Below are 144,179 nucleotides of genomic sequence, written 5' to 3'. Positions count from 1 at the left end.
CTCAGAGTCATTTGAACCATTTTTTTAGAAGGGCCACTGGAGCCGTTGGGTTCGATTACAGATCACAGTTCTCCCATTCCCATGTGAACCGGAAACTTCGTCACTAGCGAAATATGTTACTCGCAAACGATTCCAGAGTTCTTCTGACGCAAGCTGATGGACAAGTGTGGAGACGTTAGAGAGCGGTACCTGTCAAATGTTGGCCCCGAAATCCACAGTTTCGGTCAAGGTCCTATGATGGTGTGACGCAGCATCAGTGTTGACAAATATACGGATCTAGTCGTCGTCCATGGGTGCCTTACCGCCAGGCAGTACATAGAGCAGATCCCGATGGAACATGTGGCGTTGCTGCATGGACCTGAATTCCTTCTAATACCAGCGATCATTTGGAGGATATCAGGTGAGATATCTTGAGAGATCTGGACGTTGAAATAATGAAATGGTCGGCGGTGAATCACGACCATAACCCCACCTCGCGGATGTTGGACGTGCTTGTTAGTCGGGTTCTTAATCGTCCTGATCTCCAAGAAGTCTCATGGAATCTCATTGAAGAATGGGAATGAGTACCATGGAGTGAACTCCGTAGACTTATACAGAGCACGTAACGTAGGTTACAGAACCTGATAAACGCTCTTGGGAGGGAGGGGGGCATTCACGTTATTGAAAATCTCAATGTCCAATGAAAAGCACTGTCCTGTAGTTTTGAAAGAAAAAGGTATAATGGGATGACACATACAATTCTGATGAATTATTGCTCAGTGGAGTGTGGCAGACGCCCAGAGTTATGCTCCCCTAAATTTTATTCAGTCGCTGCACATGTTGGACACATTGTATAGGTTCTCTGTCGTTTCTTTCAACAGTGGTCAGTGGAATATCACCAAACTTGTAGACCAGGTTGAGGACGTCCGCGGAGTGCTGTCGAAATAAACGCATTATGGGAGCAGCAGTGGCCGACGGAACATCAACCAGGGAATCATCTGTACACATATGCACCTGATGTATCACCACGTATCCTTGGGAACTGTTTGTTTGCCTCTGGCCAGGCTACTGCTGACACCAAGACACCGACAGGCACAGTTGTTCTTAGGTTATGAAAGGGTCGACTGCAGAGTGGAATGCCACCATGTTGTCCGTAGTTATAAGAGTAGGTACTGCCTGTGTACAAGAGGTGGGCGTAAACGTGTATTGTGTAAACGTGGTGAGTGGTCTACTGACGAGAGTATTCTCCCACGACATACAGGTTCCACACCTCGCTTCATGGTATGGGGGGAGGGGGCATCAATCACAACTCGCCGTCACATTTGTTGTTTCTCCAGGTTCTCCAGGGCCAATTATCAAGTACCCACTTCATTATATATGTTGTGCTCCCCGTCCTACTGCCACTTCTTAGCCAACAGGGTGATGTGTTCAGCAAAACAATGCACGTCACCATATGTCTGCTTCCACTCAACGTGCTCTTCGTTGCACAGTGACCTACCAGGCCAGCAAGATCACAAGATCGCTCCCCAATTGAAGACGTAAGGGACATGGTGAAACACAATCTTACTCGTTCTCCAGAGCCTGCAAGAAGCATTGCCGATTAACAACAAACGGTACAATGTGCTGGAGAGAGTCTATCACAGGATGCCATTCACCACTTTTACGAATGTTTTCATGAGAGAATACAGTAAAGTGTGTATTGGCCCAGCATTTTGAGAAACCATTACTGTGGCCAGTGTTTTTCATATATGCAAATTTCTCATCATCTACTCCTGCAATGCTTTACTACATATCACATCACTTTTTCAGTGGAATGGCGTTGTCATAGAGAGGGTTGTACTTTTTCCATCAGTATACAGGACGTCTCAAATCTTTTGGGTCAAACTGAAACATGGGACAGTCTCTCCTCAACCCATTATATTGAGATAGGGAGCCAATGGTCGAAAATGCATATTTAATCTATTTTGGACAAACATAGTGTACATGCATAACTACAACATAGCTGATAGTGATTTTTCAAAGCATCAGCCGATAGTTTCAGTGCATGTATTACAATGGCGCATGCAGTTCTGTCTTGTCAAAAAATGGTTCAAATGGCTCTGAGCACTACGGGACTTAACTTCTGAGGTCATCAGTCCCATAGAACTTAGTTTAGTTAGTTTTAACTAAGCTAAGGACATCACACAGATCCATGCCCGAGGCAGGATTCGAGCCTGCGACCGTAGCGGTCGCGCGGTTCCCGACTGTAGCGCCTAGAACCGCTCGGCCACCCTGGCCAGCTGTCGCAATGTCATAAAGATTCCGTGTGTCTTGTTGTACACTGGAACATGCAGCATGTGATGAACAGTGTACATCCGTTACCATCCAACAGGCATACAGCACACAACTTAGCTCATAGTATACTTGTCATGCGATGACTGCTGAATCCCAATGGCGCATTAACCTGTGTTGCATGTACACTAGTATCTCTGAGGCAATTGCAATTCTATGAGCAGCTTGTGATGTATCCATGATGCGATGTGTTACTGTAAACAATGAATGATGCGTACTCAAAGACTGAACGTTATTCGCCATACGAGTTGGCATACATGCATTTAATGTATGGTGGGGTAGAATGTACTTTGTGTTGCCAATAAAGCTGCACAATTGTGCAGAGAACACTTCCAAACAGGCCTCAGCCCAACTGGAAGACGTTTATCGCTGTGGACACCAACATGCGGGGTCGTTAGTGCAACAGAGAACCGAGCAAGGTCTCGCCAAAGATATGTATGAACGCCAGACTTTGACGAGATTGTGTCCTATTGTGTGGCAGACCACTCAGCAATAAGCACCCATATACTTCTATACTCATCTACGCACATTTTGAAGGATACTGTGTGGAGAGTACTGGTGGAACAGGTAATTCACCCCTATCAAAAAGTGTGCAACCACTTGGGTCAACGGAGTTTGAAGCACGCATTTGCTTCTGTTAATAGATTAACCCTGCAGTGCTGTAGTGACAAACTCAGTATAGTTTGTATTACTAAAGTATGAGGCCTCATACATCAGTAATGGTGTTTCCAACAGCTGTAAGAACAACATCGGTGGCCACCAGCAACGGTTCTCTTTCAGTGTATGGATGGGGGTCGTCCATGATTACCTACGAGGACCTTATTTACTGCCTCTCAGTTTTACTGGTCCATGTTACCTGGTGTCCCTATTATACGTGTTACCACATTTCTCGTAGACTATACCCATCGTTGTCCATCTAAGGATACAGTTTCAGCATGTCAGTGTACCATCCCGCTGCGATTTTAAAGTCCATGAGCACCAAAATAACATGTATCATCGTCGAGTCTGAAGGGTAGGTCCTGTTCCATGCTCAGCACAGTCGCAGAATCTCACACCTCTGGATTTTTTCCACTGGGGTGTATGAAACTCATGTAGAAACGGATGATGACCTGTTTGCTGGGTCTTAGTTGCCTGTCTCCTGGTACTCCAGACACCAGGGATCTTTGACAGAGTTGCCACGCATGCATCGAGACTGGTACTAAGGACAAAAGCAAGGAATAAGTATAGTGAACACCGACTCTAAAATACCTACCATAAAATGTGTGAGCACTTCTTCATCGTCACTTTGAACAGCTAGTATGAGCTTAGTTGTTGATATGCAGCGTACACTGTATATGTCCATAACGCCGTAAATATGCGTTTCCGACCATTGGTTCCTTATCTCAGTATAATCGGTGGTGGACACAGATAATTCGTTTCAATTTGGCCTAAAAGGTTGGAGGCACATACACAGTGTGATTAAAAATTCATGTCCCATAGGTCACGTAGAATGGCGACAATTCCACCGACAATTTTTCAGAGTTATTTGTATGGACCAAAACAAGGAATAAGTCTAGTAAACATCGACTCTAAAATACCTACCGTAAGAGGTATGGGCACTTCTTCATCTATGATAAGGTGAAAGACGTTGCATCAATTGCAAGGTCTTTTCTTAGTATATTTTGAGAGTTTATAGCGTCGATGGGCTCTAAAATACAAACCTTAAGAACAATGAGCGCTCGTTCATCTTCGCTATTGAGAAACACATCTCATCTGCTGCCCATAGTTTTTAGAGTAAGTATCTCTTAGCTCGAGTTTGCTAATTCTTTTCTTGTTTTATTCTATGCATCCAGCTCTGCCGGGAGTGTGGTCGAGCGGTTATAGGCGCTTCAGTCTGAAACCGTGTGACCGCTACGGTCGCAGGTTCGAATCATGCCTCGGGCATGGATGTGTGTGATGTCCTTAGATTAGTTAGTTTTAAGTAGTTCTAAGTTCTAGGGGAGTGATGACCTCAGATGTGAAGTTCCATATTGCTCAGAGCCATCCAGCTCTGAAAGCTTGTCGTGGAGTTCTGGTTTATCCTATTTGTCTTGTGGGACATGTCCTCACACGAATTTCTGCTCCGTGTGGATGTCACTGAATTATGTCCGCAAACTTCACACACGTCCTGATCTTGTAAATGTTAGGAGCACATGGAAACACTTCGTGTTCTTGACAGGTGACTGCTGAAGTGATGGTTTCGGATGCTCACCTTCATCTCGACTGGCTTCAGTCGAACAAGGGATGTGTTGAGTAGTTTTCCTTTAATATTTACTGTGAAGAGCTAGGGTAAATGTTGAATGACTTTGTAACTTCGTGAGGACTGTCGTATTGTGAGAGGCCATTCTTTACCTTATTGGTACTAACAGACACGTGTCTGATTTTTTTTAGATCCTTATGGGTGGGAATATTCATTCACCCTTTTGTTCTGTTCAGTGGCGGTCAACGTTCATCCGGATGTGAAGTTCCTGAAAGAAGACTCCCGAAAATTTCGGTGTAGTATCATACAACATGGATGGTATTGTGGACTACTGTCGTTCCTGAATTTGTAATGGAGTCCCAGTAATATTGAGGTTAATACTTTACTCCATTTAGCAGTAGCCGTGGCTCGTATGGCACTCTTCAGTGTACTGTGAAAGCCATCAGTGTTTTCATTACCCTGGGGTGGTATGCAGTAATTACAGTCTGTTTACAATCATTGATCTTTGCTAAGGGGCGGAATATGCTACACTGAAAATTTGTTCCTCGCTCTCCTACAATTTCTTATGCCATTCCATATCTGGCATCCCAGGGATTAGAAAATTGGGTTTCTGCTGTCTCTGACTCAGCGTTTGAAGGAGGCACAAGTTCTGTCCACGTGGTACATCTACTGATATAAGTTAAATGGTAAAAGAATCCATCATATGGTGTTGGTGGAGCTACCTGATCAATATGCATTATCTGAGAACGTTAATAGAAAACGGGGAGTATTCCAACTGACGATTTATTAAACCTTATAATTTTGCTCTTCTGACGTGCTGCACATGCTCTATGGCAGACAGATTTGGATGACATGAGATTTGCTAAAGATCTCAAACTTGGATGAGCCATGTTGTGGTAATGCTTAAAAACTGTGATCCTAGATTGTTTGCCAGTACACAGACGAATAGTTTCAGTCAATATGTCACATCATTGTTGTATTCCAGTAGGAGTAGACAACTGATTAAATTTCAGTGAAGAGCTGCCACTTAACACGAGATCTTGAAGGTCTAGATCTTTGTCTCGTGAGATAACTGTTTCATCGTATTCCATCATCTCTAATCCCTGCAGACTTGACAGACTTGCCCATAAACATAATGCAAACAAGTTATGAACTGATAAATATACCGGAGATGATAAGAGTTGCAATGGTGAAGCCATCTCGTTCTTCCGTTCGAATGCATAATTTATTGGGGTATAACCTGCGTGGACCGTCAATGTTCTGCCGTAGAGTAGATATGTGAAATACTTTGTTGCTATATATTTATTGGCAAGTTCTCTGTCAAACATAGGGTAATTATTTTGTCCAAGAGAAAATTTACCCTAAAAGAAAGCAAAAGGGCTTCTCCTCTAGGACTTCTCCTGGGGCAAAGTCTCATGCTTCCACAAACAATGCACGTTCATTCTCCACACTTGGGAAAGTCGGCAGTGCAATATGTGACTGATTTTCCTTGCATTTTTCTAACTGCTTATGGAGTCCAGTCAGTGTTCCTTTATTAAATTTTTCCAAGCTTTCCTTCGGATTATCATTTATAAGAGCTTGGTTTTGTGCAGTATATTCTGGGTGGTAGCGATAGTAGCTGAGAACGACAAGGAAAGCTCACAATCTTTTTTTTTTCTCAGGACTATGTGTGTCTACAATGGCTGCTACGTCATCTAGTTTGGTGCTTATGGTATAATTACGTGTCCCAAAAAGGTTAGTTTCTGAGTGGCGAACATATACTTTCCAAAATTAATCATGATGCCATACTTATCAAGATTTTGAGAAGTGTACTTAGATATTGCTAGTGTTCTTCTTCTTAACTAGGTGCAGGAAGAATGTCATATACAGGGGGATTCCGTGATGGTGTTACAAACTCTCATGGGTGATCGTGAAGAGCGAAATTATCAATCAGACTTTAGCGAACCTGGATGAGTCTAAAGATATCAGCGAAAATCGTTCTGATACATATGACAGAGGAGCACATGTACCAATACTGTTGTTGCTAAGATTGTAGAATGGGAAATCTTCAGAGATTGTAGAATGGAAATAAGGAAAACAAGAAGATAATAATAAATCACTAAACATGTGATATAAATTGAATAGTTCAAGAGCTATGAGCACGTGTTCATCTTTGGTAGCGTGAAACACATCTCTTCTTCTGCATAAGTTGCCTACCTGACAATCTTAGCAACAGTATTAGGGTACATGTACTGCACCGTCAAAGGTATCACAGTGATTTTCACTTTTGGCTTTCGACTCGGTCGTTTCCAGACCAGGGTCCCTTAAGTTCAGTTGATACATTTACCCTTCTCCATCATCCCTAAGAATCTGTTTAGTAATTACGGAATCACGCTGTATACGACATTCTGAAAGCATCTGGTTAAGAAGAACACATGCATCATAGAAATACACTTTTCTGACATTTAGATAAATATGGTCTAAGGATTAATTGTGGCAGCTGTATGTTCAACTCTTATAAACTAAGCTTCTTGGAGCACAAGACGACAAACCAAGCTTAGATAAAGTAACAGCCGGGAATGGGTCGAATTATCTATTCGTGGAACTGGATAGCGGTCTGGGAGGGTGCGGTCCTTTAGATGGCGATAATCTGCAAAAATACGCAAGTGACTATCAGGTTTTGAAACCATATGTCGTGGACTGGGGCACTGCGATTTAGAACGTCGAATAACTTTGTGGTTCAATATGTCGCAGAATTTTCTCACAGCTTCTGTCGGTCTAATTCACGAAACTTGCAGAAGACATGAGAGTGTCTAGGCTTTGGGACGTAACGCTCTTCGTGATGTTTTACTTCTTTTCGTATGACTCATAGTTTTCTTACCTCATAGAATATCTTTATTTTATTGATTGGCGACTCCATGTTGTCTTGTGCACTACGACCAGATAACAAGTATACTTGAAAAAAGAGACAGCATTGGTCGTATATTTTTTACTATCGCAAAATCGATTTTCTGTCACTGAGTGACCATCTTCAGTGCTATATTGTGTAACTTAAATTAGGATGCACTGTTGTCACTAAGCTTACGGCAATCACATAGACTGAGCTCAGTCTATGTGATTGCCGTAAGCTTAGTGACAACAGTGCATCCTAATTTAAGTTACACAATATAGCACTGAAGATGGTCACTCAGTGACAGAAAATCGATTTTGCGATAGTAAAAAATATACGACCAATGCTGTCTCTTTTTTCAAGTATATCTTTATTTTAGTTTCAATCTTTATTATAAATTAATCTCCTGTTTTTTTTTGCATCAAACAGAAAGTGAATGATAAATGGCTATTGAATATTACGTCTTTGTTCAAGGTCGGTATTCAGCGACGTTGAGTCATAGCTTCGAATGTGAGAACAGACACTGCAAACCAGTTATATACAGCTGCTTTATTTTGACATTTTTTGTTGTTGGGTATAGGGACGTCTGCTCTGCCGTCTACCTAAAACCATTGCCCTGATTTACAATATTGCCCAAAAAGGCGATACTGGCAATCCGAAATAACATCTGTGGTGGACCACCTGTCCGCTATTGTGCCTGCCTCTTCTAATTTCCCCGATTTTGAAATATACGGGCCTGAATCTATTTTTCTAACCTGCAAACTGCGCTAAAACTGAAATGGTAGTAGTAGAATATAATCGCCATATACTCCTATTAAGAGAAGATTGTCGTATTTTATTCCTGATTTCTTTCAGACGACTTTCTACTTCGTCGATTCGTCTGCACAATTCGTTTAACAGCACGGTAGAATGCACAACTCATGATAAATTTTTTGATAGAACTGACCGAACTTCATTAACTGGCTACATTTATACATTTCTATCGGTCATTAGTGCTATTTTATCTGCACCTTCTTCAGAAACAGTTGAAATTCTTTGATTATGGCCGGTAAGATTGTCTACATGCACAGTTTTTATGACATTTTTGTTCACATTTTCTTCTGTATAACCCTATATTTTAAAAACAGTTAGGTTATTTCTAGACCACCTGACTGAAGTTCGTGGTTGGTATACTTTATGACATTTTTGTTCACGTTTTCTTCTGTGCAATCCACTATTTTAAAAACAGTTTTGTTGTTTCCAGACCACCTGACTGCAGTTATGCGTAGTATATTCAATGGCACCCTCCACTGTTTTAAAACAATGTCAGAAGTTTCTATTTAGACATGGATTATTTTTTTAAGTGGGAACTTGTAACGAAATTACCATGTTTTCAACAAATTGTGACTCCAGTAACGCCAGTAAATAATGACACTTCGTTTCTTCCGTTGTTACACTTGCGATATGAATTTCTGTTTCAACTGGGTAATCAAACACCCGGTTCCCCAACCCAGGATAGCTGTAGTTTCACACTGACCCTGTTCGCTTTCTTCTTTTCCGTGAGGTGCAGCATTTTCGTTTGTTGTTCCCATTGTCGTCTATTTTTCAGTCGTACCTTCTTGGTTACGCAGTGGAAATCATATGTATGACCTTAAATCTTATGTTTAATAAGAATTCTAATTGAGTGCAAGCCTTTTTATTTCACAACTCCCTTTTCGCTTCTGTTTTACACCCTTTCCGCTTAAACTCACAGTCACAGACAGATAATTTCATACGCAAACCCTTCACAGAGAGACGTGTCACACGTGGAGAAGCGCTGTCCTCTTGAAAAATTGTAGCACGTTATGTAAAACATGATGACGCAGCATGTCCATGACGTACCGTTGAGCTTCCTCAATCGCAAAATATTGAAAGAACTGGACCTCTGCTCACGTCGCCGACGATAATCATCCTTGGTAGTGCAGAACCGCAGTTGATCGCTGAAGTCAGTGCGGTGCCATAAATCAGCATTGCATGCTTCTTAGTCACAAAACCACTCCTTTTGAAGCCGTTGTGATGTAGCGACAGTCCACCTGCAGAATGGGAATTCCCTAGTCGGGCTGCTACTAGTTTCAAAATAATGGTGTGGTTTGATGCAGAGTGATGCAGGAAGTCCGTAACTCGTTCTCGGGTGGTAGGCACTGTAGTGACTGGGTACGGTGAGCTTGGTGCATAGTACAGTGATCCACTCCTGAGGTGGTCAGTTTGACTGATCTCACGTTTCCATTGAGTCCAACATTAGGCCAATGTTGCATCCCAATTCCTTAAAAATCTGCATATTGCACCATTCGACCAGCCAGCCAAATGGAGACCCACAATGAAGCTCCTTTCTAACACTCCCAGGTGGTGATAACCTTCTCTCACACAAGAAAGTGCCACCTCTGCTTCCTTCACAGTGACCACTCAACATCTGGCTAGATTCACGCCCCTTGTATACCATATGATGCCTGGTGACATCGCTAAACACAGACTGAACTAACGCAATGTGGTGGTCGTTCTACCCGTGATAGAGAATTGCTGTTCTGCTTACTTACTTACCCGCCAGATGTGTGTACGTGTACGAAGTTACACAGACATCCGACAGAGGCTGCAGAACGACTTTCGAATACAAATTTTGACTATTTCGTATCCGGCACTCAGATCCTTTCCTGAAATTGATACAGTTGTCCTTCTCCAACAAAATTTGTAACATCATCACGAAATCACTCTTTATATTGATGTATTTAGAGGTGGCGGTGCCTATATTTTTGATGCTCTGCAGCGTCGTTGTATAACGTTTGCGGACATGGGTTCCTATATGAAACTTGATGTGCTAAGTCCCTCCTACAACTTCTAGAAGTGAGTAACATCAATTGCGAAACACCTTGTATATGCTTTGGACGGTGGCCCAATTGGGCCTTAAATCGTTGGTGAAGGAAAAATGCAAAAGAATTGACTATGACTAAAGATTTGCTAAACAAAATATTTACTATTTAGAAAAAATGCGATTACTGTGTACGTATGCTGTCGAATTACCATTGGACGGGACAGATAACCGTATAAGCAACACGGAAATATGACACTAAATACAGTTATGCTGCAAGAATATTTAGTGGCACACACCAGAAATCCAGTGTATTTCGGGATTGCACTTTCATATTGTTAAGTACTTGGAACGATGCGTGCATTTGAGAGAACCATATACGGGCTACTTGCTTTAACAACAGCAAAACTAGAAAGTGAAGCTCTAACAAGGAGGAGGGTGTACGTTTGTGACGATAACGTGGTCACATAGTAGGGGTCCAAATTTACTGTTTTCATATTAAAATACACAGCTGGGGTGAACATATCTTCTTGTTGGCCGGCCACTGTGACCGATCGGTTCTAGGCGCTTCAGTCTGGAACCGCGCTGCTGCTACGGTCGCAGGTTCGAAGCCTGCCTCGGGCGTGGATGATGTGCGTGATGTCCTTAGGTTAGTTAGGTATAATAGTTCTAAGTCTAAGGGACTGATGATCTCAGATGTTAAGTCCCATAGTGCTTAGGGCTATTTTTAACTGTTTATCTTCTTGTTGTCGTTTTTACACCACGCTTCAGGTAACACCTAAGTATTTCACGTTTATCCTTTGGTAGATAGAGAAGTTAAGATGGTAGCAGTCTTCAGCTCATTCTGCTGCTGCGTAGTAGTTTGTTCAACACCACATCCTTACCTGTTCTCCGTAAGGTAAGCACATGTCACACGTACTAACAGTTGAACTATGTATTTGACTGTGAACGTCGGAAATTGTTTTCTTGCTGTAATAGTGACTAAGACGTGATTAGGGACTACGATATTAGGTGCCTGTGTTATTCCGATTTACGATGCAAAGTGTCTTGAGCAAAGTATGCATTTCCGAGGGAACAGGCACTGCGGCAACTACAGCCGTTATGAAATACATTAATGGTACTAGCAATTGTGAATGTGAACAACCAGTAGCTGTGTAACGGAATGGCGACAGTGAAAATATGTGTCAGATCGAGACTAGAATCCGGATTTCTCGTTTATCGCGAGCGGTCGCCTCACCATTTGATTATTCGAGGACGACTGACGGCCAAACCCAAACTTCCACGTGTCGTCAACCACGTGTTTACAACCTTTACTTCCATGATTTATATTCCTGTAGAGTGGAGACACCTTGCTTGAAAGTTGCTTTCCCGGCGTCGGTGGATAAATGCGATATTCCAATGAATAAAATGTTCTCGGGTTTCCTACCACGTCAATTGCTTAAAACTACTCGAGCTTTCGGCCAATCACTCCTTGGCTATTGTCAAGTGGTATGATTGCCAGTGGGCTGCGCCCTTACATACGCTAGCTGGCAATGCCGCCATAATTATGGTGTTCGAGGACTATAATACGAAGATCTGTGCGCTGCTGAACGAAGACACTTATCGGAAGCTCCCATTTGAAGTTCATTCCTTTAGTCAAGTTGGGGCAAAAATTTCATGTATCCCCAATTACATTCTATTCCTCCTCATTAGTAACTCGATATATCCATCTAAGTTTCTACATTTTTCTGCAGCACCAAATTTCAAAATATTTTGTTCCATTGTTACATGTACACCGGCCGTGATAGCCGAGTGGTTCTAGGCGTTTCAGTCCGGAACCGTGCGACTGCTACGGTCGCTGGTTCGAATCCTACCTCGGGCGTGGATGTGTGAGATGTCCTTAGGTTAGTTAGGTTTAAGCAGTTCTGAGCACCCGAAGCCACAGTGCCAGAGGGATGACCAAACGATGGGATCTGACTCCGTGGCCAACAGAAGGACATCAGCGACCAAGGGAGCCTGTGCGACAGGTGGCGCCAGGGGCTAGTAAGAAAAACAGCAGAACTTCTTAAGCGATCATCAGTGGAAGACAGTGTGGTTAAGAATCTTCTCCCACAGGCGCTTCGACCACCAGCTGCTTATGGTTTACCGAAGATACACAAGGGAGGGACGCCATTTCGCTTCATTGTGTCGACAATAGGTTCTCCAACATACAAGCTGGTGAAGTACATGGCCAAGCTCCTCGCTCCACATGTTGGACAATGCAAACATCATATAAAAAACTCAGCAGAATTTATCAGCCGAATCAACCGTCTACACCTTAGTGAGGATGATATTATGGTCAGTTTTGATGTAGTGGCGCTGTTTACGAATGAGCCTATCAAAGACGCTTTAGACCTAATTTCACAGAACTTTGTAAGTGACGTGGTCGAGATATTTAGGCACACTCTTACGTCCTCCTATTTCGTGTACAACGGCCAGTATTACGATCAGACAGACGGCGTAGCAATTGGTAGCCCGTTGGCTGCAGCTGTTGCAAATATCATCATGGAGAATTTTGACGATACTGCTCCATTGAAGCCAAAATGTTTCTTTCGATACGTTGATGACACGTTCGTCATTTGGCCACACGGACGCGCGAAACTAGACGAGCTTTGTGAACACCTCACCGGCATCAACAGTAATATCCAGTTCACCATGGAGGTGGAAAAAGATAATCAATGCGTTGCACTTCCTCGACGTCCTCGTCCAACGTAAAGGAAATGGGTCCCTCGGCCACAGCGTCTACAGAAAACCCACCCACACAGTGTTGTAGCGGCCACCGGAACCGTCGCGTTGTTGGAGTGAAACGCGGCGGGACCCGCAGAGCGGCCTGCGAACAAAAACACAACGGGAGAGGACGGACACGACCAACGAAGGACCTTACGACAACAACGAGAACGGACAACAGAGTCAAGATAACCAAACGAGACAAACACGTCCACTCGTAAAGAAAACACGAAAGTAAATACGGTGTCTACTACGAGGCAATATGTCCTCAGACGTATGCAAGGTTAGACTGGCAGGCTGAGCAACAGGCAGGCGCTTAAGAACTCTATCGGGGACGCCGCTATTGGCCGCTGCAACCACGTGTTCCACTGTGGCACCCTCACACTAAATGCGAGCCAGGGGGCGCGCGCCACCACAGCTTACGCCGCGATAGTGCAGAGACCTCAATGGGTCTTCGACGTTCATGACGTCTGGCGGGGATTCAAATTCTTCGGTGCACGGTACCAGATCCCTGCCCCCTTAAACTTGCGCGTAGGGGCGGAAACGACCCGGACAGTGCCGAGGCAGGTGGCAGTGGAAAGAGGAGCCGGACTCATCAACTGCTATTGGCGGGTAGGAAGGGAGGCCCGAGGTATCCATGACAGCCGATCGAGAGTCCAGGGCGGGGGAGGGAGCAGCCGATCCACCCGGAGGCGGAGAGGGCAGGTGGCTGGCCCTTGGGGAGACGGTAACTGGAGGCAGGGATGGTGACTCGAGGACCACGGCCGCACCTGAAGGAGGTAGGGACAGAGGCGACAGCGCGAGTCCCGTGGCGGCACGCAGGCAGAGCTGATTTGATGGCGGCGCTCCAAGCCTTTCGATGTCAACACCGCCCATGGGCCGTGACGACCGTGGCGGGTGTCCAGCCTACGATGCGCCCGTACTCGCGGGCCCACACCGCCGTACCAGGGGTGTACCGCTGCGAGGGCCGGGAGTGGTGGCGGGAGGAGGATGTCATCAGCAAATGGAGCAAGGTCTGTGGCTGTCGCCCATGAAGGAGCTCTGAAGGACTGCGTCCGTCAATGTGCGTAGTGCGATAGGTGCTCAAAAACAGGGTGAGGTCCTATTTTGACAGATGAATTTGCCTGTCAAATATACTCCCCTGATTCCAACACCGGCCGTAAAAATCCAAGGAGGTTCTTGTTCGCCTCGACTCCGTTATAAAGGTTAAGTAGGAGAAACACAACTGAACGAAATTGTCGTTAACTGCCTGATAGCTCCACACAGACCACATCAACTCCATACTGGTAACTTGGAGCGGTGCCAGGACAGGAAAAACAATTGGAGTTCACGACGACTATGTATAATTTTATAAGAACATTGGTCACAGTTCCAGAAATGCAAAGTGGACTACGCTAGATAATATCGATTACAGAATAATCTGTCGTACTGACAAACACCACGAAATGTAATAATGGTACACGCGTTCGAATAAACAACACAGCCATCACTACTATCTCCCAAGCAGTTAAATCTTCCAGATGCTATTGCATCCTGAAAAGAAATACACACATTTTGCTTCACGCTGAACTGCGACAAGGACTGCACGAAATGATGTTATCCAGTACAATCGCAACCAAGTGTGACTACAAAATCAACCGAGGGCGGACTAAGAACATGGTTGACTACGCACAGACCCGTTGTTCAAATACGCTGTCTGTTTGATATTGAGGTACCCTGTCCCCGACAGAAAAGTGTGGGACAAGCTCGTACGTGAAGTGTGTCTCGGTGTGACTGTCCAGGGTATCAAGAAGCAGGTTTACTTAAGTAATGGCTTCGTTATCCCCCCCCCCCCTGCCACTCCAGCCCAATAGAATCAGTGCATGTGTCCTGACCAGAGGGGATGCAATATCATACTAATCAGTGGGCTCATTCTGCCAAGTTCTTTGTAAATTTTACTAGATTTTTGTAATCAGTGAAATAATAACACATCCCCTCTCAGGCCGTCACGTTACATTTCGTTTCCTGCACCCTTCTTGGTGCTTCATTTTGTGTGTGCCAGGCAATGAGCAGGAGATGAATTCCAATCTACCTGCAGATCTCTTGCCCAATTGCGTCCCTTTCTTACGAAGGCCTTACGTAAAACAATGTATGAGACGACAAAGACTGTTCGCCTGGGGTCATCAGTATAAGTAGTGTCATTAGTCGTCTGAAGTGGGAGGTAGCTTACATGCTCCTCACATTTTCTGAACGATTTGTAACTACGTTAATGGCACACAGTGGAAACAAAAACGAGTCCTGTCCATCTGCTTTGTTATTCCAGGCTTGATTGAGGCGAGGGAGGGGGGAGGAAAATAGGCGGGGGGTATTTAACTGGATTAAGAATAGTTTTCCTGGAGTCGAAGGTTTCGGTTCGTGAGTCGCTGTGCTCAAAGTGCTTGTGTCGCGGAAGGTACGAGCCAATTTTATAGCTTTGTAACTAAGTGGATACGTGCAGGAATGTATCGTTTGAGACGCCAGTTGAAATTCCTACAGTTAGCTGTTAGATCCTCAAACTGGATTAGCTGCTTGAATTGAAAGCAATTTTGAATTATAGAAGTTTAACAGCCGTAGCCACTCCTCATTACTTTAAAAACTACGATTTGTTGTAATAACCCCTTCAACTAATGTCAGAGACAGCAAATATTTCATGCAACCACCTGCATTTGAAAGACTGTTCAATTAGCCATCCGGTCATCTGTTAAACTAAAGCACGATATCATTTTCTCTATCTGGGTACTGATTTCCTGGTGAGAACTGTTCTGGACGGTAATGGAACTGTGAAGTGGGAAATAAGTTCGTTGTTCTTTGATGAAATAAAAAAAGGCACACACGAGAGGTACTAGGAAATAGGACATACAATATAGGCTTAAAATATCTGATCCCTCTGCCACGAGGGAGTGCTTTTTATTAATATGTCACAACTATTCACGGCTGCTCCGATCGCAAATTCGGATCCTGCCTCGGGCATGGATGTGTGTGATGTCCTTAGGTTAGTTAGGTCTAAGTAGTTCTAAGTGTAGGGGACTGATGACCTCAGTTGTTAAGTCCCATAGTGCTTAGAGCCATTTGAATCATCATAAATATTCAAAACACGAATAGTATTTCTGTGAAATATATCACAGCAGTTTTTGTCACAACCACAGAGAAAAGTTATAAAACTACAAACGAAATGAAGAACCTGCTTTGATTTTCAGAAGGCGCTGAGGAGTCAGCACATCCTAGCTGATGTGTTTTTCAGAACATTTTAACTAGTATTCTTACCAGGTAGCTACATTGGTACTGAGAAATACGTAACTGAGTTACACATCTGAAGATATACTTTCGAAATGAAACTTCGTGTTTTTGGGGTGATAAAGTCTTCTTTCATAACTAAAGCTATTTTCAAACAAAGGATGAGTCAGGAGGAATGGTAAAAGCATTGAGGGGTGTTGGTATTAATGATTCGGAACAAAGAAATTGAGATGGACTTACGCCCTATTCCGAAACAAACCTCATTTAACATCACTTTTGTTAGTTTCCTTCGAGATACTGAAAAACCGCACCCTCCAGCGAAACCGTGTCGCAAACGCAAAACCAATTCAAACTACATTAAATTTCCTACAACAAGTGTGATATATATATATATATATATATATATATATATATATATGTGTGTGTGTGTGTGTGTGTGTGTGTATTACCTAGGACTATCAGTTTGCGTCAAGAAAGCGCGAGAGTATTGAAATTCTCATGCGATGCGCGTGCGTTGTGGCTTAGGTAGCTTTTGTAGACCAATTTAAGGTAGTTTCCCCACTTGGTAGACCACAAGAGCCATTTATCAAATTGTCCGCCTCAACTTTCGTCTAAACTACTGTGGTAAGTTGAAAACAATGGCAGCATTTGAATAAAGCATAAAATAGGTAAAGAAGCACATAAATGTGTCATATCTAAGAAAACATTCGGAATAGGATCTATGCGCATATGAAGGTTTTTGTTCAGAATCACTAATACTGTCGCCCCTTAAAGCATGTATCATTCTTCCTAACTAACTCTCTGTTTATAAATACGCGAAACGAAACCAGCAGCAATATCTCCATCAGGTCCGATATGTTTTCTAGTGAAAGCCAGATCTTATATGTTTTCTCACTGTAGATAAAGGCGGCCGAAATATGTCTGCAAAGATAAAGAGAACCCAATGACACGAGTTAGGACCGTGGCCGTATGACGCAGCGAAGTGAGCCAAGGGTATCTCCATTAGCAAGAGCCGATAGCAGACTGACTTAGCACTTCATAACGTGGTGCTTCGAGTCGGGAAGAGACAGTCCCGTCACTACAGAAACCCCCAGTGATAACGTTCTTTATGTTGAAGCAGAGATAGGGAAAGGAAATAAAATACAAAGTAGCAGGGCGGTGTATCTCAGAAGTGGTATTACAAGGGAATATAACAAATGTTATTACGATGTCATACAAAAATGATAGTCAGACGTAAGGTGTTTAGTATGTAAATTTAGTCGTCTTTCGGTACATGATGAGGAGCGGTTACTTCTTACTGATGAGTATTATATTCTACTTTCTCTTGGTCTTCGAATCACTATCTTTTAACATCGTCCTGTTGGTTAGAAGAATGGATTAAGTGGTAGTGGCCAGCCCTGGGGAATATCAGACTGCGTTACCAACAGATGTAGGAAGACGAGAGCCGACACTGATCGTACGACTTATCTTAGAGAGTAGGTTAAAGAAAGACAAATCTACGTTTGCAGCATTTGTACCTTTATGGAAAACTCTAGACAATGTCAACAGGACAACACTTCTCGAAATTCTGAAGGGAACAATGACAAAATACACGGATTATTACGAGTGTTACAGGATACACACTGCTATTATAATAATCGAAGGACATGAAACGGAACCTGTGGTTGATAAGAGAGTGAGACAGGATTGCAGCCTGTCGCTGATGTTATTCAATCCGTAAATTGAGAAAGTTGTAAAGGTAACTGAGGTCCAAGACAAGAAAGAAATACTCCGCAGTTAGCCGATGGCATTCTAATTTTGTCAGAGACGGCTAAGGACTTGGAACAGCAGTTGAACGGAATGGATAATGCCTTAAAAAGAGTTTATAAGAAGAACGACAATAAAAGTAAAACAGTGTCAATGGAATATAGTCGAATTTAGTCAGGTAATTCTAAGGTTGTTAGAATAAAAATTCTGACATGGTGGCTGAAGTACGCTAGATTTAAAATAATTCCGGCAATAACAAGGAAAGCATTCCTGAATAAGACGAACGTGTTCATATAAATTTAGGTGTCAGGGTATCTTTTCTGAAGATATTTGTCTGGAGTTTAGCCTTGTGTGGAAGTAAAACGTGGACTATAGACAATTGAGACAAGAACAGAACACAAGGTTTTTAAAAGTGGTACTGTAAAAAAATGTTGAAGATTAGATGTGTAGATTAACTACTGATAGGGTATTGAATCGAATAGGGGAGAAATTTATGGCACAACATAACTAAACGAAATCATGTGTTTATAGTACATAACCTGAGGCAGCGAGGAATTGTGAGTTTGGCAATGGAAATAATTGCGGGAGACAAAAATTTATAGAGGGAAACCTAGGCATGAGTACAGTAAGGATGTTCAGACGTATGTAGGTTGCGGTACATGCCCATAGATGAAAAGACTTGCTCTAGATAAAATACTATAGAGAGCTTGATAAAACCAGTCCTCTGGCTTAGCCCACATAATCAGAGGACTGGATACTTACAACTACAGTAAACACACATCAAAAAAGATCTGTATCGTCCCTTCATTTCGTTATTCAATGCACAGTTAACAAAACCAGCTCTGAAGTAAGCGTATATATCCATTTGCGTTGTGTCCAGTTCAACAAACCAAAAAAACTAACATGTGTATAATGACAAATTCGTCTGTTTCCTTTGATGGTATTCACAGCACTCGTAAGTAACGTCAATACATGGCGGAACGTCCACTTGCTAGGATGCTTCAATTTGTCGTCGCATACCATCGAAGACTACAACAAGCGAGCCATGATCAAGAGTTTTCTACTCTCCGATGGCATTAGTCTCGCAGCTGTATGTGACATTTGCCTACGTCCAAGAACAGCTCGTTTCAATTGACCCCACAGATGTTCGGTTGGGCTTATGTTCGGAAACACGGAAGGCACTCTTCTATGGAGATTATACTCGTAGAATGCTGAAAGAACGTGTGTACGAGAATAGCGTGATGAGCACGCGAGTTGTTGCCCATCAAGATGAAATAGTTACCAAAGTGTTGGCGATACAGTCCTTATTAGTTTCAGCATCTCGATCCAGAACTGAAGAGCATTGAGAGATGTACCTCGAGAGATGTACGGCTACACAATATAATGCACATCATCAGCGTGTTTTACTTTCATTTTCAGAGAAACTGTTTCATTATTTACCAATTAGCTAATATCGCATCCTTGAGTACTAACAGAACAATGAATCCTACGCTTACAGCAGGTTACATGCCACATGGAAGAAACAACCTGTGTGGAAGTCTGTAATAAGCGTTTCGTTTAACAAATTTTTAGCAGCTGAGGAGTGAGGACCCACATATAAAAATAAGAAAAAAAGAAAAAGGAAATCTGTTGCCGTAAAAAGCTGTGATCAGGCCAAACAACTGCCTCATCCGCACACGTCACCGGAACGAATCCCACCACTGTCAGAAAAGAAGACAATCGAATCACACCACAGTCAGAGCGGTACTGTGTGGTCTTCAGAGTTTAATCCTACTTTCGTCAAAGTTGACATAACCATTGTGCGAAGATAGTTAAACAAAAACAAAAAATTTTAATTTGGACAAATGGATCCATGCAGATATTTGTAAAAACGACGATGATACATCAGTCCATACTAATGTAAAATTGCCACCTTCTGAAGAAGACAAATTTAAATTTGTTGAAACCTAGGTAAAGATTTCTTTATCCATTGCAACTGGTCGGCTGTTTATAATTTTATTACGTGGAACCGTTGCTGTTGTGCAGCTATGTTTAAAATACAAAAAATAAGGTTTATTTTAGACTGCCTATCCTCTCATGGAGACTGAGTCGCGATGTGTTATGCAGTCGCCATAGCAGTTGCAGTGTAGATTCAAGATAGTAGAGATCGTAATCAGCTTCCCTGCCTAGTACACATGCAGTAATATCTTACACGGCTGGTGCTTATCTCTGTCGAAACTGCCGGGTGACTGCTTGTCGTGCATCAGGGCCCATAAAACGGTTCATCAACATTTCTTCTCCAAGATATTCACTGGTGAAAAGTTGATGCTTCGCAGCTTTAAGTGTTAGGTCTCTGGAGTGGTGCTCCATACACCAGGACAATAATTAATTCAGTAGTTAAATTTATTAGAAATTCCCCAGGTTAATTACTGGCTCATTTACAGTATCAATTCTTATGAATGAAACACCTACAAATGAACAATTTGAAACAAATCGTGTCCTATACAACTTCATTCAGTCTAGAGTTTTCGTAGATTCAATAGACAAGTAGTGGTATCGTCCGTAGATCTCGGCGCCACACCAAAGTCGGCAACATGAAGCGATACTACAGCCATTAGCAAGGGCTCGCTACAGTCTGCATCAACCAATGGGAGCCTCTCCAGAAGACAGTACCTCCCTCTCATCAGCCCCACGCTGAGGTCAATATAGTGTCGAGCATACAAGATCTCAGCCCAGTTTGCGACCCAGGAGAAGGTGAGGAGCAAGAACTGAATGGTGGTGGGTTGAGTGGAAGAGTGGGAGAGGGTTAATGATGGAAAAGGTTCTCTCCTTTTTCATCCAGTTTCATCAGTTATTTTACATAGATTCTGTATTCCAATATTTATTTTGTCACTGAGCAACTGTTTATTTTGTATGAATGCTTTGTGTATGCGGAAATTTTCTTGGAAACGAAGGAGATGTCCGTCTTTACTGATTTTTAGGGTGTTCATATTTTCTGCAGTATTGCTTGGTCTACGGTGTTCTTGTTTTATTTGATCTGCAAATATTGAATCGCTTGTACCATACCATATTTAAATGCTCTGACGTGTTCTTTATATTTCATATCGAATATCCTGCTAGTCATTCTGATGTATATCTTTTCACAATTTCTGCAACCGAGCGGATTGATACCAGGTTGTTGGTATCTGCCTGGACGCATGGAAGGTGGTCGCACATACTTTGTCATTCGTTGTTTCATATAAAAAACGTTATTATATAATAACATTAACATTACAACTTAAAACTTATTAAAAATCAGCATTCTCACGAAAACTTGAACAGGCTCAAATCATTGAAAAAAAAGCTTTAGAAATTGTACCATTAAGAGCAGGACATGAAAATTGGAAGTACTGAGATCCCAAAAACAAGAAAAGTCACACCAACTGGGTGTGACTGCAAGCAGGTTCAACAAACAATTTTATCAAGCAAATAAATTACAATAACAACTGTTAAATGTAGTAATAACTGCAAGCTTACGTAACCGTTACATAACTGGGCTATACTCATCGAAAATGGGAGTGATCGCAAGACACGCCACTTCTCGTCTCTGTTGGAAAGCCGTCTGGCAATGCATAACCCTTAATGACAAAATTCCTTAAGCAACAAAATAAAGTCCCTCAAACAGACCAACTTTGAGTGCATAAAATTTAAACATAAATACCCATGCATACATCCAACAAACATTAACAACAAACCTTAATAAACAAACAGTTGCCCAAAATTCATTATTAGTTGGAAGTACATGCAACTGAAGTGTACGACCGGCTGGTACACACCAGCAGAAACATTGACACAACGTTTAATAAATATGCAGTTGCCCGAAATTCAAGATAAGTGGAATGTACATGCAGTTTAAATGTACTGTACTTCCAACAAGTATACACCTTAGAAACTTTCGCACATTGTTCAATAACTATACAATTGCACAAAAATCAAAGTAAACTGAGAGCTACAGCAGACGGCAATCACAGCCAACAACGAACGAGCAACCAAATTCCACAGCAGGTGTAGTAGCTAATGACTGTGGATCAAGGTAAGGTTCAGCAGTTTATGTTGATAAGTAACAGGTTTTAAGCCTAAGGCACTGAGTAGTAGTAAAAAGAGTGCCGGCTTTAAACGAATAGTTACCGAGGTATAATGGCGAAGAACCTCAGGCTTGGTAAACACGCCGTAACCTCCTCAGCCCTTTAAACTCACCAAGTAGATTCAACTACTGTTTCCCACTTAAGCGGCGACACCCGCTGTGGCACACGTGAAACGATCAACATTACTTAACTTGTGCCACCACGACATGATCGCCGCAGCGCCAACAAACACGCATTTCTTCTGGGCCCAGGCAATAGGAAAGCGTCTTTTGCAGGAGAATATACCCTGCCAACACACATTAAAAGGGAACAAAAATAATCTCTGCAAATAATGCTTCACACAATGGACAGGGAGTAAAAAGTATGAAGTAATGGCAAACGGGATACTAATACAGCTTAAATATAACACTCTATATAGTTACTAATATTGACAAGTGATCATATCAGAGACTGTTGATGCAAAAAAACACAAACATACACCTGTACCATCTTGCCTCCCATGCAGATTTCATGTTACAATTTATTCCCTTCACGGAACATATTTCAAAGAATGCTCTTACACTTGCACGACATGTGGCCTAGAACACAAATTGCAATTATTTAATACGTTCAAATGTGTGTGAATTCCTAAGGAAGCAAACTGATGAGGTCATCGGTCCCCTCAAAGTTGGGGTGTGCCGTACCTACCTGTCACATGATGCAACACCCTTATCCACGTTCTCATGCATGGAAAACACACAAAAAAGGAAGAAGACATAAAGTGTTACATTTTGTTGTATTTAATGTTTTTCTAATATTTTTTGTTATCTAACAGTCATTTTTATAAGTTTAAATGGTACCTTGAACAACTCTTGCATAGTGAATATATATGTACTGCTAGTTTGTTCAATAAAGATTATTGAATTAAAGAAAATGTGATCAGCGTGACAGATTACCATCCTAGGGGCCGGGGTTCGATTCCCGGCAGGTCGGGGATTTTCTCCGCTCAGGGACTGGATGTTGTGTTGTCTTTGTCGTCATTTCATTCCCATCCGGCGCGCAGGGCGCCCAATGTGGCGTCGAGTGTAATAAGACCTGCACCAAGGCGGCCGGACCTGCCCCGTAAGGGGCCTTGGCTATGCCTGCCACTCGTGTCCGTCGAACGAAAAACCGAGACAGAAGCCAACAGGCATTATGTCAATAAGTGGCCACGAAAGCCTTAACAATTCTGTACTAGAGGACACTTTGTCTTACCGATGATACCGAGTGGTGCTATAAACTAGTAACGTGTTGCTAGCAAGGCAATGAATATCTGAAAATGATCGCACTGATGAGCGAAACTTGTAAATTTATCAAATAAAACGCCTTTCTAGGTTAGCTGATCTGGAAAAGTAAGGACGGGTTTCAGATACATGACGAAAGCGTATAGACTCAGTCATTCTGGTAGTCGGACTTTGTAGACTGACTTGTAAGCTACGTGCAATAGTAACAATTTCAATAGTTCAGATGAGAGAATACATCCATTCTTCACTTCTGACAGCCGTTTACTCCATTTCATCGTTCAAGCGCTTGAACATCGATATAATAAATGGAACTTTACTGTTTGACAATGTTATAATTGTGCGATGTTGTGAAACCTCGGGTTAGCAGCCGAGTGGGGCCGTTACCTTGCCGTAAAGTTTCAATGGATTCCGTGTCCATCGCCTTCAGGCGAAGTGAGGATACGGAATCCATTGAAACATTACGACAGGACAACGGCGTCACCCTGCTGACAACCCGAGAAGATTTCGTAGCTGAAATACGCCAAGAAAGCCTGCAAATCACATATACCCTGGGATTTACCTTAGTTATTACATGGTCGTTTTACATTCTTATACAATAACGTGATGCATAAATGGGAAAATATACATAAAAATACATAATGTAAAGAAAAAACTTGTAAAAAATATAAGGTTGAATAGCCTAGGTCCCTCAACCGTCCACAAATTCTGGTGTCACCAGATGCAATTCATTGTCTGCAGCAGAAAATTTCCATGTAAATACTCTTCAAACAGGTGCTGCATAGATTGGGCAGCAACTCCACAGTCGCACGCCGGGTCATTATTCATAGTATCAGTCACCTCAACTTCATGCCCAGTACGGAATCGATTCACAGTTATTCGCAGTTTCCTGGGATGCTCAGATCCATTTACATGGAAAATGGAAATGAGCGTTTGGCGTCATTGGCCGGGAGGCACTACTTAAACTACCATAAACTAACTTATGCTAAGAGCAACACACACACCCATGCCTGAGGAGGCCTCGAACCTCCGGTAACAGTGGCCGCGCAATCCGTGATATCATGCCTTCAACCCCACGACCTCTCTGCGCAGATTGCACTGACCGATGGTAATGCACTAAAACACTCATAGGCGCTAATACAACAGGTCCAACTGCATATAACACAGTCATTGCCTTACAATATCAAGTGCTCAGAATAAGAAAACAACACTTAACTATATTCTGGTGTGAAGGAGCCGACTTCCAGGATTCCAGCCTGGACGTTATTGCCTCCAACCGATACGGGCGGTCGTCGAGGTGCCGTAAAGCTTAAATTTGCAGAGTGTAATATCTCTGGCTTATTCAGCCATCATATTAGGCTCCAGGAAGCTGTCCCCAGGGCAGTGGAGATGCAAGAAGCATAGAGATGACGCAATGGGGGATGACGTACCGGTGACAGATGTTAGATTCGGTACCATTCCCGTGAGAATGACCGCCTGCATGATGCTGCTGCTCTGTGATTGGCTGCTGTGTTCGGCGGTAGGGCGCCAAAACGTTAAACTTTAGTTGCTATTATTATATAAACCTCTCATCCAAATTACTTCATTTTTTTAAATAAACATCTCTCAACAGCCAGCTATCAATCAGTCATTTCAAAATTATTAAAATCAAAGTATTACTAAAACAAAAGACTGACGGTATGACTGCCGATGCACTTCGGTGGCGTTCGGGTCAGGCCTTGCTTGCACGGCGCGCGAAGTGTCTCGGGCAGTCCGGCTCTCCAGTTCTGACCGTTCCAGTAGACAGACATGTTGTCTGTTATAGCAGTATTTGTTTCATGCAATTTTATTTACTACAGTTCCGATCGTCGCTAGATACAGACATGTTGTCTGTAATAGTAGTATTTGATTCATGTAATTTTATTCTCCAGTTCTGACGGTTCCACTAGACAGACATGCCTGTGGCAGGATGTATTTCATGTTATTTTAGCCAGATATGATGACTGTGGAAAGATATGTTCAATACGTTGTGATCAAGAATAGTTTCTCGTGTCTATATCAATAAAAACGCGAGTGGCATCCCAAATGAGTTATAGTTTACTCGTAGCAACAGTTCCTTGCGAAGTTAATTTCAGCCTCAAGAAAAAGGATCCACGACCTTCGTGCTGTTTTCTGCGCAGGGGACATCATCATCATGAAGACAGCAGGTTAGCGAAGTGTACAAGAACTTATGTATGCCCCACAGGGCAGTGGTAACAACTAGGCACCTCACGTGTACTGCATGCACAGTACTTTTGAAAAGATAATTAACTATCACTCGTTGCCTGCTTCTCATCAGTTTACATCTGTCGCAATCAATGCCATACACTGAACTTGATGCACCGCAGTGGTTATTTTCGAATGAAGCTAATCATGGTATGCGATAGACAAGATGACACGTGAATAACTCAGAACCAGAGTTGTCTCGAGAATGGTGGGTCTCTATTACTTACATTATATTTCTTAAAAGCCAGTTACAGTACAATGAAGGTGAAGCCTCGCAAGTCTTGTTCTTACTTGTAGGGTAACTGGTTGTTAAAAACTTAATGTAAGTTACTGTATCAGACATTCTGAATTATGTGAGACATATGTTAGCATTTAATTTTTGAGCACTATCCTAGTTGTTTACATCAGTGATGTTGCCATACACAATCCTCCTTACACGTTGTTACAATAAATTATAGGTTATCATAATGAAGGTTCCGTTTCTTCATTTATTAAAACTGCTACACTTGAAAATTTGATGTATCGACAAAATTTTGTACTTCTAAACTTTATGCCAAAGTTATATTTAAGACCTGAGTATTATTTACATAATTTCGAATACACAATGAAGTTTACAAATTATTTATAATTAAGAATTTATACGTCACAGAGATTTGTAATAGGGTGTATGGCGTTGCCTCTGATGCCCCCAAGTGGCCCCATGTGTAAGTAATCGACTTTCCTAAGACAGGAACATCATCAACCTCCTGCAAATGGTGTCAGGAGGTTTTAATTAAAGTGTAGCTACTCACAGAGCTCCAGTGTGGGCTGCAGTTCTCGTGTGGCGAAACTTGTTAAACTTTCTAATGTGTTAATGCAGAGTCGATTTACGCTGCAAAAAATTAGTTACAGTCTTAGTCACTATACGCCGATCTGGCGCGCTGAATACAAGAAACACGTATGGAAATCAATAAAATGATCATATGGCATTGTTGGACGGGAGGCCCCATGCGGGGGTGTTCGACCGCCGTATTGGAAGTTCTTTTTAGCTGACGCCACTTCGGCGACTTGCGAGTCAATGCTGATGAAGGACAAACATCACACAGTCATCTCGAGGCAGAGAAAATCCCTGACCCATCTGGGAATCGAACCTGGGACCCCGTGCACGGGAAGCGAGAATGTTACAGCAAGACCACGAGCTCCGGACGACGTATAGAAATGTATCCATATATAATTTATTAGGAACGAGGCGTGAGTAGGAAAGGTCAGCCAAGTCAGAAATGCATAATGTCAATGTTATTAACTGTAGCTTACACAATTTTTTCAATATGAACACTGGAGAAGCTGAAGAAGTGCGGTACAGTGCCAGACTTGCATGTGGTGTCCAAAATAGAAACTAACTTCTTTCCAGCATGAATCGGTTTCGCATTAATCCCTGTTGTGAAATTCGAAGTTTGTATTAGTTGCCCATAGCTTCTGTTTCAAAATGTATTAAACTTGTTATTGAAAATACTTCATCTTAATTTGATTTCACTTACGGATTGCAGGTGAGTAGTGGAGTAATAATGTGAAACATATACGATTACATAAAACACTGACAAGAACCTTGGACAATGCAACCCTGTTATATTTCAGTGGGATATTAGCACCTACATTCACGACCATGTTGTATATTGCAATAATTTTTAAGTTTGGAAACACATTATCCTTCCATAATAATTTTTGTAGCGTTGGGAAAAGACTGTGGCACACGTAAAGTGAACGCTATCAATTCGAAATGGTGTAATAAAATATATTTAACTTCTATAGAAGGGTTGTCTAGTGGTTAAGGTACGAAGCGTTCCAAGGTAGAACACACTCCCCTACTAATATAACTAAATGTTTGTTAAAGTTAATTCCATCTTCAAGTTGTAATTCCTCCCCTAAATTACGGGAACATTGTAACTATCTCAGCTGAACAAGATAAGCTCAGTCATGCAAGAACACCTACGCTGTACAATATTTTAAAAATGAAGCATGATTTTTCTCTTAGTTCACTAAGTAGTCCCATAGATAACTCTATGCCAAATGTATTTGCGATTTCATCTATCTTTGCAAAGGCGAACTGCAAAATTTGGGAATCTTTTTTTATGTTTCACCATTTATTCATGTATAGTCAGATTTTGTGTTAAATGTTAGTGGCTTTTGATGTGATGTTGCAGTGAAATTGATATCCATTATAGCCTAACGTTTACGTACAATAATGTTTTCTATTTTTAATAACATTGCAGCCTAATTATTTCGTACAATAAGGTTTTATGATTTATAATAACATCAGACAATCATGATATTTGTATCATTATCTGGCAAAACTGTATCTGGAAAAATGAGCTTTGTCTGAAACAAATAAAAAAGTCTTCAGCATTGTTGTGCATCAAAAGATTTGAGAAGTTTTATTCTTTTCAGATCTGAGCTTTTTATCATCTACAGTCAACATCTGTACAAGGTTACACCCAAGAAAAATACGATCCGAAAGACTCCATAATACTTATTTATAATCGATATTAACATGTATGTCGTTTCCTGAGGTTTTCCCGTTACTTCTTGCGTCTTATATCCTCCCCACTTCGGTCATCGTCAGTCATTTGGTTGTCCAGTCAACAAATCTCATCAGTTACTCGTAGCACTCCATATAGCAGTTACTTCATTATCACGTAATTTCATTTGACTACATTTCGTTAGTCTTGTTTTCCTGTTCTCGATATCTATCTTATAACTTCATTTCAATACACTATGCATTCCATTTAATTGACGTCCCGGTTCTATGCTGTCTCTGACAGAGTTGCAACGATATCAGCCAATTGCCAAATTTCAATATCTTCTCTCTGAACTTTTCCAAATTTCTCTTTGGTTCACATTATTCCTAACGTAGTGGACCGATTGGATAACATCAGTCGTATGCTGTAATTCTCAACTGCTGCTTCCCATTTCGAATCTTCCAGCTAACTACGGTCTCGTTAAAACTACAGTCACGTTTCCACTTCATTTACCAAATTTATATTGTGGCAGATTTCTACTAGAATGAATTTTTCACTCTGCAGCGGAGTGTGAGTTGATATGAAGCTACCGGCCCAATTACAACTATGGTGCCAGACCGAGACTCGAAATAGGGACCTTTGCCTTTCGCGGACAAGTACTCTACCGAGTGCGCTACCCAACCACGACTCTCGAAGTTTCCTTACAGCTTTACTTTCGTCAGTACTTCGTCTCCTATCTTACAGACTTCACAGAAGTTCTCCTGCAAAACTTGCAAAACTAGCACCTCTGGAAAAAGGATATTGCGGAGACTTGGATTAGCCACGAGTCCCGACTTTGAGTCTAGTTCAAACACACAGTATTAATCTACCATAAAGTTTCAGATTTCTGCTGGTTGCATACATTCTTCGCCGTACCCATTAAATCTATGTTTTATACTTTTCCACCACGTCTACACTTTTGAGTTTCCAGTGTACAAAAGTACTGTTATAGCAGTGAGTACTATATCTCACCATTTCCGAGCAATCAAAACTATTTTAGTTTGACTTTTAAAGTTTTCAATGAGCTGTCTTAGTCGTTGTGCTATTGATTTCTTGTCAACAGCAACACGATTAAGATTTCCGTCCAGTGCTCTTGTATTATGCCTAACTTTCTTGTGATATGCCTAAATCACATCTATCAAGAAGGAAGCCTTCCATCTTCGTCGTCTGTCGGACCAAATACTCCTCAGACCCTCATATCCTTGATTTTGTCGAGTTACTTACGTTTATCTTCCTTCAATCCTTCCTCGCCAGGGACTGAAGCGGTGTCAGTACACTGGGATATCAGCTTCCAGCTGTGACCGTGGTGCGTTACATATCTGCTGAGTCAGCGCTGTGGTCGGGCTAATGACGTCGCCCTTGAATCACTCGTTACGTCACAAGCAGGCGGCGCAGACGCGCGTACTGCGAGCGAGCCATTCGTTTGGCAGCCAAAGGCCAGCGGTATTCTGGGACTCGTCCGCTTGCAGCGCCGGCTGACTGGTAAGTCACGCAAACTTTCCCATACGATGTTGCTGCCGTCTTTATTATCTCTTACATTTTGTAAACGTGCAATTTACTACGTTAGTCATACCAGTCATTAAGACACAGTAAGTCACTGAGCACGCATTCTGAAATACACTACAGGCAGAGCCCGCTATTCGCGGATTTGTTATCCACGTTTTCGCTTATGTGTGATTTTAGTTTGCAGTTCAGTGCTGCCATCTGTTAACGGTACAAGGAAGCAGTAATACATTAGTGCATCTCAATGTACGTCTTCTATCGTCTTTGTCGATTCTGATTTTAAAAAGTCGTTTAGGAGGAAATAAAATTGGGCCTCTCGACGAAACGAAGCATGTTAGAAGGTCGTATCCACTAGAGAGAAAGAGAAGACTTCGCATCGCTATGAGGAACGTGAGAGTATTGTTGACATTCAGCGAGCTGTGGGACTTAGTGAATGCACTGTGAGAACAGTGCGTGAAAATGCGTAATAATTTCAAAAAATGCTCACTGTTCAACTGGCTTAAGCGTGACTATGGTGACAAAATATCACAGGGAGGCGGTGGAAAGAATGGACTAAAATGCAAAGCCAATGGACTGAGCACCACAGCCAACAGTACATGCTTCTCTCTGGAGCTGCTATTCAAGCTTAAGCCAAGAGCTAGCATGCAGATTTAACGAACGAAGAGGTCGATCAAGCTCATTTCTCGACCTATTCATGGTAGTTTGATAGATTCAAGCATCATATTGGGTTTCACAATATGAAAATGATAGAAGAAGCAGCTATGAGACACTATGTTGGAGCCGAGATATTTAAAGATAATATTCAAAAATTCGGATGGAAAAAGACTGTACCGCAAAGCAGGTTTCCACTTTGCCGGCTTGTTTTGGAAACAAATGCCTCGTCGCACGTTCATTTCTGTTGAAGAAAAAACAGCTCTGGATTTAAGGCTGCTAAGGACCCAGGCACCCTTCTTCTCGCAGGAAATTCTGCAGCAGATTTCAGAACGCAGTGCGGTTGCATTGTCCGCGAAATCCTGGGGCATTAAAGGGTTGTGACAAGAGCAAGCCGGGAGTTCATTAGATATGGAATAATGATTGTACTGATTATTTAGTTTCAGTGTTTAATTTTTAAGTGCATAAATTTTGCATGAAAATACATTTCATCAAAATTATAATACTTATTTTTGGTAAAAATACTAAGAAACACTGCTCGTTTGAACTTAGAAAGTCAGTAAAGGACAACTTAACCACCCATTTTGTATATAAAACTACTCTAGATTCACGCGAATTCGGTGTGCGAGGTGATTCCGCGGAACGTAACTATTGGATATAACGATTCTTACCTGTACGAGTGATCAGCTTCAGCCGACACACATCAGAGGATATCGATAAATGATAGATCGCAGTGGGCCGTATTTTTCTTTTGGATGATAATTTCATTTGCCCATTATTTTATTAGACAATTTATTTTGAATACCAAATGGTACATTTTGTCTAACAGGTATTTTGTATCCCTCCTGGAAGGCGGCTCGTGGGTCTGCTCCTGTAAACTGAAGGGTAGGCCGAATGTAAGAAGTGAGTAGGAGCAGGAAAAGGTGAAAATCTCTCGCTACTGCGTTTAAATCTAAATCACATTTACTATAGGAAGAATGAGGATTACATTAGGCTTTCGTAACTTTGGTCGAGATGAGCACGTAGGTGCGAAGCTGTACATCAACTTACAAAGGCTAAATCTGTAGTGGCTCGCCCACTATGAAATAGAAACAATGTTGCTTGGTCGTCTGCTCTGAATCAAATGGGCAGAATCTGGAGCGGCGCTCGTAGAGCTGCACAGCGCCGGCTAGAGGGCGCTGTCGTCGGTGTCGGTATCGTAGTGCCAACCTATGAACTTTTATCTACGCTGTGGCATCGTAGCTACCGATACCACAGGGTATACAGTAAATCGAGTGCAGAATTGGTCAGTGGAATACCTTCACAAATATTGTAAGCTACACCTGTTACGTGTGCTCCCTCAAATACGTTAACGAGTAGTTCTGTACCGTGACGGATTCATTGATGTGACGATTTTTTGTGCTGTATTTACTCTACACATGGTAGAGCCAGCCATGTATTACATCAGTGGCATATCTGATAACCTTTCAAGTGACAATAAATTACTTATCAGTATGTACTCTTTGCCAGTAGTAATCAGAGAAATAGCTTAGTTAGTTATGTAGTAGCATCGCCTAGGTATTTATTTTATCAGTGTCTTTCAGAAACGGAAACAAGAAATCAACTGTTTTTGTAGGAAACTATCGAAAGAAATCCCTTTGCATGTATTCGTTAAAACACATTTGAAATTATTACACAGTCATACACATAAATTTGCGTAATGTAAAAATACAAAGGTACAGTATCTAAATTAAGAAACAAACTTGATCCCAGAAAGTTTCTTTACACTGGGCGCAGTTACTTCGCATGTCTACGACGCGATTTTGTAAACGCCTATTCATAGCGCTATACTACCCGACCACGATATTACTGCACTCAGGCCCCACATGCGGTGACGTTATAGTAAACACTAATAGAGGTCATTGAGGAAACCGCATCGCACTGTGAACGATTTACAGACGAATGACGTCCTTCAGTGTGTTCTTGTGAACCATCTCGTTAAAAACTCAAGATAAACCGACCGAAGCGCCCTCGAGCCCAGCTGCAATAATATTATGGTCGATTAATAGATGGCTGTAGTTTTCGTCTAGAGCCGTTTGTGTTTAGCAGTTGAAGGCTGTCAAAAGCGCTGCCATGTGTAGGGGTTTTCCTTAGTTGATTTGACTGTAGGAGCGCCTTATTATTACGAGATAAATTTATCGAAACTACAAGTATGATGCGCCATTTTTCCATGCATCTCATTGCGTATGACGCCAGGTCTTCTGATCTAAGTGTCTAGTTACATTCAGATGCATATGTGGATACTGTCAGCGTAACATGTTTCGGATAGAGGTAGAAGAAAGGAAATAATAAATTTCAACGTCATTCTGAATCGCCAGTTTTCCTCATACCTCAGCGTTTATCTACATCTACATCTATATTTATACTCCGCAAGCCACCCAACGGTGTGTGGCGGAGGGCAATTTACCTGCCACTGTCATTACCTTCCTTTCCTGTTCCAGTCGCGTATCGTTCGCGGGAAGAACGACTGCCGGAAAGACTCCGTGCGCGCTGGAATCTCTCTAATTTTACATCGTGATCTCCTCGGGAGGTATAAGTAGGAGGAAGCAATATATTCGACACCTCATCCAGAAACGCACGCTCTCGAAACCTGGACAGCAAGCTACACCGCGATGCAGAGTGCCTCTACTGCAGAGTCTTCCACTTGAGTTTGCTAAACATCTGCGCAACGCTATCACGCTTACCAAATAACCCTGTGACGAAACGCGCCGCTCTTCTTTGGATCTTCTCTATCTCCTCCGTCAACCCGACCTGGTACGGATCCCACACTCATGAGCAATACTCAAGTATAGGTCGAACGAGTGTTTTGTAAACCACCTCCTTTGTTGATGGACTACATTTTCTAAGGACTCTCCCAATGAATCTCAACCTGGTACCCGCCTTACCAACATTAATTTTATATGATCATACCACTTCAAATCTTTCCGTACGCATACTGCATATTTTACAGAAGTAACTGCTAACAGCGTTTGTTCCGCTATCATATAATCATACAATAAAGGATCCTTCTTTCATTGTATTCGCAATACATTCTGTTTGCTAAAAACTCTTCAATCCAGCCAGACAGCTGGTCTGATATTCCGTAGGCTCCCACTTTGTCTATCAGGCGACAGTGCGGAACTGTATCGAACGCCTTCCGGAAGTCAAGGAAAATAGCATCTACCTGTGAGCCTGTATCTAAATTTTCTGGGTCTTATGAACAAATAAAGCGAGTTGGGTCTCACACGATCGCTGTTTCCGGAATGAAGTCCTATCCCGAAAAACTGCTATAGGTGCATAGTTCCTGCAGCGATTGTTCATCGACAGTGACGGCTATGTGGACTAAGCTTAGCTGAAATCTTTCCATTGTTTTAGGAGGTGCTGTGGAACATACGTAGACTCTCTCTCTCTCTCACACACACACACACACACATGAATTTTCATAATATGTATGAGTTTGTGGGCCACAATGAGTTATAGGGTGGTTAACATTTATACCAGAGAATCAAGAGCAGAAAACCTGTGCTGAAAACTTTGGAAAAAATCTCCACGAAATTAGTAATGTCAACTTTATCTAGCATACACATGCCCGCATGAGAACGACATTTCCCAACGACCTGGGTTCACAACAAACTTTAGACCATTCATGGAAATCAAAAGTAGGAGCCAATTTAGTGCCATAGTCAATTTCACAACTTTCATGATATGCTCCTTCCGACGCAGGCACACAGCCTACCCTACCTATCTCCTGCAGCTGTACTAGACGACTTACTGCTGGTACACTTGACACCATTACCCAGACAACTATCAGTGATTGTAGTAGTGTTAGAAACTGCAGAGATAATAGCTACATGATCATCTGCATAGGAGTCTCATCCAGATTCTGAATGTTCTGTATGCCCTTCTGCAACCTCTTCGCAGAAGTTCATCTACCGACCAACTGGAACTTTATCTGCCATGAATTATGGCACTTCCTTCAACCTACTCTTATACAGCAAAAATAAATATTCACGTACATTATAATAATCCCTGTAAGTATAAAGATCGACCAAAGGCAAGTGAATAAAAAAAACTTCTATTACTTTCAAGTGTTTGCTAAAATATGGCATCATGTGACATGTTTTTAGTAATCATCTCACATGTGCACTGTCAGCGAAAATAGCCTGTATTACCTCAGCGGAAAATATTTATGAGACAAAGTGTGAAACAATATTATTTGCAATGTTTCTTCTTCATTAGAAAGTGCCTTTAGCACCATATTATCGGTAAAATTCGATGTAACTAGGAACTGAATCCACTTTAAACTGTTTGCTTACGTACATTGTTACAAACGACTACTGTATTAATTTTATATTTTTATAATGTAGCAAATATTACTGTGAACTGAACTTATCCTCGTCTGTATCAGATGATATCAGAAGATAAATCCACACGTGACAAATGCTGCACTCATTCTCATAAATTAAGGATAATTGCAGAATGTGGTGCCACACAACGTGGCGCTGCATACAACTGGCGCTAGTAACATAGGCACATAGGGAACACACACGACACAGATCTGTAAGTCCACGGTATTGGTGATATGTTGAGAAAACCGCCCCGAAACACATGTACTACAAAACGCCATTGCCTCCTTCGAATGTACACCAACATCAATATGGGGTATGATCACCATGTACACGTACACAGGCCGCACAAGGGGTTGGCATACTCTGGATCAGGTGGTCGAGCAGCTGCTGGGTTATATCCACCCATTCTTGCACCAGTGCCGGTCGGAGCTCCTGAAATGTCCTATGGATTTGAAGACGTGCAGCGATACGTCGACCGTGAGCATCCCAGACATGCTCGATGGGGTTTAGCTCTGGAGAATAGACAGTCCCCTCCATTCGCCTGATATCTTCTGTTTCAAGGTACTTCTCCACGATGGCAGCTCGGTGGAGCCGTGAGTCATCATCCATCAGGAGGAAAGTGGGACCCACTGCATCCCTGAAAAGGCGGACATACAGGTTCAAAATGACGTCCCGATACACCTGACCTTTCACAGTTCCTCCATGAAAGACATGCAGGGGTGTACGTGCGCCAATCACAATCCCATCCCCCACCATCAAACCACAACCGCCATACAGGTCCCTATCAAGTACATTAACGGGTTGGTATCTGGTTCCTGGTTCACGCCAGATGAGAGCCCGGCGGGAATCACTGTTCAGACTGTAACTTGAGTCGTCCGTGAACATAACCTGGGACCACTGTTCCAATGACCGTGTACTGTGTTCTTGACACAAAGTTTTACTCGCTCTCCTCTGACCAGGAGTCAGTGGAATGCACCTTGCGGGGCTTCGGGCGAATAAACCGTCTGTAGACCGTGTGTCTGGAGACAACCGTTCCTGAGGCTGCGATAAGGTCGTGAGCAAGGCTTCCAGCAGAACTCCATGGCCGTCTGCGGGCACTGATGGTGAGATATCGGTCTTCTTGTGGTGTTGTACACTTCGGACGCCCCGTACTGTAGCGCCTGGACACGTTCCCTGTCCGCTGTAATCGTTGCTATAATCTTGAGATTACACTTTGTGGCACACTGAGGGCCCGTGCTATGACCTGCTGTGTTTCACCAGCCTCCAGTCGCCGTAGTACTCTACCCCTCATAACGTCATCAATATGTGTTCTTTGAGCCGTTTTCAATACTCACTCACCATTAGTACCTCTGAAAACCTCTGCACACTTACTCGCTGCACCGTACTCTGACATGCACCACACACCTCTGCGTATGTGGACTGCTGCCATCGCCACCGTGCTACGACCGCAGATCAAATGCACCGCATGGTCACACCCCGAGGTGATTTAAACCTTCAAACCACCCACCAGAGCGTTGCTTCACCATGTATCAGAATTATCCTTAATTTATGAGCATGAGTGTAGAACATAAAACCCGCAATGAAGACCAGTACATCAAACGCCATTGTTAATTATGCATGCCATTAAAAACTTATTCGCTGATGTTACAAGACAGGCATTGTGCATCATGGAGAACTTTACTCTTGAAATTTCTAAATAGGACTTCCCGGGGAGGGCCGGACAACATACCACTTCTTCCCAAGTACATCTCCGGCACTAAACACGACGAAAAAATTTGGGAAATTAAAGCTATGCCATTTGCTAGTGGTACAGTGTAGGGTGGATCAGTTAGTTTTAGCAGTAGTACCCTACGTGATGCACCATTATATGACTTGTGGAGCATGATGTAGATGCAGAAGTATCGCAAGCCTCCCGACTTAGGAACGTAAAAATGGTATTGAAAATTATCACAGAAATTATGAATACCAATACAATGTATTGTTTGTAGTAAGTAAACTAATAAACAGAATTTTAAGACCAGTGGCATATAAACTTACCAGTGTAAATTAAAGGGCTAACTATATGCAGAGAATATTGTAGCTAATAGAAGATCTTATTACCAAACCACAATGACAGCCAACGAGTACATCTCTATTTTTGAGAAAAACGGGATGAGAACAACACAAATAGCTGAAACTGTTTTGAAATCATAATGCAATCGTAACTTCTGTTCATACTATAATGTAATTCTGTTGAAGTCTCCATACTTTTCATCAATTCAAGATCAATTTCGATCACTAGATCTACTCGTATTTCGAAACTGAATGCTTCAAATGAAAACTGCTTTGTAAACTATAACTTAAGATTCAACGCAATAATGTTGGTTCTGATGTAACTTATCAGACACCTTCGGCTCCTATATAAAATATCTTGAAATCAACGGTCTGTTTTCATATAGATCTGTTTTCTTGTATTTACCTGATCAGTTATCTTCGCATGCTTCCATTGTCCGTTCTATTGGAAGTCAGAACCTTGATGAACTAACCCTGTAAGTACGTTATGAGAGCACACTCCAACTTACCTTCGAGACATTATTTATGAAAGCCTTTTGAGGCGATAGAGCTGTAGTAATCAAAGTATGCCACAATAACTCGATTGCGATAGTTAGTTTTGCGTAAAAGGCGGTTCTTTGATTACTGTTAATTAATTGAAAGATCGATAAAGACACTTCGAAAGCTCTCATAATACTATGCCCAGAGAAATCCCTGCTACAGTTTAGCAGTCCTCAGATCTAGCGGACTCGTTTGAAACACATTACAAATACATTTGATTTGATTTTAATTTTGTCATTTTTCTAGAAATTTATTCTACTCTCTATGACTTTCCATCCCTTTGCAACCTGGTTTATATTTTAACCATTATTTGCATGAAACACAACCGGCAGTTGGCGAGGGTCATAAAATACTATTTTGATTCACTAAATCATGTAAAAAATTGGTGTTAGCCGTAATTGGAATGTGTATATAAGAATTTGACTGATGACACACTAAGATGGGGCTTGCTTGACGCCATGAGAATGACGTCACAGCTTACTATAATAAAAGATACAGCCTCAGCTATAGGCAGCATTTGTGTCGTCGGTTCTGGAGCGTCTCGAGTTCAAATGGCTCTGAGCACTACGGGACTTAACATCTGAGGTCATCAGTCCGCTAGAACTTAGAACTACTTAAGCCTAGCTAACCTAAGGACATCACACACATCCATACTCGAGGCAGGATACCAACCTGCGACTGTAGCAGTCGCGCGGTTCCGGACTGAAGCGCCTAGAACCGCTCAGCCACTGCGGTCGGTGCGTGTCGAGTAAGATGGGCTAGATCCTTCTACTGTATGGAATAATGTGTGGGTAACTGTGACTATCAGGGAAACATCAACAACTTTACCTCGTATATGCAGCAGAAAAAAACACATGTGCAAGGTACAACCTCAGCAATTGATCACGCTTGAAAATATTCTGTTTGCGCGTAGTTCTTCCCCCTCCCCCCCCCCCCCCCCCCCCGCCGATTGCAGCCGCTTAATGCCCGTACACGAAGTATCATGCACTGGAATGTCTTAAGAGGTTCGTGTTCATTGTCTCAACGGAACAACAAGCGATAATGCTGTGTTCATTGCGTCGAAATGTGCAGTTTCCAACCTGTGGCAGGTGCATTTTGAACCGTTTTATGTAGCGATTCACAAATGCACTGAAATTTATCTCTGTGTAGCGTTGTTTCCTTTGCTTTAAAAATCTGTCACTGTTGAAGCACACCCGCTAGCCCGAACATTATGACTATCTACCTTACAGCCAGTACGTCGACTTTTGGCACGGATAACAGCGGCCACGCGTCGTGGCATGGAAGCAGTGATGCCGTGATAGGTCGCTGGAGGGAACTGACACATCTGCCCACACAAATCAGCTAATTCCCGTAAATTCCGGGCAGGGGGGCGATGAGCTCTGACACCACGTTCAATTACATCCTAGATGTGTTCGATCGGGTTCAGATTTGGTTATCTTGTTGAAAAATCCCATTGCCTGCGGTAAACATGATCGTCATGATCTTCAGCCACTGTAAGATACTCCTTGGCCGTCATGGCGTGTCGAACGAGTTCCATTGGACCTGTGGTCGCCCACGTGAATGTTTCCCAGAGCATAATGTAGCCGTCGCCAGCTTGTCTCCGACTCGTAGTACGGGTGTCTAGGAGCTGTTCCCCTGGAAGGTGACGGATTCACGCCCTTCCATCGATATGATGAAGCAGGTATCGGGAGTCATCAGACGGTGCAGTGCTCTGCCACTGCGCCAACGTCAAACGCGATAGTCACATGCCCATTTCAATTGTAGTTATCAAAAATTCAAATGTGTGTGATATCTTATGGGACTTTACCGCTAAGGTCATCAGTCCTTGAGCTTACACACTACTTAACCTAAATTAACCTAAGGACAAACCCACACACCCATGAACGAGGGAGGACTCGAATCTCCGCCGGGACCAGCCGCACAGTCCATGACTACAGCGCCCGAGACCGCTCGGCTAATCCCGCCCGGCAATCGTAGTTACCGATGTCATGGTGTTAACATTGGCACATTGCTTGGGTCTGCGGCTGTGGAGGCCTCGTTAGGACTTTTCGGCGCACTGCGTGTTCAGCTACACCTGTACTCTGCCCATCATTAAAGTGTGATCTAAGTTCTGCCACAGTTGGCCGCCTGTCCTGTTTTACCAGTCTGCCCAGCCTAAGACGTCCGACAATTATAATGAGGGGTCTCCGCCCAACGTCATGACTCCTGGACGTGGTTTCACCTTGTGTTGAAGACACTACTACAGCACTCCTCGACAACCCCAAAAGTCGAACGTTTTCCGAAATGATCGTCCCGAGTCTCCGGGTCGTTACCATCTGCCCTCGGTCAAACTCAGATAGATGGCGCGACTTCCCCAGTCAACACACTGACAGCACTCTCACTGATACTCCATGCACCGTGCGAGAGTATGAATCGCAGTCGTTGTTTGCACTCGTTGCTACTATCGCGTGGACTGCTTTATATCGATAGCGGATCGGTGGTCGTAATGTCCTGGCTCATCAAAGTATAATATTCCACCCGAACAGATCATATACGCTGACAAAATCACAGGAGATCTAGCCCAGTCTGGTAACACACAGGACAAAATATTGGTTAGGACCTCATACAGAGGCTCTATTGGCAAATGGGTGGTATGGAAAAGGAACACACGAAGGAAGAAAGTCTCCGATAAACATAGACAGCAGATAAACCAACGCGTGATAATTTTGTTTTATGTTCTTGACATGGTCAGTCTGCGGACGATCTGCAGCGTATGGTAACAGAAGAAAATTTCAAATGAAGAGTTTGCTTAAAATAATTGTATTGAAAGACAGAGCTGTGCTGTCATCATGGGATCTTATCTTAGCATAAGATTAGGGTTATGGCACAAACATTCTCCTGGGATTTCTGAAGCTGATATCTTGCTAGTGGCATACTTCGTCATTAAAATATGAGGCCAAGTTGGTCATGTATCCTTGTAAAGATAGCGCAAGTTGACTTTGTTGTTGCACTATACCATAAAAAACAAGATGCACTCAGCGATTATGTACTTTATTTTTGAAGTAAAAAACAGATTAAATCGAAAACTGAAACCGTGGATCTGAAACCCTGGACGTTCAACAACCACAAGGTAAGTGCATCTATAGAAACTGTTGTTTTGAAAATCTGCTGGTAGGAGCTTGCTTTTCGTAAACAATGGAACATACTTACATCTCAATATGTTTTACTCAATCTCTTCATTCCATGCATTACACAGGGTGTCCTAGGAGGAACGGTCAATATTCAGGGATATGACCGAAACGATCATTGGAAGCAACATGTCAAGTAAACAGGGACTCTAAGATTAATTAAGAGTCATGAGCACTCCTTCATCTTCGATACTCTGAAACAAACCTCTTCTAGTGCAGCTCTTTGTTTCCATGTTTTGAGAGGTAGTGATATACAAAACAAGAAGAAAATGTGTGGACTTGTTCATCGCTGCTACTGTGAAACACATCTATTTTATTAAGCAATTATTCATAGCTCTTAAGGCATTCATTTTAGAGTCCATGCTTTCTAGACTTTTTTTTCTTTTTTTGGTTCATACTTCCTCCTCCCAAAATATGGAAATCAAAGATCTTGCAGTAGAAGAGATTTACCACATAGTATCAAGGCTGAAAAAGTGCTCATAGCTCTTGATATATGCACATTTGAGCCCATGGTTACAAGACTTCGAATGATCTGCCTCGTCACATACCTGAATACTGAACATTCCTCCTAGGACACCCTGTGTACGGTCGGCTATACAACACGATAAGTATGTTGTTATCTTCCTTTGCTTCCAGTTGGCAGCAAATACAAAAACATCTTGAAACTGTCTAGAGTAAATTTCGAAAATTTCCACGTTGTTGTCCCCCGGGCACCTTTGTTTTATTTAATAAGAAGTACGTCATTGTCCATTGTAATGGGAGGGTGTTGAGGGACTATAGTGTAATTAATCAGCCAGGTATTACAATGATCCTGTTCAGTCCCAGCTGCCTGTCGTACTGGTGATCTTATATGGGTGCACTACTTTTGTGTAACTATAGACATGTATGTGAGTATGGCCGTTCTTCTAGAAGCGTATGGCTATAGAAGGTGCATCGTTAATCCGTACCTGACAGTTTATAAGGAGTGATATATTTTACTTCCAAAAGTTAGGGAATGGGTACGAGCATAAAATTCTTCTGTAATGATGATCATTGACGCGAAAGGTGTCGCAAAACTGCGACTGAGAGGTATTTCAAGAAGAAAAATAAAGCGATAACAACCCTCGGTCTCAAAAATGAAGCCTTTCGACCTAGGTTTCGGCAACTACTAAGAGTGCCTTCATCAGAAGTAAAACACTCCAAACCCCGCGGGGTAGCCCTTAGCGTAAGTTAGTTTAAGTTAGATTAAGTAGTGTGCCTCTGGACCGATGACCTCAGCAGTTTGGCCCCATAGGAACGTACTACAAATTTCCAAATTTTCTAAAACCTTCAAACTGGCATGTTACGTATAAAATGAACATCAAGCGATAAAGCTTCAGTCACAAAATTTTAAAATAGAAAACATAGAAGGCATGCCAGCATGGGTTGCTTACACATGTCTAGCTGCGATAGCATCAGACTGAGACGCCTGCGTTAGCAGTTGTGGGCAGGTGAACATTACACCAAAAGAGCCATCTAGTAGCCGCAAATACAAACAGGCACTAAAAAGAAATTTGTAATCTGACCTAATCTGCCGTGAGACACTTACATTAGTACAATATTAAAATCAGACTATAATAATCCTTAGACCAAAGACTAGCGGATGTACAAGATCGTGCCCCAAATACAAAGTGTGGCTGTGATCATTTCACAGCTAACGCCTGTTTGTATGATCTGACTTCTTCCCTAGGAAAGTATGCTGATTCAGGAGTGGTTGGAAGCAAAAAACTGTATTGAACCAGTTTCAACTGACAAAATCAGGAGGTTCTTCGCAAAATCGGCGAAGACACGAAATACGGAAATCATTAACAAGAAGATGAGAAGGGTCGATATAACACTTGTTAAGGCTTCAGGAAATTACTCCCACACTATTAGAGGTAGTTTTAGATGAGGTAAACTGCACAGGAAGACAGATCGGAATACGTCCAACAAATAATTGAAGACTTAGGTTGCAAGTACTACTCCCAGAAGTAGCACTGTGGGGTAATTCGAAGAGGACGCAATAAACCAGTCATACGGCTGATAACTAAAAAAAGGGTGATAATAAATCTGTAGCTCTGCGTGCTGCTGCTCCCTGCTCCACATAAGTCCATAAATTAAGTGGCACACCATGCTATCTAAATAGCTAACGGCCCGAAGCTCAACCGTAGTCATTTATCTATGAATATATGGAGCCAGTACAGCAGTGCCGTAGTCGCCACAACGTTAGAGTGGTAGAAATTAACCAAGCATTAATTCTTTCAAGATGACGGAATGTGAAAGATGACTTTTCTTCTTGTTGTCAGTATTTTCGACATGTTCGTGTCTTCGCCGATTCTGTAAAGAGCCTCCTTACTCCTTATTTTGTCAGTAAACCTAATTTTAATTTTCATCATCCTTTTCTTGCACCACATCTCAAATTTTTAGAATTTCTTCTTTTCCGTCTTTCCCACAGTCCATGATTCACTACAACACACAAGCAACAAGCTTAAAGATTCACTGATCCTCAATTCGTTCAAGAGGTCAGGAGGTAAGAGATGATAAAAGCATACAAGAAACTACTTTTAAAGCCAGTAATTAAAATATCAACAAAACGCATATCTCTATGTTCCTCGATGATCGATTGAAGCTGTGTGTAGTAACTGATGCTCTATGCCTATTGGAAAAAAGAGTGTGTTAAATTTTCACGAGCAAACAATATGATGAACTTGAAAAGTTCTTCGTAAACTTGCCGCATCAAATTCAAATATAATCCCAAGATACTGATGCAACAATGAAAGCTAAAGATTTTATCCGAATTTGATGTGGTAAATTAAGCGAGAACTTTGTATCCAAGGACTGCGTCGAGAAAGACTTCGTAGCAATATGAGAAAGAATGGGTGCCTTATCTGTTGGAATAATGAGACACATTTCGACCATTTCATGAATAACCGATTTTTGAGGGACATCATATTCGCTGTTGAATATACGTATTATTTACTTCACATTTCTCTTTCGGCCTTTTGGCCATCTTGAAGCGGTACTGCAAAAGATTTTGCTTCGGCAGATTTATCAGTACCACATGAAAATGCCGCAAAGATCGAAACTGCAGTCGTGAAATAAATAATTTATTCACTCATCCCTAATAGCCCAAAAAAAGTTCTACATGACTGAGAACCCCGACCATAAGAAGTTAACCAGATTCTTTCTCATTACTTCGCAACATGACGGATGTGAAGTCCCTCACTTCTTCACATCAGAAATGAGTTAACAATGACAGTAGTTGCGGGCAGTTAGTGACACAGCACAAAACTGTGCTGACGTGAGCCTGTCTCATCTGCCAGACCTGTTCTCGATACAATATTATGGATTACGCAAGGAATTCCGTTCTATAGCAGAGCTTAGAAAATGCAAGAACCTAAATTGAGCAATTATTATGGATGAAACAGAAGGGAAAACTGTGTGACAAGGCGCTAGTGTAACAGAAGAACGCTTACTTGAGGGAAATGGAATGGTCGATCCTCATCTGTTGACGTATCGGACATTGACTGTCACTCGAGGAAACACGGCCTAGTACATTGAAAACATCTCATAATTTTGTTTGATTGCTTACCGTCATCTGTTCATTCACGCGTTCTTGAGGCCTTGCCTTCGTAGGCCTCTATCTGTCATCTGTTTCATGGCCTTTATTCGGTACCTTCATGAAGTCGACATGATAATTTTCGGTTTTGGCCACGTAACAGAAGCAGGACGTGGGTTCCATCCCTGCATTCACCTAGTCGGACGTGGAAATTCGCCTTAAATCCACATTCATGTTGACCGACGCACCGTGTTCCGTTGTTAATCATCCAAGCAGATTCGACTCGTGGCGGACGTACCACCCCGAATCCCGGAAACGTCGTGCTTGGGACGTTCCTTAATTACATGGGGTTTCTCCTTTTTAATTTTGACCCCTCTACACTTGATTAGATTTTGCGAGATGTACAGGGAAACTCCTTCCTCCCGCTCAAGTGAGGTTCACCCTTCGATTTTCAAATAATCATTCTTATTTTATACGTTCATGATTTTATTTCATACCATTGAAAAGAGCTAAAACACATCTTCCAAGTGCTACACTGCTTTTCTGTGACTACGTTTAAGGTGCTCTATGACGAGTTTAATATAATTAAATATCTTGTTCACCGCCAAATTGCTGTCCACATATCGCGGTTTTTGCAAATAATTTTCACAAGTAAACAAATACAAAATAGACAGTGGCAACACCTTCCCTAATTTTTCATTCACCTCAAGGATATTCATGTACTTCCTCTATTGTAATGACTGAACACATGACATAGATGTGTCATCATTGTAGACAAGACAGTCATTACACGTATCTACTGTACAGTCGTGGACAAAACGAGCGAGACCCCTCGCCTTTTCGTTGTGCTGATGCCCACAGCTTTAAAGTCTCCTATACAGAATAACAGGCAAGGTGACGAAGTGCTACCAACAGACTATGCACAGGCGTGAACTTTGTCAGACTGTTTTGAAACATGTGTATGACTATATTATTGCTGATTAGTGTGTTCAACACAACACGTAAATATCAGATGTAAATGAAAGATGAAACGCTAATTAGTATGAACTGCACAAATAAAAATTAATTTCAGCTTATCGAGATAACATAACTGTTTTAGTAAGACAAAGTACCCCAGATATTTACGAATTGGCAAAATATTATTTGTATTCGCCTGTGAAACGGTCTGTGTCAAAGTTCCGCCCAGTCATACTGGATTACCGTTGCTGGCCTACCATGAAAGTGCGCAAATTTAGCAATGCCTGAAGATTCATAACGAAATTCAGTTAAAAGTCATTCAGTACCATAAGTAAGTCAATTCAATCAATAACAGAAGCGGGAAAAGTAATCAGTGAGAAGTATGCATTTCTACTAGATCTTCATATTTACATCCACAGGGCGCCGGTACAGAATAAAGGTAGCAATAAAACGTATTGGGGGCACGAGAATTTCTTAAAATTGCTTTACTGCTAGTCTATCTGCCTCCATCGAGATTAGAACCTAAAACAAACCAGACCTCCTTTGCAGTAGCAAATACCTTTCAATACTCTAGCAGACAACCCAGGCAAACAGTCCTCTATTATTAACCCAGACTTAAATATGCCGGCAATTTCGCAATTAAAATGGCAAAATGATATGCAGTTTGTGTTGCATAGCGCTTTCTGGACTCAGAAACAAAAATTTTCTACCTTTATCTCACCGCTTATGTGTCAATCATTCGGGATGATTATCGAAATAACAAAATACTGTTATTAGCTAGTAAATTTAGAAGGATAATTATGCACCATCCCAGGGAATAAACGGCTACATAGCTGCCATACGTATTCTACAGTGTTTCGAATTCTCCATTAGACTCTCCACAGCCAGAAAACGTTCAGTAGCCGAAGTGTTTCTTAAGCTACCTAGCAATGGGAATGCTCGCATTTCTAAACCGCGTTGGCATTAATACTGGGATTTTAATTACCACGTGTATATGCAAATGGATTTTATTTGCATTCCTGTAAACGTGATTTGGATCGAAAGCATAGCTACGAGTAATATGCTGATGTATCGACTGCAATAAAGAGTAGGGGGAATTATTTATGCTGCCCTTATCTTCAGTAACTGTCGTAGCTATTTTCTTTGTTAGGATTTCGTCACCTAAATCGGTAAAAATTGAACCCTACTAGTCTCACATTCCTGCGGGCTATCTGTCTTCCCAGCCCTTAAAACCCGTTTTGCTAATTCGTAACGATCTGGGGTACTTTGTCTTTCTAAAACAGTTATGTTATCTCGATAAACTGAAATTCATTTTATTAGTACAGTTCATATTAATTAGCGTTTCTTCTTTCATTTGTGTCTTATGTTTACGTGTTGTGTTTAACACACTAATCAGCATTAATGTAGTCATACACATGATTGAAAACAGTCTGACAAAGTTCACGCCTGTGCATAGTCTGTTGGTAGCACTTCGTCGCCTCGCCTCTTATGCTGTGTAGCAGACTTTAAAGCTGTGCGGATCAGCATATGGAAAAGGCGAGGGGTCTCGCTCGTTTTGTCCACGACTGTACATCCACCTCGTGCAGCCTCTCCAGTCTATTGGCCACGGCGCAGTCGAACCCTGACCACAAGTGCTCGCGGGGATTGCTACAGCGCCGATCTATGTTTCTGCAGCTTCACGCACGATACAAAGTATACGCCTCAAGTCTATATGCCTTAAGTCTTGCAGCGTGTCATGGACAGTTCGATCTTTCGTCAAAAGAGGTGGGTAATAATAATTGTACGGCACTTGGTAACAGCACATACGTTTGAGATATACCATGAGAGATTGCAGGAACAGTGAGAATCACATCTCATTCTGTTTTCTAGCCTCCGCCACAATCGTTCTTCGTTAACTAGGAGGATCTGATAAGGCATTTCACGCTCCCGAACCACAGTATGCAGCGCACAGTATGGCCTGCAGCAGTCGTGATTTTCTCACTTGATGACCTACAAATAATAATTAAAATATGAGTATGAATTCGAGTTTTGCAGATGCGAATTTGGTAGTCATTTTAGCGTAAAGTGCATGTATAACACCTTCAGCAGATACTGGCTCTCTCTGACATGATATGCATGACAGTTGTTCATCGGCTAAGAAGCGAACCGGGATCAATAGACGTGCTCTCCTTCAGCCTTGTGTATTCGGCAGCTACTCCGTACCCGTCCATTAATATCGAGCCCCATATTTCACCCAGAATCTCGCCTGCTTTCTGAAAGTTTCCCAGTTTTAAGCTGGGATTCGCTGTTCTGCCGTTGTTATTTACATGCAATTCTTATGGGTCGTGAGGAAGAATCATGCTTGGCAATAATCGGCTCACACAAGGCACTCGACTTTTTACTTTGTTAAACGAGCTTTCTGGGGCACCACTCGTCAAGAGTTTCGAGTGTAAGTCGTTCTCTTTAAAGCGATTTACAGCATGTGCTATTACATTAGGGGAGCGTGGATTTTCGTGAAATAATAAGAATAGGTTTTACTTTGCCCTCATTGTCCATCATAGATGCTGTAAAAGCCGCACACGACACAAGGCAATAAAGTTTTAAGTGTGAGATGTCTCTGGAGACGAGGAGTCGTTGGCAATGCGGATAGAGACACACGTATGCCGACTGTAACTAACAGACGACCAGTGTGACCGAGCGGTTCTAGGCGCTTCAATCCAGAACCGCGTTGCTGCTACTGTCGCAGGTTTGAATCCTGACTCGGGCATGGCCGTGTGTGATGTCCTTTGGTTAGTTAGGTTTAAGTAGTTGTAAGTTCTAGGGGACTGATGACCTCAGATGTTAAGTCCCATAGTGCTCAGAGCCATTTGAACCAATTGTAACTAACAGCTTCAGGGAGCCTCATTCAATTAGATTTATTTTCACACATAGCGTACACACTTGGAATTAATTTATTTTAAGAAGCAATCACAAAATCGTGTAACGGTCGAAGAACTTGGTATTCTACGTGCTTCAACAATGGTGCCAGTTTGTTTGCTGCTTTTAGTCTAACCGAAATACTCGCTTTATCGCCCTGCGATAAATAAATAACTGTATCAGGACCGAGAACTGAAGCTTCCGTCTCCAGACTGAAGGGACACAAAAATTCAGGTCTGGGGGTGCAACATGATGTTCTGTTTGTGGAAGGCTGACCTTTACAGTGACGGTCACGTGATTCTCCGCCTCTGAATCTTAAGTTACCTAGTGAACAATCATATGCATGTGACATTTCTTGATATTTTTAATCCGAGTTATAGGAGCTTCGTGTGTATATCAGATAAGGTGAGGCACGTGCGAGCAACATTACAAAGGTCACTGTTTCTTGGCAGGATCACCGATCATAGTTATGTGTATGATGGTGTTAACAAGATCTGAATATTGCTCCTCCAAGCGCTGACGTCCGGGGGCTGATCATAGTGCAGTGCTTTAGCTGCTTCCAGAATCTGAGAGCAAAATTATTGCAGTTTAATTCCAGGAGATTCCCGCTTCTTTATTGAATAAATGGATTTGTTTCTATTTAAGCTTTTTTTCAATCTGACCAATTTTCAGTCGTAGCTCTACTATATTTTGATGTTCGGTACCGTCAGCAGTTGAAGACATTTTGCGACGCTCTGTAATATCAAGTACATTGCGATCCTCAGCAATTTTCTCATTCAGTGCGTCTTGCACGAGAGTATGACGTTTGAGAGATATTGAAGAGATGCTGACTGCATTTTCGTCATCGCTAATTTGAATAATTCGCATTTTGCGTTTGTATAAACTTAATATTTTAAATTATGTTTATAAATGGAGTATAGGGACACTGATTTATTTACAATGACAGAAGAGTACGTAGGTACCCCATCCAGCCACCGGGTATTAAACGTTAATGTAGACATGTACAGTATAAAGAGACAAAGTTGACTTATATCTTCACTATTCTTATCTACTTACGTAACATCAACTGGCGCAGATGTTAAGGGATTTTCTTTAGCAGAACATGACGTAGAGATCGTAGCCTGATCTCAAACTTCGTGAGAAATATTTTTCCTGTAATCGAAAATCGTAAAACGACGGTGACTAAAATCATTAGTTTGATTGTGACTACTTTAACACGTTTTATATGCAAATATATATACGAGAGTTGCACAGTAGGCATATTTCTATGAAATAATATTACTTTATTGACGTTGTACAACACAAGTTCAGGATATTTTCTTTTGATGGTGGCTCGCACATTCCTCGCGGCTTTACAGTACCTGTCTGCATTCACTGGGATGTTGTGTGGGAGGTTGTGAACGGGAAAAACTGACTCACCGTCCTAAAAGCTTGTTATAAACTTCCATGCAAATGTGTGACCATTGCCAGTTTTGGGGCACTCTCGCCAGTTTTGTTCCACACATAAAACGTTGCTGTATATTTTAATCTTTGTTTAAACAAATTATTTAAATCACTCTACTAACCAACTAACATAGTTCATTTAGAAATAATTGTTACACAAAAAGTATTTTCCGTGGTACGTGGTGCGGCAGAAAACTGGGCCGACATGGATATAGGGAAACAGTCCGAGGATCGTACTGTAAACATTTTCAATCAGAACAACGAAACCCGTGCGTATTGCCATTCAGTGCACTGCTTAACTGTTGAAAATGATCTCTTGCTGGTAGCTACCGATGGTATGTTGACCCAGCAGTCTCCAATGTAAATTGCTGACGACACGTTCAAGCATCAGTGTGGGAGTATTCCTGATTTCGGCACTAATGCTCTCTTTCAGTCCTCCAATGGTGTCTAGATTTTAGGCACACTCCCTGTGTTTAACGAACAGCAAAATGAAGTAATCACAGACCGATAAGAGGGAGACCTGGTTGCCAGACGCACTTCGCACTGCGGCCATTAAAATTTGAGCGCAGTGGGATGTAGCACCATCAAACTGAAACCATCACACTTTTGCAGGAAACTGTTCAAGCACAGGCGCGAGAATGTTAAAGCCATTGCAGCGTATGACTGAGATATGATTGTAGATGCTCGCCCATCCTCATCTTAAAAAAAGCATAGGGTTGATTGTGCATTATGCTCACTGAGGAAACAGGTCACCGCAATGCAACATTATGATTGTTTAATAAATGATGACTGAGTTCGTGAGGATTTAGTGACGTAACCACTAGACGAAAATGTGCCTCGTCGTTCATTCATGGCATTTCTTTTGTCTGAGGTGTCATCACTGTCCCAAATTTTAGTCAACTGTTCAAGAGACATACTCATTCAGTTATCATACTTGCTCTCATTTAATTGTTGCGTAGCCTGCATTTTCTGCTATTGCAACTTTGAATCATCCCGTAAAATTCTGTGCACATTACGACTGGACATTAGGAGGACTGCCGCAATTTCTCTCACAGAACGATTTCGACTTTTGGTCACTACATTTTGCACCTTCTTCTTTCGTTTCTGTGAGCGAGTGTGCATCGCCTTTTGCTTCAAAGTATTTCACCCATAACCCGGTTGCATGTGTCGATGGTATGGGATCATTCCGTCGGAAGTGACTGGCTTCAGGAGAAGGTTGTGGATGTGGGATGAGGAGAGGAAGGGGTGGTGGAAGGTCCTTCGGGCTTGTCACGTGATGATGTTATTGATATAAAGGGTATGGCTTCGCCAGAAAATGTGAATAAACTGCGCCAGAATGAACAAAGTACACAAAATGTGTTAGAGCCCCCACAATCAGTATTACTCACTACATTGTTCGTTACGATCACTGTTTGCTTTATACTTCGGAAACAATAAATTATGTTAACGTGTCACACAGATTATACGCCACGGCAGTTATGTTCATTTCCTGAGATAAATTAAGGCTCGTCCCAGGTGGCCCAATAGGGATCTGGTGGGCTGTGCAACATATTAGTGCACTGAAACGTGTCACGGCCAACTCTTGAATAATACGTAAAGATTACTATTACCTCGCCAGAAGTTAAAAATTCAGTGTATATGTTAAGATAAAAACAAATAAAAAATAGATGTATGGCATACAAGGAACATGGATAGTGTACTCAAAATGCAACCCCAAGAAGGGCTGATCCAGTAAGTTTTGGACAGGATGCCAACTGAAGTTGCATTTTTTTTTTTAAAGCGAAGACCGTTTTCGGCCCCAGTGGCCATTATGTCATGGTGGGAGAACACGTAACTTCTCAATTAATACCCACCATCACAAAAAGTTACAAAATTTCGTTCATTTCGAAATTTGTGCTAAGGGGTTAAAGCAATATTGCCCGGAGGGAAGTAGGAAAGACTCCATTTGAAATTTAAAAATGACATGAAATTATACTTAATCACAGTGAAGATCCTAGATTTTAAATCTGTAGAACTTAAAAGTGGTTTTGATGGCACCACCTTTTGTAACATTTATTTTTACTCTAAGAGGAAAGAATAATTTTTGCAAATAAAGACTCGTTTGTACCCTACACATTAAAACAATTTCTATTCATATTTCAGCACTAATCCATATTTCAAACAATGATTCCTGCATTACGCCAGTTTTGTTAATGTTACATGAATTGCCGGTCTACGTCTGCGCGCTTCCAGAACCAATACTGCACGCTTCGACTTGTGTAAAATTTAGTTACTAATTTTCTTCCAGCGTAATGATTTTATAATAACCCGGTTAAATACTGCATATGGTGTTCTTCACGTGATTGTACTTTTCTGAGCAAATGCAAAGTACTAAGTTCAATGATGTGAACCATAGCTGTACTGGAATGGGTTGTTGTCCTATCTTTCACTTCGTGGGTATCTGTATTGTGATCTTCAGTAATCAGTTTGAGTAATTACATAATTGCTTCCTCCATAATAAATGTCGCCAATAAGATGTGAATTGCATGTGAGTAAACCCCTTACCAATTTAACCATAAAACCCAAAACGTTATGCTAAAGAAACTGTCCTGTGAATTCTGTGTTGTGCAGTGGAGTGAGTAGTATTGCAATACGTGACGTCACAGTTCGTGACTTGTAATTTCAACAAACAAATGCATTCGTGAAGATGATAATGTGACAGTTTCTTAGAGTCCAGCTGTGTCTTCTGCAGACGACGAAGGGCAATGTTTGATACAAGTTTCTACTGAGACTCTTATATTGTAGTATATCCTTATTATGCCTTAGTTGGGAATTACTATACTTCAAACAGTATCTGCATCAAAATTAACAGCGAGCGAGGTGGCGCACAGATGAAGCACACTGGGGTCACATGTGTGAAGGCGACAGGTCAGATCCTCATCCGGCCGTTAACGGATTAGGTGTTCCACGGAAACCTCCAGAGAAATGCCGTGTAGGTTACTGTGAAAGGGCATTGTCGAATTCTTTCTCCATATTGGAAAGATTTCGAGTTTGCACTCCAGTGATCTCAATGTCTACAGGACTTTAAACCCTAATATTCCTTCCTTTAGTAACTTCGGAAGAAATTTGTGTCCGATGGAAAGAGTTGGATGATAGGGTTAATAAGATGGATGAAGCATGACACGAAGTAATAGTATACGTAAATGATGGGGATGAAATTTCAGTGAAAATTGCTAATAGGACGTGCAGCGTGGTGTGGTGTAAAAAGCAAAAACAGTAGACAGGAAAACCGTACAATACGACAAACAAAGAGACAATCGACACAGATTATTGTCGAATTTGAGAAATTCAGACCTTGTTTTTGTAGTTTAAGAGCAAGTTAGTTTCCTTACAGATTTAGTTTCCTGACAAAACTGATATAAAATTCACGGTTTATAATGATGCGGTAGTTACATTAACATTTATCATGAACTCATTTCTCGATTGACCATCTGCTTACAGGAATATCTCCATCTTGATGTCTCCATTCAATTAGAGAATGACAATTGCGTTGGAAATTGGTTAGATGAGAACACTTAGTAATTTCAGTGTATTACGCTACGATGCGTCAGAGAAAGAGAGCATCTGTAAGTTGCCCTTTGATAAGACATGGACGTTAAGATTGTAGTGTCACACATGATGAATCATATTGTGAGCTCTACATATTGCATCATATCCATTGATAAGAGACGCAGATTAAGATTAGAGTGCTACAAATGATAGTGGTCTTTCGACAGTACTACGTATTGTATCATCAGCCTTGAGCCCAAGGCTGATGGTACAATGTGAAACATTCAGTTCCATATCGATGCGTGTCCACAGTTTGTGGAGAGTGAGTGAGTGTAACTTAAGCTAACGTGTACTAATACAATTGTATTTATTGTTTTAAGTACTTATCCTGATCGTGTACAATGAGATATAAAAGCGTTTATTCAGGTGGTTTCGAATGTTTTCATTCTGTAAGTACACGATGTGTGGCTGAGTGGTTCTAGGCGCTTCAGTCTGGAACCGCGCGACCACTACGGTCGCAGGTTCGAATCCTGCCTCGGCCATGGATGTGTGTGATGTTAGGTTAGTTAGGTTTAAGTAGTTCTAAGTTGTTGGGGAATGATGACCACAGATGTTAAGTCCTATAGTGCTTAGAGCCATTTGAACCATTTTGAACTATTTCATAATTTCAAACGTTTTTCATATGGCGCAACGAACGAAGTTAATTTTTCGCTTTAGTTTCTAGCAGAAAATTGGCAAAATAAGTACCAGGGCAATGCCGGTTTTTTCAGCGTATTAACATCAGCTTTTTCTAATATATATGAATTTTAACTCTTATGATATAAAGGATTTGAAGCTACAGCCACTCCAAATTTGAAAGTATTGTAAAATGTACAACAGTTTATTTCTTTAGTATGTTCTACGGTTTTGTGCAATTCCAAGCAGACCTGCTAGATTTTGATAGTAGTATTCCCTCTGTGATGTAAGTGGTCGGAAAGGGGGGAGGGGAAGTGCTACCGTTACTGCAGATAATGTCCAAGGACATTTCATTTCTTTTAAACGGTCATCTGGATTGAAATTCCGATCTGTTCCATTTTTAAAACAGCCTATAGGAAAGAAATTCCGACCAATCCTATTTTTTTATCGTTTTTGTGGGAAAGTAACTGATTCGTTCCGAATTTATAAACTGTCTGAGTGAACGAAGTTATGTGTTTTGAAGCAGTATATGTGAATGAGATTTCCAACCGCATCTATTTAAACATTGTGGATGATATTTCGAAGTCTTCCATTTTTTTAAATAGTCTGTGTGAATGGAATTACCAGCTGCTCCACTTTTCCAAATGTTCTTTGTAAATGAAATTCAAACGTCTACTAGTTCTGTTTCTTCATATGGTCTGTGTGGTAGAAATTTCGATCCATTCCGTTTCTTAAATTGTGTGTGAGTGTGTAATTCTAAACCACTTAGTTTTTTAAACTGTGTGAAAGGAATTCCGATCCATTCTGTATTTTCTTTTAAACGGTCTGTGTGAATGAAATTCCGAGCTCTACCGACTTTTAGGTGGGCTGTGGGATTGGAACTCGCACCTATTCTATTTGTCTGAACAATTTGTGTGATTGAAATTCCAGTCCACTTCATTTCTCTTAAACGGTCTGTCTGATTGAAATTTCCACTCGTTCTGTTTTTTATTTATTTATTTATTTTTTTAATCAGTCTGTGTGAATGATGACCCGATAATTTCCAATTTTTTAAACAGTGTGAAAGAAACTCTGACCTTTATCGTTTTTAGGCTTCCGTACCTCTGTTGGTAAAAACAGTTGCTGCATAAGATCACTTTTTCTCTGTCTCTTTGTCCGACTCTTAAGTAGTGTGTAGTATCAGTTTGAAATTTATGTCACATACTGCAGCTTCTTTACAGTGCAAAAATTACGTTATCTAAGTGCATTGGGGCTTAATTATTATGCAATAATTTTAGCAGCTGAATACCCCGTTACGAAGTCTAGTAACCGGTTGGCCCTGAGTAGTATTAGTACGCAATCTGATTGCATAAAATAACAATAAAGAATGAAAGGAAATTTCCGTTAACACAATTGATTAATTAAGTCCCCTGTAACTATAAAAGCTACGAAACAAAAAAGCACAAGAGTAACTGTTCTGTTGTGGTAGTGTCATTCAACGTACATGTATGTATCTGGCATGGTTCTTCCTCAATACGACAAGATATTTTAAACACCATTTACAATGAACTAATTGAAAAACCAGAAATACTATAACTGCACATGGAAACCAGAATTACAAGTCTAATACATGAACGTGAGCCAGATGCTTTGTTGACTGAAGCTGTGACCAAGAGGCATTGTCATTAAGGAAATGTGAAATAATTATTTTTTTTGTTACCTCCATATATATTGACGAAAAATACACTGTGATCATTGCAACATCTTCCTTTTATACATTACACCAACCGAACAGCATCTACTGTCTCGCCCAACAGAACAACGACTGCACATGACGTCCTCTGAACTAGTACTGCTCTCGACATCCTCTCAACAAGCACTGCCCACGGCAACCTCTGAACTAGTACTGCTCCAGTGGAGGCGGCGGAATAATAATCTTTGGCGCAATCTATGGCGCTGTGACTAAGTGTAGCAACCTTTCATTACCTAAGCCAATTCAATAAAGAGATACGGCTATTTAATGACATTTTTAGATAATCGCAAACCCACTCTGCATGGCTTATAGGGCACATGCCGTTGAACTTGAATCATGTGATTTGACAAGTATCGGAAAAAAATCTGTAATCATATCACACAAAAGATAATTTTTTTGCCATTTGTTGTCCATCTGTCTCTACGTTTGTCTGGTAAGACCCATTTCCTTGGGAATGAGTAAAAGTATGAAGTTGAAATATATAAATAGTAAGGTATGCGGTGCCTTGACTGTGTAAAAATGTTAACATTCTACGTCAATGCTGTCAAAAGTACGGCGATGTATGTCACGTATTTTGACATTTACAGACTCACTCTGTAAATCCTATAGGTGAAGTAAGCACATACAAGTTAGACCTAGAGATCTACCCGTGAAGTGTGGGCCCGGAAACCAAGAGGGTACAGGATCGTATCTCAGTTGGACCATGTACCACCGATGTGAAGAATTGCTAGAAATAAGTTGTTGTTCTGATTCCTCGTTAAACTGTATGTCCGCTTTCACCGTTATGAAAACTGGATTAGATTGCAGGTCACCGATGTGGAGCACCAGCTCAACCAACCACAGGAAATTATTACTGTCTATATACCTACATAATTAAGTTTGTACGTAACCGTAGTTGCGAGAGCTATACTCAGCCATTAAGCCTTTTAAACAGTGTGTGTGAATGAAATTTGAGATGTCACGTTTCTTAAACGTTCTGTGTGAGTGAAATTCTGAAGCGTTCCATTTTTTTCTATATATATCATAAAGTGTGGAAGACCTTAGTGTTATCTCTGTTTGTACAACAAGTTTTGTGTGATGTTTAGTGTAGAAGATGACTCTGCGCAAATGGACCATTAGAAAACTGTAAATACAAATTCGTCTAAATCTCGCCATCAACTTCACCAAAAGAATTGATATCCAACTAAAAAATCACGTGTTTCTTATATATTGCAGTAAAAGTCAACGGAATGAAGTAGACTCCCACACATTGACAACATCAATAGAAATGGCATAATACACACAAGAAACGCGCTTGAAAATGGGAATCATTTCCCGAAACGCGTTCTTGCAAAAAGTAAATGAAGAAAATCGTGACCGGTAGCAGGAGATTTATTTATAAACAAATTTACTACTTTCACAGTCGCTGGCTTTCAAAAACCAATTATAACGGATAAAATCAGAGCTCTGTGAATGAATTTCGGGTTGTTCCTTTTTCCTGTAAAAGGCTAGCGTGAATGAAATTCGGAGCGTTTCAGTTTATTTAAATAATCTGTATGGTTAAAATTTCGACTGAAACGATATTCTGATCTGTCCAATATATTCTGACCTGTCCAATTTCTTAAATATGTGCACATGAAATACTTATTTGTACCTTTCTTTAACGGTCTGTGTGAATGACGACGTTATGACTTCGAGAGCTGTGTATGTACCAGGTGCCTGTAATTAAACTGACAGTGTTCCATGTGCTGCAGTATTGGTTATACACATCTGGCGACGCTGAAAAATCACAGTACGTTCATTAATCGATACGTTCGCGGATTATGCTGAAAAAGTTAACAGTTCCACTCTATGCCACTAGGTAAAAATATGGCATTATAAGCAGTCTGAATATGTTGTTGGTTAAGGAGATGGCGAGGAACGTGCAAACACATAATAAAGGTGGTTGGTTCTGGCTCTTTTATCAGGACATAGTCACAAATTGCAACATCAGGATCGTCTCCCAACTCAGCAACACATGCCGCCGTGTGCTTTATTTCCGATTAGGAAGAATCCGGATGCATCCCTGATGGACACGCTCTTTCAGATTTTCACTCAACCATTTTTTTTAAGGTGCAACCCCTCCACCCCCACACCGGCATGATGGCCAACACTAAAGGTCTACTGCCATTTCTGCATAAGGGGTAATTTTCTCTAAAGTGAGGTCTCGCAGAATATGGATACTGCGATGTCTGCGTGCGTCTGGTTAAGCGAAACCATTAATACGCGCTGATCCGGAGATAGATAGGGTCGACAATAGATTGGGTCTCTCCCCAAAAAACCAGAAGTCACATGGGTTTATGTCCAGGGACCTGGAAGTCCAAACATCTTGAAACTGCCTACACATAATGCGGTCGTTACCGAAGGTTTCTCGAAACAAATCTTTTATCTGGTTAGCGACGTGAGGTGTCGTCCAATCTTGCATGACAATAGTGGTGTGAACACAGTTGAGTTCGTCCAAGGATGGAACCACTTGTTGTACTAGGAGGTCCACTTAAAGCGGAGATGTCTGTATATCTGACAGGCCCGTGAGGTGTCACCTACTCCAGCAAAATGGACCGAGATTGGAGGAACTTATGAAATTACATCACTCAGACGCATAAACAGCGTGCACTGGATGTTTCTGCACAACACGTGGCGGAGTAGAAGCACATACGCGACAGTTCTGTGCATTCAGGGCACCAAGTAGAGTAAACTGTGCCTTATCCGTCCAAAGAATATACCCCGACCACATTTCATCCATTAGCACGTGTCCCAAACAACGAAGCGTAAAATCACGGCCTTGTAATCTATCTTATGGCTTCATTTGGTGCACATTCTGGAACTTGTAGGTAAAACTGTAAAATACTCTACAAAGTGTTTTGTAACGTTGACCAGGCGAGAGATAATTCCTGTGGACAGTTCGAGCACTGGCTTCAGAATGTGATGCGTTTGCTGCACGGTCGGCTGTAGCTATAACAACTTATCCTCTACTTCGGTGGGAATAGGCCGCCTCACTCTCCGTCCTTCACCAGCTAATTCTCCCGCTCTCTGTAATTTCTTGATCATATTCTCTGGATTATTTATTACCATTGGGCTTCTTCGCAGCTCTTTATGTCAGCCACATTCCTGCAATTCAGCTAAGTATTGCTGAAAAATCAACTTTACCAGCACCGCAGTTTCTTTCTTCTAAGTAGCTTTCACGTTTCGTACTTAAAATCTCAAACTTCTTAATCCTTAAAACAGCACTCCGACGTCAAAACAGGAAACATTTCACATCCTGTGCACCTCAGTTCCATTGGACGAATGAATTGTCTATAATGTCATGTGTTGAAGTCTCAATGAATTACAGGAAAGCGGCGTTGCTGCAAAAAAAAAAAAAAAAAAAAAAAAAAAGGATGGCACGCTAAACCTGACTCTGTATTAGAAAATTTATTAAATCCCTTTTCTCAAAACCTACAGATATTCATTCAAGAAAGACAGCTCTTCAAAAATAGGATATACCCAGACAAAGAAGTTGTTGAAAGGAACGAATATATATTTATCAAAGTTGACCGTGTAGAACAAGAAGAAAATTAGAAGAAGATGAGGAGGAAAATGGCGATGATGATCAGCAGAAGTCGCGAAAAAATATTAGAGCAGAGATGGGTGGGGCTACACTGTCAGCATTACTTTTTCGTAAACCAAGGTACTTATTGCGTTACACCCTATGAGGTTTTAACCGTCAGCAAGAGTGTAGATGATCTTTATTCGTTGGATACTACGTTTATAATTCACAATGTAACATAGCGGGAAACAAGAGGATTATATATTGCTTACAATTAAATCTCATAGAAAGAGTTACACAACTCAACATCTTCAAAATATTCATATTTTACATAATATTCATATAGTAATATTCAAAATATTCTCAAGGCTATTAACGCTCATCAGACAATATACCTTTCCTACAGACGAATGAATTCCAGCACATGGATCCTTACGCCTGATGTAGATAAAACAGGCAGGTCAACATTGAGAGGTTGTAAAGGACTTCTTATGGGGTAGTAGACGATATTAAACTTGAATAAGATATCTTAATGTGACAGTGATGGCTAACTACCAGCTATTACTGAATCAAAAGCGATATTGTAAATAACTTGTATTTGTTGTAAATTATCTCACGATAGAAATTAGATACTGAACAAATCTTGAAAAAAAAACAAATTAAACAAATTGTACACTGTTCTTAGATATACTACACTGGTAAGATTGTCTCTCAACTCTTAATGTTAAGTTGATGCGAAGTTAGATTTAATAATGGCCCTGGATAAGCAAATGGTAAATGCGATCTGACTGCGTTTCTATAATCTCTTTTGTGTCTGAAATAATACGCACTTTGGACACCACCACCACGAAACAAACCAAACAACATGCAAAAAGACAAATAACCAATAACGAATCGTAAGCAAAACTGCACGGATGCTCAGTGGATGGCAAGAACACGATCCAATAACTATTTCTGAACTTTACTGCCACTGCTGCAAGTTTTACAATACCGTCTACCAGCGTGCGTCTCCCTCGATATTGCTGGGGCGACGACTGAAGCTGCGAAGTCGCTGAATTAGGATAAGTCTCTCAAATATCTTGAGCAGAATAAACTACTCAGAAACTGCTAATACCACAAGCCTTATATTTCCTCTAAATGGTATACAACGCTTTCAAGACTGGCTCAACAACCTTTAAGGTGCAGCCCTGTGTGTCTGGTACTAACGTGCAATACCAGTATGATAGCTCTGTGCACTGGTTGACTACGTTCAATGGTGACTGCCAGCCTATAAAGCGGAATGAACTGCAATTATACTAGTAGTCAATGCAGTGCCTATTGTGGACGCTGATGTCCTACTGTAGCTGCAGACTCAAGATCACACACAGCACAGTATTCAGAATCTAAGTCCATCAGCCAATCCCGACGCTGCAAAGGCCTCCCTCATCTCTTTCGCGGAGTGATACAATTTCTCCACCTATCCAAAAATTTCTCTGTCCCAAGCAGTGGGCGTTGACCCTCAGCGTTTCCCGCACTTTCTTATGAACTGCCCAACCAGAGCTCAGCCCATTTGCCGCTAAAACAGCGCGCGACCGGGCGGCGCCAGCGCGTACGTTGGACGCTCTCTGTCTGCTCGACATTTCCCCTCTCTCTCTGACCTGGCACCCGGCGGCGTTACTTTTGATGCTTGCAAGTCAGTGGCCGCATCCCCTGGGACCCCCGGCCCCTGCACAATGCTCTTCCGGCGCTGACCGGCCTTCGCCTCCCCGCCTCCACTGGCAAATCCACTTTGCTTACACCTACAGCATGCAACTAAATTTTATCATTACCAAAGCCCGTATTATTTCAGACATGTGTCTAATCATCACATATCTCTCTTTCTAATCCACCTAATAAGACTAATTAACCTTTATATGGGTTTATTTACTCCAAATATGCAGAATAATCTGCGAAATGAATGTCACAAATGAAAGCCACCTTTCAAAGTGATGACATACATATTGTCATGGGAGAGAACGCGATTTCATGCTTTAATCTGCTGTGCCTAAGATCGGATACAATAAATCTGCCCAGGTTTTATCAGAGGACAAGATACAATTCAAGGAATATCCATTTAGACATTCCATGAGACCCGTGTTTGCTCAGGTTGATACAAAAAACGGCTATTCTAAAAGGAAAATAAGAAGGACAAGAAGTAAAGAAAAAGAAGACAGGAGTAAGATGAATATGAAGAAGGAAAAGACAGTAAATCAAATGGAAACACCATATTTATTAAAGCAGATGGTGGAGGTATTGGGGAAGAAGAAGAGGACGTGTAGGCTGATAATGATGAAGTAGAAGAGGAGTAAACATTATTACGCTAAAGAAACCGATGTTCACAGCTGGAAGCCAATATCCAACGACTCAGAACATATACTGACTATTTTCAAACAAATTACGGGAACTCTGAAAGGTTATATTTGCAGCGAACGCCGATGTTTCGGCGGGAGTAAACCCCTCCTGTTTCAAGGTAAAAACTGCAAAACTGGAGTGCTTTTGGGTTCTGCTCTGCATGAGTTTGGTTTGTGTAAGGCGGGTGTATATCGCATTCTTTTAGCTGTGGCATGTCATACATTGGTCACTCTATCAGGACCGTGGAGGACCGATGTACTGAGCATAAACAGCACACACGATTACAGCAGCCAAGTAGATCTGCCATTGCCGAACTTTGTTTGGATACTGGTCATCCTGTGTTATTGAACAATACCGAGATATTGGCATGCACGTCCAGCTATCGGGACAAGGGTATTAAAGAAGCTGTTGAGATTAAATTAGCGAGCAACCTTGTAAATAGGGATGTAGGTTTTAATTTGCTTGTAGATCACCTGTCCGTTACAGTTTGTGTTTTGACAACGGTGGAGTGTACTCCAGCCGAAATATAGGCGCTCGCTGTAAATACTGGCAGAATTCCTGTAAGTTGTTTGAAAACTGTATACGCCAGGATAAACTCAGGTCTCACTATATTGACTATTCCCACTGGTATAAGCCGGATGAATTGGTAGAGCAGGTTAATCGCAACATTTGAAATCGGTAGGGCGTAATTCACGAGATCATTACATATCTTCTGAAAAAGAATTTCGATAAGCAGTGATTGTTGCTTGACGATTACAGTACCACTCTGAAATAATAAACTGAAACAGTTTGTTGCAGAATGGGAAACTGCATATGACAACGTTCGGTCAGTTGAAAGGCATTCACAAAAGGTGCATTCCTCAGACTCAAAAATTCGGAAACAGAACTTGTAATTATTAGGTGTGATTTTGTTTAGCGAACAGCACGCTTTGGAAACAGACAGTGAGAGATTGCATTCCATTTGAAAGAAGAGTTGACTGTAAAAGCAGAATTATAGTGCCAATATTTCAGACTGGTCATCACAGGAGGTGAGAGCTTAGCAGATGCACAGGTGTTAATGTAACGATCTGTATCTGCTATAGACGGCATTCTAACATGTGTTGAAGATGAATTTTTTTTTATTCAACCGTCTTACAACATAAGGTATCTAATGATTTGTGCTAGAATATAAAGATTACTAATTTTAGTGTATGCATGGAGAGTAAAAAGAAAAACTTTAAATCTATTTTATTATGTGAATAAAAATTTTATAACAACATTTTCATGTGGAGTGTTTTTCTCCCTTCATTCCCTCTGTGATGTATTATAAAGTTAATGCCTCACTCAAGCAAGCATTGGTTTTTAACAGAGTATAAAAGAGAAATTTATGCGCGAAGCAGAATCATAGCTAGTTACACATGTTTGGTAAATAATTCAGATATGCGTGAGAGCAGGTATAGTATTTGACATAAACATTTCTGTTGATGTATAAAACAGAGAGAGAGAGAGAGAGGGAGAGATATGTATAAAATATAGTGATGATGCGAAATTTTAGATGTTTATGTATTTTAGACATTAGAAATACTGCTAGAGAGAACACTATGAACACAGTTCAAAAGGCGAGAAAGCGTATGTGAGCCCCATCCCCCCTTTCCCTCTCGGTCTCTCTCTCTCTCTCTCTCTCTCTCTCTCTCTCTGTGTGTGTGTGTGTGCGTGTGTGTGTGTGTGTGTGTGTGTGTGTGTGTGTGTGTGTGTGTGAGAGCTTAAGTCACGTGATTGGCTGTTTCATTTTGAATAGTGGCCAAAAAACTTTAAAAAGTATCACACTAGTGCCAATTTTAAAAAAAGTATCCCAGCTCCGGAACGCCCTATACTTGCAATGTTAAAATAACGCTTATAAATTACATCTTTCCTCACAAAGTATTTGAGGTAGGAAGTTGAACTTTTTACAGATTATTTATTGGAATATGGGCTACAACTTAACACAGGGATTTTACAAAATTTTAGTTCAGTTATTAAAGATGATTTTTTTTTCAATTGTAATGAAAATTCACAACATTATTTTGCAATTTTTTATTTATATATTCAAAAATATACAGTTTTTTGGAAAAAGGCTGTGTTAAATTATGCAGAAGGTACTGTGTAACATTTACTGAAAGTTTCAAACAAATATGTTTGGGAGATCCTTAGAAAACATGTGATTAGTATGAGAAAATAAAAGTTTTGGGAATCGAGCGACAAAGATTGGATTAACTTTTTAGTGCATTCCAGGTCCATAGGATGGATTATCTTCATCCTCTGCAAACTCCTCCTCCAGCTTCCTCTTGTTCCTCCTCCTGTTTACTCTTGCTTGTATTTCTAGACTCTTTACAGCCCTGTCTGCATCCCGAAGGCGTTCCTTGTCTAAAACAAGCATCGCTCGTACCATGTTAGAATGTTATTATTTACAGTAATAACACATACCTTTGGCTGTCCAACATTTCTCCTTTTCTTAAAAGCCTTCAGAGGATTTCTAATAACTTTACTTTTACTCATTATTAAACTTCAACAAAACAGAGACTCAAGAAACAGAATTAATTACGAATATTTTCGAGATAACGACAGAGTAAATAAACATGAAACAATCGACAATCACACCAGCGATATATATTGAACCATCACAAGTTAGCCACAACACATACTTTATCTCACATCACTAAAATGTACCTGATGAACACGGACGTTAATAATAACACCATTTGACAGCAGTTTAACAGCGCCACAGTGGGTCACGCCCATGTAGAACACATTTCAAAAAAAATTTAAAAATAGTTGTAGTCTTCGGAATTGAATAAATTATATATCTATTAAAAGGTAATAGTCTGCAGATTCAGAAAACGCAAAAAAGTAAAAATTGAACTATTCATGATTTTGAGCCTTTCCGGAGCCCCTTAAGTTTTCCACAAATGCCATCATGCAGTTGTTATAAATTGTCTCGACAACGCCTTCTAGCGGTTTTAAATGTCCCTCACACCATCAGTTTGCATTTTATAAATTTCTCACCCTCCACCTTCTTGATCACATCATTTGTTTAAGGTAAATGCTTACAGCAAACGTGTGTCTGATAAACACCTGATTATATTTTTTCTAAAACTGACGTAGTGAGACTGTGGCTGTGTACGGTTAACGTAGGTTGATTCTTACAAAGAAGATAATAGCAACCAACAACTATAAATACTGCTATTTATTTAAATAATTACACTCCTGGAAATTGAAATAAGAACACCGTGAATTCATTGTCCCAGGAAGGGGAAAATTTATTGACACATTCCTGGGGTCAGATACATCACATGATCACACTGACAGAACCACAGGCACATAGACACAGGCAACAGAGCATGCACAATGTCGGCACTAGTACAGTGTATATCCACCTTTCGCAGCAATGCAGGCTGCTATTCTCCCATGGAGACGATCGTAGAGATGCTGGATGTAGTCCTGTGGAACGGCTTGCCATGCCATTTCCACCTGGCGTCTCAGTTGGACCAGCGTTCGTGCTGGACGTGCAGACCGCGTGAGACGACGCTTCATCCAGTCCCAAACATGCTCAATGGGGGACAGATCCGGAGATCTTGCTGGCCAGGGTAGTTGACTTACACCTTCTAGAGCACGTTGGGTGGCACGGGATACATGCGGACGTGCATGGTCCTGTTGGAACAGCAAGTTCCCTTGCCGGTCTAGGAATGGTAGAACGATGGGTTCGATGACGGTTTGGATGTACCGTGCACTATTCAGTGTCCCCTCGACGATCACCAGTGGTGTACGGCCAGTGTAGGAGATCGCTCCCCACACCATGATGCCGGGTGTTGGCACTGTGTGCCTCGGTCGTATGCAGTCCTGATTGTGGCGCTCACCTGCACGGCGCCAAACACGCATACGACCATCACTGGCACCAAGCAGAAGCGACTCTCATCGCTGAAGACGACACGTCTCCATTCGTCCCTCCATTCACGCCTGTAGCGATACCACTGGAGGCGGGCTGCACGATGTTGGGGCGTGAGCGGAAGACGGCGTAACGGTGTGCGGGACCGTAGCCCAGCTTCATGGAGACGGTTGCGAATGGTCCTCGCCGATACCCCAGGAGCAACAGTGTCCCTAATTTGCTGGGAAGTGGCGGTGCGGTCCCCTACGGCACTGCGTAGGATCCTACGGTCTTGGCGTGCATCCGTGCGTCGCTGCGGTCCGGTCCCAGGTCGACGGGCACGTGCACCTTCCGCCGACCACTGGCGACAACATCGATGTACTGTGGAGACCTCACGCCCCACGTGTTGAGCAATTCGGCGGTACGTCCACCCGGCCTCCCGCATACCCACTATACGCCCTCGCTCAAAGTCCGTCAACTGCACATACGGTTCACGTCCACGCTGTCGCGGCATGCTACCAGTGTTAAAGATTGCGATGAAGCTCCGTATGCCACGGCAAACTGGCTGACACTGACGGCGGCGGTGCACAAATGCTGCGCAGCTAGCGCCATTCGACGGCCAACACCGCGGTTCCTGGTGTGTTCGCTGTGCCGTGCGTGTGATCATTGCTTGTACAGCCCTCTCGCAGTGTCCGGAGCAAGTATGATGGGTCTGACACACCGGTGTGAATGTGTTCTTTTTTCCATTTCCAGGAGTGTAATTAATTAAATAATTAATACTGCTATTTATTTAAGTAAATAGCAGTATTAATAGTGGCTGGTTGCTGTTATCTTTTTTGTAAGAATCAACCTACATTAACACCTGGTGATCTTCAGCAGTCACTTGAACATCAGAGTGGGTCAAAGGCGCTATAGATGCATTACTTACTCTCACATAGGTACCAGTGTTATCACCTCAGGAATAGGCCTAGTGTCTTGCCATGTTCTCTGTGTTTTACATTAAATGTGTTCAGCACTGTAAAAGTTTCTCGCAACTGACGCTGTGCTATTTGTGTCATCTGCAGTGCTCCACCATGAAGCTCAGGCTATTGCTGCTACCACTGCTGGTCCAGGTGTGCTCATGTGCGAGAATTCTGGGCATCAACCCGACGCCGTCCATCAGCCACCAGCTGCCTTTCCTCATCATCATGCGAGCTCTTGCTGAAAAAGGACACCAGGTCACCATCATCACCACTAATCCTATGAAGGTAACTAAATCTTCCTTCCACTGATTAGTAGTCGAAAAACATAGGCTGCCAGAGATTTAAGACAGCCTACCCGATCTAGCAGTTAAGTCGTCTGTCATTAACATTTATTTATTTTATTTGTGTTTGGGACTGAAAATTCGTGTAGTCAAAAATTGCACATCTTGACCCATGGGTTTCAAATCCCTATCATACGAGGATTTTCCAGAAGGAAATGTACCACATTTTTTTTTCTCAGCCGAAAACAATGCTACGAATGCCAAACGTTACGTATGTGTTATTTGAAGTCTCCTGAGTAAGCGCGCCAAGTCTCCATCACTTCCGACAGATGGCGTAGCTGCAGGACAGTTTTAGAATGACGCCTGTAGGTGCTGAACGTTACAAGCAACGTGCCGTCATAGAATTTCACACTGCAGAGGAAGAAACTGTGGGGAATATTCACAAACACCTGTGTAAAGTCTATGGAGCATCTGCTATCGACAGAAGTACAGTTAGCCGCTGGGCACGGAGGGTGAGGTCATCAGAAGGCGGTTAGGCGGAGCTCCACAATTTGCGGCGGTTGGGGAGACCATTCGCGGCTGTCACACTTGATATGTTGCGGTGAACTGATTTGGTCATTCGCGATGACAGACGCATTCGTGGAAGACATTTTGAGGACGACGAGGAGATGATTTACACAGTGAAGCACAAGACAAGGACTGGTACCCTTGGAGGAATACCATAGAATGGGATGGAGATTTCGTGCAAAAGTATGGTGCGTAGATAAAACAACATTATTTCGGATGTGTAATTCTCGTTATGTTTGATTAAGAATTCTTGTAGAAAAAAATGCGGTGCATTGCTTTCTGGACAACCCTCGTAATTAAAATTTATAGCAGATCGCATATCTTCTTGTTCAGAATGTCAACAACGTGTTTACATGTATGTCAAATGAAGACTTTCCTGATATGGTTTTTCATGTCGGCAGTCCGGAAGTTTTGGTTGATATTCACTGGTTTCTGCTGTTTTCATCAAAGAATCCTTTAAGAAAAAAAATCCGTCTTCAAACCCAGAAGACATTGGAAGCATACTCTGGGAAACTGAACCTCTCCCCTCCCTCCTATACACTGTAGAAAAAAAAGATGACTCAGGTGTGTGGCCAAAGAATGAGCGAAAGGGGCTTGTTTCATTAGATACGCAGCTGGCTACTGAAATGAAACACATGCCTGAATTAAAGGATGCATTGCATCCTACATATATCAGTGAAGATATTTAACGATTGTTACGAAGTCTTAAGTCACTCAGTCTAAATACAATTTTATTTCATATTCAGAAAATTTATGGGCACCGATCAGTCTCTCTCAATCCAATATCCCAGTCCCTGCCTAGGGATTAGTCTGTTTCTTTCATCTTGCTCTTTTTAAGGATATTGTAGTTACTTAGTTACGTGACACTCAAATGTTTGAGGCTCCTTCGGACATCCATCTTTTATACTCAACTGCCTACAACAAAGTGACTTTGCCATGTATTGCTAATTGTTGCCGTAAACGTATCACTCCACAATCTTCCAAATGTTCACAACTGATTAATGTTCACAGTTAACTTCACAAAACTGTTTCCCATGGATATTCAATCACTGTCATGACTCCAAAAGCCTTTCCCTATCAGTCTGTGTTTAATATTCAAAGTTAATCTTTTGTATGCAATTTTGGGCAGTATTCCGAATTTCATCCTTGGCCACTGGCCACTGACTGACTCACTCCAACGCGAAACTGTAGCGTCCAGGATCTTTCAACATTTCAGCGCTGCAGCAGACAATGGCAGTTAGCCTCTGAACTCGATCTTCAGTAAGGGTATCGATAATGGTAGATATATCTGACTTCCTTAAAACTGAAATAAAAACAGTCTTGACCACAATAAAATAAATCTTTGCAATGGTGACAGGTTTCAGTGAGAATGTGACGATCTTGGAACCGTTTATATTGAAATATACACACCAAATGGCTCTAGATGGAAGTCTGATAGTAGTATCAACGTGTAAGATGTATCTCATATAAACACACCCGCCTCGTTAGCTTAGAGCGCTAAAGCGCGCCTGCTTGACTCGGGTAGGCGCGCCGGCTTCGGATAAAATCCGCCCGGCGGATTAACGATGTGGTTCGGTGTGCTGGCCATCCTATATGTAGTTTTTAGGCAGTTTTCCACATCCCACTAGGTGAATACCGGGCTGGTCCTCACTTCCCGCCTCTGTTAAATGACTCAGAGGCGTTTGAAACCCGTTCGCACTTTTTCATGGTTTACACTAGACGCAGACACCTGGGGTACACTGATTCCATCCTGGAGGGTACGGGGTGGCGGCAAGAAGGGCATCTGACCACCCCTTTAAATTAAGCACGCCAACTTCGATTGTAACAATGCCGACCCTGCGAAAACTGCGGGACAAGGCACAAGCAAAAGAAGCAACAGTATGTGTATATATATATATATACAGGGTGAGTCAGGAGAAATGGTACATTCTTTGATACGCGATCGTATTAGTGATTCTGAATTTTATGGACATATGCCCTATTGAAAATTGTTTCCGAGATAGAATACGTTTAATATCACACTCCAACGAGAACGTGTCACAGATCACAATTAAACTAAATTAAATTTGCTACAAAAAAGGTCATATTTATTTATTGTCTAGGACTAACAGTTCGCGCGGAGAGATGGCGATAATATTGAAAATCTCGCGCGACGTGCGTGCGCTGTAGCTTAGGTACTTTTTGTAGGCTAGTCTGAGGTAGTTTTTCCACTTGAAAGACCACAAGTGTCCTGTATCAAAATGTTCGTCTCAACCTCCTCTATATTACTGTGGTATGTTGTAAATAATGACAATGAATAATACAGAAAATAGGTAGAAATGTACATAAAAAAATGTTGTATCTCGGACACCATTCGGAATAGGGTATATGTCCACATCAATTTTTTTTTGTTCTGAGTCAGTAATGCTGTAACGCGTCAAAACATGTACCTTCCGTCCTAATTCACCCCATATATCAGTGGTGGTGAAAGGTGACGGTGCATGGAGCATGAGTTGTGGCTCCATGAACGTCAGCTGCTTTGGAGAATAACGGGGATCCTGCTTAAATGCACGATACTCCGCCCACCGCATACAGCATTACCTTGTTGTTGTTGTTGTGGTCTTCAGTTCTGAGACTGGTTTGATGCAGCTCTCCATGCTACTCTATCCTGCGCAAGCTGCTTCATCTCCCAGTAACTACTGCAAGCTAAATACTTCTGAATCTGCTTAGTGTATTCATCTCCTGGTCTCCCTTTACGAGTTTTACCCTCCACTCTGTCCTCCAATACTAAATTGGTGATCCCTTGATGCCTCAGAACATGTCCTACCAACCGATCCCTTCTAGTAGTCAAGTTGTGCCACAAATTTCTCTTCTCCCCAATCCTATTCAATACCTCCTCATTAGTTATGTGATCTACCCATCTAATCTTCAGCATTCTTCTGTAGCACCACATTCCGAAAGCTTCTATTCTCTTCTTGTCAAAACTATTTATCGTCCATGTTTCACTTCCATGCATGGATACACTCCATACAAATACTTTCAGAAACGACCTCCTGACATTTAAATCTATACTCGATGTTAACAAATTTCTCTTCTTCAGAAACGGTTTCCTTGCCAAAGACAGTCTACATTTTATATCCACTATACCTACACAATCATCAGTTATTTTGCTCCCCAAACAGCAAAACTCCTTTACTACTTTAAGTGTCTATTTCCTAATCTAATTCCGTCAGCATCACCCGACTTAATTCGACTACATTCCAGTATCGTCGTTTTACTTTTGTTGATGTTCATCTTATATCCTCCCTTCAAGACACTGTCCATTCCGTTCAACTGCTCTCCCAAGTCCTTTGCTGTCTCTGGCAGAATTATGTCATCGGCGAACCTTAAAGTTTTTACTTCTTCTCCATGGATTTTAAAACCTACTCCGAAGTTTTCTTTTGTTTCCTTTACTGCTTGCTCAATATACAGATTGAATAACTGTCTTTGCTGTCTTTGCTGTCTCTGACAGAATTACAATGTCATCGGCAAGCCTCAAAGTTTTTATTTGTTCTCCATGGATTTTAATACCTACTCCGAATTTTTCTTTTTTTCCTTCACTGCTTGCTCAATATACAGATTGAATGACATCGGGGAGAGGCTACAACCCTGTCTCACTCCCTTCCCAATCACTGCTTCCCTTTTATGTCCCTTGACTCTTATAACTGCCATCTGGTTTCTGTACAAGTTGTAAATAGCCTTTCGCTCCCTGTATTTTACCCCTGCCACCTTCAGAATTTGAAAGAGAGTATTCGAGTCAACATTTTCAAAAGCTTTCTCTAAGTCTACAAATGGTGGAAACGTAGGTTTGCCTTTCCTTAATCTAGCTTCTAAGATAAGTCGTAGGGTCAATATTGCCTCACGTGTTCCTATATTTCTACGGAATTCAAACTGATCTTCTCTGAGGTCGGCTTTCACTAGTTTTTCCATTCGTCTGTAAAGAATTCGTGTTAGCATTTTTCAGCCGTGACTTATTAAACTGATTGTTCGGTAATTTTCACATCTGTCAACACCTGATTCCTTTGGGATTGGAATTATTATATTCTTCTTGAAGTCTGAGGGTATTTCGCCTGTCTCATATATCTTGCTCACCATATGGTAGAGTTATGTCAGGACTGGCTCTCCCAAGGCTTTCAGTAGTTCTAATGGTATGTTGTCTACTCCCGGGGCCTTGTTTCGACTAAGGTCTCTCAGTGCTCTGTCAAAGTCATCACGCAGTATCATATCTACCATTTCATCTTCATCTACATCCTCTTCCATTTCCATAATATTGTCCTCAAGAACATCGCCCTTGTATAGTCCCTCTATTTACTCCTTCCACCTTTCTGCTTTCCCTTATTTGCTTAGAACTGGGTTTCCATCTGAACTCTTGATATTCATACAAGTGGTTCTCTTTTCTCCACAGGTCTCTTTAATTTTCCTGTAGGCTGTATCTATCTTACCCCTGGTGAGACAAGCCTCTACATCCTTACATTTGTCCTCTAGCCATCTCTGCTTAGCCATTTTGCACCTCCTGTCGACCTCATTTTTGAGACGTTTGTATTCCATTTTGCCTGCGTCATTTACCGTATTTTTATATTTTCTCCTCTGATCAATTAAGTACAATATTTCTTGGGTTACCCAAGGATTTCTACTAGCCCTCGTCTTTTTACTTACTTTATCCCTTGCTGCCTTCACTACTTCGTCCCTCAAAGCTACCCATTCTTCTTCTACTGTATTTCTTTCCCCCGTTCCTGTCAATTGTTCCCTTACGCCCTCCTTGAAATTCTGTACAACCTCTGGTTCTTTCAGTTTATCCAGGTCTCATCTCCTTAAATTCCCACCTTTTTGCAGTTTCTTCAGTTTTAATCTACAGTTCATAGCCAATAGATTGTGGTCAGAGTCCACATTTGCCCCTGGAAACGTCTTGCAATTTAAAACCTGGTTCCTAAATCTCTGTCTTACCATTATATAATCTATCTGAAACCTGTCGGTATCTCCAGGCTTCTTCCATGTATACAACCTTAACAATAGCCAATCAAGCATACAGAACGTGAAACTGTTATTACGATAAGGTACGTACAGAATAGTTGCCCAATGATAATAACAATCTAAGAAATAGGTACACTGCATGTAATAACTGCTACAGACAAATGGTTCAAATGGCTCTGAGCACTATGGAACTTAACATCTGAGGTCATCAGTCCCCTAGAACTTAGAACTACTTAAACCTAACTAACCTAAGGACATCACAGACATCCATGCACGAGGCACGATTCGAACCTGCGACCGTAGCGGTCGCGCGATTGCAAACTGTAGCTCCTAGAACCACTCGGCCACTACGGACGGCCTGCTACAGACAGAATTTCGTCAAAACTTGATTAAAAATATATACAGAGCGGTCTGTGGGGATTTGACGAAAACTCGTAGATTGTATGCCGGTAAAGTTAGAGTTTATCCCATTTATCCCTTTCTGTGGACATGACGGATATTATCGCTCATACCCAGCTCAGTCTCAGTGGTTTCGTCGGATATAACCGTCTGCTGCCTTCTGTGGCTTGTACCTTACGATAATGATGAGTTTGAGGCCGGCAAATGCTATCATACTGTTAGATAATGCTTCATCCATTAAACTGTACCCCTCATCAGCAAATATCACGTATTTTATTAATTGTAGGAAAGCTGTTGTGGATATAATATACGGGACCTTATCGTTAATGCTGATAGGACACGTACTATGGCGGTCTGTCCCGAAAAGACAGTAAGTCTCGAATGATTTTGGAGTTTTCTCGTGATCTTGATGGAAGAGGATGCTGTGTTTAAATCGACAGATTGTAGGAACACCGAATTTCCTGGCACAACGCGGAACACCACAAAGTATTTCCGTGACTTTACGAAAAATAAGAAACTGAGGAAAGGGTAATACGTAAAGGCGTACAGAAAAAAGCAGATCTGGATGAAGTGAAAGGAAAAGTATAATGTCATGATGGACAGCAGATCAGTGACGATACGTTTCAAGAAGTAAATGCAAAGACTGGTATCGTGCAAAAGCCAAGTGTAGTCACGGATTACAACAAAAACATTGTAGGTGTGGACGGGAGCAATTCTTAGTTGCAAAGCTATCACATGACCTGGATCCTATTGGAAAAATATTAACCGAAGGTTTTTTGCCATTTATTCCCCGGTTCATGCCGGTATAAAGATGTACAAAAACATGGTGGTGATAAAGGTAGACTTACATTCATAGTTAGTCTCGGAGAGCAGTTGGTCACTTCGTGTCCACTACAGAGATTATCAGTTCGAAGACTAGCTAAGCCACCAAACGCTACTCACCTTATTCCAAGGCGTTTTCCAAAATCTTTTCCAAGAACATCGGAAAAATGTTCAACAACTAGCAGTAGAATATGCACGATAAGGCCCGCCAGGTGAGCCGAGCAGTGTGACGCAAGGCTTTCCGGCGGGAAGGAGCGCCTGGTCCCCGGCGCGAATCCGTCCGGCGGACATGTGTAGAGGTCCGCTGAGTTGGCCAGTCTGTGGACGGTTTATATGCGGTTTTCCATCTGACTCGACGAATGCAGGCTGATTCCCCTTATTCCTCCTCAGCTACACTATGTCGGCGATTGCTGCGCAAACAAGTTCTCCACGTACGCTTACACCACCATTACTCTACCACGCAACCATAGGGATTACACTCGTCTGGTGTGAGATGTTCCCTGGGTGGGTCCACCGGGACCCGAATCGCACAGTAACCCTGAAAGAGTGGTTCGGTGTGGGGCAGCGGAGGGGTGAAGTGGACTGCGGTAGTGGTCGTGGGGTTGGGGACCACTGCGGCTGCGGCATGGACGGAGCCTCTCCCTCGTTTCTAGGTCCCTGATTAACATACGATACAATACAATGTACGATAAGACGCGAAATTCTTCCTGTGGAGCAACATGTTTAAAACATTTCATCATAGAAAGCGACAAGGTTTTGTGTGAAAATAAAATTTCATTCTCTCCATTAATAGATCCTATTCGATCTAAATTCAGATCACAGAAAGAAAATGGCTCTGAGCACTATGGGACCGTAGCGGTCGCGCGGCTCCAGACTGTAGCGCCTAGAACCGCTCGGCCCCTCCGGCGGGCTCACAGATAGAAATGCTTAAAACAGCAGGCAATGCACGTGACACGTTTGCGCGAGCCTTAATGGGTTAAACGACGTAAATATTCCTAAGGAGACGGCGTGGACGTATCGACATGCGCCATCCAGCGGAAGAGAATTTCAGAGCTCTTACGGCGACTGGATGTTAAAAAAGTACTGGCATGAGGGTAGGCATGTAGAAATGCATGACAAATATTTTTTAAGCTGCCTCTGAATCGCAGTGCAAATGAAAATACTGCCAAAGACAACTGTAGCAATGTATGTCAAGTCCCCCTTACGAATGTGACTAATTTACCAACAAGATAGTAAGTAAAATAGGCGAACGAAAATAATAGGTTACATCATTGTAACACTGCGACCCAGAACATAAGGGACGCATCATGGTACTCTTGAATACAAAATAAAAAGGCTAAGCAGTCCAAAATTAATAGATTCTATGAACATAGTTCTTTGCAGTCATGAATATTTCTGTTTTGCTGTTAAGACTATTTTTGAAACTTCCTGGCAGATTAAAACTGTGTGCCCGACCGAGACTCGAACTCGGGACCTTTGCCTTTCGCGGGCAAGTGCTCTACCATCTGAGCTACCGAAGCACGACTCACGCCCGGTACTCACAGCTTCACTTCTGCCAGTACCTCGTCTCCTACCTTCCAAACTTTACAGAAGCTCTCCTGCGAACCTTGCAGAACTAGCACTCCTGAAAGAAAGGATATTGCGGAGACATGGCTTAGCCACAGCCTGGGGGATGTTTCCAGAATGAGATTTTCACTCTGCACTTCATTCTGAAGACTATTTTTCATCCAATTTTAAAGTATTTTACCTAGACCGCTTATTTTGACCTGGAGAAATTACGTACCTGACTTCACCTGACACACTGCAGGCCCACTGAACTCCACCTGCTACTTTGATTGCTGTTTCGTTTTTGACGTCACATCCTTGACTCACCCTTCAGCCACAGCAACACATCGTCACCCAGAATCAGATGCAGTGAGGTGGCGCTATGGTTAACACACTGAACTCTTACTTGGGTTGGTTAAAGTTGCCACACCACTATCTGGTTTTGTGGCTATTTTTACTTCCTCAAAACGCCTAAGGTAAATGCTTTGAAGTTTGCTTTGAAAAGACACTGCTGATGTCCTTTCCATCTTCCACCAGTCCAAGCTTTCAGTCCTTCCCTAACGAGGACGACGTCATAGGACGTTAAACCCCAGTACTTCTACTTTCCAAAGATCTCGAATATAGCTGTATTATATTGTTAAATTTAAAAACTTTTTATTCGTATTTACAATTTTGAGATATATTTCATGAAGTTTGTCCTCAAAAGTACTCAATGTTCCTTTTCGGTGACATTTTCTTTCGGTGACCTACTTCTTAACAATTGAATACGAAAGAACACCCGCTTCGTAAGATTTTGAATGAATTTCAGCGGGCAACGGACCGTCTGTTATAAAGAAATGAGTCCCTCAACGGAATTCCAATTTACTGCGAAATATACGAGCCATTTTTTAAAAAGTAAGTACCGTTTTGAAATTAAAGAAAAAAGACTTGCTAAGATATCTCAATAATTCTATTTGTACATGAAAGCCTGTACCTTAATCTACGCACTGACGCCATTACAGTCTGATTCTTCCTTGTTTACGTTGTGTACTGAGTGTTTAAGGTGCCTCCGATAATCGAGAGTCCCGCCGACTGTGACGTCCGGGCTGTTATAAGATTTCTTAGTGCTAAAGGCCTAAAAGCGATCGATATTCATCGTGAGATCTGTGCAGTTTACGGAGAAAACATTACGAGTGATGGAATGGTAAGAAAGTGGGTGAGAGCATTTAAAGATGGCCGCACAAATGTGCGTGATGAACAACGGAGTGGGGGCTCTTTGGTCATTAATGAAAGTTTGCTGCAGGAAGTGGACAATAAGGTGAGAGAAAACAGACGCTTTACAATTTCCTCCTTGCGGGAAGACTTTCTTAATGTTTCTCGTAGTGTTTTGTATGACATTGTGACAGAGGACTCGAATTACCGAAAATTGTGAGTACGTTGGGTACCGAAAATGTTGACAGACGTGCACAAAACCAAACGTCTAGACAGTTGACTTTCCTTGATGGATACCACATCGACGGTGATGATTTCCTAAGTCAAATTGTTACGGGCGTTGGAACATGGGTGGCCTACGTCACACCAGAATCAAAGCAACAGTCCATGGAAATTGAGCAAGGGCATCGTTTAGCTGCAAGACAATGTCCGTCCGCATGTGGCGAATCAGACCAAAGATCTCATCACATCTTTTCGACGGGAAACTCTATACCATCCTCCGCACAGCCCCGATCTTGCGCCCAGTGACTAGCATCTGTTCCTGCACTTGAAGAAACACCTGGGCGGTCAGCGTCTTCAAGACGATGAGGAAGTCAAAACAGTGCTGATGCAGTGGTTAACAAGTCAGGCAGCAGACTTCTATGAGAAGGGTATTCAGAAACTGGTACAACGTTTTGACAAGTGCCTCAATATTGACGGAAATTATGTAGAAAAGTACATTAAAGTACAGGCTTTCATGTAAAAATAAAATTATTGAGATATCTTAGCACGTATTTTTTTAAATTTCAAAACGGTACTTAAAAAACACGCCTCGTAATATGAACTCTTCATAAATCCTTTGAAACAACATTACTATTCTGCATAACAAGTTGACACACAATTTATTCACCAACCTGTACTAACAAAATACTAATATATTTTCTGTGATTGCATGCCAACCTCTGTGTCAACGTAACAAAATTTGACTTAATGCTCGTTCATATTTGAATTCTTGTCGCTTGCTATAGTACTGAATAAGCTCTTTAAGTTACTAGTGAATTGCTAATGGATTGCCTCAGCTCAACAACAAATAATTTCAACAGCACATACAATTTTATCATAAGTGTCACTTACGCTTTTACTACCCATCTTTGTTTACTGTACCGTTAACACACCATACAAATATAACTGGAGAACGTCAGACATAATACAACATGACACAGACTGCATTCAATCGTGATGTTCAAATGTGTGTGAAATCTTATAGAACGTAACTGCTAAGGTCATCAGTCCTTAAGCTTACACACTATTTAACCTGAAATATCCTAAGGACAACACAGACACCCATGCCTGAGGGAGGACTCGAACCTCCGCCGATTCAATCGTGATCTGGGAACATTTTGCACGAAGTGTAATGGACCTCCTAGTACGTATGGATGTGCTTTAGGGTCAGTCACTTGTAGCCCGACGTTATGCAAAATTTCATGTACTGGTTCTATTTCCTACATTCATATGGGGCCTTTGCCTTTCGACATGCTCTTTTGGAACGTAATTCGTGCGGTGATGGAGTTCTTGTCGAGTCTGCAATATCTTGCTCTATGTGGTTCTTGATATTTCTTTCATTCGTGTTTTTTCTAAGCATATAAGAATCGGTCCGTTTTTCACGTTATTTCGTTTTCTTATCAGAGTCAGTATTTTTTCTGATGTCCAGTTTCCGTAGCTTCTGTTTTAATTGTACATTCTGCCGCTACAGTGACACACATCCATATTCCTTCGAGGGTACGGCTTCATGACTTACATTGTATATCTCATGTCCCAATATATCAGCTCAGTTTTAGTTATTCAGTTCAACCGACATGAATGTCCACAAGGAGACTGATTATTCATAATCAGCTCTGAAGTACTGCCCTGAGTTGGTGTAGGTTTGAAGGCTTATAGGAAGACATTGTTTGCCGTGCTGTAGTTCATGGTATTCACGACAATGTGCAACGGCTCTGAACCTAGCAGTACCGTGCCATTGCATTTTATTCACAGAAGCGGTATTGTCGAAAGGAGACCAGTGCTGAGCTTTATAAGAATCATGTGGTTCAAGAAATCTGTGTGTATTTTGTAAGATAATTGACGCAGAGGTTGTGAGTAACCCTTACTGCTGTTAGGGCACTACGAAACCCATTTGCATCTTTAAATCTTCTCTGTAAGTTTTTACCATAACTTAAACTAATTTTTATTGTGTATGCAAACCATTCACGATGGCGCGAAGAAAATAACGAAATACTTTCTGTGAACACCAAGAGATGAGACAGAAAAAGTGGTGTTACCTCATATAGCACCTGTAATCTAGATAAGCAGCACGTGGCTTTAAATAGCACCAGTATGAAGTACATTATTTTAGCAGATGTCTTCGAAATAACAATCTCGTCTAAATGTCTTTCTTTAAAGAAGGTTATGTACTGTTTTTGTGTTGCAGGATCCTCCACCAAACGTAACTCAGATAGATATGTCATATATGTACGACAAATGGAAGAAAGACGTAAACTTCTACCAGATGTCTCAACTGTCTAGACTTGAAATGATGGAAATGATGATAAAACTTGGTAAGACGGATTGTGACTCACAGCTCAAAACTCCAAGCATAAAAGAGCTTCAGTAAGTAATATTTTTTTTACAGTAATACTCTATTGCTGATACTATTAATGTGACATAATGCATTTAACATTTACTCATCGTTAAAACGCGATAATTAAATGCTTATGAATATCTAGAATTTGATGATTTTTTTTAAAGTCTTCGGTTTGGCTGTCACGACACAGAACACTTGCAATGGTAAAATATTGTGTCTTTCTCTAAGGTATTATTCACACTACCATTATGCTTTTGAAATTTATTTTCCAATGTGGTTCAAATATGTTGCTGATAGTTTCACAGTAGTGGCATAGCCTGAGAAAGCAACCTGGTTGACCTAGTTTCCTTTAATGGCTCATAGTTTTCCTAGTCACGTCGGGGTACTCTCTACAGTACTCAGTGGCTGGCTTTCTGCTGTTCTCCACTTCTTCTTGCTCTGTGACAGTATTCTGCTCTCGTTAACTTGTATCATCCCACATCAGCCGCAAACTGTGATCTTGAGGCAACAAAAATGAAAGAAAGTAACTCTAAGCCCATGCAGTTCGCCTTTAACACACGACCATTTTATCAATAAAAGAGCCTTCTTCGGTTTTCTTATTTACTACTCAATTCACTTCCATATGCAATCGTGCTGTATCCTTATTGGCACAACACTCTTTACCTAAATCTCAGTGAATCGCTCCGAACACCATCATCCTTGAATTAAGAACATTCCCTTCATATGTGCCAAACCATTCCCAACATATCTCCTTCTCCAGTTATCATCTCGTATGTACACTGTCACTTTCGTATTAGTCTTCAGTTTGACGTAGCTCTCCACCTTAATTCATCCTATAATAGGCTCTCCAAGTCCACACAACTGTAGAAAGACACTTCCAGTTGACGTTGCTTTTGTACTGAAGCCTCTGCCTCCCTCTAAACACTTGCTTCTATTATCAGACTTGAGGTCCCTTTAGTACCTCAGCATGCTTGGCGTCAACTGGCTTTCTTTAGTCAAGTTGTGCCATGAATTGCTTCTTTATCTCCTCATTCGATTTCGGGAACAACCACCAGATCATTAGCAGTCCTTCAAAGCACAGCATTTCAAAGGCTATCATTCTTTTTGAAGTGTTTATCGTCCACCTTTCTCATTCGTACAAGGCTACAATCCTGACAACTATTCTTACCATTAGGAACGAGTTACTGATACGTATGTTGCTGACTGATTGTAACAAATTTCGGTTTCTGCCATTGTGAATGTAATGAACTCTCTGTTCTATCAGAGATCAATTATTTTGCTGTCTAAACAACAAAACCCGTTCACTGTATTTAGTACATCACCCTTGACTGATTACACTAGTTTTATGTTTGTTAATGTTAATCGTATAAACCTATTCCCTTCAGCTGCTATTCCAAGGCGATTGCGGTTCTGACAGATTCACAGTATCACCTCTGCTGTTCCTGATCTATATAAATGACCTGGGTGACAATCTGAGCAGTTCTCTTAGGTTGTTCGCAGATGATGCTGTAATTTACCGTCTAGTAAGGTCATCCGAAGACCAGTATCAGTTGCAAAGCGATTTAGAAAAGATTGCTGTATGGTGTGGCAGGTGGCAGTTGAAGCTAAATAACGAAAAGTTTGAGGTGATCCACATTAGTTCCAAAAGAAATCCGTTAGAATTCGATTACTCGATAAAGAGTACAATTCTCAAGGCTGTCAATTCAACTAAGTACCTATGTGTTAAAATTACGAACAACTTCAGTTGGAAAGACCACATAGATAATATTGCGGGGAAGGCGAGCCAAAGGTTGCGTTTCATTGGCAGGACACTTAGAAGATGCAACATATCCACTAAAGAGACAGCTTACACTACCCTCGTTCGTCCTCTGTTAGAATATTGCTGCGTGGTGTGGGAACCTTACCAGGTGGGACTGACGGAGGACATCGAAAGGGTGCAAAAATGGGCAGCTCGTTTTGTATTATCACGTAATAGGGGAGAGAGTGTGGCAGATAAGATACGCGAGTTCGGATGGAAGTCGTTAAAGCAAAGACGTTTTTCGTCGCGGCGGGATCTATTTACGAAATTTCAGTCACCAACTTTCTATTCCGAATGCGAAAATATTTTGTTGCGCCCAACCTACATAGGTAGGACTGATCATCAAAATAAAATAAGAGAAATCAGAGTTCGAACAGAAAGGTTTAGGTGTTCGTTTTTCCCGCGCGCTTCTCGAGAGTGGAATGGTAGAGAGATAGTACGATTGTGGTTCGATGAATCCTCTGCCAAGTATTAAAATGTCAATTGCAGAGTAGTCATGTAGATGTAGATGTAGATCATTGGTAAGCCTCGAACCTCTAATATTCTCTCAGTGAAGATTATTTTCTTTTCTTTCAACGTGTTTTCTTTACATACAGTGAATATTGTTAACGTTAGGCCCCAACCTAGTCCCACTCCCTTCACAACTACTCTTTCCGTTTCATACCCTTCGGTTTATTGTAACTATAGCCTGGTTTTGTAAGAGTTGTAGATAACATTTCACGTCTGTGTTTCAACCCTGCTACCTTAGCAATCTGCCATGTCCTATTCCTATGTCATTTCCCTCTCCAGCAGTCTTAGAATATGTTAAAATGGTTTCAGTTACGTGTACTTTCCACCTGTCTGCTAGATGCTAACCGTTACAACTCCGCCATGCCATGTCACTATTTGTCACTTCCATTCACACACACACCGTTAATTGAAAAAAAATCTCTGCCTAGATCGCTTTTCCTCGATGACAAATAATAACTGCCGTCCTGCTTCCCACACGATGCACAGCCATGTAAGTGCAGACACCTTTCCCATTCAGGCATGTATCGCCATATTGTATCTACCCCTTATCCTTCCAAATACGTTCACCATATTCAGTAGGTGCTAGCACAGGATGCTTTGTAGTACCTATCACTCGAAACTTGGGGACTCATTCCTTAATGATAGAAGAAATCCTATACAACTAGACTTAAAATTTTATCAAGAATTTTTGGTCAAACAATTCCAAGTCATGCAAGAAAAGCACCTTTTCTACGAAAGAGGGCGCTACTAAGTGTGATTCGGACATGGAAACAAGAGAATGCTAGGCCAACACAACAGTCGGTGAAAGTGTGGGTGATGAAAATGCACAAACCGAAGCAGAGTCTGTACTACGATCATCTCCACATTGTACGAGGGCTGTTCAATAAAGAATAATCATATTTTTTTTGACAGCATATCTTTATTCATATTTTTGATGGTCCTTCTGAAAGTAGTCTCCCACGAATGCGATGCACTTGTCCCAATTTTTCTACCAGTCTTCAAATACATGCTGGAAACCATTTTTTGAAAGGTCCTTCAAAATCGCCTCCGCAGCCTACACCTCTGCTTCTGATGGTTGATAATGCCTCCCATGAAGCCGTTTCTTCATGTTGGGGAACAGAAAAAACTCACATCGGGCTAAATCCGGTAGGGAGGGTGAGGGAGGCACTTCAAGTTGATTCTTGCAAGATACCCAAATACAATGTTCACGGAAATGTGGTCTTTTGCGCCTGATATGGACTTGCAATGTTTTCAGGACATCCCTGTATTATTGCCCAGTTACTGATGTGTGTGCAGGTACAACATGCTGACAAATCATTCCATGAATATCAAAGAATGAGATGATCATAACTTTCCCCGCAGAAGCAACCACTTTTGCTCCTCTGGCGGTTGGTGATAAAGGAGATTTCCACACCAAGGTTTGCTACTTGGTCTCAGGATCAAAATGATGTAGCCAAGTTTTATCAGCAGTGATTAAATTTGAAAGAAACTCCGGATCTTCCTATCACATCAACTGCAACTGCATGCAGACTTGCACGCGAATGTCCTTTTGCTAGGAAATCAACAGTTGTGCAGCCCATCACACACAAACACGTGTCATGTATAAGGTTTGTGGCACCAAAGTGTGGGTGGCACCCAATGAAATGTTCAGTATTTCAGAAAGTAATCTTAAGGTAATTCGTTGATCCTCTCTCACAATGACAGCATCAGTGTTGATGGTTTCTTTCGTAAGAGCTGTAATTAGAGCACCGGGTCCACTTTCCTTTGGAATTGATTGTCCCCCCTCTTAGGCATTTCAGACCACCTTCGAGCTGTGCTGTAGGGAAGAACAGACCATCCATAGGCCTCCTGTAACACTGTATAGGCTCAGCTTAAGATTTGTTACCTTCTCCATTGCAGCGGTAGGCGATACTGAACATGTCTGAGCTTGCCTGCCTCTCATAGGCAGGAACCAGAAGTTCTAACAAGAATACTACTACGGCGTGTTTGTTGTACATTAAGCTAAGAAAATATCACAAGATTAAATTTTAGCCCGAGAAATTATGACCACAGAACAAATTATGATCATTCTTTAATGAAAAGCTCTCGTAGTACACTGGCTAATCTGCAGACACGAATTCCAGATGTGGAACTGGACAAGGAAAAAAGGTCGCAAAGATTACTAGGACAACAGTGACTGCAGTAACACGTAAAGATTTACTTCAGGCAGACTCTTCGGTGTCTCTTAAGAGGAGGGGACAGGAAGAGGAACTAGCCCACTCCTGGAATCTGGGTGTAGATTAATTCTCTATAATTTCTAGCAATCATTGTTTCCGAATCCACTAAACTGCGATGGAAAATACTACAACCTTAGCAGTCATTATGTGTCTTGCGTTTTCTTATTAGTCACTGTACTCACGGGCATTATTGCGATTCCTTGGAACGGCTGTGGATTAGCCATTTTTCTGCACTCAAGGTGGATGCGAACTTTTACAGAACAGAATGAAGTTTCTCTCGTTCAGCCTTCACTGTGCCGCAGAAAGGACTCGGTTCAGGAGCACCTTCGTGCACAAATTCCGTCGCCATTCCTCAAAACATCATGGACATGGCAGCTACCTATGTGCCAGCCATCCATTACAGACACTCACAAGAGCTGCTTGATGGCGTTGCAATCATGACAGTAGTTGTCATTTGTCTGTGGACTAGGAAACACATGCTGGCTTAGTGACTCGGAGTTACGTATTATAATGCGAACGGGAGAATACAGCCTCGCTGCAATGTATGCGTGCACGTCTATACTCCATCCCAAGCTCATCAGTCGTAAAAGCAAAATTCCGTTTTCGCGCTAGAAGAGGGGGAAAATATGCTCTCCAGGATAGGGACCTTCTCAAAGTCTGTGAGACATCACAGCACAATACGTGACAAACTGTACAGACGAGGAGTACCTTAGTGCTGTCCTAGGGTGGTGGAAGTTGATTTTATCAGCCAATTAATGAAAGTTACGCATGATTTGCCATATTCACTGTCGCATATTGTCCACGTACTACGCTTTGTTTCATACGCACAGATGACGATCCTACGAGCAGCAATGCTATATGGCCCTCCTAAGGTACGCAAGGATAGAATTCCTGTACGACTTGTAGTTAATAACATTGGCGCACCTATATGCAGACGTCAATATACCTGAAACCCATTCTCAGCGAGTATGTGGGGAAGTACGAACGTCACATTCACAACTCCGCCTCAGTTAACTGCGGCTCCTGGGTACGAAAGTACCCTCTTTAGGCCGGCCGCGGTGGTCTAGCGGTTCTGGCGCTGCAGTCCGGAACCGCGGGACTGCTACGGTCGCAGGTTCGAATCCTGCCTCGGGCATGGGTGTGTGTGATGTCCTTAGGTTAGTTAGGTTTAAGTAGTTCTAAGTTGTAGGGGACTTATGACCTAAGATGTTGAGTTCCATAGTGCTCAGAGCCATTTGAACCATTTGAACCCTCTTTAGGAGGGTACTTTCTCCTCTTTAGGTGAATTACACTTTGTGATTCCTCGAACACATCGCAGAAAGTTCGTCGATTGTTTCACAGAATTTTTCTGGTATTAACTTATATCCTGTTTGGCGGAAAATATTATGAACAAACCGATGGTTCGTTATCGCCTGTCGTGGTGAATCTATTCGTGGAACGTTTTGAAGCAGAGACACTAGAATGAGTGAAGCTGAGACCTACTTGTTTCCATCGGTATTGCACGACACCATTACGATGTGGAGACATCGAGCGGAAAAGTTGCAAGTCTTACTTTAACATTTGAATTCTTTGCATCGATTCACGGTGAAATCTGAAAGAGATGATCCTCGATGTGTTAGTCAAGAGCAGACAGGATGAATCCCAAGGTCACAGAGTATAATGAACAGTTACACACAGTAATCTTTATCTTCACCCCTCGATCCATCAACATCAGACACATAGAAATTCGGTGCTAAGGGCTCTGGTCCATAGAGGCCCAACACTTTCAGACAAGGAAATTCTTGCCCTATAATTATAGCACCTACGACTGGTTTTATGACGCAATGGGTACTCAGAGCATCAAAATGAACAGGGGATGTATTTAAAATACAGAACATTTAAGAAAATGTTGAGACTAAGACCGAGAAGGAGCAGCCACAGTCCCATGTCTGCCATATGTTGGTCAAACACCCTGAAAATATCGGTGGACTCGTACCGAAACGCGACATCCAGTTTATCTCCCTCCCTTCAACTACGGTAAGAAGTATTACTTGTAATGTTAAAGACGATCTGAGTCTCCCAAAACCAGTGGTATATCGCTCTCCATGAGAATGTGGGGCGTCTTGCGTTGGAAAAATTATCAGTGCAGTCGTGGAGAGAGTTCAAACGGTTCAAATGGCTCTGAGCGCTATAGGACATAACATCTGAGGTCATCAGTCCCCTAGAACTTAGAACTACTTAAACCTAACTAACCTAAGGACATCACACATATCTATGAGCGCGGCAGGATTCAAACCTGCGACCGTCACGGTCGTGCGGTTCCAGACTGAAGCGCCTAGAACCGATCGGCCACATCGGCCGGCTCGAGGAGAGGCTAGGAATATCAGCGAAACACACGAATATAACAACAAAGCAAGACAGCTCTCTCGGAACACTGCCTCGAATATAATCACGAAATTAAGTATGACGAGACCAGTATCGTGGTGCAAACAAGAACATTTTGGGATAGCCTAACTGAGGAATCTGTCGAAATAAAGACATCAGAAAATCTAATAAACGAGGACGGAGATTTCCTTGGGTCCGAAACATAATTTATTAAAATGTCGCCGAAGATCTCATCCATCAGACTTAGAATACGCAGAGGGAACTGGCGTTTCGCGCAGTATCAGTGCATGCTCCGCAAAACGAAAGAGCATCAGAGGGCGCAGTGGACGACGACAATCGAACTCGGCTATAAATAGCGCCGTGAGCCCAATAATAGCTCACAGTCTGGCTGGATGAGGCAGCGAGCAAACACGATAACAAAACTCGTAGCATCTGAAGAAGGAGGATGCCTTGACTGTCTAAATATTGTGCAGAAAACGTAAACAACAGCTCGGCTTAAGAACCGGACTCTCACTATTCCGGTGGCAACTATGTTCCTGTCAATAACATGAAGGACTTACATCGCATTTACTGCTGAAATATGCTTTCCATTCAGGTAGCTAAGTAATAAATTTTCAGCCTTTTGACCACCTAAAAGTTGTGTGTACTTTTATCAAATTTAGTTTTTGGGGTGCGACATGTATTCAGATTCATCGCTTCAGTTATGTCAAAAATGGCAGCTCCGAATCTTGCCATTCCGTAGAAAAATCTCTGTGAATGGCTATGAGGAGACGCGTGATACTTTTCTGAAACAAAGAACCACAGTTACACTTGGTTTATTGTCCAGTTTGCATATTTTGAAATGATGACCGAAATGTGAGTACATATGAGCGTGTACAACATGTGATGGAAGAAAATGATACTCTTAGAAATAGTCGTAAATACAAAGCATTCGAACAAATTGTTTAACTTGGAACTTTATACTTGTGGCGTGATAATATTAAGTTGACTGTTTTTACTTAGGAGAGTTGCCGAAATTTCTTTATATTAAAAGATTTTAGTTTCTAAGGAGAACTCTGATTTCGAAATAAGTTCAAAAATTTCAATGAAGTATTAGAATTATTTTTTGTCATAAGGCTTCCGGTAATTTTTAAGCAAAGAAAATCCACTATTACAGCTTGGAATACTTGCGATCAAGCAAAAATTAAAAAGGACATCCCTGCGGTATTTCTAAAATCACTCGGGGAAGAGGAACCTAAGCGACTGTTCAAGTTGATTTGTACATTCTTTGTGACTGAAAATACACCGTCCGACTTACGGGTAAATATTATTTACGGTTGCAAAGAGAGTGAGGGTAAAAAGTGCGAAACCTGTCGTAGAATCAGCTTGACAGGTCATACATCGAAGTTATTGGCAGGAATACTTAATGGCACTGGATAGGCCAGTATGACGTTGTACATGGTTATGGTAATATTGCTTAAGAAAAATGAAGACGCATCCACATGGCTTGGCGACTTAGGATAATCATTCAAAATTGTTAAATGGTGCATATATTTCTCTTCCTAGAAGATATATTGGGAAAATGGGTAATATACAATACGTATAAGAAACAAGAGGGAACAATAGAAGTGGATAACCAAGAGCGAAGTACTCGGATGAAGCACTATGTTGGACAGGGATGCAGCCTTTTTCTTTTTCCACACTTCTGTTCAATCTGTGCATCAAAAAGCAGGAACGGTAATAAATGACAGGTTCGGAAAAGATTTAAAAGTCAGTGTAAAAGAATGTCAGTGATAAATTCGCTGGTGACATCGCTAATCCCAGTGGAAGTGAAGAGGAATGACAAGACGTGTTGAACGGATTGAACAGTCTAATGAATACTGAATGTGGATTGAGGGTTAAGTCAGAAAAGACGTAAGGTATGTGGAACTGCAGAACAGAGTTCAGTTTCAAACTCAACATCAAAAATGAGGAACACGAAGTAGACGAAGTTAAGGGACACTGCTACCTTGTGAGAAAAACAGCACATGGCGTAAGTCACAAAGACGACATAAAAAAATTTACCTGCATAGACGATGATAGCATTCCTGCCCAAAAGAAGTTTACTAGTATCAAAAATTGGCCTTCACTTGGGCCAGAAATTTCGGAGTACGTACATATGGAGCACAGAATTGTCGAAAGTGAATCACGGATGGGAAAAGCAGTAATGAAGAGGATCAAAGCGTTTGAGATGTGGTGCTGTAGAAGTATGCAGAAAATTAAGTGAAGCGATAAATAGGAGGAGTTTCTCCGGAATGGAAAAAGAATGAACGTATGAGGAACGCTGACAAGAAGTGGGGACCGGATGATAGGATATGTATTAAGACAACAGAGAGAAACTACAAGGTGCTATTGGGAGATCAAGAGGGTAAAATCTGTAGAGGAAGACAGAAATTGGAATATATCTAACCAATAATTGATGACTTTGATGCAAATGTTATTCTAAGATGCAGAGGGTGGTTCACGAGATAAAGTCGTGGTGGGTTGTAGCAAAGCTGCCAGAAGACTGATGATCCAAAACAGAGAATATGATTTCCTGAATCTGCATCACGAGGCTGAGTGCACCCCGTTCAGATTTTCCTTCAAGAAGAAATCCTTGGTAGCGCTCGGAACTGAACCAGAGTTCCCTGCACATCATTTATACGCGTGCGCCGCTCAGTTACAGATGAAATCTTGATGGGTGTAGTAATACCGTATATTATAGGTAAACGTAACGCTATTCGTCCATAACTAGCCACTACTATGAAATACACGTAATGTACACTGCAGTGCCAAAGAAACTGATACGAGCCTTTGTATTCAAATACAGATAAATGTAAAGAGACAGAATACGGCGCTGCGATTGCCAACGCCTATATAAGACAACAAGTGTATGGCGCAGTTATTAGATCGGTTACTGCTGCTACAACGCAAGATAATCAGGATTTAAGTGAGTTCGAACGTGATGTTATACTCGGCGCACGAGCGATGGGACACAGCATCTCCGAGATAGCGATGAAGTGAGATTTTCCCATACGACCATTTCACGAGTGTACCATGATTATGAGGAATCCGGTAAAACACCAAATCTCCGACATTGTTGCGGCCGGAAACAGATCCTGAAAGAACGGGACCAACGACGAGAACGAGAGAGAAAGAGGATCTTTCAACGTGACAGAATTGTAACCCTTCCGCAAATTGTTGCAGATTTCAGTGCTGGGCCGTCAACAAGCGTCAGGGTGCGAACCATTCAACAAAACATCATCTACACGGGCTTTCGGAGCCGAAGGCCCACTGGTGTATCCTTGATAACTGCATCACTCAAATCTTTACGCCTCGCCTGGGCTTGCCGACACCGACGTCGGACTTTTGGATACATGTTGGTTGGTCAGACGAACCTGTTAAAAATTATATCGCGCGGATGTATGCGTACGACTAGCGAGTCAACCTCATCAATGAATGGCCCCTCCATGTCAGTAAGAGACTGTTCAAGGTGGTGGAGGCTCTGTAATAGAGTGGGGCGTGTACCGTTGGAGTGATATGGGACCCCTGATACCTCTAGATACGCCGCTGACAGGTACGACTACGTAAGCATCCTGTCTGATCACCTGAATCCAATCATGTCCATTGTGGATTCCGACGTAATCATCCTGTCTGATCACCTTAATCCAGTCATGTCTATTGTGCATTCCAGCGGACTTGTCCAATTCCAGCAGGACAATGCGACATCCCACACGTCCAGAATTCCTACAAACTGGCTCCAGGAATACTGTTCTTTGTTTAACCACTTCCACTGGCCACCAAACTCACCAGAAATGGACATTATTGAGCATATGTGTGTTGTCTTGCAGCGTGCTGATCAGTTGAGATCTCCACTCCCTCGTACTCTTAGGGATTTATGGATAACCCTGCAGGATTCATGGTGTCAGTTCCCTCCAGAACGAATTCAGACATTAGTCGAATTCATGCCACGTTGTGTTGTGGCACTTCTGCGTGCTCGCGGGGGCCCTACACGATATTAGGGAGGTGTACAAATTTCTTTGGCTCTTCAGTGTATATTCTGCTTTATTTGTAAAATTAGAAACCTCTGGAGACGCGGTTTGGATTTCCTGTTCACTCAACGTTATGCTTTGACAGGTATTTTCCTCTCATAATATCACCATCCTCATTTCCCTGGTTACATGCGTTCGTCAATGGAACTACCACAAACTTTAACATTTCAATGTCATAAAAAGTGCTGAGTGGTCGATGTTCTCTAAAGCGATGTACTGAAGTTTCTACGAGTATGACTTGGTTGATCTTGTCTGTCTTTCGCCGATTCCAAAAGTCAAGATACCTGTGAGGCATCGGCACACCAGACCAAGGTGCATAAAACTCAATGAAGGGAAATGTAATAATGATTTACATCAGTAGATGATGTTGTAATTGACTTTCCTTGTCCACTGATTCGATATGCCGCCTGGAATAGAGGCTTAGATTAGAAACTTTTTTCGAAAAATTGAATTAACACAATAGGTGTTGATCTGACCAACTGCGTATGTGTTGGCTTCTGATTTCTGATACTTAAGGTACACATTACTTTTCGGAATACCATGTTTATTACTGATAAAACTTTATAATAATTGCATTGGCACTTAGATTTTTTTATTCTGTTGTAGGTTTCAACGCGAATTTGATCTGGTGATAATGGAAATGTTCTTATACATGTGTTACTTCGGCCTTGTTCATAAACTGGGACACCCACCAGTTGTAGGCTTCTGGTCAGCAGAGCTATTCCCACAGCTGCATCGAATGATGGGTAACCCTATTAATCCTGCATATTTCCCGGATATTGGGGATAGCTACACGGATCACATGACATTTTGGGAAAGAGTTGTCAATGCGTATCATGTACTGGATATTGACATTAGAATAACATCCGTATCGTTAGTAGCACCCCAAGACGAAGTAATGAGAGCTCATTTCGGCAATGATTGTCCTAGCACAGGCATAATGCAATACAACCTTAGCCTTTTACTCGCAAACAGTCATTTCTGTTCTGGATATCCGCTACCTATGCAACCTAATGTGATACAGATGACAGGACTTCATATCAAAGGAGCACAAAACCCGCTGCCGAAGGTACGTACCTACCTGAACTTCATTCCTTTGCGAATGACTAAATTGAGGAGTAATGGTGTGACTGGTATTACAGGATATACAATCTTTCCTGGATGGAGCGAAACATGGATTCATATACTTCAGTCTCGGTTCGAACGTAAAGAGCAACACGCTTCCTGAAGTCACACGTGAAGCCTTGATGGCGGCTTTTTCGGAACTGCCTCAGAGGGTCCTTTGGAAATTTGAAGACGATACTCTGCCAGGAAAACCTAGCAACGTAATGATTTCAAAGTGGCTCCCACAAGAAGAGGTATTGGGTAAGTCATTCAAATTTAAATCTTTGATAATGTGTTATTGCAGCTAAAAATAAGCGTATAAATGAGCACGAGTGGTCCAGAGGGCAATTGAAATGGGTTTGGTGTCCGCGACCGCATTCAGTGTAATTAGGAGGAGAAATGAAATGGATCATAGTACACTAACAGAAGTCAGAAGTGTTTCATTATGAAGCTCAAGTCATATAATTATCAACGTAAGTACAGATGTTCATCACCTTATAGGTATTAAACTTTCATTCCTTTCGGAAATGGAGTGCATCATCAATATCTGTATGAGGTGTAACTCACAGGGATACGAACACACATTTCTATTCTTTGTCGTGCCTTTGCCATTCCTAAAGCCAGACGTTACTTTGCTGAAATATGCCATGAAGGGTACCATGACTGCTACAAACAGGCGGGTACTCAACCTCCTTCCAGCAATTATCCCTTTGCTATGTCCAGTACATCTCCACACCATTTTTATGTGTCTGGAGGACCGCTGCTTAATATGATCATCCACACGGACGTCTACAGGTCCGTTGGTGTTAATGTCGCTGCGTCAGACAGAAGCGATAGTAATCACTGAACACCATAGAATACCACTCGCTGTGAGACACGATTCTTGCTCTACACCACGCACGTTTCCATTGACTGTGCTACAGCGTCAAGGCAAGTCACGCATGGCAATTCGGTATCTCAACCTGCTTCTAGTAATGCGTTTCCGACGCTCCGTGGTGATATTCAGCATGCTATGTACGCCTGATTTTAACTATTATCATCTCTATACTCGTTATAGCCAGTCGAACAATTTCAAGATGTTGTCGTGGGGTTGTGTATGTGGAAGAAAACATGACTACTATGTTTACCTAACTCTTGTCCATCATCTCAGCGCTCAGTGTGCGGTCACTGCATTACGGCAGTCTGTCTGCGCAAAACTGTCGACGTGATACTCCAATACCTCTCATGCCAACAATTCGACCTGTATCAAATCCCAAAATTTACATGTACATGTTCTCCGGGCTTGCTGACTCCCACCCCAAAAATTCCAGGAACGTTCCACTTTAATCAACACTTATACGAACCGAAACTCATGAAGTTATTTCATTCATCTTTTATATGCTTCGAAACAGAAGTACCAGTGACCTATGCAAGAATTATTTTACTTTATTTACTGACGAACTCCCTTCACATTATTTACTGACGAGCTTCCTTCACATTTCCTTTAGTGTTCTTATTTGGTTGATTCAGTAGCTAATTCCTGATCAGCTTCCATGACTGAAGGACGGCATGGTGGTGCCATAAATTTCGTCGTAATCAGAGGTCTGAAATATTTAAGTAGATTCTTGAATTAGGCTGTTCTTCTGCAGGTAGTAACTGAAAGTTGGGATATCTATAAGGGCTGTTTGCAAAGTAAGGAACGATTTGTCCCCATGTGGAAACTACAGTGAAAATCCGATCTCATGCTTAATCCACTACCATGTAAGTTATCAGTGTGTACTGATTAATCTGAAATTCTTTCCTGTGAAAATATAAAACTGCTCAAGAAAGTTATTAGTGGTTAGTAAGCTGTATGGTCATTGTCTTCTCAACCCACGCTGTTGATGAACCAAATTGTTCTTTAATGTGTTTGTAATACGAAAGAGCGTATGTCAGAATTAATTAAAATAAAACACTGAGCGTGTGAACTTATTAATGCATAAGAACATCAAATAGTGCTGGACCCTTATCATTGAATGGTTGAGATATGAAGTGTGCGGGTGTTAAATTTGATCAGCAACTCATCGTGTGAAGTTTATTCAGTCACGGTAAGCATATGGGTAGTGGTAAATGCAAACAATGTCTTTTGGTTAACGCACCAGGGACGGAGGTGGAGGAAATGATACTAACGACGGCTTTGATTGCTTCCAGTGGTGGGATACTTGTGTGTGGACGGGTTAAGTCAAGATGCGGATAGTTTTAGTTTGATGTGCGATTTTTGTAGCTATGGAAGGAGGCAACCTCTCTGTCCACCAAGAGTGGAGTGAATGATTTTGCACCTTTTGGATGGGATCAATACCTCCTCTCCCTACCCAGATCGAGTTAGTTACGGTTGATGAGTACTCCCCACGTTAATCTTAAGGGCATTTATATGAAATGGAATTAATCCAGAATTGAATAAAAGGTACCTTTCCTGTACTCAACAGTTAAGGATATTTCCTTTCCCCGTCACATGCTCATATGTCAAAATCAATAGGAGCATAGTAAAGTCATCAGCTAGTATACTGTGGGCGCCACTCGCTACACGCAGTATTCATATGCGAAAAGAGGCTCTCAGAATTCTGCTTTCTCGTCAAGCTTGCTGTAGACAGAATAATAAATGTCAGATGAGTTTAAACTTCGAATCCATTTGTTCTTAACCGAGAGCCGCAATTTATCCTAGATACCAATCCATCTGCCGTTATAGCCTGTTATAACTAGTCACTGTAGAGTACGAACTCTGTGGTGAAAATGTAGCTGAAGTGAGATGAGGGGCCAATGGGGCGAAAGAGAGAGGTTCACTGTGCGTCGTCTTCTCATTTGCAGATTTATAAAGCGTTTTCCCTGATGTGGTACTTTTATTAGTTCAAGCTTGGACATTCTTACAATTAGAACAAAAACTCACTGAGAACGTGTTAGTGAGCGGGCCTATGCACCTGTCACAACCTCGCTCGTCCAATTTCTCTATCTAAGGAACCTCCGTTAGATACAAGAAATGTAGGGGAAAGCTAACTAACAGAAAAAAGTAAGAGAATCAAAATTTTTACTAAAACGCTCCCGTGGCTGCGATTTATTTTTATTGTATTAGTTTGTTCTCTGGCTGCCCAACTACTGACAATTACATAAACATTTGTAATGATAATAGCGAATTTCCGAGACAACTGTTGTATTTTATTTTATCACTCCAAGAAAGAAATTTTCGTATTACTATGTTGAGGGGGTTTATAATTGTCAATAATATTTCACCCGAGTAACATTTCTGGGTTGCATCATTGGAAAGAGATAACTAATTCCACAAGAAACTAATGCTGTATAAAAATAGCCACACATGAAACGAATGGAGATATAATTTATAATTGGTAATTATAATTCACTCGAGTAAGATTTCTGGGTTGCATCATTGGAAACAGATAACTAATCCCACAAGAAACTAACGCTGTACAAAAATAGCCACACATGAAATGAAGGGAGATGATTCTTTATCTGGTATCAGCCACCTGGTGTGGACCTGTGGAGTCAGTAGTGTATTACGATAGCTATAACTCGGTGTCTTCACATATTAGAGCATGGGTATGAATGTCCGTCTCTTGAAATTAGCATTCGATGTGGACGTAAATTTACAGCTGTCAGGCACTTTGTGACGCTTGAGCGTAGAGAAATTCTGAGTTTGGCCTGATGTCTGGCGCAATGTGAATTACCAGGCAGTAGGTGATATAGATCTGCCAGGTCAGAGGGATGATCTACGCGTTACTCAGAGGTTAAAACTTTCATTCTGTCGACATGATAGGGATAATACCCGTGAGCATATCTCATTCTCATCATTGATGTGTTACGTCATGGTGATGGTTTCGACATGGAATACCATGTTTTTTTATGCTTCAGTTCTCCCAACGATCTGTTCTCACATCATTTGTGAGGTTTTCCTGGATCGGTACCATATATCACATGCGCCTTTCGTCACAGATGTTACGAAGTCTGTAGAAAGCGAAGGTACGAAGAAAGATATTCCTTCCGTCATACTACACTGTCCGATTTCTTCGACTAGTTCTATCATTCCTGAATAACCTTTTATCCAGGGATATTGCAGCGATACGTGCTGTGCGATACACGATAAATTAATTTCTGTAAGTCTTGGAAATAATTCTTAGTCTTCAGGTTCCAGGATACTTGTTCTAGCTTTTTTCTTGATCGATTCACGAATCTATCGTTATAAGAATATTATATTGAGACTGTACAGAGCGTATCTGCATGCCTCACTTAGTGCTAAGACCTGGACTGTAAATCAACTGGTTCTAAAGGGAAGATGGTTCACGAATGCGGTCATTAGTGGGAGAGAAGCATGCACATCCAGCTCCTTGAATCGACGGATGTCAAAACATATCACATCGTCGGGCGCTCGGACAAAAAGGTTAATGATATTTAGTTCATCACTGGTAGACGTGAACAAATGGTTTTCTCCATATTTTATAGATGGCTTATAACACAGAATCTTGTACCCAGGTCTCAGTCGAATGGTGCTGTCTACCTGACGGTAACTAAAGACTAACTGACGTTTTTAGTTTCTCTGTGGTGTGTCCCTGACGCTGAACAATTATGTGAACATCCTGAATCCCTGAAGAAGTGAGTATCCTGATTTCGCTGCTCTTCAACATATAAATCTCTGGGTTAATAAATACCTAGGAATTTTGAATGGCATCCATCAGCAAGATATTGCTCGGGGTGGAATTCATCATGCCCAGACCAACTATAATAATAGGGGTCTGCGGCTGTCAGTTGTGTTCAGGATTTGTTTTATTCAGGACATATCCATACATTTCAGAACTGTTATACACAATGGTACCATAGTGCAGCTCTGATCGAAAGAGGCCTCGGCACAGTGAGAGAAATATCGTTGCGTCAGTTTCCAACCACATTCGACCCACTGTACATTGTATGTTGAGTGCTTTCCTGTCATATATTTTATTTATTTATTTAATTTGATCTCACTAGGTCCATAAGTCTCTCTCTTACATCGGGCCAATGTTTCACATATACAATGCTCTTTTACATTATAGCTAAGCAAGAAAAAACAGTTTAAATATGATAGATAGTGTTAAAATGGGTTGAGGCAAGTGTCTAACTCATCTCATTCTGCCAAAGCCTAGACCAACTTTTCACAAGAACATTATGTAACTCTATATAAAGTGAGAGCATTGTTTGTTCCATTGACATCTTGAGAAGATGAAGCAGATGATGTCATGTTCGGACAGACATAACCAATTACAAACTTGTACTCACGCCACTCTTCATTTTCAGCATAAGCCCTTTTCTGCTTAGAAAATAAGCTCGTAAAAGGATGCAATTTTAATAAGCACGCAGAGAAATATTGGAGTATTATTTTGGCAACATTGGGTCAAGGTGCTCGTGATGTAACATATGTCATTTCGGTCAGTGTGACATTTGAATAAAATTAGAGTACAATGAAGAAGAAAAGTGACAGATATATCCCACAATATTCACCGTTCAAGGGCATTATCGACAAAGTTATACCATCTGGCATGCATCACAAAATAGTGCAATGCCACCAAAATTGTGAATGGCCAACAAAATGGCGTGGTCCTTCAGTTCTGGCTGTTCCTCTATCCTCCTTTCGAAACGTCACGGATGCTCTCCACTGCACCTAGTGCGATCAACACTAACGCTGCATATTGTGGCCCGCGTCTGCTTGTTACTGCGCCTATTAGCTTAACGTGGCAGTTACAGTTAAACATAGTACTGTGGCTTGAGTCCTATCTCCCGTATTGGCATCTCTATCGACACCTCTCAATTAAAATCTTTCTCGAGCGTCCAGATTTAAAATAAAAAGCCGGACAGGTGCGGATATGACTCCTCCTCTGAGGTTTCCGTGCAAACTTAATTATTTATATACGTAACTATAATAATTTCGTATGGCTCATTAGCATTATACAGGGTGTAAATTATAAGTTGACAAACAAGAATCACTCCAAAAATAAGGTTCACACGAAAAAATGTGTACAATCCAAAGTTGATTATTTTCGAGGGGGACATCTGCTGGTGCTAAAATTTGCTCGCCACCCCAGGAGGTGGGGTGGGAGGCAACTTTAAAATTTTCTAATGGGGACCCCATTTTTATTGCAGAATCGAATTATACATAAAAAACTACGTACATTTTATATTAAACATTTGTATTGATTCATGGTATTTGGCGCTGTAATTCAAGAAAATCCATGTTCTCATTTTTGCGTGTAAAATGGTTGCAGATAAATAAAAAAAAATTATTTACTTCTTAAATTTTGATTCACTGAAACTAAAAGTCTCCCTCTCATCCCACAGGGTGGGTTCTGATAGAGAGGAATTAGAATTTTACAAACGTTGACCCAAATATTAATTTTTGCGGCAGATACGTTTAAGTTTTGTTTGTTTCGTGGTCATGAGGCCACACAACTTTTAATTATCAAACAAATAATATGACTAGCTAACTACCAAACCAAACATCCTACTTACTAACGACTGAATTCATTAACTATAAAACTAACTGATACAAGAATCTAATTTTTATAATAAATATTAATATCTGGGTCATCATTTGTAAAACTCCAATTCCTCTCTCTCAAACCCCACCGTCTGGAGAGAGACAGAGAGAGAGAGAGAGAGAGAGTTTTAGTTTAAGTAAATCGATATTTACGAAGTAAATAAGCATTTTTTATTTATCCGTAACCATTTACACGCAAAAATGAGAACATGGATTTTCTTGAAATACAGCGCCAACTACCAAGAATCTAAACAAATGCTTAAGACAAATTGTACGTACTTTATTATGTAGAATCTGATCATGCAATAAAAAAAGGGGGGTTCCATTTGAAATTTTAAAGTTGACTCCCACCCCACACACAGGGGGCTGGTGTGGCGGGCTAAGTTTAGCACTAGCAGATGTCCCTCTCGAGAACAATTAACTTTGTGTCCTACACACATTTTCGTGTGAGCTTTTTTTTTCAAGTTGTCCTGGTTTGTCAACTTAAAAAATTTGCGCCATGTATAAGTCTTTCTATTTGATACCACTTCAGCGACTTCAATGTCCTTAAACTACGGCAGTTTCCGAACTAGGAAAAGAGGATTTTAAGTTTAAAGTGGAATCCGAAGGACGTGTTGTTTCAGGAGACTTTTCACATCGTTAAGAGTTGAATGCTGGTTTATATATATATATATATATATATATATATATATATATATATATATATACATATATATATATATATATATAGGGTGAGTCACCTATCATTACCGCTGGATATATTTAGTAAGCCACATCAAATACTGACGAATCGATTCCACAGACCGAACGTGAGGAGAGGGGCTAGTGTAATTGGTTAATACAAACCATAACAAAATGCACGGAAGTATGTTTTTTAACACAAACCTACGTTTTTTTAAATGGAACCCAGTTAGTTTTGTTAGAACATCTGAACATATAAACAAATGCGTAATCAGTGCCGTTTGTTGCATTGTAAAATGTTAATTACATCCGGAGATATTGTAACCTAAAGTTGACGCTTGAGTACCACTCCTCCGCTGTTCGATCGTGTGTATCGGAGAGCATCGAATTACATAGGGATCCAAAGGGAACGGTGATGGACCTTAGGTACAGAAGAGACTGGAACAGCACATTACGTCGACATGCTACCACCTTTTTACTGGTCTTTGTCACTGACGCAAATGTACATTACCATGAGGGGTGAGGTACACGTACACACGTGGTTTCCGTTTTCAATTACGGAGTGGAATAGAGTGTGTCCCGACAAGTCAGGCCAATAGATGTTCAATGTGGTGGCCATTATTTGCTGCACACAATTGCAATCTCTGGCGCAATGAATGTCGTACACGCCGCAGTACACCTGCTGTGATGTCGCCGCAGGCTGCCACAATACGTTGTTTCATATCCTCTGGGGTTGTAGGCACATCATGGTACACATTCTCCTTTAACGTACCCCACAGAAAGAAGTCCAGAGTTGTAAGATCAGGAGAACGGGCTGGCTAATTTATGCGTCCTCCACGTCCTATGAAACGGCCGTCGAACATCCTGTCAAGGGTCAGCCTAGTGTTAATTGCGGAATGTGCAGGTGCACCATCATGCTGATACCACATACGTCGACGCGTTTCCAGTGGGACATTTTCGAGCAACGTTGGCAGATCATTCTGTAGAAACGCGATGTATGTTGCAGCTGTTTGGGCCCCTGCAATGACGTGAGGACCAATGAGGTGGTCGCCAATGATTCCGCACCATACATTTACAGTCCACGGTCGCTGTCGCTCTACCTATCTGAGCCAGCGAGGATTGTCCACGGACCAGTAATGCATGTTCCGTAGATTCACTGTCTCGTGGCTTGTGAAACCCGCTTCATCGGCAAACAGGTAGATCTGCAACGCATTCTCTGTTAATGCCCATTGAAAGAATTTCATTCGAAGATTAAAGTCATCACCATGTAATTGCTGATGTAGCGACACATGAAACGGGTGAAAGCGGTGACGATGCAGTATGCGCATGACACTACTTTGACTCAGTCCACCGGCTCTCGCAATGTCCCGTGTACTCATGTGTGGGTTCATGGCAACAGCAGCTAACACACCAACTGCACCTGCTTCTCCTATGACGAGCCTGTTACGGACCCGTTTGCGAGCTAGGACCATACCTATTGCATACAGTTGGCGGTAGATGTTTTGCAATGTGCGGCACGTTGGATGCTCTCTGTCCGGGTACCGTTCTGCATACACCCTGCAGGCTTCAGCTGCATTTCGTCGACACTCGCCATAGATGAGTATCATGTCCGCCTTTTCAGAGTTCGAATACACCATGGTCACAGTTCCTACAACACTACACTATCACAGACGTCTGGTAACAGGGTGTACTACAGTTGGTCTGCGTGCAGAGACAAATGCAGAATAACAATAGCAGCAAGCGCTACATGCGGACACTGCGACAGCTAGACCAAACCACAACAGTGCACTACAGCCACACTCGTAAACACGGTCGTCATCGTAAACACGTCCCTGCAGATGCTGCTCGCCGACCGTGGTCCGTGTTTGTTACGACACGCAACTGAACGTCGGAGCTTTCAAGCGTCAACTTTAGGTTACAATATCTCCGGATGAAATAAACATTTTACAATGCAACAAACGGCACTGATTACGTATTTGTTTATATGTTCAGATGTGCTAACAAAAATAACGTGGTTCCATTTAAAAAAGCCTAGGTTTGTATTAAAAAACATACTTCCGCGCATTTTTGTATGGTTTGTATTAAACAATTTCACTGGCCCCTCTCCTCACGTTCGGTCTGTGGAATCGATTCGTCAGTATTTGATGTGGTTTACGAAATATATCCAGCGGTAACATTAGGTGACTCACCCTGAACATACAGGGCAATTACAAATGATTGAAGCGATTTCATAAATTCACTGTAGCTCCATTCATTGACATATGGTCACGACACACTACAGATACGTATAAAAACTCATAAAGTTTTGTTCGGCTGAAGCCGCACTTCAGGTTTCTACCGCCAGAGCGCTCGAGAGCGCAGTGAGACAAAATGGCGACAGGAGCCGAGAAAGCGTATGTCGTGCTTGAAATGCACTCACATCAGTCAGTCATAACAGTGCAACGACACTTCAGGACGAAGTTCAACAAAGATCCACCAACTGCTAACTCCATTCGGCGATGGTATGCGCAGTTTAAGGCTTCTGGATGCCTCTGTAAGGGTAAATCAACGGGTCGGCCTGCAGTGAGCGAAGAAACGGTTGAACGCGTGCGGGCAAGTTTCACGCGTAGCCCGCGGAAGTCGACGAATAAAGCAAGCAGGGAACTAAACGTACCACAGCCGACGGTTTGGAAAATCTTACGGAAAAGGCTAAAGCAGAAGCCTTACCGTTTCGAACTCATTGATGGGGACATGCTGCGCCGAGCGTGGGAGGAACTTGATTATCGGCTTGATGTCTGCCGAATCACTAAAGGCTCACATATCGAACATTTGTGAATGCCTAAAAAAACTTCTTGAGCTTTTGTATGTGTGTGCAAAGCATCGTGAAAATATCTCAAATAATAAAGTTATAGTAGAGCTGTGAAATCGCTTCAATCGTTTGTAATAACCCTGTATATATTTCTTATTCTTTTCATTTCGTCAAAATTACTTTCGATCGTTGTCGTCCAGGAGTAGTCGTGCTATAATTATTCGGTTGTAACTGAATAGGCACTTATCGGAATCTGCAATATTCTTCGGTACAGGGAATACTAGGTGCACGTGTCATTTAGAACTTTTAATTAACTGAAAGTGTAATTTCGTATATATAAAGAAATAGTTAGCACCGTTTGCAATAAATAAACTGTTGCTCCTTTATTGTAAGGCGCTAGTCGCTAACTAATTGTTATACCGGGCAACGGAGATCATTGCTGTTAAATGACGGTTTGGATACTACTAAGTTTTGTAAATTACACTTCTTTGTCTTAGGTACCGTATCTACATAGGCTCATCACTTTCAATATTTTACTATTCTTCCAGTGGTGGTATTCTAGGAGTCAGTAATGGTGATATGATACGACCCTGTTAGATAAATGACTGATCTAAAATTCATTTACACTATAACACGTGCAACACTAAACGCTCTTTTATTGAGTTAAGAAAAACTACTATGTTGCCTAACCTTCCATAATCTAAATGTGGAACAGGTGAGATCTTACTCTGATGAGTTGCCGCTGGTGCGATGTAAAGCATTATTCGTCTACAAACGATGGCAACAGGCTCTTATTTATCGTAGCACCGTATAGCAATTTTGGGCCCATAGTACTCGTCTTGAAAATTAATTCCGCTTGATGACAATGTACTGAGCCCAATTACAACATCATAATATTCCTGGCCATATATTAAAAATCGTGCAGTTTATTCCTCACATTCCCGCACATCGCGTCTGCGCTTGACCACTTGTCGACAGCGACTCTCTCTACCGACCACTTCTGCCCGACACTGCGTTTAAGTGCCCCAAAACAATACTTCTTACCTCAAATGTATTATTTGACGCATACAATAGCAAACTTCCCTGACTGGGCCACCGTTTTCCATCCATTATAATATTATATTCCTTTTATTTAGTATGTTTGCATTAATTCTTTAACATTGAATTATATGACGATATTAGTAAAATAATAAAAGATTCATATGACAGAAATTATATCCACTTACATTATGGTTATAGAATTAATTATGTGGAAATTTTATTAGGTACTGTGTTTTGTTTCACATTCCCCCATATCATTGGTCTAGACTGTCAAATATAAGCTAAAGGAAGCGTCCCAACAAGCAACAAAAAGGTGATAACATTGGTTACTTTTCAATGTAATCAAATCAGAAAATTTAGAGAACTATGTTGCTCTGTTTTTTACACAGTCGTCGTGAAATACTCACATGAAAATTGTTTACTGTTAATATACTTCCTATCAAGAAATATCCTCTCACATGCACAGGTATGTACACTAGGAACATTATTACACATGCTACATTTTTGTCTAGCATTCTGTTACAAATCAAATAAAGTGTGTAATTGCACCTGGTTAAATCAATGTCTGTTTCCTATATTAGTGATCCTCATTAGTTAATGTACCATGAAAGTTAATTACCATTAATCAAGTAAATCATTTAAATTGTTCACATCGTGTTGACACCATCTGTGTCCACATAACAATTTATAATCACTGTTTTTATTTGTGACACTATATGGTTTACATCTATACTATATTCTCTTTTTATAATCACTTTCTCATAATTTATTTCTCCTAAAAATAGAAAAGGATTAAAGGTGCACTGCCTGGTATCATTTGCAGCTCAGCTTTCACTTTTGGCATGCTTGTGGTCTATGTGCATAGGCACACCTTTACATATGTAATTTATTTCATTTTTCTATTCCTCTCATAATGTAACAAACACCGTTTTGTGCTCTAACAAACGTCCACCTATTTCTGTTTCACCTGCAACTTAAATGACAGGTCTACCTTCATCTGAAGTCACTAATTAGATGTACAATATATCCTCTAATAGTAATTGCTATTCATTTAATGAAAGTAAAAGTAAAAATACAAACGAAAATAAAACTAATTACGAAAAACGATTATTTGCTTATATTATAAATATTAATTATTGCTGCTCTGGTGTTTCAAGTCCAAAAGTCTTATCTTTTACTGCGTGAGGGTATATAGGGCAGAAAACATTAGGGTGTGGAATGCTTTCAATTTCATACAGTTCATAAGAAATAAATTTGAATTTAGAGAATTCATTGTGCATTTCATTAGCTTTTTCGTGAATTTTCATGAGGACACTCTTCCATATCTTAAATTTTATCTATTTTGAATTAGAATCACGTCTGTTAATTCGTGCCTCAGCACGTTTCAGTGAAGTGTCAACCTAGATCGTAATTCTGGTACAATGCTCTTCCCTTAACATTCCATCCAGGCTCGAATGAATTCTGAGATTGAAGTATTTAAACCGAACCGTATAACTCTATATACATAGCATTTTCCTGCTAAAATGAATGCTGTCAATTTTCTTGCTTCCTTTAAAAAGAGATATCTGACAAGAGCCAGGAGTGAGATTGAGACTATGCCGCACATTGTGAAACTTTTGCAACACTTCATCTAAACATTCAGGACGATCCGTTCCATGTTTCACAATCATATTAACATCACGTACATATGTCCAGTTTCCAACACCATTATCTTTTTTCTCTACGAAAACGAGTGGATTATTGTATTGACTCTGAGGTGGATTATTGTATTCATTCTTAGATCGTGCTACAACGCCCCATCCCTCTATGTGGTTTGACTCTTTCTCCACTGCTTCTTTCCTAGCTAATGATACCTGGTAACTGATCGAACAAACGCCTCATTGGGTAACGTTCCCGTACCTGACAGCGCTTCTCTGCAAATATCTCCGTGTCATTAATCAGAAAATTACACAATTCTTCCATCTGCTCCGTAGAAATACGCTAAACGTTTAACACTACAGTTGCAAATCCATCATAGAAGGGAGATATCATGTTCACTTTTCTAACGTGATAACAATAACATTAGTTCAAAGGGAACGTAACTAGATTTAACGCTGTATCTTAATCGTCAGCCGTCCTTTCAACTTCATCGAAAGTTATTTCTAATTTACTTTCTCCCAAGACATTCTTATCGTAGTGAATAATCACCTTGTGTTTCATCATCGAGTCCATGCAGTCAATAATTTCAGTACTGAAATGAGACACCACCAGAAACGTTTGCTCAAAGAAGATGCTCTTAATAGACAATTATACCAAGACTTGAGTCTTGACTTATTTACGATAGACACCAGTGGCACCTATTACTTTTAGTTCCACAATAGGCATTTCAGCTATATCTGTTACAGTTTCAATATGCTCATAAAAGGGCTGAGACAGAACACTAACTTGGCTAACTCTACCCATTAACACCTGTGTTTCTATTCCACATGCTCCATTAGGTATACTAATTTGATCGCGTCAATTCGACTGGCTGCGTTTACCTTCCGTTAAAAGATCTTACTTCACTTCCAAATCAGTCCACAAAACGTCATCTCATTAAAACATTTTATGTGTGTTTTCCTACCTTCTCCTGTTCCCACCCTTCTTTTGATACAAAACACGTTTAAATATCGAAATATTTAAATGATTGGCAGGCCCACTGTCTTCATCACTGTCCGCTGAGCGAACAACTTCTACTTCACTTCGCATACGTTGCAGTCATCTGATTCACTCACAAATTTTATTTAGCTTTCAGAAGCTACATAATCTTGCCGTATGCCACAGTTTATGGCTGTCCATTCACATCGGTCGATTTCGACTTTATTGCAAATGGCATCAACAAAACTACTATACATGTGCACTTCACGTGCCCCATCCTTCTCATTATACTCATTTTCAGAAATCTCAGCAATATTACTCATTATACGCTCATTAACTTTACCTACGAGGGTGATCAAATGAAATTCTTAAATTTGTAATAACAAATAGAAATTTCGCGCAGTTATCCTGTAAGTTGGTAAGCGTGCTACAAACAGCGTGAAGAATGGCCTGTATGTCGCAGCATAGTGCAGATCCACACATACCGTCGCAGTATCACTATAAAGATGGCCGCCCCACTTGCGACTTGCACCAGGGAAGAACAGCGTTCTATTATTCGGTTTTTGCGTGGTGAAGGTGTGAAACATTCAGCATGGTGGCCTTGCTATCAGTGTTCCTTCTAACCATAATTCGTGAGTAGCAGTCATCCACTGCAGTAGTAGCCCTTGGGCGGCCTGAGTGACGCATGTCATTGACAGTTCCTGTTGTCTCTGTATCTCCTCGATGTCCAAACAACATCGCTTTGATTCACTCCGATACGAATGGGCACTTCCTTTGTTGAGAGCCCTTCCTGGCACAAAGTAATAATGCGGACGTCATCGAGCCGCGGTAATGACCGTCTAGGCATGGTTGAACTACAGACAACAAGAGCCGTGTACCTCCTTCCTGGTAGAATGACTGGACCTGATCGGCTGTCCGCCCTCCCCCTCCCCTCCCCCGTCTAATAGGCGCTCTCATGCATGGTTGTTTATATCTCTCGGCGGGTTAATTGACATGTCCGAACAAAGGGACTGTGTCTGTGATCCAATATCCACAGTCAACGTCTGTCTTCAGGAGTTCTTGGAACTCGGGTGATGCAAATCTGTTTTTGATGTTTGTACTTTATTAGCAGGCCACCGTATCACTTTTACTTCTATATATCCTAAACTGTTTGTATAAGTGGCCCAACTATACTTATTCTGTTAAGCACTGACATGTTGTGTCTGCACTTGCTGCATCCAAATGAAGGTTAAATGATTTAAAATGGATTTACCGAGGTTACTAAACCGTCATTAAGGAAGCAATTGAATTCTCATGTAGCAAAGTAATAATCTCGACAACGATGTGGCAAGTAAACCTGAATTGCCTTGCTCTAACCATTTTCTGCAACCCCACTAAATCATGTCAGTTAAAGACAATGGTGCCTCGTGACGGCATATACTACCTTAGTCTTAAAAAAAAAACCTTCAGGATGGTGAACCGACCGCACCACGATCCAGATCACTTAAATACTATCTATGAGTATCGTCTTTTGTTTTTCATGGACGACTATGCGGATTCCAGTTCCTCATAAGACGCAAATTTCTTAATTTCTAAATCACTTTTAGTAGATGAAGACCTTGAATGTTTCAGCGCTCGGTACATTAAACTGAGCTTCTGCTTACATAAATTTGTAGTGAGAGAATTGTCATAGATATGGTATGGATTGCCTCACTGAAGAATGATCATTAGTTTGGTTGCTATTTTAACTGATTTCGCCAGTTTGCCTTTTCATACTTACCAGTGCAATATAATGCAGGGAGACAATCGATTAAATCCATTTCTATGAGCAAGAATGGATACATTATCACGCGGCATGGTGCACAACGTAAAAGCACTTGACTCTAACTGAGGTGACTTTAGATTAAACTACCTGAGCGCCGATTTAGATGCTGGCTCTCGTGTTTTCTCCAAACCATTTCAGACGCAGTGGCAATACTTTGTTTAGAAACGACCGCTTACCAGTTCCTATGTCCCAATAGCGGTTCAGTCTTGGACCAGTCTAGATTTTTTGCCATCTCGAATGAACATGTAGTCGCTCCCTTCCCTCCTACTAGTCAGGCATAACGTCAGATTCATATGAAGACCGCCGTAATGATATTTCTGGAGGACTGTGCGTTGCGACATTTCACCTCCCCGACTACACTACGTTACGAAATTTAGTAACATTTGTTACGTCGGTGCCACTTGTTACGTTATATATATATATAAATTATTATTTATATATATTCTTCCCCCCCCCCCCCCCCTTGAACCATGGACCTTGCCGTTGGTGGGGAGGCTTGCGTGCCTCAGCGATACAGATAGCCGTACCGTAGGTACAACCACAACAGAGGGGTATCTGTTGAGAGGCCAGACAAACGTGTGGTTCCAGAAGAGGGGCAGCAGCCTTTTCAGTAGTTGCAGGGGCAACATTCTGGATGATTGACTGATCTGGACTTGTAAAATAACCAAAACGGCCTTGCTGTGCTGGTACTGCGAAAGGCTGAAAGGAAGGGGAAACTACGGCCGTAATTTTTCCCGAGGGCATGCAGCTTTACTGTATGATTAAATGATGATGGCGTCTTCTTGGGTAAAATATTCCGGAGGTAAAATAGTCCGCCATTCGGATCTCCGGGCGGGGACTACTCAAGAGGATGTCGTTATCAGGAGAAAGAAAACTGGCGTTCTACGGATCGGAGCGTGAAATGTCAGATCCCTTAATCGGGCAGGTAGGTTAGAAAATTTAAAAAGGGAAATGGATAGGTTAAAGTTAGATATAGTGGGAATTAGTGAAGTTCGGTGGCAGGAGGAACAAGACTTCTGGTCAGGTGACTACGGGGTTATAAACACAAAGTCAAATAGGGGTAATGCAGGAGTAGGTTTAATAATGAATAGGAAAATAGGGGCGGGTAAACTACTACAAACAGCACAGTGAACGCATTATTGTGGCCAAGATAGATACGAAGCCCACACCTACTACAGTAGTACAAGTTTATATGCCAACTAGCTCTGCAGATGACGAAGCAATTGAAGAAATGTATGATGAAATAAAAGAAATTATTCAGATAGTGAAGGGAGACGAAAATTTAATAGTCATGGGTGACTGGAATTCGAGTGTAGGAAAAGGGAGAGAAGGAAACGTAGTAGGTGAAAATGGATTGGGGCTAAGAAATGAGAGAGGAAGCCGCCTGGTAGAATTTTGTACAGAGCACAACTTAATCATAGCTAACACTTGGTTTAAGAATCATGACACAAGGTTGTATACATGGAAGAACCCTGGAGATACTAAAAGGTATCAGATAGATTATATAATGGTAAGACAGAGATTTAGGAACCAGGTTTTAAATTGTAAGACATTTCCAGGGGCAGATTTGGACTCTGACCACAATCTATTGGTCAGATTAAAACTGTAGATTAAAACTGAAGAAACTGCAAAAAGGTGGGAATTTAAGGAGATGGGACCTGGATAAACTGAAAGAACCAGGGGTTGTACAGAGTTTCAGGGAGAGGATAAGGGAACAATTGACAGGAATGGGGGAAAGAAATACAGAAGAAGAAGAATGGGTACCTTTGAGGGATGAAGTAGTGAAGGCAGCAGAGGATCAAGTGGGTAAAAAGACGAGGGCTAGTAGAAATCCTAGGGTAACAGAAGAAATATTGAATTTAATTGATGAAAGGAGAAAATATAAAAATGCAGTAAATGAAGCAGGCAAAAAGGAACACAAACGTCTCAAAAATGAGATCGACAGGAAGTGCAGAATGGCTAAGCAGGGATGGCTAGAGGACAAATGTAAGGATGTAGAGGCTTGTCTCACTAGGGGTAAGATAGATACTGCCTACAGGAAAATTAAAGAGACCTTTGGAGATAAGAGAGCCACTTGTATGAACATCAAGAGCTCACATGGAAACCCAGTTCTAAGCAAAGAATGGAAAGCAGAAAGGTGGAAGGAGTGTATAGAGGGTCTATACAAGGGCGATGTACTTGAGGACAATATTATGGAAATGGAAGAGGATGTAGATGAAGATGAAATGGGAGATACGATACTGCGTGAAGAGTTTGACAGAGCACTGAAAGACCTGAGTCGAAACAAGGCCCCCGGAGTAGACAACATTCCATTGGAACTACTGACGGCCTTGGGAGAGCCAGTCCTGACAAAACTCTACCATCTGGTGAGCAAGATGTATGAAACAGGCGAAATACCCTCAGACTTCAAGAAGAATGTAATAATTCCAATCTCAAAGAAAGCAGGTGTTGACAGTTGTGAAAATTACCGAACAATCATTTTAATAAGCCACAGATGCAAAATACTAACACGAATTCTTTACAGACGAATGGAAAAACTAGTAGAAGCCTACCTCGGGGAAGATCAGTTTGGATTCCGTAGAAATACTGGAACACGTGAGGCAATACTGACCTTACGACTTATCTTAGAAGAAAGATTAAGGAAAGGCAAACCTACGTTTCTAGCATTTGTAGACGTAGAGAAAGCTTTTGACAAATTTGACTGGAATACTCTCTTTCAAATTCTAAAGGTGGCAGGGGTAAAATACAGGGAGCGAAAGGCTATTTACAGTTTGTACAGATGGCAGTTATAAGAGTCGAGGGGCATGAGAGGGAAGCAGCGGTTGGGAAGGGTGTGAGACAGGGTTGTAGCCTCTCCCCAATGTTATTCAATCTGTATATTGAGCAAGCAGTAAAGGAAACAAAAGAAAAATTTGGAGTAGGTATTAAAATCCATGGAGAAGAAATAAAAACTTTGAGGTTCGCCGATGACATTGTAATTCTGTCAGAGACAGCAAAGGACTTGGAAGAGCAGTTGAACGGAATGGATGGTATCTTGAAGGGAGGATATAAGATGAACATCAACAAAAGCAATACGAGGATAATGGAATGTAGTCGAATTAAGTCGGGTGATGTTGAGGGCATTAGACTAGGAAATGAGACACTCAAAGTAGTAAAGGAGTTTTGCTATTTGGGGAGCTAAATAACTGATGATGGTCGAAGTAGAGAGGATATAAAATGTAGACTGGCAATGGCAAGAAAAGCGTTTCTGAAGAAGAGAAATTTGTTTACATCGAGTATAGATTTAAGTGTCAGAAAGTCATTTCTGAAAGTATTTGTGTGGAGTGTAGCCATGTATGGAAGTGAAACATGGACGGTAAATAGTTTGGACAAGAAGAGAATAGAAGCTTTCGAAATGTGGTGCTACAGAAGAATGCTGAAGATTAGATGGGTAGATCACATAACTAATGAGGAAGTATTGCATAGGATTGGGGAGAAGAGAAATTTGTGGTACAACTTGACCAGAAGAAGGGATCGGTTGGTAGGACATGTTCTGAGGCATCAAGGGATCACCAATTTAGTATTGGAAGGCAGCGTGGAGGGTAATAATCGCAGGGGGAGACCAAGAGATGAATGCACTAAGCAGATTCAGAAGGATGTAGGTTGCAGTAGGTACTGGGAGATGAAGAAGCTTGCACAGGATAGAGTAGCATGGAGAGCTGCATCAAACCAGTCTCAGGACTGAAGACAACAACAACATAAATTCTTATATTCAATTTATCAGGTGAATTTTTCTTTTGTTGGAGCATGATTCTTTCTCTCAGGGATTTATCTTTTCTTATCACTTTTACTTACGAGCATAAGTAAATATGAAACGGGTTCTTGAAGTGCCGCTGTTATTCATGTACCAAGTTTAGATTTTGAACGTGATGACTAAAATATAGTTGCCGTTAACTGAAATGAATGTAATTTTGTTGATTTCAATTTTTTGATTCCATAGCAAGGCTCAAGAGAATTTAGATGGTTGCTGTGGGGCAGCCAAGATAAAACTCTCTGAACTCATGGAATCTGTATAATTTTAAAAGAATGAGCCTTAACGTAAATTAATTAACTGTTGCAAATTAAAAATGTTCTTACGACGAAATCTCTCGCATTTACAGTTAATGTTAACACTGAAAAATAAATAAACCAGAGGCTGCATCGGAAGATGAGCTTCCCGCAGCGCAAATTACTGAAAAAATGATTATTAAAAATAATTAGCCACTGCGAACATTTGAGGTGGCAACTATTACAAAGAAATTAATTTTTGATAACAATGATTAGTTTATTTTACCAGAATACAGAATAACTTACATAAATATGTGTAGCCTCTCAATGGCTGCCTTCCGCAACGCGAAACAAAACAGTGTGTGTATGAAAGAACGTCCTTCCTCCTCGGGCGTACTGTCGCGTCTCTATTCGATCCTTTTCTATTTTCATAGACATATTTTAAATAAAGATGTTACTCTTAAATTATTGCTGCATGTCAGTTGTTTCAAGAACATCAACTGTATCATTTATACTAATTATATTCATAAAATACGTTAACTACGGTGTACAACCGATAAAAATGTCAATACTTATGTGACGTGCCGTCACAAATTCTCCCTCTTTGCCGACCTTATGCTTTTAATGTCATTGTGCATTGGTCAGAAGAGTTTCATTCTGAAAGTCAACGTTTCGTCCTCATCTGGGAAGGATATCTTGAAGGTGGGCATAATAGTCCGGAATGCTGTTACATTTGTGTATTCCCATCTTCATCCTACTTGTAATAATGTGCACAGCTCTACAGTTCTCCCTGATAAAAGTAAGCAATTCTTATTCATTAGCCATGTCAAGGTTCATGGATTCAATCATATCAGTGGCATACGAATCAAAACCGCCATACGCTTAAAATTGTGTTGTGGTTACTACTTCAGGATCTACCCTCTCAATGCCGATTATTACGTAAGTTATTTGTACAATGTAGCAATATTAAGCTACGTTTTTGTGATTGCTACACCAACAACATGTTTCGTCACTCTTCTGTTCCAGCTCACACAAGAATTCGACTTTTTATCACTCAGGGAGGACTTCAAAGCTTCAATGAAGCATCATATTACGGCGTACCTCTCATCGGAATACCTTTTTTCGGAGACCAAGGGTACAACGTGGCCAAAATGGTCAGTGCAGGAATTGGAGTGAAACTGGATTTTAAGCTTATTACCAAAGAGTCTACCTTAGAAGCAGTGAGGACAGTTTTGGAAAATCCGAGGTAAGTCACAAAGAACATTCCATGACGGAACTTTCTCTTTTTTGATATAAATTATTGGCTCCTTTTGCTGGGTGTACGAATGACACGAACACTTTGTAACCATGGAAACGTATAGTACACCAGTAAATGGACTATACCAATGAAATCAGAAAAATGTTTAAAGCAAACAACACAATGGAGTGTGAGGGTTGAGAACAGCATGTGCACCTGCATTAATAAGGGAACCAGGTGGATATGAGTACTGTCCTCAGTGTTCCCATATTTATTCAAGATGGCGTCAAAAGATGTGGCAGCATCACACTGATGAGATCACCAGACGATGTTTTGGGATTTCCCCTCGACACGCCCCCCCCTCCCCCTCATGTCTTCAGTCTCCTTCTTCTTCACCCTCCACTCCCTTCCCCCTGACACATCTGTGAATTGGTGAGAAATGATCAGTCTGAGCTGCCAGTGTTGAAGGACATCGGGTGTTTCTTTTTCTTTATTTAGACAACAACAGGTGCATCCTGTGGGAAAATTTTCCTGTGCCACCAGAAACTGGTAGGAGAAACTTAAAGGACATTCCGAAACTGCACTGCAACACCTGATACTGTGAACAATGTACCCCCATCCAAAACGTCCCAGGCGATTTGCATTAGTGGCAACTTGTTTTGATGTGAAACATCTGCTTTGTGACATGTGGATCAAAGACATTCCTAGAAAGAATGGCTGCTTAGCAATATGTTTCCTGTCTCCCCATCTCTGTTCTGCATGATGGCAGTCATGAACTATTTGAAAAATACCTGACATAATAAAATAATATCATACCAACGGTCATTAGATTCATATTGTTTTATTAGGCAACCAGTTTCGACGTTCCAGTCGTGAAATCTTCAGGCCTGTCGTATGAGTGTCACCAAGAACCACGTGTGCATGTATAAGACAAGGCATGAATACTTATATCTGGTTCTGTAGATATCTGAACCTCAAGAGCATGTGTGCTCTTCAAACGTGTGACAACAACTGTCAAATGAAAAATCCTAACTTGTCTGAACCTGCAGACCTGGTTTCTCCCGATGTAGAAGCAATCCTAATGGTTCCTTGCCAAATTCAGGCCTGGCTTTTTCCCCTGAATAAGCATTTCTTCAGGTTCCCGCCAAATTAGCGGGCACAGATAGAGCATGTGTAGATCCTACCCCTTCCACCCTCATTGTCATTTTGGTCAAATCTGTGGTTACAGCCGTGTGTATGTGTGAGTGTCTTAACCATCGGTCTGTGGTTACATTTTCTTGGGTTCTTGTCATCGATATCTGTGGAAGCTTCATAACGAAACATTCCTCGACATCAAAGAACAGCAGTGATAGTGACAGCAAACGTCTGAGGCTGTCAGAGGACGAACTGCCATGTAAGTGCATACTTTATTTCATGGTATGAGTTTAGGTTTCGTAGTTAAACGGAATTATGAAGAACGTGCCTACGAAATCGATTTGTTAATATAATATTTTTTGTATATCTTCACATGCTAGCCATCCCTACATTCTGGGTGTGCCGAAGTTTCATATCAGCGCACACTCCGCTGCAGAGTGAAAATCTCATTCTGGATCCTGGGTGTTGTTTTGGCCTGAAACAGCATCTCCTTCTTGTCCAAACCAATGACCTCGCAAAGTGAGCTCACCATGAAGTACCTCCTTGCTCTTCGCCGCAGCCAGATTTGTCGACTGGAAGGATCCAGTCATCATCGTCTAGCAGTAGTAGTAATAGCAGCAGTTTCCTCTTCTATCTTACTAGTGAAAGACTCCAGATCAGTAACTCAACGCTGCAGTTAAACTATTGGGCGACTGAGGATGCATTTGAGGAGCATCCCATTTTCTCACATACAGAATCCAGCAGAAGGCCACAGATATTCAACTAGTGTTATTAAAGCGTACTTCTCTGTTCGGGAATCAGAGCTCCTTAAAACTGCGGTACTTTTTCATAAAGTGTAGCACTGTGCTATGTTGTAATCTCATGCATCCCGCCCATACAGAACTCTGACGTTGAAAAGACGGGTATTGTGTACATTTTGGGGGAAAATGGAGAGGTATTCGGAGTACCTCAAATTGGTCTCATGAATTGACCTTGAGTGCTACACAGACCAAGTTTTCAAAGATAGAAGTTAGAAGCTCAGGTAAAGCACTAGGCCGAATACTACATCTCGACTTCCAGACACATGTCTTTGGTTCGATAAATGTTTGGTCGAGCTATGTCCCTATGCCTGAAGAGATAGTCTGTAAGCCGGCATGTAGTAACGTTCAAAATAAAAGATGAGTTTTGTTTTACACGGTCAATTCTCGATTGCGAGAGGAGTTACAAGAAAGCTCCGCAGCGTATTACTTGATAAGGCAGAGATATTGACGTTCTTGAATTTAATTACTTTGATGGTATCGAGTTCCCCGTTAAGGTCCTGGACATTCCTAAATTTTAGGCCCAGAATACTCAGATAACCGCACATGTTTATGCTCTGAATGAGTGCAAATCAGATAACAGTAATGTTTGAAACGAAATTTGGAGACGTCTTCATTATTCTGAATTTGCCGGTCAATGAACTATGCGTGAAAACATAGTGCTATTCTGCAAGGGGAATAGTAACAATAATATTCACTATGTGTGGTTCTTAGGTATGTCTTTACTCCTTTCATCCCAATTGAGTAAACTTGAGCATAAACAACATATTTGCTTAAGATACCCCCATGATTTTTCCAAAATTGACGTATTAGCAAACCATCTTGTGAATTGTTCAACCAAGAAACCGGTTGGCGTTGTCATGCCGACAGAGGGAATCAGGTTCTGAAAGTTTAAGAATGCTGACCGTTAGATTCGGTGTCCTTTGTAGCGTTTACTGATATTCCGTGACTCCTTGCTCCCGTGATGGTGACGCTACACCCTCCCGTAGTTCTCAGAATAATATGTACCATGTGTACATGTATACCTGATGGTGTGTACGTATTATTCTAGCCTTAATCACCACAAAGCATTTGTTGCAGATAATCCTGTGGTTTGGCTGTTCCCTGAGCTCGAAAAATTTTCGTGGGATGTTGATAAGCTTCACAGCAGCAATGTTCTCAAGTACAAGTAGCAGAAGAATGATGATCTGTACAATAGTGCGGTTGACTGTAATATTTGAAAGTTCCTTGGTCCAGTTCACAATGCATGTTACCTGAAGTACAGCATACCGTGACACATGTTGGTTTTCTTTCACTATATCACTGGGCATGTATCTGACTTTCTTAGCTGAATTTGGTATGGGGATTGATCAGGTTGATGCCCTGCCTGAGGGTGTAGAAAAATATATTTTCCCATACCGGTGACAGGACTGCATGGAAAAACTCGAGGAGACCAGACTATCTGACATAGCTGCATCCACCAGTAATCTTACAGGCATGCTGTGGATGTATGTCTGGAGGTCAGCACCTTAATTTAGGGGAGTTTTCCGATCTTGAACTTGACAGAGAAGAGCGGTTGATTGCTGATGTTTTTGAGAACTGTTGGAGTGTATGCATCTCATATACCCTGAAAATTGCCTTTTGTTACGTAGCACCTGGATTGTCTTGGGACGCTATGCTCCAGGAAACGAAAGTCAATATCGAACTATTGATCTGCCAATTGCTGCGAATGGCGAGGTTCGATGACTGTCTGAAGAATACGTCGGAGTAGGTGAAAAAGTCCGTAGTTTCGGGCTAATTCTGGTGTAGGGTATGTTGTGGGGTCAGAACGCACATACATTATTAGTTTGCATGATGTACACAGCTATTTGGCGCTATGTCCAGAGCAAGTCGTTCCATGAGGAGGCTGTATCCACAAATTGATGACAATGCTATGTTCTTCATTATTGTGGTCCCTAACTGTGTCTCATCTTGGGGATAAAGCTGACTAGAATCACCCACACTATGCATTCAAGCAATCACCTGGTTTTTTAATTTAATAATGATGCAATTTTCAACAAGACAATGGAGAATTTGAGAAAACACTACGAAATTCATGTTAGAACAAAATTGGACGGGTGTTATGTCATAAGGTAGTGTATCGTCAGGATAAATTTCAAATGCAACACAATCATGAAGAAGAACATTGTTACCATAGAGATAACGACGGTCGCAGTACAGTTCATGAAGTCTATCTATGTGGCGAAGTGCATGTCAGACCTGTCCTAAGCCCACATGTGCCGAATTCATTATGAGTTTGTGGAAACCTATTTCACTGATTCAGAGTTACTAGTTACTTTAAATGGATACAGATAGTTTCGTATATTGAGTGAATGTCTGAAGTAATGATTGGCCAGGCCAATTCCATTGACACGTATTCATATGTGGCCAATAATCTTTATAGTATTGTTCAACAGGTTCAAATGGCTCTGAGCACTATGGGACTTAACATCTTAGGTCATTAGTCCCCTAGAACTTAGAACTACTTAAACCTAACTAACCTAAGGACAGCACACAACACCCAGTCATCACGAGGCAGAGAAACTCCCTGACCCCACCGGGAATCGAACCCGGGAACCCGGGCGTGGGAAGCGAGAACGCTACCGCACGACCACGAGCTGCGGACTATTGTTCAACAGAAAAAGACGTTTATTGGACTTACGAAAGGCGAGACAAAGGGGTTTCCGTCTGTGGAATTTGTCGGATTAGATAGAAGACGTGGCCATATCGCACATTGGGACCTGTTTATCATACGTAATACATTTCTTAGTCAGTACTCTGATATGATAGTGAGAAGAACGTAGCGTAAGATCAAGAAAAGCGTAGCGGTACATGATGGTATTTGATAATGGCAGGATCGTCATTAGGAATGTGTTTAATAAATTAGCGACATTGCTGCTCGCATTGGTCACGAACCTATTACTGTCACGTGAATGTGGAACCACTGTTAATTAGGCCGTATTAAACGATATGCAGTAGTTACTATTTGTGACTAACCACAGTGTAAACATCTACGCTGATTTATTGCGCAATCGCGTTTTAACGTTGATGGAGTGCAGAGGGACAGGAGTCGTGAATTAGTAAAATGTGATTTTCAACCGCAACAGACAGCAGCTAAAAATAGCAGTCACCGAAAAGAGCCATTCACAGATATCACAGACGTCAACATGTCATAGTTTAGCTCATTCACACTACGCAGGATCTCACCAACCCAACGCGAGTAGCACCTGAGAGAAAAGACGTGCGCTAGAGCGTGCAGGAACACACGCTCACGTTACGCAATCTGAATTGGGAAATTGGCTCTTTTGCTGGAAGGTAAGTATAAACATGGACAATTTGATGACGTCTGTCACACCTTGGTCAGAACAGATTGTATCGGTTGCCCTTACGCTTCAGCACAAGAAGGCGCGCACACAACTGCGTGCAACGATAACATTTAACACATATGAATAAAGGTTTTGCGCCTTGAAGCATGATGGCCGAACGGGGCGTGGATAAAACTATGGAAACACCAAAAATCAAAACACGTTACCGTGCGTGATAAGGTGTAGGAAAACTGTTGATTGTGGAAACACTTCCCAGGCATCTTGGAATAGTTAAATACAGATCCTATACGGTTTACAAGGAATCGTATACCACACTTCCTGTAAAATAGTGGTAAGATCAGGTAACGGCTATGGAGGTGTACAGCGATTCCTCAATCTTCTTCCCCAAGAAGACCAAAAAGTATCAATAATATTGAGATCTAGTGAGTGTGTTGCCAAGGGATGATCCAACAATTCGTCTTCGTGCTTACAAAACCGGTCTTGGATTATGCGAGTTGTGTTTACGAAACCCTGTCGTTTTGGAACGCACCCAAATGACTGAGGAACACAGGATGCACCTGATCAGCCGAAATCTTCACTCAGTCCTGGGCTGTAATGTGACCTTGCATACTAACCATGGAGCCCACGGATGCCTGCACACAAGACTCACCCGGCTAAATGACATTCGTCTACTGCTCCACAGTCTCGGTTTTATAACTTCGGCGCCAAGTCTTCCTTTTACGGGCATTTGTGTTACTGATAGTGGTTTTACAATTCCTGCTCGCCCTCCAATTCCCTGCTTATTGAGCTCCATTCGTGTTATTTTGGTTCTGATACAGCTCACGAGTGATACCTTCAGCTCTGCGCTGACCTTTACAGCTACCTTACTTTCCTCCCTCCTCTTTAACGACCGTCTGCTATGCTCACTTAACACGAACTTTCGTCCGCGTTGTGGCTTTCTGGATGAAGTTTTCGCCGTTCCCCTGCGTGCTGTATAAATTTTAGAGGCTCTGGCGCTTGAGAAGCCAAACACGTAGGCTTGGAAACACCAACCATAAGAGCACTAACAATTTGTCCATGCTACACACACAACTATCTGAATACTTCTCTGACCACGACTGACCCTTGTAACGTATTGAGGAGACTGCACAGGTGCAATAAATCCGCAGGCTAAGCTAGCGTCTGATTTTATGTTCGAACGTTCATTTGTCTTGATGTTTTCCTATGTTTTGTCCAGTCCCTGCAACTGCCTGTCGAGCTTCCGGGCAGAATGGATGTTGTCAGAGTACATTAGTTGTCGTCAAACACGTGCAGGACTTGCCGTAATGATGTGAGGTGTCAGGGATATCCAACATTGTCAACTCAGATTTCCTTAGGAAGCAATGTGGACAGCAGCCTTTACATTTCGGTACACAATCTTCCACGTCCCCGATACATCATATTTCAACAACATAATGCTGCACCACTTGTTACGCTAAGATTCTCATCTTCAGAACCTTTCCGGCAGCTGTCCTGTCCAGTTCTCTCTGATTCCGTAGTATTCTACCCCTCCTGGAAGTGCAATATTAATGGCCAGCAGTATATTCTTCTTCTAAATGACCGATTTGCAAAATAGTCACCATTATTTCTCCAGTGACCCAGGACTTATTTATTTCATTGTAAGTTCAGTTACTAACCATTAATGTTCATCTGTTAGATTATGACTTAGGAACCACAAATGTTTATCAATTAGGTTATGAATTTCGATTAGCAACGACTATCATCAAATCCAAAAATAACCATACATAAAATGCTTCCGCATTACAAAAAAATTCATAATCAAAGAGAATTATAAACATACATTGCAACATTTGTATTCCTGACTAAAAGCAATGTCCTACATAATTTGTGTCGTTTTTGTACTTTGAAGTACAGTCTCATTAAATAGTTCAGCGAACAATTAATATGTTTAATTTAATTAATAAATCAAATCATCAACCTCGTCTGTGTTACCACAAGTTACTTGTCAATAATCTCATTTGTTCAGGAAATGCGTAACATGAGAGGTCCCTAGCTGCTTCCGCTGCCCTCAGTTAAATGCCTAGAGTTCTGTTACTTCTGAAAATCATACGTCTTCTAAAGATGCCTCCTACGCTGAAAGCAGCACGTAGGTTCTACATCCGTTCTCTTACGGCTGTAATAAGCGGTTGATGACGAACTCATGTTACGTAAATAACAGATTCATTCAGTGTTTGGGGATTCACTTGTACATATTGCAGCAGGATCTGATAACTGCAAGTTACAAAGATTATTCACCGTTATTGATATATTTACAAATTTTATCTTGTGACACAAGGAAGTGATTACATGTTACGTATTCTTAGAGTGTTCTAGACTCATTATTCCTGCGCAAAATTAAGATTTGACCAACCGCCCCAGACATCTGTCAACTATGTCTGCTGCCCCCGATCTGATTAATGCTTTACTGAATTTGAAAAAAGTTGATGTATAACTGTCAGCGCCATACACACATTTTTAAGGCAGTACCGCTACTTTGCTTGGGAGCCTGGTCTAGGCAGAGTTCCGAAGACACGCGAAGAGCTTATCTGCCTACTCGTTTAGTTCTTATTTTTGTCTTCACATGTCATTCTGACTTTCGAATTAAGCTGGTGGTAGATTGCTATTTAGAGGTACCTGTTCCAGAACGTTAAGCAAGTTTAATGCACAGTTATTAAAATGTTGATGAAAGAAAGTTACCATTTCGACACGCAGCTTCCCCATGTATCAGTCATCCGCAATCCTGGTGATCTTCCCCACGAGAAAGGTACCAACTGATATTGGTGCCACAAAATACTGGTTACGTCATGTGCATAATGCAGCCGGTCCTACTGCTCTGAGGAAGAAATCTTGAAGCTAGAAATGACGGCTACTAAGGCCATCGGCAAGATGGCAAGAGCCGTACAAGCTTCGTCAAAAAATTAGAGATTCCGAGTACTACGGACATCATTACACCATACATGTTCACACTAAAAAGAAACGAAGTATGCTGCCGTGCAGTGACAAGTGACGTTTCTACGTCCTGGCATTATGTGAAATGACCCGCAGGAGCGACATCTAGAGTGTTCAGTGAAATTTTAATCTCTCCTTGTTTCAGGAATTTTTCTAGTTGTTTTTGTTATGGTTCTCATTTATTGAACACAGTGGAGTGTAACTTGGACTGGTGTATTCTGTTCCTGATATTTGCCTTCTTCTTAATTGTTGTCCGATGTTCTTTTGAGTGTTGGCTTTTGCTTGAGTGTATTTTAGGTTTTAGTGTTCTCGGACAAGCTAGATTATTGTGTGTATTCCCCATGCACTGTTGTGTTATTATATTTGGTTCATTGTTTCTTGCCTACCATTGCTATAATGTGGTAAAATTCTAACATCAAGGCTATTTTATTGTCTACTACATTGTGTTTTAGCATTTTGGCAAAATTTGCACCTTGCTTGAATAATCTCGTACATGTGATAGAATTTCTTGAAACTAATTTATAAATAAGTTTAAATATTGCTAAGTATTTACAACCATGAAACTCGCAGACATTTTCTGCTTACATCGTTTCCTGCATCTCGTCAGAAAAGACACGAAAAAAGTTATGAGTAAATAGTCTATTTCATGTTTGGAGGCATAGGGAGAGCACAGAATGTAGTACTTTTACATAAATGTCTGCTGAGCGGAAGTAATGCTGTCCTCATATCAAATGGAATTGCTGTTGGTGTCATATATTCTGGTGTAGGATCTTAAGAAATTGTGTTAATGTGTTTTGAGAGGAATTCAAATTTAGGAAACGGATACGACAGGTTTCATAAGGGATGGAAGAGGTGTTAGCGACATGGAGGAGTAAATGCGGCACACTAGGAATGACACTGCAAGAAAATAAACTATGTTATCTCTTACTACTGATGACCATGTGATAATTGTTGAAAATGGTGAGATGGATTAAGTATTCATTCCAGGGGGTTAAAAGTAAACCCAAACAAAATTGGTTGTGCAGAAGTACTTGGTCACGAGCAGTCTCACTAAAAGCAGGTAATTTTAAAACGATGGTAATTTTATTAATGATGTTTTAAATACTCTGGTCTGCCAAGATATCTGCAACTGGAAAAAATGTAGAAGTCATTAAAAATAAGCCTGGGCTAGAGAAACATGTTTTTCTACAACTGAACTCAATCCTTTCCAATAATGAGATAAGAAACCAAACATAAAATTCAAGTCGATAGCAGAAAGCGTGTCGAAACAGAGCAAAATATTTGCTGGCGATGGAAACTGTTAACTGTAAACGAAGTACTGTAGTCTCATGATTAGAGAACATTAGAAATAAAGAAATCATGAAAATGATGTAAATGAAAAAAAAGTGTATCAGAGTTACTGAGAAAAAGTCATTACTATATTTTGGCAATTTTGAATGAAATGATGATGATAGATGGTCAGGAAACGTATGGATGTGAACTAAGAGTACTTTTTAGTAATAATAGCTGAGTACTCACCGTAATACAGGTATGTATTAATTGAAACTCTATTGGTTCGTTACCTCTTTTCTCTGTCCATCGTTTTCACTCCACTCTCTATATCTCCTCGTGTCATTCCTTCTGCCCTCCGTGCATCTGCTATTCAGCCTCTACCCATCTGTTGCTACCCATGCTCTCTGTCATTCTTCTCCTCCTCACTGTCTTTGAACATCTGCTCCTACCTCTTCTGTCTACCTGCACATTCTCCTTCGGTTAATCTGCTCCTTCTATCTCCTTCTTTCCCATCTCCTCCTTTCTCTTCTGTCTCATCCTCACTCTCTTTACCTCCTCCACCACATCTCTCTCTCCATCTATTTCTCCCTGTATCCATTTATTCCTAGCATCACTCTCTGTTCATCTCTTCTTCGCTTACTCTCTCCACCTCATTCTCCCCATCTCTCTACATATCCTCCTATTTCCATCCTCTGTCCACTTCCTCCTACCCTTCTTTCCGTATACCTCCTCATCTTCGCTTCATCTGTCCATTTCCCCATCCCCTCCCTCTGCATGCCCTCTGTGTCCATGTTCTCCTTCACTGTCTCTGTCCATCTCGTCCTTCCAGTCACTCTCCACGTCATCACCCCCACTCATCACCCCCATCCGGAAAGGTGGTATGCTGCTTTTTAGCCCAACAATATTTCTTTCTAGATAGTAAATAATACGTGTACCAAGTTTGGTTGAAATCGATCCTGAGATTTAGTAGGAGTTCTCTACCAGTGGCTTTGTATTTTATAAATTTCACACGTATTTGTACACATATTTCACCTCTCTCTGCAGCGAATTTCGCGCTGTCGTTTTATTTTCACACAGCTGAATATTTGTGACTTCATATCTCCAGAACGTTAGGTCCTATAATGACAGACAGTGGTTTTACTTGGGCATATGGGGATACTGACTACGAAATTTGTTGCAAAGAAGTAATAACTTTAAATGTACCAGTTGCTCATGATGGGACAATTTTTCACGTTTCGCATTATTTACGTCATATGACCCACTGTAGGCACATTCAGTGTCATATGTGTTTACTGTATGCGAAATGTGCTGCGAATGAAATTAGTTTTAAGAAAGCAACAAATTAAAATTTCATGCTTGATGCGGCAGTTTTACTGCAGGAGCAGCGAAAATGTAAGAGAGACCCTACTTCTGTCATAGGTAGCAATTGTTTCCATATAGTAAATGTTGCATGTACCATTTTCGGCTATTATGGGTCCAATGATGTAGGAGGGCAAGTGGAACATGTATCCATACATACATACATCTTTTTAACACGTGTGGATGGGTGTGCATACGTCGCGTGAACTTGTCTGTGTACAATTCCCATTTCGTGTTGCAGCTACCGCGAGAACATGAGGCGCTTTTCCGCCATCTACCGGGAGCACCAGTCGACGTCACTGGAGAACGCGCTGTGGTGGGTGGAGTACGTGATCCGCCACCGGGGCGCCCCGCACCTGCGGCCCGCGGCACTGGACCTGGCCTGGTGGCAGCTGCTGCTGCTCGACGTCATCGGCTTCGTCGTCGCGGCAGCGGCGGCGGTCTCGTTTGTGCTCTACAAGCTGACGCGCCGTCTGCTGGCGCTCATCTGCAGGCCCAGCAAACTGAAGAAACAGTGACGCAGGTGGCAACTGACTGGCGGACTCCTCACGCAATACTTAAAACGTATTTTATCTCAGTCTGGCGCTCTCGCCGAGTTCTGCTCGTGCTGTGAAACAAATGACGCTCCAGAGGAGGGCGCTGTGAAGTAGCAGATCTTTGTGACTTTCACGAAGCACGCAAAATGTGAGACTCAGATGTTGGTGCATCATACGCATGAACTAGCGCAGCTTGCGTAAGAGAGTTTCTGAGAGACTGTCCCCTGTAATGAATGTGCGCAGCATACCTGAATCCGTAGTTCATCCAACTGGAAACTACAAGGAGGAAAATGCTCGATGTGTCCAGTTCCTGTTACCATTCTTCTAGTCTACATCATTTTCATTATACCTTAGTTTCATTACTTAATGTTATGCGATAAAGGAGTATTGTTCTGCCCAGAGCTTCAGTTATGTGTATCTCGAGTCAACGTATTAGCATCATCGTTGCAGCAGTAATATAACACATTTGTGGTAGTAACTTCATCTCTCACCTGCGCATGTCTTAAATGTGTTTGGTTTATTTATCGCTGTAAAATTTCATTTCTGCTGCGTATAGCGTCCCAAGTCAAATAATAAGAAAAGACTTAAAAAAACAGTATTTTTAAAGAAGAGACATTGAAAATTTGAATAATAAGTGGACACCAGCCGCTCAGGCGAACATACATTTTTCTCAGTATTATAAAAATTTCTCTGTGTAAGTTCCGAGGGCAAAGAAACATAACAAAATGATCTAAAGAGACGACATGATACGCTCTTTTGTTAAGTTTTTAGTCGTCTTCACTTCTTCTCTTGTCTTGGTTGCGTGTAGACGGACATCTTGCGAGTGCTGGCAGATGTAAGCATATTTGTACTAATTAAGCAGATAATATATTGATTTAATATTATTGTTCACTTTTAATTTGTAAGAGGTGATCCCGATTTCATGTCCGCTTTCTTTGAATTAACCTGCGTTCGAGTAATTTACAGTGCAACAATCGCAGCGGCCGATGCAGCCAGCGATGCCTTTACGTGGCGATATTAACTTATAAATATTAGTGGAAGCTATAAACTCGACCGCTATTAACATAATACACATTTCTGTCCACAGCCGCCAGACGTTGCTGAAAATACGTAGCTTTAAGATTCTTATTTTCAGTACAACAGCCGATAGCCAGAGCGAGGACTCCGACTACAATGTAATGGTTAACGGAGGTAAGAAAAAATACTCTCGCGCATGTGTGGGCCGCAATTGTAAATAAGAACTAAAGATTTTTGGTTTAAAGTGAACTGACTAGCCGGGGAAATTAATATGAAAAAATTTATTCCATGATCATGTTTTAAGATTCAGAGAGTGTAACGTTCATTAACGTAACAAAATATTTCCACTAAGGTTTAATATTGTTAAAAAAAAGCAGAGAATTTCACAAAATCCTTTAATTGTAAATCAAAACTGATGAAATATCATTTTGATTAAGGCCCACCACGTAAGTCGGCAACAATCAACATTACCAATGATTAATATATTTTGTTGCTGTCTGGCACCCCCTCCGAGTTTTACTCGTACTGTGAAACAAACGACGCTCCAGAGGAGTGCGCTGTGAAGTAGCAGATCTTTGTGACTTTCACGATGCACGCAAAATGTGAGACTCAGATGTTGGTGCATCATACGCATGAACTAGCGCAGCATACGTAAGGAAGTTTGGAACCATCTCTGTCCCCTGTATTGAATGTGCGCAGCATACCTGAATGCGTAGTTCATACAACTGGAAACTACTACGAGGAAAATGCTCGATGTGTCCAGTTCGTGTTACCATTATTCTAGTCTATATCATTTTCATTATACCTTAGTTTCAGTACTTACTGTTATATGATAAGGGAGTACTGCTGCCCGCATCTCGTGGTCGTGCGGTAGCGTTCTCGCTTCCCACGCCCGGGTTCCCGGGTTCGATCCCCGGCGGGGTCAGGGATTTTCTCTGCCTCGTGATGGCTGGGTGTTGTGTGCTGTCGTTAGGTTAGTTAGGTTTAAGTAGTTCTAAGTTCTAGGGGACTTATAACCACAGCAGTTGAGTCCCATAGTGCTCAGAGCCATTTTTGAGGGAGTACTGCTCTGCCCATAGCTTCAGTTGGGTGATCTCCAGTCAACGCATTAGTATCATCACTGCAGCAGTACTATAACACTGTTGTGGTAGGAACATCATCTCTCATCTGCGCATGTCTGAAATGTTTTGGGTTTATTTATCAACGTATAATTTCATATCTGCTGCGTTAAAATATTTTCTTTATTTGTAACTTCTTGTTTCAATCATCACATAGGCACCAAAGTTCATATTGTACTGCTCACGAAAGCGAGTAATACAGATGGAAAGTGTGATTTTAATCAGTTTGTGTGCATTATGTCGTAACGTTAACATATCTACACTAACTACATTTACCATGACATTACAGTTGAATAGTCTGACTTCGCCATTCGTTACAGTGTTACTCTTACACTCACAGCACGGAAAACAGTTACCACGAAGAAAAAGTGTGATGTCGTCCTACAGATATCAGTTTTCATCTACGTAGAAGACTTCCTCAAATATTTTTCGTTATATTTACGCATTTACAGTATTCAGTTCATATTTGATGCCTTGAACAAAATCTGTTCACTCTGTTGCTGTTATACTATAAGGCCACATTCTTCACACGAGTGTTGAAAACACATTGTAAATGTGACTAACTTTGCAGTGATAAGTTTCTTTTTTAATTTTCACTGTTTCTCAGTAACTTAAAATGTCACACCTGTGTGCTGTGGCGTAATGACACTGTTCATCAAAATACATGCAAATCAGAAGAAAGACAAGTTTTTATTTATGTAAGTTTGACAATGGGTCAGTCTGGGGACGATCTGAAAGTTATACTATCCTGGAAGAATCTAGTTAAATTAGATCTCTAGCAGTTCTTTTTATTACTATTGCCGTACAAACATTAACACGATGATTCATGGCCAGGAGATTAGCAGCATTAGTTGTCCCTGTCGTTTGTAGAATGATGTTAGTTAAAATCGTGCATAAAATGAAATGTCTCGCCACAAAAAAACGTTGCAATTAAGAAATGGGTCAAATGGCTCTGAGCACTATGAGGTCAACAGTCCCCTAGAACTTAGAACTACTTAAACATAACTAATCTAACGACATCACACACATCCATGCCCGAGGCAGGATTCGATCCTGCGACAGTAGAAGTCGCGCGGTTCCGGACTGAAGCGCGTAGGACCGCTCGGTCACCGCGGCTGGTTTGTAATTTAGATCTTATAACAGTATACCATAATGGTGATTACAATAGAAATGCTGTTTGCCACTTTATTACTATGTATCTTGCTTATTAGCAACAACTATGACGTAAGCATAGACAATACATTGTATAAAGTTTCAAATTTAGTCTGTTCTCTTTCTGCATGGCAGTGGATTTATGATACGTCGCCAAAAGGTGACGTTATATCATTACGAAATAGGCCAAGACACTTTCTGTGAGCTTATAAAGAAAAGGATCAGTGTAGGCCTATCCACTTTGAAAGTTTACTCCTGTAAAAACATAATATGCGCCAACAAACGTCAGGAGGTAATCCTCTTGCTGCTAGGGTATGCCATCCTCAATACGTAATCCTTGAAATGTCACTGATACACAATTCCTTTTGTAATTTGTTGATGTTGTGAATTTAAGTAGATTGTTCTTATCACTGAGCCCTCTGAAATTATAGTGAACAACAGAAATGTAACAACCCAATCTGTAAATTTGAAGTTTGATGAAAATATTATTAAAAAACTAATAACTACGAGAATGCAGCCAAACGATGTCGTCGACAACCCCCACTATTTCGACAGGAACACACACTGCCATTTTCAAGGTGCAACTGCATCAAATAAGCACTGTGGAAAGGAAACACTAGCGCCATCACAAAAAACCAAACATTACCGGCATCGGAATTTACTGACAGCGAAATAAATAATCAACAGGCGAGACAGCAGTAATACTGTCCCTCTGATTTTTGACAAAGGAGAGAGAGCAGGATTCCACGCAGAACTTGCTTTCTTAGTAACACTATCCCAATGGCTGGGAGTGGAGACAATGCCAGAATCTCCGTGAGTATTAAGTAATCGTAAATACTGAGATGGCACTCTTTCTGTTTTAAATTCTGCGTCTTTGGTTTGTGTGATGTCGCTAATGCTTACAATGTGTGTTTGTGTGTGTGTGTGTGTGTGTGTGTGTGTGTGTGTGTGTGTGCGTGCCTTCGCGTGCGTGTTACCTTTCTTGAGTTTCCCCGCAAACTGAGCTTTTAAAATTCATTTGCTCAGTGCTTATTAGCTGCAATTATGCCTTGCAAATTGCATGGTGTGCTCATCTCGAAATTTCGGCAGATGTCGATGACGTAAACAGTCCAGGAGAAACTACGGTATCACAATAAGGGCGTAATTTATCATAGTTTATTTCCTACTGGTGTTTCTCTGTTTCACTATAAAACAAATAGGCTGGGGTAATGCAGGTGCACTCCTCGACTGGGTTACTCATAAGACAGTTAAATTTAGCATTACACTTTGGGCTCCTGTGGATAAATGTATGATTTTCAGAGTACATGTTGATTGCATCTTAAAAACTTCATAACTTCAATCACATACGTTCCTTAGACGTACAGTCATTATCAAATCAAAGTTCGTGTTTATTGCACAGCTTTCCATCAATTCTATACCGTCTATACTACAAATGAGCCGCAGTGTTACAGCATGTGACACAGACATGAGATTATTTATTGAACAGTAACTTTCATCTAACCTGAACTAACCTCTATCGCTAAAAACATTATGTCATTAAAATAAATTATATGAGAGATGTAACTGAAATGGAAGCCAGAGTAAATATTTCAGAAATGATATCAGAATCTATTTCTTTTATTGATTGTGTTTACTATTCTGAGATATTTTCCAGTTAACATTTCTTTGCTTTTTTAATCATGTGTGCATAATTTGGAACTATGCCAACAGCATAGGAATAACATATTTAGGAGCCAAAGTGTGTTTATGCTGAAACACAAATCTACACAACTACCGCTATCTCATGTCAAGTATATTTAATCGTACAGACACCCCTGTTGCAGTGAACCAGGATAAAAATATGTACTCGTACTAGCCATTCTTAATTTGTTTCTATGGGAGTAGGAGAATTATTTACAGTATTCATTTTTAACAGTTATGACACACAACAGCAAAATCACACGTATTCAGAAATTAACTGAACCTATACCTGATGAAGCAGTCCTCTGTGTCACTAAGGTAACGTTGCGAAGTAATGTGGTTCGTTTCTCTCTGTGAGCTACAGATGCATTTTTCACTGTACTTGTTACATATTTGCTAATTATAGGTATATGAAGTAGAAGTAAAAACTTTGAGGTTCGCCGATGACATTGTAATTCTGTCAGAGACAGCAAAGGACTTGGAAGAGCAGTTGAATGGAATGGACAGTGTCTTGAAAGGAGGATATAAGATGAACATCAACAAAAGCAAAACAAGGATAATGGAATGTAGTCAAATTAAGTCGGGTGATGCTGAGGGAATTAGATTAGGAAATGATACACTTAAAGTAGTAAAGGAGTTTTGCTATTTAGGGAGTAAAATAACCGATGATGGTCGAAGTAGAGAGGATATAAAATGTAGACTGGCAATGGCAAGGAAAGCATTTCTGAAGAAGAGAAATTTGTTAACATCGAGTATAGATTTAAGTGTCAGGAAGTCATTTCTGAAAGTATTTGTGTGGAGTGTAGCCATGTATGGAAGTGAAACATGGACGATAACTAGTTTGGACAAGAAGAGAATAGAAGCTTTCGAAATGTGGTGCTACAGAAGAATGCTGAAGATAAGGTGGGTAGATCACGTAACTAATGAGGAGGTATTGAATAGGATTGGGGAGAAGAGAAGTTTGTGGCACAACTTGACTAGAAGAAGGGATCGGTTGGTAGGACATGTTTTGAGGCATCAAGGGATCACAAATTTAGCATTGGAGGGCAGTGTGGAGGGTAAAAGTCGTATAGGGAGACCAAGAGATGAATACACTAAGCAGATTCAGAAGGATGTAGGCTGCAGTAGGTACTGGGAGATGAAGAAGCTTGCACAGGATAGAGTAGCATGGAGAGCTGCATCAAACCAGTCTCAGGACTGAAGACCACAACAACAACAACAGGTATATGAAGGCTGGCACATTTGTAACACGTCACACACAGAGTACGCTTAATCATCCAACAGTTTAACATAGCTATTGAATTTTCACTAAATGAGTAAGATTTTGATCCTAAGGTTAATACATTTTACACTTCTTATGACTAGACAATATAAATAGTCTGAGAAATAAGATGATCTGCAGTAAACTAACGAAATGTCGAAATATTACACATTGCATCTAAAAGAGCACTGATAGTCAGGTTGCAATATATATATATATATATATATATATATATATATATATATATATATATATATATATAAGAGAGAGAGAGATAGACAGAGAGGGAGGGAGCATAGTTTCAGAAGCTTCGTTTGGATGTTCCATATTGGGAAGTAACAACTGTAAAGGAAATGTAATATCATACAGGAAGAGTATGTACATGTGCCATCCACCATTTGAAATTTAAAACCAATTACATCCTTATGACTCTAGTACGCAGAGCACATGCCATTTCTGATGCGGACTATTTAACTCAAGATCTTGCACATTCATGACTGTGTTTTATGTCAAATAGATACTCCTAAAACTTAAATTAAAGCAATTGTAGCCCTCAGTAGCAAAAATTAAGTCTTTTGACCTGGTTTCGGTACTTCTGTGAGTGCCTTTATCAGAAATTAGACAGTCAAACTGGCGTATAACGTAAGTACACGCCGGCCGGAGTGGCCGTGCGGTTCTAGACGCTACAGTCTGGAGCCGAGCGGCCGCTACGGTCGCAGGTTCGAATCCTGCCTCGGGCATGGGTGTGTGTGATGTCCTTAGGTTAGTTAGGTTTAATTAGTTCTATGTTCTAGGCGACTGATGACCTCAGAAGTTAAGTCGCGTAGTGCTCAGAGCCATTTTTGAACGTAGGTACAAAATTATGGGAATTTTTTGGTATAAAAGTCTAATTACGGACTAACAGTACAAGAAAGAAACAGTACTAACATGTCAAGTATAAAATAATTATCAATCGATAAAGCTTTGGACACTAAGGAAAAAAAAAATCTAACGATATTCAATATCAAACGATAATCACTACAGCTTTATCGCTTGATAAAGTGACTTGCTTAAATGACTTACCTCTTGCCTTACACCATTAGTAACTACATGATCATCGTTAGAAACTCTAATCAACTTAATATCATCATTTTCTTTAAAAGGTATTGATGAGGTGATAAACCTGACACATTTAAAGAGTTCAAGAACTCTGTGGGCACATTAGTCGCTGGTCAGAATCAGAACTGCAGTAAACCTATGATTATCCAGGAAAAAACTAGAAATGACGAATTCATTAAGTGTTGTCCACTCATAATTTCTTGACATATAACTGCGAAAAATTTTGTTCATTAATTTATGTGACATGGCGGTAATAAAACTATCGTAATTATACAAATAATGTTTAGGAATTTTAATCGCTTTATTGAAGTAATCTCCTTGAGGCCCTAAATTGCCGTTACCCAGTTTAAGTTAACGTTCAGTGGAAACCGGATCACCATTTGGCCTCATAGTTTGAGACAACTTATGATTTTTAACATGAGGGGATAAGACTGATCGTTTAACTTTAGCTTTTACAACGACATTTCTGATGACGTGCCTACCGACGGCTGATGGAAATTTCCACCAGACAGAGTTACTTATCCTACATACGGGATATTATTATTAATTATGACCTGTAAAAATCGGACGACAACGATTAGCTCGTCTTTGGAAGCCACTGCTATATCATCTCAATAAATTATATCAGAGTCACTTAGAGGCTGTTCATCCTGGCGCGAGTTCTAATCGATGAGACCTATGTGCTCAAGTTGGGTACAGATGGTTTGAAAACAGAGTATGATGGTCGTTCCCCTGGTAGGAGATGGCATCAATCCATGTTCATGCAAATGTTGAAAAAACCTCGTTTTAACCTTATGATAGACCTATGTGATACAAAGTATTGTAGATAAATATTTTTCCGCAGATTTCAGGTCCGTCACTGAGTACAAATTTGGAATCTTATTTCTTACTGAAAGTAAGAATTCCTCAGCATTTGACTTCATTTGTTCGTTTAGCTTTTCGTAAGCTGTCTTGCCGTTCGTACATTCTTCCTCCACGCTGTAGGAGTATGTTGTGTGTTGCGCGACCATCACAAGAAAGGTCGGCAGGTTTAAATGCTGACAAGATTTGTCATGGTAGTTAAAAAAATTCCCAGATTTTAGCAGTGTGAGGTTGTAGGCTTTAGGTGGGGTGTGATGTCTCTCGGAATGTATGTCTTGAAATGTAGCTCAAGTCCCATGTATATGTATATTGGCAGGAGAACAGAATATACAGATGATAGCGAGAAGCCATCTCAACTGGGTTGTCATTTGGTGTCGGCAGCCTCCTCCGAACATTCTTTCCAACCGGTGTCATTAACGACTGAATGTAATTTTTCTACAGTTTGATGGAAAGAATTCCACGGTATTTCACCATCAGAGGTTACATCGTGTAATGACTGTGGTCCTTTGACTTTCAGACGTATTGCTTGGAGGTAATTTCTTTCACATTGGCTGGATGGACAATATAGATGTGTCCAAAACACTTGGTGCTTTTCTTGCGAATAATCTATTGTTGGTTGATCACACAAAACATTCTGGAATTTTGTGGTGACGGTACTTGCTCGTGGTAGTATCATACAGGCACAATTAGAAAAAAATACCGTCAGTTTTGAGTCTCTATAAACGTTCGTGGCAGCTTAATATACAGCTTGCAGGTACACAATGATTTTTTTTTCCGCTAAGTGGACAGGCATGGACAGGCAGTCTCTCGATCGTATAAAATCGGTGTAAGAATCGGCGCTCGTTCAATCGCCATATAGCCTCTGGTGGACTCACATAACGACAGCTGAAGTAAATGACCGTTTCGTCAATGATAAGTTGTTGTTGACCTTCATATCCTAAACACATATCCTAAACACTTATTTCTACAGATATTAAACAGATGTCATTGAAGAACAAGGTTCGAAACTGATATGAGACAGATATTTTCTACGGAGAAACCTGCAGTGTCGTACGCTCTACCGATTATCAATGACAAATGATCGAACTGTTATTGTAACGCTGTTATTGTGTCGTCTGTAAGGAAGATAGCCATTAGAACTAGAATTAGTTTCTTTCCGAAAATATTTTCGGTAATTTTTTTGGAAAATTTATTTGTTGCATGCGTGGTGTGTCTGAATAAATAGTACTGCCAAATCCGGGTCCTATGTATTCCTGGATAACTTCAAAAGGTACAAGGTTTGTTCATTTATTTGGAATATCTGCACAAACTGAAGAGTCTAAATCTTCTACTGAAACTACTTTATCTTCATTTAACAGAATGAACAGAATGAGTGTGTGAGGGAGATCTTTCTTTTGAAATTAAATGAGTCAAACATAACGAATGATTATGTAACACACATTCCAAATACTGTAGAGTAATGACGTTATTGAAGGTTAAATAAATGAAGTTATAAAAGTAAACGGCGTTTAACTGTAATGATCAGCATTGGTGCATTAGAGTTACTTCGCGTAGAACACAACGCTTACTTAAAGAAAGTAAATAACTCAAGCCACAGCTACGCATAATAGTAAAATTAGTTTTTCAATAGATAGCGCCTTCTAAATTTTTTATACCGACTTGGACGACCGAAATCGCGTGGTGGACTGCACTTGCGTAAAAATTTCAATCAACTGCCACAGCTGTTCTGCATCTTAGTCAAAGAGATTGTCGGAACATGGCACCTTCTACAATGTTATTGGTAAGTATATTTTCAAAATAGACTTTTTAAAGAGTACAATAACTTAAATTTTAAATTAAGTAATACGGAATATAGGGCGTACCGAAAAAAAAAACACCGTTGAGGAATAGTATATATGATTTTGACTTTATCTCGTGAGCCAGTGATTGCAGATGTTTGTGAAAGTCAATTACAGTCACCATGTTTGGGATGTAGGCCAACACGTGGGATTGGAGCTTTTCAAGCTACTCTCTGCTGTTTTGCGATTTTCAGATGGATGACTTGTGTTAAATGTGGTGACCAGTTGTTTGCAGTGTTGGTGAGATTCCCCTACTTATTGTGCTTATCCAAACGGATTGTACATGTACAAGGTCATTCTATAAAATCATTTATGAGGAATTCCGTGGTTAAGTTTTTCACTAATTCGTGTGGTTTGAATAGGCTATAAACTGCAAAGATGAACATACTTTCTAGGCGCTGTTGCAAACTTTTTGTGCCTTGTGAAGTCAGTAGACGCTAACCTGCTAGCAAAATCGAACTTTGGTCATTTAATCCGAAACATTATGCAGTTACTTCACTCACTCTTTACTTCATTTCGGTTTACTGTTCGATTTACTTCGTGCCGCGTTTGGGATTAATTTCACTGATGAGGGTATGTCCGACTTGTATTTCATGCATCTTTGTAATGCTCAGACGTCTTTTGCTACTATGTTTATGCTGTTTTGAACCAGTAATATGTTTTAAATTGAAATAGTATTTCTTACTTCGACGTTGCTGAACCTTATTCCCTTTTTTAAGTGTAACCTTCCGTATGGCGATATTTCATTAACAGATATTATAAGACGATACTTTTATCTCAGATAAAAGTTACATTACAAATTTCATCGAGCGGTTCGTTTCCCAAAGCGTATCCACTATTCTTAATAACAAGTATTGTCATTCTGGTGCGTACGTTTTCAGTTAATGAAGTAGATGTTGGTGATGGAAAGTGACTCTATGGACGATGTGCATAAACATGGGAGTATTTATTCTTGTTTTTCAAACCGCGTTGAACAGAGAATTATCTCGAGGTGTCTAGCATTTCTTGGCAAAACATGTATAATCAGATCTCCCAAATTCTATCATCGTTGAACCGATCTTATGTCGCACAGCTAGCATTACATTACATATTTGACGATTATGACTTCAGCAAATGATCTACTATAAGCTGCTCAATGCAACACCTTAGTATCTTCAGGATGAAGTGTCCCTGCTAAATAAAGGCGTCCTCTCACGAAACATGAAAACGCAGGTGGTCGAGGAACTATTGACGTCACAGTGCGAAATTCTACATTCCACTACATTGCAGAGCGTGAAATGAAGAATATGGTATGTCAGATTTTTTCCTCGCGGCAAATGAGATTCGGCGTTTTTAGCTCCCACGCTGAACTGCGCAGCCGAAATATTGTAGTAAGTTAAACTACGTATGTAGTTCATTTTCTCTATCTAAAATTACCTGGTCTGAATATAAGCTATTTCACAGTACCTGCGAATTGAGGATTCCAAGAAAACGCGTCATTTTAGCTATGATTTGTCATAATGAAGTGAGATATAATTACATATAGGTAGATAAAGGCTTCCTCTACGTTGTGCTGTGGAAGTATACCGTTAGAATTTTACGGCAAGCGCATCATTTTATTATACTTTGTCATAATTGAACATCAAATAATGAAGTTGTAGATACACTCCCTACTCAGTGTATACCATATACGCAGACCTGGCTCCGATGTTGAAGTCGTAGCTCACTTGACAGTGTCGTGGGCGGTGAAACGACAGGTGTCACGACTGCATGCACTTTCTTGCAGCCTTTTTCCCGCTTTTTGTTTCCTAAAGTATTTTGGGTGTTCCTTAATAATGTAATAGAATTATTAACTACAGTGTTCGATATTATTTATTAAAAATACCGTACCTCCTGCAATTTTGGCTGCAAATGCCAATGACTTGAATGTTTATCCAGTGGCCAAAAATCTTACCCTAACAGCCAGTCTACGTCCGAAAGTAAACAGAAGTTACATAAGGGAACTTTTTACTCTTATGCAACTTAGAGTGGAATATGTATATACTTATGTCTTGGTTTTATCGACTGACCCATGTTAGCGTTTTGTCAAAAAATATCTTTCTCAGTGATGGTGAGCAGTTTCGAAAAAAAAAATCTTCCCTTTTATTCAAATGAAATTACGAAACGAACTTCGATCCTGAAATCTATGTAATGAAATACGTTACTTCACATTGATTTTAATCAATGCAATATGGAGAATGCGATATTATTAATGCATGAACTGGTGCTGGACACCACACATTAATTGTATTCAATTTAAAATGGTAAGCAGGATAAAAATTCTGTGAAGCTGAAGTATTATTTATACAGATATGTATTTGAGACAACTGTGCAGGATAATTCGCTGTTCCAGCCATCGACAAATCCAGGAACTTCCTCGCGATTTCGTCCCCTTTTCTTCGACAATCTCTAACAAAGTTAATGCAGCTATTTTACGAGAGTCCATTTCGTAAAGAAGATCTGTGACTTACGCATCTGATGTAGCAGAAGGCTGAGGTTTCAAATGACGGTGAGGAGCACGTGCCGTGAGATGCAGCAGGTCGTTTCAGGGCGTGCAGCAACCACGATGGACCCGACGTCTGGTACGTTCCGCGGTGAGAAACACATCCCGTGTGAGATGGCTCTATGAAATTTCTGCCATACATACAAAGAACTGCTGCAGTGTAATGCAACAGAAAACTCAAAGAAATACGCAATGAGCCTAAATGATTCTTTTATTCAAAAACTATAATTACACCTGAAACAGTTGTGGCTTTACAGCCATCGTATTCAGGCACTAGAAGCTCATTCTGGAGCATATGAGGAGGCAGCAGTGGGAAAATGACGTAATGTGGTGTGACGTACTAATTACAGATGGTTTTTTTTCTTTTTCTTTTTTTTTATACGGGTATCGCGACAAAGGCAGCCTAAATTGTGGCCCTTCTCCGTGATTGGTTGCTGCTTTCTGAAGTAACGCGCCACAACGACACTTCTTCTACCAACATTAGAGAAACTAAACAGCGTATTCACTTGCATTCATGTTAAAGCATACCTCAACAGCGTGCTATCATTCTATTATTTGACAAGTATGAATAACCACCAGAATAATAAACAATTGCTAAACGAAAAAGCAGGCGGAGCACTTCGGTGATTTTGAGATCGCGCCTAACTTGGATGGCGCGCGAAGTGTTCCGGCTGTAATATTTAGCTGGTTCGATGTGTGGGAGGACAGACATGTCTGCAACGGTAGGTGTCAGTTGAGAGACTCTATAAGGAAACTCATGTTCCAAAATGAAATTTTTCACTCTGCAGCGGACTGTGCGCCGATATGAAACTAAGTGCTGGACCGAGACTCGAACTCGGGGCCTTTGCCTTTCGCATGCAGGTGCTCTACCACCTTCTTTTTGGGCGGACGTCACATGCCATCCGTTCAAGTTGATCATTGATTCCTTTACCCAGTTTTTTTTATTACAGAAGACAATCGGACCTCTGACCTCTGACCTCTGCCATGCCGGCAGCATCTGAGCTACCCCAGCACAACCTACGCACCGTCCTCACAGCTTTACATCTGCCAGTACTTTACTTACAGCTTTACTTCCAATCTTCACAGAAGCTCTCCTGCGAGCCTTGCAGAACTGGCACTCCTGGAAGAAAGGCTATTGCGGAGACATGGCTTAGCCCCAGCCTGCCATCACGTAAAGAGAGACTGAACGGAAACATAACTATTTCTAAAATATCAGGTCCTCGCTAAGAGTTTATTACAGCCTCAAGATAACGGATTCACGACATACGTGCAGTTTTCTGTGCTGGGGACAACAACTATCGAAGAATGTAGGTTGGAGAACATTAATTGAAACTTAAGCATTCCACTCAGGGCAGTGGAAGCAAACAGGCAGCTCACGTGTACTCCAATCTTAGTACAAATGAGACCATTGACACGTCATCTCTGGTAAAACAGATGTGCTGTACACTGGAGTCAAATTTATTTATGAATATTTCTCTGGACGTTGCAAAAGGTGGGATGTGATTCTTGGAAGAGTGCGTAATCATCATGGACGGTAATGTGTGTTCTGTAACGTGCTCAAGCTGCAATACATCCCCCGAACGCATCCCATACGTGCTGGATGGGATTGAAGTGGGGGGAAACGCAGTCTAGTTCATTCGCCAAATACCCTCTCGTTCTCCTTCTGTGCAGTCTCTGAGGTGGCCACACATTGACTGAAATCATGCGCCATGGTAAGAAGTACACAGTCTCAAAAGCGTTGATCGTGAGCGTTAAGTGTTCACAGATTTGGTGGTCACTACACCCATGCAGCATGATGCCTCCCCACATCATAACATCTGTACCACAAAAACGACCATGATCGACAATTTGTCTTTGGTGCATTTCAGGTTTCCAATTCTAGCCAGATGAAGGTAAAAGGTAATGTTAATATGCCATGTTCTAAAATTATGCTGCACATCTAGACTCTTGTGTATTACACAAGACTCAATGTGTTTTTGATGATTACATTACTTTGCAGAATAGGTAGATATAACCACAACAGTGGAAGAAACACCTTCTCAAGGTGAATACATGGAGAATTTCCTGTCGTGTGGCAGTGAAAATCAGTTGTTACTCTAACGTGTTGGCGACCACATTAATTACGTCCTAATTAAGGGGCTTGTACTGCAGTGGACTAGAACTTCCAGCACTTCCTCGTCGTTCTCTGTGCAAGTTTGTCGTTCCAGAAACGGATAATTACCTTCTGCCACAGCGGTCTCTGAATTACAGAGTGTATGGCTGCGAGAGGGAAGTTACCTACTGAGAGAGTCAACCTAATTACACGTAACTAAGAAATGCTAACGTTCACCTGTTTCCTTGAAGATAACTATAGAATCACACCTGAGCTGCTACAGGAAAGCCTTTTCTAATGATTAAACATGTTACTCTACAGGTAACACGAATTGTCTCCAGCAGTATTGGGCGGTTAGAAACTTTTCTTGATTTATAACGGACTGTTTCATATAACTCTCTAAACAACGCGTAGTTAACAGTTCAATCATTTGTGTAAATCTTTGTTTCCGGGATCATTGTCATCTTCAACAAAATATTTCGAATTTTATGACAGCATTCGCATATAGATTTTTAGACTAATGTTTCAGTTCGTTTAACAAATGACATTCATCAGGATGATTTATTTACTAATCAGATAGTATATAGTTTAATTACATCCTACTCGTAGAATCTGTCAAGAATATCACTAAAACAACAGTACTGTGATTGGATGGCAGGACTGGGGAGGCGCGGATGGAAAATTTTTTTGTGCTTACGGCCGATTAGAATACCAGTATGTAGAACAGACTCAACAACACACTGACGAAGAACTGACGGGAGATCCGATAAGCATGTTATTCTGAAAGTCACAGGCACTTCTGCTAACAGAGTGTAGAATAGGAGACAACTCAGCTAGAGGAGTCACACCGCATGTTACGAACCGCAGTCATATTATACGGAATAATCAGGGCATGAACAGAAACTTACCCACTTGGGCCAAAAGCAAATAATACAAATTCTCAGACGTACTGCAATTCAGAAGGTGAATCATTTGGTAGAAAATTCCGAGTCGTTCGTACCTAGTGTAAGGTTTAACTTCGACTTCGAGCCATCAGCGGAGGAGGCCATCTAAATTCTACAAGTGGGTTTGGCACTTAACGCCTGCGAGGTAGTGCATCACTGTGTTACGAACATCTCTTTCTGTTACAATAGTGAGTGTCAGAAACAGAGAGATGTAGTAGGAACCGTTTTGCTGGCACTCGAAGCCTCTGTTATCCATTCCATATAGATGGACCACAACTGCTGTCAGACTACGGCTTTGCATGCGCACCAACTACATAGTTGCTCCGCGGCTCGAGCATCCACAAAGAATGTTGTAGATTCTGTTGTGAATTGGCAGGTGCCAATTCACGGAGTTTGGAGGAAGCCGAAAGGCACGCGTTTAAGCTCACGCAGGCTGGCGTGAGGTCTGGAAAATGACAAGGAATTATAGTAGCCAAAAATAGTACATAGCTTCTGGAATACTTTAATCCATAATTGGAGAACGTCGCTCTTGATGATACATAATTACAATCTCAATATAAACTGGTAATGGCGCCTTGATAAATCGTAGCAAATGACGTAGCTGAAGGCTATGCTAACTATCGTCTCGGCAAATGAGAGCGTAATTTGTCAGTGAACCATCGCTAGCAAAGTCGGCTGTACAACTGGGCGAGTGCTAGGAAGTCTCTGTAGACCTGCCGTGTGGCGACGCTTGGTCTGCAATCACTGATAGTGGCGACACGCGGGTCCGACGTATACTAACGGACCGCGGCCGATTTAAAGGCTACCACCTAGCAAGTGTGGCGTCTGGCGGTGACACCACAGATTCAGTTTGCAGTTTGAGTAGAAATAAAATAAAAGTTTCTCAATTGCCACTAGTAAAAAATAATAACCAAATAAAACTTCTGGATGGAAGATAAAATCTCTAACCTCTAAAACATGAGTTTCAAATGTGTTCGTCCGAAAGCAACCAGGTAACCCACTTCCCCCTTTCTTTCCAACCTCTGTTCATGTCACAGGTAGGCCTCACAATAACGACGGAAGTGGTTGTGAATTGCGCAGCGCCTTTGCAGCTTGTTTTCGCGTTTCCTTACAACTGACACACTACAGTATACCCATTCTATTCGTCAACAGTTTCTTTAAAATTACTGATTATTAATACTGAGCATTAATAAAGAATAAATTAAAAGTTAAGAAAGGCGATTGTCAGTTGATTTTTTTTCTTCTTATGTAGGTTACGACCAAGTAAGAGAGGCGTGGTTTTCGATTTCAGTGAAGTATTGTTCATGTAATCTGAATTGTCATCGTTTCGTTTGTTCTGCAAGACACAGTCGCCATGAAGGAGGCGGAAGCTTAATCTAGATATACTCGTGCGAGTTTTCACCCACGAAAAGCATTGTGAGGAATAATTGTCGCTGTCTAGGGGAAGAGGATTCGATTAGTGACAAGAACACCGTCAGTTCCGGGTTCGAATACCAACACCGCTCAAAATTTGAATTAAAATCATTAGTTTTGGCGACTGATGACTTACGTCATAAGAGGTCACTCTCATTCTGCCAACGGCCTTGTCAAAGAGGGCGGCGGAGCCGACACAGGATCAGTGAACTCTCGTGCCCTTGGGCTGTGAATCTGCCCCTGAAGAGGGAAGGACCATCAGTGATCAACGTCATGAATATGAAAAAGGCAATGGAAATCACTGCATTAAAGACATGTAATGTATAATCACATGACATGTGGCCTATGATGAAGAAGTTTATGATGATTTGTCCATTGGCAAAAGATTCAGGAACAGTACCCCTTTCGGATCGCCGGCGGGGAACTGCACAGGCGGAGGAGACAACAAGAAAGACACTGAACAACCAACGAAAGGATAACGCTCTACGAGTCGGGACATGGAATGTCAGAAGTTTTAATGTGGCAGGGAACCTCGAAAATCTGAAAAGGCAAATGAAAAGGGTCAATCTAAATATAGAGGGGGTCAGTGAAGTTAAATGAAAAGAGGAGAAGAAGTACTGGTTGGATGAGGATGGGCTATTGTCAACAGCAGCAGAAAATGGTGTAACAGTAGTATGAATCGTTATGAATAGAAAGATACGACATAGAGCGTGTTTCTGTAAACTATTCATAAAAATGAGTTGATCTCATCGGAATCGACGAAATCGAACGGGTAATTCAGTACCTAAAGGGTGACTGGAATGTGGTTGCAGGGGAAAGAGTAGAGAAACGGGTTACGGGAGAATATGGGCTTGGTTCGAGGAATGAGGGAGGAGGAGGACTGATTGAGTTCTGCAGCATTTTTCGGCTAGTTATAGCGAACACTCCGTTCAAGAATCACAATAGGAGGAGGTACACTCGGAAAAGGCTGGGAGATCGAGGAAGATTTCAGTTACATAACATCATGGCCACCCAGATTCCGAAACCACGTACTATATTGTGAGACACACGTAGGAGAAGATATAGACTCAGAACACCGTTTAGTGGAGATGAAGAGTAGGACAAAGTTGACCAGACTAGTCGGGGAGAATCAATACGAACGAAGTGCAATACTGAGGTACTACGAATGAAGAGATGTCCCTGAAGTTTTCTAAATCTGTAGATACCGCAATAAGGAATAGTTCAGTAGCCAGTTCAGTTGAAGAAGAATGGGAATTTCTAAAAAGGGCAATCACAGAAATTTGAAAGAAAAACCTTAGCACCAAGAAAGTAACTCCGAAGTAATCATGGGTATCAGAAGAAATAGATCAGCTGATCGGTGAAAGAATTACGAAAATGCTCTCGGAAATTGAGGAACACAGATGTACAGGTAGCTGAGGAAGTGCAGGGAAGCTAAAATTAAATGGCTGCGTGAAAGATTTGAAGAAATCTGAAATGGAAAGATGGTTAAAATGGCCCTGAGCACTATGGGACTTAACGTCTCAGGTCATCAGTCCCCTAGAACCTAGAACTACTTAAACCTAACCTAAGGACATCACTCGCATCCATGCTCGAGGCTGGATTCGAACCTGTGACCTCAGCAGTCGCGTGGTTCCTGACTGAAGCGCCTAGAACCTGTCGGCCGCACCAGCTGGCCGACTATTCACGTTTGTGTGTAAATTGTATGATTCTGACGACATACCATATGACATTCCGAAATATATAATTACACAATTCCGAATACTGGAAGAGCTGTCAAGAGCTAGAAATATTACACGGTCAGCATAACAGCCCATCCATCCAAGATTTCAGTTGAAGAAGAATGGGAATTTCTAAAAAGGGCAATCACAGAAATTTGAAAGAAAAACCTTAGCACCAAGAAAGTAACTCCGAAGTAATCATGGGTATCAGAAGAAATAGATCAGCTGATCGGTGAAAGAAGTACGAAAATGCTCTCGGAAATTGAGGAACACAGATGTATAGGTAGCTGAGGAAGTGCAGGGAAGCTAAAATTAAATGGCTGCGTGAAAGATTTGAAGAAATCTGAAATGGAAAGATGGTTAAAATGGCCCTGAGCACTATGGGACTTAACGTCTCAGGTCATCAGTCCCCTAGAACCTAGAACTACTTAAACCTAACCTAAGGACATCACTCGCATCCATGCTCGAGGCTGGATTCGAACCTGTGACCTCAGCAGTCGCGTGGTTCCTGACTGAAGCGCCTAGAACCTGTCGGCCGCACCAGCTGGCAGACTATTCACGTTTGTGTGTAAAGTGTATGATTCTGACGACATACCATATGACATTCCGAAATATATAATTACACAATTCCGAATACTGGAAGAGCTGTCAAGAGCTAGAAATATTACACGGTCAGCATAACAGCCCATCCATCCAAGATTTTAAAAGAACAGGAGAATCTAAAAGAAAATTGACACTGTGTTAGATGATGATCAATTTGGCTTTAGGGAAGGTCATGGAACGAGAGAAGCAGTTGATAATAGAAGGAAAAGTAAAAAAAAAAAAGAAAAAAAAACAGTAACACGTGCATGGGACTTCTCGACCTGGAAAAAGCGTACGAGAATATCAAATGGTGGAAGATATTGGAATTCTAAGAAAACTGGGGGTTACGTATTGGAAAACATCGGTGATATACAATATGCACCAGTTCCAGGAGCAAAAAATAAGAGTCAAAGAGCAACAAAGAAGTGCTCGGACTAAAAAGTGTATCAGTCAGGAACGTAAACATTCGCCCCTACTGTCCAATTTACGTATCGAAGAAGAAATTAAGGAAATTAACGAAACGTTCAAGAAAGGAATTAAAATTAGAGGTGAAGGCACATCAAGGATAAGATTCGCTGATGACATTGCTGTCCTCAGTGAAAGTCAAGAAGAATTACAGGATCTACTGTATGCAACCAACAGTCTAGTGAGTATACAATCTGGATTCAGAATAACCCGAAGAAAGACGAAAATATTTATGAGCATCCGAAAGGGAACAGCCAGAAATTTAACATGAGGATTGATGGTCACGAAGTAGGTAAAGTTAAGGCATTCTGATACCTAGACAGCAAAATAAACAATTACATACGGAGCAAGGAGGCCATCAAAGGCAGACTAGCGTTGGAGAAATGATAATTCCTGGCCAAGAGACGTCTACTGATATCACGCGTAGGCCTTGATTTGAGGAAGACAGAACTGAGAATGTATGATTGGAGCACAACGTTGTATGGCAGTGAACATGGACTGTGAGAAAATAGATGGGAATCGAAAAATTTGAGACATGGTGCTGCAAACGAATGTTGAAAATTAGGTGCATAATGAAGAAGTCATCCCGGCCAGAGTGGCCTAGCGGTTCTAGGCGCTACAATGTGGAAGCGCGCGACCTCTACGGTCGCAGATTCGAATCCTGCCTCGACCATGGATGTGTGTGATGTCCTTAGTCCCATAGTGCTCAGAGCCATTTGAACTATTTTTTTCAAGAGGTATTCCACAGAGTAGGCGAGGAAAGAACGTATGGGAAACTTGGTAAAGTAAAAGTGAGAGAATGGTAGAGCAGCTACTAAAACCTCATGGAAACAGAGACTGGAATACATCCAGCAGATAATTGAAGCCGTAGGTTGCAAGTGCTACTCTGAGATGAAGAGACTGGCACAGGAGAGGAATTAGCGGAAGGCTACATCGAACCAAGCAGAAGACTGATGGATAAAAAAGACAGGAAAAGCCGTGTAAACAATGCCGAGAGTCAACTCGCCAGCACTGTCCGAGCGAGAGCACTGCGGCACTGCGAGCTGTCACATAGCCAGGCTCTGCGAGTTTACACCTCTCGTGTCACGTAGACGGCTACCTCCATCTCTAGAGAACTGCTCGCGGTGGCCCTCAGACAAAAAAATCTACACTCTTTTGTTGGGAGAGCTGGGAGGCCATATTGTGTCCCTGTGGTGAGAATTGATATTCCGTCCCACGTTTGTACACCGCCACAGCTTCTAATATATTTTGACGTATTCATTCAAACATTACATAAGCCTACCCACGAAACTACTTATTTTGAGCCATGATATGTGGCCGAGGCATCTTTCAGAACGAAGAAATGTCCATTTTACCTCCTAAATCAACAGAACAGACAATTAGCCCATTTCGAATGTTCCATACTTAAACAATGCTTCGCTGCAAACGACATATAAACGTATCATATTATTAACAAACGTAAATTTAAAAAAAAATGTCACTGAAGCACTTGATCCCAGATTTATATGAAAATGTGAATAACATACTAGCGCACTACACATAGCGCCACAGGAAGACTGGAACGTGCCATGCTATAAACGTGTACCGGCATTTTTGCGGCGGGCCAGATGGGAGTACCACCCCGATCGATACACTCAGTGAGTGCATATCAGCGATGTGTTGCCGAAAAGGTAAAGAAGAAAGCTTCTAGGTAATACGCTCATGAAGCAGTTATGCATTTCGTTAGTTTGTACGTGCAAAGGCGAGCTTTATGGATTTTTTGGCCTGAAATGACTACAGTTTTTAAGACCTCCACAGGAAACAATTTTCCGGGACATCCACAACTCAAGGAATCAAACCAGGTAGTTTTATAACGAAGATTATTTGATTCAGAGGAAAAAGTGAAGTTTTGTTTGAATGCGATCGTTTTGTAACGCAGAATATGGCCATTT

General features: G+C 41.3%; 1 protein-coding gene across 1 annotated transcript; it reads left to right on the top strand.

Annotated features, from left to right (window-relative positions):
• Positions 1 to 29,520: 29,520 nt before the first annotated feature.
• LOC126176992 (UDP-glucosyltransferase 2-like) lies at positions 29,521 to 123,344 on the top strand. Its single transcript, XM_049924203.1, has 7 exons — positions 29,521 to 29,583; positions 66,026 to 66,208; positions 78,164 to 78,342; positions 89,860 to 90,322; positions 90,396 to 90,618; positions 110,869 to 111,088; positions 122,194 to 123,344. The coding sequence occupies exons 2-7, from the start codon at positions 66,035 to 66,037 to the stop codon at positions 122,468 to 122,470; spliced, it is 1,536 nt and encodes a 511-aa protein (XP_049780160.1). The 5' UTR covers positions 29,521 to 29,583; positions 66,026 to 66,034; the 3' UTR covers positions 122,471 to 123,344.
• The last annotated feature ends 20,835 nt before the right edge of the window (positions 123,345 to 144,179 follow it).

The sequence above is a fragment of the Schistocerca cancellata genome, chromosome 3 (assembly GCF_023864275.1).
Source record: "Schistocerca cancellata isolate TAMUIC-IGC-003103 chromosome 3, iqSchCanc2.1, whole genome shotgun sequence".
In the NCBI taxonomy this organism is placed as follows: Eukaryota; Metazoa; Arthropoda; class Insecta; order Orthoptera; family Acrididae; genus Schistocerca; species Schistocerca cancellata.
This window is presented reverse-complemented; position numbering and strand designations above follow the sequence as displayed.

Bases quoted from the DNA above. Each gene is read 5' to 3' on its own strand.
- LOC126176992 (XM_049924203.1), top strand. From the start codon at position 66,035: ATGAAGCTCAGGCTATTGCTGCTACCACTGCTGGTCCAGGTGTGCTCA. The intron at 78,343-89,859 runs GTAAGTAATATT...ATTCTGTTGTAG, and splicing joins CCAAGCATAAAAGAGCTTCA to GTTTCAACGCGAATTTGATC. The intron at 90,619-110,868 runs GTAAGTCATTCA...CTTCTGTTCCAG, and splicing joins CCCACAAGAAGAGGTATTGG to CTCACACAAGAATTCGACTT.